The 144,179-nt window shown below is 43.4% G+C and overlaps 1 protein-coding gene across 1 annotated transcript; it reads right to left on the bottom strand.

The window, feature by feature from the left end:
* Nucleotides 1-31,682: 31,682 nt before the first annotated feature.
* Nucleotides 31,683-120,275, bottom strand: LOC124619782 (poly [ADP-ribose] polymerase tankyrase-1-like). Its single transcript, XM_047146370.1, has 4 exons — nucleotides 120,183-120,275; nucleotides 75,390-75,966; nucleotides 52,016-52,108; nucleotides 31,683-33,221 (listed from the first exon to the last, which is right to left on the bottom strand). The coding sequence occupies exons 2-4, from the start codon at nucleotides 75,953-75,955 to the stop codon at nucleotides 32,741-32,743; spliced, it is 1,140 nt and encodes a 379-aa protein (XP_047002326.1). The 5' UTR covers nucleotides 75,956-75,966; nucleotides 120,183-120,275; the 3' UTR covers nucleotides 31,683-32,740.
* Between the last annotated feature and the right edge of the window lie 23,904 nt (nucleotides 120,276-144,179).

Raw genomic sequence — 144,179 nt, 5'->3', positions numbered from 1 at the left:
GATTATAAAGTATACTGTATGCCAGACACTTCATGAGCATTTGCACAGTTTGGATTGCTGTGTTAGGTTTATTTAATTACCGAATTAGGATTCGGGTTTTAGGTTGGCTGTGTTCATCATTGAAGTATAAAAGGGGATTTGTCTTTACGTCACAAATTTGAAGGCGACGTCTGCCATATTAGTAGGGTCAAACACTAGCTTCTGCTCGAAGTGTTTTGATTAGAAATGGCAGCTGTATACTAATCATTCTGATTATAGTCTAAAGTGTAAAGGACTCACGTTTTATTCGTAAATGGACTCGTTGAAGTGATCGTTTCTTTTATCTACACGAATTTTGGTTGCACTGTTTACTTTTACCTTAGTGGTTTCATTTCTGTCATTTGACTTTATATTTCCCGTCAGTTCAACTCAAAAAGCTCTCTGAGTGAACGCTATGAGAATAAAAGATTGGAAACTGGCAAACATGGCAAAATATACCGATCGAAAAATTTCTGTTTTGATTTCTTCGTCGCAGTTAGTTTTAACTACGATATCAGGACATTTAAAGCATTAGACAAATTGCATCTTTCACATACAGAGTTACTTTTCCCACTGTGTACAAACTCTAGAGTTTAATCTAAGAGAGGATATAGAACAACAAAGGTCTAATGAACTAATGTCCAGAAACGCATGGTTTCCATGCTACAGACCATTTTTTCAATCATACAGTACTACAGAGACTGCGAACTGATTCGCGCTGCACCATGCAACTACAGTTACACTATGTGTCGAAAATGGTTTCCACGTGTCTCAATGCATGCGAATACGCGCCGTAGCATGTTCTGTCTCACGCGTTCACATCAGCCAGCCTGCATCCAAACAGTGTCAAAGGCAGCGTGAATACGCTGCTACAGTGTCTTCACATCTGGAATGCGCTCTGAATACACGATACTTTTCAGATGGCCCCATAACCACAAATCGCACGGCTTGAGATCCGGTGAACGAGCTGGCCAAGCAACTGCACTCCTCGTCCGATCCATTGGCCAGAGAAGACACGACTGATATGCGTCCGGACGTTAACGTCGAAGTGGACTGGAGAACCATCATGTAGCAGCCACATAACCCTTCGCATCAGTAACGGCACTTCTTCCAGCAGGGCAGTGGGGGAAATGTCACCCGCAAGAAACGTCGATAGTCCGACCAACTAGGTGACACGGAAGGTCCCAAAATACGGTCGCCAATTATCCCGGCCCACACATTCCAGCTGCTCCGATGCTGATGATTCGCTTCACCATACCATGGGGGTTATGCACACTCCACAGATGACTGTTATGGAAGATGAAGGTACCACTCCGCTTAAACGAGGCCTCATCTGTGAATAAGATGGACGAAACAAATCCTGAAATCATGGTTGCGTGGTGAAGAAACCATTGGAAAAACTGCTCCGTATGTAGAAATTCTGTCGCTAGTAAGCCCTCCACATGCTGTAAGTGATAAGGGTGGTAACAATTTTTATGGAGTATATTATACACAGTCGTCTGATTTACCATGTACGAGCAGCCCAACTGCCTGATACTGACAAGGCGGTCTTCATCGACAGTGTTAATCACATTTTCCTCCAAGTCTGGTGTCCGAACATTTAGGAAACGTCCTTCATGATTTCATGCTACCTGAAACGACGCTGTCTCAGACAAATGGCGAAACACTGTTCCGAACACTGAATGCTGTGGTTGTTGTCGGTGGGGATAGATCTCCTAATACAACCTAGCTGCCCGCCGTCCACTGCTATTTGCCTTTCCGTAAGTAAAAACCATGTCAGCAAGCTCCAGATTCTAATACAGAACCATTGTGTACCACTATAAGTTCAAACATAATATAAAACGTAATATAAAAAATTGAAAATAAGTTAAGTTAGCAATTACAATAACAACTCCTACTGTAAGGAAATAAACCCAGCATAAACAAATAAAGATAACTAAAGACAGCCATGCAAGAACACCCACCCACCTCCCCAGGAGTTGGAACTCCCGCACCCTTTAGAAGATACAGATTATACAGTGTTGAGATCACAGAGATAATCTCAGAGTGACCCAGAGATCATCCCAGGGTGACCAAGAGAGCATCCCAGAGTGCCACGGGAGGCTAAAACACTAAGAAGAATCGCTTCCGACTCCTGGGGAGGTGGGTGGGTGTTCTTGCATGGCTGTCTTTAGTTATCTTTATTTGTTTATGCTAGGTTTATTTCCTTAAAGTAGGAGTTGTTATTGTAATTGCTAACTTAACTTATTTTCAAATTTTTATATTATGTTTCTTTGTTGTAGTAGGACTCGTTATTTTAATTCATGTTTTATTAATACTGATCATTTTCTTCTATCTCGTGAGATTTTTTTTAAATTAATTAAAACACTTATCAGCTACTTGTCTTTTGTCTTGAGTTGCCGCCATGTTGTTGCGCAAGGTGGGTGACCTTGAACGAGCTTCGCCTGGCTGCCGCTGGGCCGCAGATGATCGCGCTCAAGTTTTAACAGAGCGCGATCCGCTGAGAAAAATAACGTCCGTTACGGCAACGCCTTTCCGGTCGGGCGCTGATTGGCTGGCTGGGCTCTTATCAGTAGTGACGTCCGCTGCTGCGGCTTATCAGTAACGACTACCGCTTGCAGCCTGCTACTGAGGCCTCTGCATCTCTGACTGTTCACGAAGCAACAGCATGTTACAGACAGCCATGCCTTTGCGTTTCTGAAGATACAGAACACGACGTTACGAATTACTATGGCAGGAGTAGGTGCTAGGGCATGACGTATGAGGAACAGTAACACCCTCTACGAAGAAGCCATGCATACTGTAGCTGTGCCTGCATGATACAGCGTGTATTAGACCACAGTCTCTGTAACGAATTATGATTGAATGAATGGTCTCTAGGATGGAAACCATGGACCTAACTTCATGGATCAATCCATAAAGTTTGTACACGGCGGAAAAAATCACCCTGTCGCCTATACACTGATGGAAGAAAATGACAACACCATGAAGAAGTTATGCGACATAAACGAAAGTTGGTAGGCGTGTTTCAACATCGAAAGATGATGTCTGTTCAAGATTCGCCCCAGTCTCAAATGCGTGGCGCTAGTAGCGTCACTATGAGGATGCAAATCAGCTTTGCTTTAAATACACACAGTAAAGGCCATGAGCGTTAGTTACCTTCGTGACCTAACGCTGTGAGTTGATGTTAGTCAAGAATGCCTTTAAGGCGACAAATACGCGCCTATCACCACCTCACTGGATTTGAACAAGGTCTTATAACAGGGTTACGAGACGCAGAATGTTCTTTCTGCGATGCTGCAGAAATACTTGCGGAAAGACTTGGCAGGAATGTAGCCACTATACATGACTGCTGGCACCGGTGGTCACGATAGTCTACAGTCGCAAGAAGACATGGCTCCGGACGGCCACGTGGCACTGCCGAAAGGGAAAACTATCGTATTCGGCGTATGACTCTGTCGAATCGTACTGCATCTGCAGCGACGTTATTTCAAGGACAGCTCCGAGCCAGATGCCACTGATCCCAAACCACTGCCATTTGCGACTTTGGCATTGTCAAGCGAGAGCCCATTGGAGGGCAGGGTGGAGGTCTGTTGCGTTCCCTAATAAACATTGGTTCTGCTTCGGCGCCAGTCATGGCCGATTGGTTAGAAGGAGACCAGTCGAAGGCCTGTAGCCAACCTGTCTGCTTGCAAGACACATCCCACACACCTTGATTGCTAATTTGTACGTCAGTCTGGTGTTTCGACATGCTGTGCTGCCATGCATGAACAAATTCGGGTAGTCCTGTTTCGGTAAAAGTGACGCAGCTTTCAGTAAATGTCAGGGGTCAACTCTTTATCCAACATTTCCATTGCAACGAACCTAAATTAAGGGTGATATTACTGGTAAAATTGTAGAGGTTACGAAAGAGAGACGTTTAGATTTCGTTTGCCAAGATCATCAGTTCTCTGCCAACCACTTAATTGTGCCCTTTCTTACAACACAAATGATAAAAGGTGTTGATTTCTTGAACTGTATACAGGCTGTTCTAAATTTTAATGATGATAAGGCGAAAGCTGAAGTCAGTGGCAAGCCAGTCTATTTGCAATTGGAGGATTGTATTTCAAAGGAGGACTTCAACTGTTTTGAAATTTTTATTTTCATCAAAATCACAACCTTCCACTGAAGTTATTGGTCATAAATCGAGTACTCTTCAGGAAATGAAACAGTCTTTCGATATCTCTGAAATTTTACATGATAGTGTAGACAGCGAAGAGGCTGCTTCTGAAGTTGATAGTTATTCTATATCTTAGAGTCACATTCTGAAGTCTTTGTCAGCAAACCTGGTAACACACAAAATTGTCTGTATTGATTTAAACTCAAGGAACACACGAAGTTTTTTGTTCCATCTTATGTTTTTCCATTGGTATACAGGGAAAGAATAAAGAATGAGATCCAGTCCATTTAGCTCAAGGTGCCGAATGTAGGTAGAGGCTCCATCTCTCTATGATGGGTACATCAGCTGGCGTCTCATGCCTCCTCGAGCTTTGTGTTACTATTTTTTCTCTTATTTCGCTGTTCACTTTTCTACAGCTCTATTTAGGTAATAAGTGTAAATATCTCTCTCCTGCTGTCCTAGTACAAGCAGAGTGTAGTACGGTGTTGACCTTCCACAATATGAAATTATTTTTCTAACTGCTGGTAAATATAATTTGCTGTGAGCTTCTCGTACTTTGTGAACGATGTTTCAGAAGTCAATATTGATGCCATTTTGAGACGTTTGAAAATAATTTTATGAATCCTCAGTTATCGACTACTTGTAACACAGAGATATTAACTAACAATTCCTGCTGCATATGTGTATTTTTATTCAATCTGTATAATGAGCAAGCAATAAAGGAAACAAAAGAAAAGTTCGGAGTAGGTATTAAAATCCATGGAGAAGAAATAAAAACTTTGGGGTTGGCCGATGACATTGTAATTCTGTCAGAGACAGCAAAGGACTTGCAAGAGCAGTTGAACGGAATGGACAGTCTCTTGAAAGGAGGGTATAAGATGAACATCAACAAAAGCAAAACGAGGATAACAGAATGTAGTCGAATTAAGTACGGTGATGCTTAGGGAATTAGATTAGGAAATGAGACACTTAAAGTAGTAAAGGAGTTTTGCTATTTGGGGAGCAAAATAACAGATAATGGTCGAAGTAGAGAGGATATAAAATGTAGACTGCCCATGGCAAGGAAAGCGTTTCTGAAGAAGAAAAACTTGCTAACATCGAGTATAGATTTAAATGTTAGAAGTCATTTCTGAAAGTATTTGTATGGAGTGTAGCCTTGTATGGAAGTGAAACGTGGCCGATAAATAGTTTAGACAAGAAGAGAATAGAAGCTTTCGAAATGTGGTGCTACAGAAGAATGCTGAAGATTATATGGGTAGATCACGTCACTAATGAGGAGTTATTGAATAGAATTGGGGAGAAGAGGAGTTTGTGGCACAACTTGACTAGAAGAAGGGATCGGTTGGTAGGACATGTTCAGAGACATCGAGGGATCGCCAATTTAGTGTTGGAGGGCAGCGTGGAGGGTAAAAACCGTAGAGGAAGACCAAGAGATGAATACACTAAGCAGATTCAGAAGGATGTAGGCTGCAGTAGGTACTGGGAGATGAAGAAGCTTGCACAGGATAGAGTAGACCACAACAACAACAACATGTGTATTGTGAGAAACTAAACAGTGTAAAAAAAGACAGAGAAAAGATATAGTATGACATTTATGTAAAAGACACTGAGGCCAAAAGGTATGATGTAGCTGTATTTGTATGATGAAATAAGATGTTTATATTATGCAGTAATGTAAATGATACTTACACTGAGCAGTAATCAAGGAATAATATGTATTGAATTATGATTTGTATCTACATGAAGAGATATTCTTTAAGAACAAGTATTTCAGAAAGCCAATGAGGAATAGAAAAAGGTATTATTTCAGTAATGATGATGTACATGAATGTCTTTGCGGACTATTATTTCAGGTAGCCAATGAAGGGCAAAGGAAGATTTTTGTCTCATTAGTGATATTGTATGTGGTTTAATATTAAGTTTACAGATGCACAGTGTAGCAGTGGAAACAAGAACCAAAATACATTTAACATTAACATTTTTTTGTTCAGAACTGTGCCCTATATGGATGTCTTTATGAAGAATTCTCTCAACAGATAATAGATCTAATTTGTGGTTGACACCTGATCTCTGAATTTCCAGGAACTTGCAGCTTCTCAATGAAAATATAATTAACATGTTACTCTTTCATCATCAGGAATGACAATAGTTTTGTGGTTGTAATGATACCAGTGAATGTGGCAAATGCTAAGATGATGTTACACCTGAGATTTTTTCTCCAATAGTGTAATATGACTTACACATGACTAACATTAATTGTACACTAATAAGGTTTTCTATTCTAAGAGTGAGTGCACAACAACTATGTAGTTTTGGTGATCACCATAGTTATTCTGAATGTTGTAATATATTATATATGTGGTAGTTAAGATCCTAACAAGATAGATACATGGATGTAACTAGAAAACTGGATCCAAATTCTTTGATTTATGTAATGTACCTGAAGAAAAGAAATGAATACTTAACATTGACATCAAAATAATGATCAACTGTATAGTTGTGTAAGCAATATGGTTAAAATGACATCAGAATTTTGCTGAGAGGTTTTATGCTTGGTTCTTATGATGATCATGTTGTAAGACAACCATTTCTACTCTGTGAATAGTGTATATCAAATCACGAATAAGCTGCATGTACAGGAAATTACCATGTTTTTCAGGACAATTCATGGCTTTAAAATATATGTAACCAGTAATCGAATTCCCTTGTAATTTGTTCTATGTATGCTGGACAGGTGTGGGAGGTGATCTCGGTTCACACATACACACACACACACACACACACACACACACACACACACATACATGCATACATACAAAGCTTACTGCAAACAATGATAGCTGTTGCATTAAGTGTGAGATCATTTCACACCTTATGAGAGATGCATCAAACCTCTTCTAGCTCTGGGCTGTCGGTGGAGGTTGCGACAGAACACATCTTCCTCCCAGAGTCTGCCCGGATAACATACTTATTTTGAACGCTTTGGGTTGTCAGTGGAGAAACTGACTGAGTCTGCCCCATGAATGCTCTCATGCTACCATGTTGGTGCAACTGCGATAGGCATGTGTTTGACAAAACAGTGATGCATGTGACATTTTCCTCCCATTGCATAATGTTGTCCTTATAAGTTTTCTCAATAACTTTATAATATACTTTATTGCGCACAAGTTGTGCATATTAAGTAAGATACCTTATTTAACACATAGATCTATGATTGATTTCACACGGTTTATACATGTTAGTACGTGATATCGGTCACAATGTTTTTCACAGAGTTCACATATGCATATCGAGTCTGGGTCGTGGTATCTCTTTGCCCTACAGATTATGTGATGGTAGCCGTGGACCGCCATGGAATTTATGAAGAGTCTCAGCTCCTGGTTTGTGCCAGTCCATGCTCTGTTCAACATGGCCTCTGTCCATATCTCCCTCTTTTTCTTCTCCCTCTGTGGTCGCAGTTTCTTCGAGTTGTCTGTGTAGGGTAAGTTCAATTTTCATTTCAGGTCCTCTACTAGAAAAGTTTCTCTCACGAGTTCGTACGCTAGTCTTGACTTGGTGTACTTGATTCGTGGTAGGTCTCCATAGCTTTGCTTTTCCATGTTACCTCTACTCTATATGTTAGAATAGGAACGATTTTGGCTTCGTAAAGGGCCATGGCTGTATCCAGGGATAGTTTGCTTAGTCACTTGATGTCGTAGATGGTTTTGGTTGCGGCTGTTGCTCGTTGTGTTGTGTGGGTTCTGTATGAGTGTGTTGTTGTCTGAACAGCTACGCTCAGATATTTGAAGCTGTTCGTAGTTTGTAGAGGTTCTTGTTTTAGGTATATTTTGTTCTTCGTGGATAGGCGTCCTCCTTTCCTGAAGACCATATGTACAGTCTTTTCTGTGTTTATCTATAGTCTGTTGTGTTCAGCCCATGTTCCAAGAGCATTTATTCCTTTCTGTAGTTCATTTGTAGCGTGTGGTCCCACCACCATGTCGTATATAAATCTTGGGGACGGAGCTGAAGTTCTTATTGCTCGGACCACGTCGTGTGTGGCTACGTTGAACAGAAGGGGACTGAGGGGGTCTCCTTGTAACAATCCATTTGTGTGTGTAATTTCTTGCGAGGTTGTTATGTTGCCTGATATTGTGATGGTGTTTTTGCTCTGGGTGTTGTGTGTCAATACGCATAGTACCTTGTTTTGTTCCACCATCTGTTCAAGTTTGGTGCATGTTACGATCCTATTGAGATTATAAAATGCCTTTGTGAAATCGACGAATACTGTGTGGAATTTTCCTTTCAGGAGTCTTATTTTCTCCTTTGTGTCGTCTGTGAGGTTTTTGACTGCGTGTAGGGTGCTTCGACCTTTTCTGAATCCAAATTGTTCATCTGGGATCTTGTTGTCGATTTCTTCTGTTAGTCTCATCTTGATTAGGCTCGTCAGTATTTTGAGGAAGTTGTTCTCTAGTGCGATTGCCCGGTACGAGTTTGGGCCATGTGGTTCTTTCCCCTTGAACAGCATTCTAACTGTCGAGGTACTCCACCTCTCCTGGATTCGGCCTACGGACTGACATAGGTTCATCATGTCCGTGATTGCTGGAACTAAAACTTATGGGGCTGCCTTGATGTGTTCGGTGAATATCACGTCCGGCCCTGCTGCCGTCTTGTTCTTCTGTGTCGATATAGTGTTTCTAATTTCCTCTGCTGTGAATCTTCCGATGTCTTGGGATTGACATGTTGTTTCATGAGCTTCGTTGAGTCTTTGTTGATTTACGATGTTGGTGAAATGGTCCTCCCAGACTGGCACCTCTCTTTTCCCCATTTTCTGTGACTGTCGTGGCTTTAGAGCTATGTAGGTTTTCTTCGCTTCTACAACTATCCTTCTAGCCTCGAGTTCTGTGAAATCGTCTCGTTTTTTCTTTAGGAGGTTCTTGTATTCTTTTCTGAGTCTGCTGTATCTGATCAGGTCGTCCTGTTTTTGTATGCGTTTGGCAACGTGGTGGGCTAATATGACTCTATTTCTCTCTGTCTAGCAATGTTGATCGAACTATCTCTTTGCCTTTCTCTCGTTGGTTGTGGTGGTTGCGGCTTTAATTATGTCTTCTAGCACTGTTGTTGCAGCATCTAGGTCCTTTTCCTGTATTTTGTTTTCAAAGACGATAATCTTGTCTCCATTTTCGCGTATTTTATTCTCGTCTACCTTTCCGGAGGTTCTTCTCGTGTGCTTTGTTTTCTGTTGTGTGCGTTTAGGTTTTTTCATTTTGAAGGTAGTGTTCACTGGACAGTGTTTCTTTATTGTGGTCTCCGCGGCGGAATATATCACCTTGTGGTCCGTTATTTCGAGATCGTTACCTATGTAAAGGCTGCTATCACTGTGTGTAAAGTATGTGTTGTTTGCTCTCTTGTTAACCAGCGTGAATCCCTCTTCAGCCATCATCTGTAGTGGATCCCTACTTCTGCAGTCGTGCTTATCTAGTCTGCAGTTTAGGTCTCCCGCTATAATAATACTGTTTCCCGGGACTGTCTTTTCTACAGCTGTCATCACTATTGTATGACGTCCTCAATCGGGGCCAGGGGTTCTACGTAGAGGCCTATGAAAGTCATTCTCTCAGTCTCCATTATTATTGTTCTTCTTGTTCATAGACGCAAGATGCTATTCCTATCGTCGATTTCTAGAAGCAGGATATTGCTTTTGTAGGTCTTCCTCTCGGTTCCTTTTTTGCAGCAATATGTTTTGAGTAGAAACCGGGGATTTCTATATTTTCCGTCGCGAATGTCGCTGTCAGGATGAGTACGTCATGGCTTCTTAGGAGCTCGCCTTCCGTCAAATCTAATGCGCTTCTCAGTCCTTCTACGTATGAGAGAAGTAGGTTAAACTTCGAGTTCGGCACCTCGCCTTTGGGGGCGAAAAAGTCAGTATCTGCTAATTAGGACCCCTTCAGGCCATTCTTTTGGATGTGTGATTTTGTGACGCTCGTTTAGTCGTATGCCTACTTTGTAGGCTTTTAATGCTCCTCTGGATTTTATTTCCTCACATTCTATTATTTCCGTCATCTTAAATTTTCCGAGGTGGATAAGTTTTTCCGGCGTGGAGTTGCAGTGTAGCCGTCCTATGTAGAGCCACGCTCTGTGTGCTGCTGCCTGGAGTGCGCCGTCTGTTGAGTCCGTTTTTTGTTGGGATTATTGCTGCGTGCCCACTACTGTTGGGGTCATCGTCTTTTGATTCCTTCGACGGTTCCTTCGCGCGACTTCAATCCATGCGTGATTGTTTTCGTCACCGGGTGTTGCGTCGGAGTCTGCTTCCTTTTTGTCGTCCCTTGGTGTCGTCTCCTCGTCTTTCTTGTTGATTATGACTCCTTGTGTAGTTGGTGGGTTGGGGACTTTCCGCGTTGATTCTTTTGGCTTGGTTCCGCTTGTTACGGTTTTTTTTTTCGTTATTGAGTTTTGATTCCCCCAGAAGGGTGCGGGCTGGCAGCAATTTAGTATGCCGCTCTTCAGCCTACAGACTTTGTTTTAAAAAGATGAAGATAATAAATAATAAAAACAGGCGATAAAATTGGAGACTTAAATGGTAACATGGCGAAAAAAATCGTGGAACTTAAAACATAGAACAAAGGGATGATGATGCTAATAAAATACATATGAAGCAGACAGGTAAATTAATAGACAGACAATTAAAAAAAACGACGTCAGTCTGGTTTGTGTTCGCAAAAGACATAAAATTCGCACCCATCGACAGCATGGTTTCTGTTCGCAACACTTATGAGAGACGAACAACACTGAACATTCACTTGAACCCTGCACTAAATAGTTAGCAAATATGACATACCACAGCTGAGAGCAGGTGTGGGGAAACTGGACAGATGATGGGGAAATAAAAAGGGGGGAAGGAGAGGAAAAGCGAAGGGGGGAGGGGGGAAAGAAATGGATGGAGGATGAGGACCCATAAGAGGGGTGGGGGGTGCTGGGGAGACGCGACAGGGAGTGGTCAAGGCAGAGGAGGGGAATACAAAAGGACTCGGGGGGGGGGGGGGGGAGATGGGAGGTAGGGAGAGTTTGGTGGGGAGAAAACAGGATGGAAGGGGGGGGGGAAGAGGGAGCCAAGGGAAAGGACGGAGGAAAGGAGGGGGGTGAGGATCAGAGTTGATAGGAGGGATAAATGGAAGGAGAGAGGGCATCATCCGGGGCTTGGTACAGTCTCAACTGTCGCTTTTGCTGTAGCCCCAGGCCCAACTAAGTCTATAATTTCGATTCTTTCTTAGATTGTTGGTGAGATGTTCCATCATGGCTCCCATTTTTTGTATTAGTTTTTGAGTAATTTTTTTCTTATAGTTTGTCTTTGCCTTCTGTTTCCAACTCATTTGTTTTCGCGGGTTATTGAGTACCGTGTCGTATCTTCTTGGTCTTCGCTGAATGGGCTGCCCTGATGTCGCCAGGTGTCGGCACTGCTAGGTTGCTGGCCTACTGTGTGTGTGTGTGTGTGTGTGTGTGTGTGTGTGTGGCTCCACTTGGTGTCGTCACCTGACTGCCGCGAGTGCTTCACTGGCCGGCACGTGTCGCTGACGTATGGTTTCCGTACACTGTTTCTTGCTTTGGGGTCACTCAATCATTTTGCACCGACAATTCTAAGCATTGCGGTATTGTGCTGTAAATGTGCTTTGTTTCAACTGGCAGGAATACTCACTCGTCTTCATAAGAGTTTCTTAAACCTTTGAATATATAACTGTAACTACTTTATAAAATTTCGTACCATATGTTAGGATGATGGATTTTCACACTTTATTTGAAGTGACTAGAATACTCATTTGTCTTTGTAACACTTTTTTAAACGTTTGGACAGATAACTGTAACTGCTTTATAAAGTTTTGTACTATGTTTCCAAGAAATGTGTGTGTCTTTCTTACTTCATGTGAACTGACAGTAATTCTTACTTGTCCTTACAGGTTTCTTTCAAACGCTTGTACAGCTAATTGTAATGATTTTGTAATGCTTTGTTCCTCATTGTAAACTGTATATGTTATGCCACTATGTCTGACTAGATTACTGACAGGATTACTGATTCACCGCAGCAAGCATTTTGTTACGCCATGTCTTGTGTGTCGTGACTAATATGTAAAACTGCTTATTACTGGAAGATTTGTACACTTCTACATCTACATCTACATTTATACTCCGCAAGCCACCCAACGGTGTGTTGCGGAGGGCACTTTACGTGACACTGTCATTATTTCCCTTTTCTGTTCCAGTCGCGTATGGTTTGCGGGAAGAACGACTGTCTGAAAGCCTCCGTGCGCGCTCGAATCTCTCTAATTTTACATTCGTGATCTCCTCGGGAGGTATAAGTAGCGGGAAGCAATATATTCGATACCTCATCCAGAAACGCACCCTCTCGAAACCTGGACAGCAAGCTACACCGTGATGCAGAACGCCTCTCTTGCAGAGTCTGCCACTTGAGTTTGCTAAACATCTCCGTAACGCTATCACGGTTACCAAATAACCCTGTGACGAAACGCGCCGCCCTTCTTTGGATCTTCTCTATCTCCTCCGTCAACCCGATCTGGTACGGATCCCACACTGATGAGCAATACTCAAGTATAGGTCGAACGAGTGTTTTGTAAGCCACCTCCTTTGTTGATGGGCTACATTTTCTAAGGACTCTCCCAATGAATCTCAACCTGGTACCCGCCTTACCAACAATTAATTTTATATGATCATTCCACTTCAAATCGTTCCGCACGCATACTCCCAGATATTTTACAGAAGTAACTGCTACCAGTGTTTGTTGCGCTATCATATAATCATACAATAAAGGATCCTTCTTTCTATGTATTCGCAATACATTACATTTGTCTATGTTAAGGGTCAGTTGCCACTCCCTGCACCAAGTGCCTATCCGCTGCAGGTCTTCCTGCATTTCGCTACAATTTTCTAATGCTGCAACTTCTCTGTATACTACAGCATCATCCGCGAAAAGCCGCATGGAACTTCCGACACTATCTACTAGGTCATTTATACATATTGCGAAAATCAATGGTCCCATAACACTCCCCTGTGGCACGCCTGAGGTTACTTTAACGTCTGTAGACGTCTCTCCATTGAGAACAACATGCTATGTTCTGTTTGCTAAAAACTCTTCAATCCAGCCACACAGCTGGTCTGATATTCCGTAGGCTCTTACTTTGTTTATCAGGCGACAGTGCGGAACTGTATCGAACGCCTTCCGGAAGTCAAGGAAAATAGCATCTACCTGGGAGCCTGTATCTAATATTTTCTGGGTCTCATGAACAAATAAAGCGAGTTGGGCCTCACACGATAGCTGTTTCCGGAATCCATGTTGATTCCTACAGAGTAGATTCTGGAGTTCCAAAAACGACATGATACGCGAGCAAAAAACATGTTCTAAAATTCTACAACAGATCGACGTCAGAGATATAGGTCTATAGGTTCGCGCAACTGCTCGACGACTTTTCTTGAAGACTGGGACTAATTGTGCTCTTTTCCAATCATTTGGAACCTTCTGTTCCTCTAGAGACTAGCGATACACTGCTGTTAGAAGGGGGGCAAGTTCTTTCGCGTACCCTGTGTAGAATTGAACTGGTATCCCGTGAGGTCCAGTGGACTTTCCTCTGTTGAGTGATTCCACTTGTTTTTCTATTCCTTGGACACTTATTTCGATGTCAGCCATTTTTTCGTTTGTGCGAGGATTTAGAGAAGGAACTGCAGTGCGGTCTTCCTCTGTGAAACAGCTTTGGAAAAAGGTGTTTAGTATTTCAGCTTTACACGTGTCATCCTCTATTTCAATGCCATCATCATCCCGGAGTGTCTGGATATGCTGTTTCGAGCCACTTACTGATTTAACGTAAGACCAGAACTTCCTAGGATTTTCTGTCAAGTCGGTACATAGAATTTTACTTTCGAATTCACTGAACGCTTCACGCATAGCTCTCCTTACGCTAAATTCGACATCGTTTAGCTTCTGTTTGTCTGAGAGGTTTTGGCTGCGTTTAAACTTGGAGTAAATCTCTCTTTGCTTTCGCAGTAACTTCCTAACTTTGTTGTTGAACCACGGTGGGTTTTTCCCGTGCCTCACAGTTTGACTCGGCACGTACCTGTCTTAACCGTATTTTACGATTGCCTTGAACTTTTTCCATAAACACTCAACATTGTCAGTGTCGGAACAGAAATTTTCGTTTTGATCTGCCTTCTATTACTCTTGCTAAACAGATAAACCTTCCTCCCTTTTTTTATATTCCTATTAACTTCCATACTCAGGGATGCTGCAACGGCCTTATGATCACTGATTTCCTGTTTGCATGTATGTACTGTTACTCATATTTCAACTTATGTGCCACATTTGTATCACTTTGTACATGTTCGCTGATATTTTGTATACATTTTGACCCATCCCATGTATCTGTAACCATGCATATTGTAGCATACTTTTGTGACTGATTCTGCTTATGCGCTGAAGAACGTCTGTGAAAAGCTACAGTAAAAGAAAAAGGGGAGAAGGGGATAACGGAGATGGTTGGAGCAAAAAGGAATATATGTCCCAGAAAAGGGTAAAAGGAGCATGAAAGAAACATGTCTTTCCACATATGTAGGAAAATTTCGCAGTGTGATATCCTTTCGAAGAGCTGAATTTACCTAAGAAAATGGTGTGCATCTCTAAATCCTAACAATGCTGATAACATAGCACGTTTCAGATGCAATTGTGTGTCTACGTGTGAGCGAATATCGAATGTGGAAGGAGGAATCGAAATTGCAGTGTTGCCATGAACAACCAGAAGCGGCATTGTGTATGATGGTTCCGCCGGCCGTGGTGGTCTCGCGGTTCTAGGCGCGCAGTCCGGAACCGCGCGACTGCTACGGTCGCAGGTTCGAATCCTGCCTCGGGCATGGATGTGTGTGATCTCCTTAGGTTAGTTAGGTTTAACTAGTTCTAAGTTCTAGGGGACTGATGACCTAAGATGTTAAGTCCCATAGTGCTCAGAGCCATATGAACCAATAAAGATGGTTCCGAGGAACGGTTTCAGAGTAAATGTGTTAGTAAGAAACCAGAGATTCGAATAGAAAATAACAACTATAACATCACTTAGTTTTCGAAGACACCTGATCTGCTTATAAAGAGATAAGAAATATACGATTGGCGACTGTCATCACCTGGATAAAAAACTATCGGACAGATGTCCATCATTTATGTTTTCAAAATGTTTTATAATTATATTAGAACCAAAGTTGGTCAAACTGAAAAAGTTCTGCATAAAAGATCAATCTTCTAGTGTACTAAACATGATCATTCTGTGAGAAGACTATAAATGCTGTATATTATGGAACAGAGCAGAACCGGTTGTAATAAATGAGCCACATGTGTCGATGTTATGACATCACGCCGCCTCAATCTGCAGCGAACTGTCTCAAAAAACTGCAGCAACACTCAATGAGATGTTTACGATATTTCTAAGTGTCGTAAAGTTTGCCAACTTACATTAAATGCACAAGAGTGTAAAATTATGCACTTCCCGAAAATAAAAAAAATTACTTTCGTAAGACTAAAATACGATTGACTCACAATCAGAATGAGTGTACTTTTACAAACACCTAGGTGTGACAATTTGTATGAATACGAAATGGAACGACCACACAGGAGGTAAAGCAACTGGCAGACTACGGTTCATTGGAAGATCACTGGAAAAGCGCAGTGACTCCTGGAAGGAAAGCGCTTACAAATTACTCGTGTGTGGCATCTTAGAACACAACAAAAGTCTGTGGGAGTCATATCAGATAGGACTAACAGGCGATACTGAACGTACAAAAGGAAAGGTGCCTGATGTGGTCACAGATTTGTTTCATGGACAAGTGAACGTCACGGGAATGTCGTGAAAGCTGGACTTGAGAGATTTCAAGACAGATGCAAATCAACCCGCGGAAGCCAGCTTACAACGTTTCAAGAACCAGTATTAAGTGAGCATTCCAGTGATACAGTACATCAAGTTATATATCATTCCCGTAGCGACTGTAAAGACAAAACTGGATTAATTACAGCATGCACAGACACATTTAAGCAGCAATTTTTCCTGGGCTGCATTCATGGTACGAAGGAAAAACACTGTGGTGAGTGTTATCATCCAATTACCTTCTGCCATGCACTGCGCACTGGCATGCAGGGTATGTATGCAGATGCGATGGTGGATATTTGGTGGCAGTAGACGTGTCATGTATGGCGTATAACAAAGTGAGGCTAAGATCAATGGAATATAATGTAGCAGTTTTCTAAAGTTCATTTTTAGGTCTGGTTACTCGTCTTACTGTTAAGACTGTGAGTTTTCGGCACTCTGTATTATGTAATAGCTTGCCGACTCACAGGGACAAATGTGAAAATAGCAAAGAATATTATGTAAACTGAATATATTTCACATAATTGAAGTGAAGAGAATAGTTACTTCTTAGTAGCACGGCATATTGCTAACATTTTTCGTCATTTTCTTCTTAACTACGAGTAGCAATTTTCTCGTGTTTTAAGCAAAAATCTTTACGGTACTATTAATTAATGCAAAGCCAAAGGATACTCGTATATTCAGTTAAATAATACAAAGTCTTTACATTATCTGGCTTCAGAAAGGCCACAGAGTTCAGAACATAAAACAAAAACGTCAACTGGGGCTGCTGGTATTTCATTAGCGTTGAGAGATTACAGAGGAATTCGCTCAACATCACACATATCGATACTTTCTATGGCAGCACGAAGTTAATCAGAGGATCCAGAAAAAGGAGATGAGTATTTTCGTCCTCATGTTGAATTTCTATTCAAATGTTAAAAAAATTCAAGAATGTTCGAGAGCGTCTGACACAAGAATGTTGTTTGCGACGAAATTTTCGGACCAAAGAAGGTTTAGCAGCACTTCACAAATTTCGAGTGAGTGTAATTGTTCTTTTATCTAATGCTGACACATTATACACCAGTGAGCCGAGCAGAAAGGCGATAACACTGATGATTTGATGAACAATTTAACTTTCAATACAGATCAATAATGGAAAATATTCGCATCTACGGTTTTGCTTAATAGAGATCTGTGTTGAACATACCAAGTCATCTCACTTTGCTACAGAGTGGAAATTCATTCTGATGACTTCAATGATTCGTACAAACATATACATGTAATCAAAACTTAATATTTTCAGTCTCCCTTATACATATCAGAGAAATAATGCGGATAAATTGTTTACTGTCAGATGGTCAGTAGAACAGTCTGTAACTGCAAATGTACACCTTACGTTACCGTAATTATTTTGGAAGACTAGTATTCATTCGAAGTACTTTCTCGTTAATAAAATACAATGGCTGCAGTGTCATAAGATGTGGTGTAGTGACTGGAGTCTATCACGAATAATCAACCTTAAAATTTTATATATTTCAGTATGAGCATGTGCATACATGTCGTGGAATCTGATACTGTATCACCTGCACTGTAAAGATATTTTCTTCGCCAGTGTCCACATCAAAGCCCCTTATGACACAGACCTTTACACAAAATACTTCTACGTTCGCTTCTTTAACACTGGAGAGACTGTGACTGCTTACCTTTGAAATTTTTACCATCGTTATCTATATACGAAAATATTGTGGCAAACAAGCTTATGTAAGACCACAGATTACATAGTTCGCCAGCACTTACGCAGTATGGGACACGTACATTGTTTGGGTGGATTATTTGAAATTGCAGTGCATCTGTTCAGGAACTTGCATACGACAGACTGCTGCGACCTTTCGTAGCGCACTGTCCCAATGTTTCCAATCCTTATTATGTACGTGTGGCACCAGATACTAAACGAGTTTTCAGGCATGGTGTAACAGTTTTTGGTGGATAAGTATTTTGTAGATGGTGGTGTAACTATCATCATCATGGGACTTAAATGACACTGTTAATTTACCAGTATGTACATACAACTATTATGGAGGGGAAATTCCTGTAGTGACAGAAAGTAAAATTTACATGGCATGAAATGTGCGTCGTTAGGCAACATTCTGAAAGGCGTAGTCAGCAATCAGAACGGGAGACATGATTGCAGACATTAACTGGTGTAGTAAAATGTAAAAATAAAACAGCTATAGATCAATAATAAAATATAAGTTGCGAAGGAGTAAATTTACAACTATCACAAAATGAAATTGTACATAAGTAACTCCAAATTTAGTTATATCACAGTGGTCAGCCATGTAATAAATGATACACAACAGATCATTCAGGTAAGCCTAGATTATTGGCAAAAACTTGATTAAATAGAAAGATAGTATTATAATTAAAAGGATTTTTTAATTTTTCTAAAGTTAATGGTGTAGTAATAGATCGTAATAAACGTTCACCTGTTATCAGTTTACAATCACCACAAACCGTTACAAGAATATGACCAATTGTACTACTCGTGCAAAGAAAGTTGAAACTCGGCACTGTGGCTCATGGGAGCGACTGTATAGGCATTTGCCGTTTACAGTCGTTGTCATCAGCCACAGTGCCGAGTGTCAACTTTGATTGCGCGAGTAATAGTCATATTACAATAGTCGAACACATAATAGATGACATAGAACAGAATCATTCAGGTAAGCATAGAAGAGTCGCATCAATTTGAAATAAAACAGTAGCTAGTATTAGAATTCGTATTTTGATATATCTTTTTTTCCCCTTCTTTTATATTAAAAAGCGTAATATTATAATATTGGACTGTGTGAGAGCCTAGTTTGAAATAGATATGGAGGACACCCAAACATATTGTAGCATATCGTGGTTGAGGATGCAAAGTTAGGAACATTAGTTGTGAAAAACTGATTCCTTTGCTTCCTTAATACTGAAATAGTGGTCATACTATTTCAGAATTAATGGATTGCGTTTGGGCATGTAGGTATATGTAATGTAATGCAAAAGTATATTACAGTATTGAGAAGCAGAACTATATCTAAGTGAAGTAAGATTTTTGAAATCGTTGCGAAACTTTTATAAGGTTATAAATGCAGCACTACATCTAACTAAAGTAAGATTTTTGAAATGGTTGCCAAACTGGTATAATTTTTTTTGTGGTAGTTCACTATTTCACAGCATCACCGGTTCAGACCTGGTCCAACTGTCTCGGTGGACAAGTGGGGGGAAACTCAAAGCAACGGCTGAATAATAGCCGAGCATAGCACTTTGAAGGTGTGGCGGTGGAACTTTGTTCTCTGCCACATTTTTTTATTTATTGTATTTCAGTTCCCCATCGGCGCGTGCTGGCAGCAGCATATGGGCTGTTCTTCAGCCAGAAGACATAGAACATACAATAGAAGACATTAAAAAATAACATAAAGGAGAAAATATGGTGTACGTAGACATAAAAAAGGGGGGAAAAGTATGGAAGTCAGTAGACAAAAACAGGGTGACTGTAAAATGGAGATAAAAACCGTAAAAAAGTAGCGCACACAAAAAAGCCACACACTGGGACAGTTAAAAGACCATGAGGTGAAGTATGACCAGAGCATAAAAGTATCGTTGGACAGTGTAGCACATAACAATCACTGACAGTAACACTATGTACAAGTTCAGCACACTATCAAAATCACAGCTCTCGACGGACAGGAGAACAGCACCAAATACAACACTGATGTAGCACACTGATGATGATGAGCAAAATACAGGATCTGCCAGGGGCATGGAGATGAGGGAGAAGGGAAGAAGGGAGGGAGGGGGAGGCAGACAGGGTGAGACAGGCGGGAGCGCTTCGAAGAGGGCTGGAGAGGGAAGGACGTGAGAGAGACACAGTTGAGGAGCGGATGCAGGGACTCTGGGGCGAAAGGAGGAAAATCCGCTCTGGGAGAAGGAGTGGAAAGGAAAAGGGGGGCCCTAGGGAGGGGAGGGGATAAGGCCAGGTTACAGTTGGAAGGAAGGGTATATGTCACGGCGAAGTTCAACATCCAGGAGGGGGAGATGCTGGAAATTGCTCTGATGCGGGTGTGGAGGTGGACAGAGTGAGGCATACAGCGATAGAGGTGCGGCAATGGGCAGGGTTAGAGAGGAAGGAGGAAACCAAGGGGTGGGGGGGGGGGATCAAGCCTGAAGACAGTATAAAGGATGTGGAGATGTTGGAGGAAAAGGAGGAGGTGGGGGAAGGGGATGACGTCGTAGAGGAGCCCTGCAGGAGAAGGAAGGCAGATACAGAAGGCAAGGAGGAGCGCATAGTGTTCGAGGATTTTGAGGGCCTTGTAAAAGCGGGTGGATGCGGAGATCCAGGCAAAGCTGGCACAACAGAGGATAGGACGGATGTGGGATCTGCAGGTGTGGAGGATGGTGGAAGGATGTAATCCCCATGTCCAGCCAGACAAGAGTTTCAGGAGGCAGAGGCGGGAATGGGCTTTCTGCTGGATGGTCAGGAGGTGAGGGGTCCAGCTGAGATGACGGTTGAGCATGAGGACAAGGTATCTTAGGGTGGGGGTGTGCTGGATGGGATGACCATAAAGGGTGAGGCAGAAGTCATGGAGACAGAAAGAGCGGGTGGTGCGGCCTATGATGATCGCCTGGGTTTTGGAGGGATTGAGACAAAGGAATCACTCATTACACCAAGTGGTGAACTGGTCAAGGTGGGTTTGGAGGGTGCATTGATTCAGTTGAAGGGTAGGATAGAGAGCCAGGAAGGCGGTGTTATCAGGATATTGGAGAAGGTGGACAGGTGGAGGTGGCTTGGGCATATCAGCGGTGTACAAGAGATAGAGGAGAGGGGAGAGAACGGAGCCCTGGGGGACACCAGCAGTAAGATAAAGCATACCGGAGTTGGTGTTGTGGAGTGTGACATAGGATCTCTGCCCCCCTACTACAGTGACTTTTATAAGGTTAACCACGGTGTAACACGTAATGTAACAATATTCAACACGAGAAATTAAATTAACTGTGGCCATAATGTGAAATCCATGATGTGTAAGCATGCACATATTGAGATGAAACTGTAAAGAAAATAAAGCGAAAAGTATGAAGTATTAATGATAGCAGAAGAAAAGGTCCGACCTGATACGCAGTGCCTATAGTAAACGGGGCGACACAGGAGGGCAGAAACATTGCGCTGGCAACCTGAGAGAACAGTGGCTCCATCTCTTGAGGTGGATTGAATCTACAGCGGAAGCCTGGTGAGAGGGCCACGTCACAACGGCACATGGAAACGGTGGCACCATCTAACAGGGTAGAAGATTACTAACGTACATTCGGCTGTATGGTTGTATCGTACATTAACTCCCGAACATTAGACGTTTATAGCTAATCTTTGGTTTAAGTCCGAGTCATACAGTTCGTATAGTGTCTTCATATAAATCTACGAACCAGTTCCTATCGAAAAACTCCTGTTCATTAAGTAACTGATGTGTAAGTTTTTCAAATTCTTCCAAAATGCCTAATAGACGTCTTCACAGTCTGATTTACTTCATTACACGCAAAAGTCAATGGGAGAGGATGATTGTAAATGAAAAATAAAATTACGATAATGTTTACTAATTTTTCTGAAAATTGCAAATCTTGCATTTACATCCCCTTTTAATAAAATCATCCATTCTTTTTGACCCTATCACAGACTCCAGTCACCATTCAAGTATAAAATTGCTATCAGTTTATTTTTAAGTTATTAAATGAATCCTTTTAATCAACAGAAGTGGAAGGAACTTGTTAACACCTTGGATATATGACTGATAAATCGTTTTCTCTACGTAACACTCGACACCACTGAACAATGAACATTAACAAACTACAATAGTCAGTAAATGCACGCAAAGCAATGCGACAAATACTTTTTGGTTGCTGAGTCGTTTCTGCGTCAAAATCCATTTCTGAAAGTCTTTCCTCCTATAATATTCAATTCTTCGATATTCTCCACTTGTCAGAATTTCTCATCTTCGAAAGGGAACCACTGGCTCTGACCAGAGCTTCTCAGCTTAGCCAACCCGTCACCGTCACATCTAGATCAAGACTCGACTGCAACTGACTTTCCTCGCTATTGCTGTTCTGCCTACTGCGTGATATTTTACTCAACAATCCCGTTCTTAACACTTGAAAACTCGGTATTCTTTCACGTGTCCAAGCTTTATCAATGTGTCTTTGAAGTTTCATAAATGACAAACTCGTGCTGTGGGAAATTATATCTCCGTACATCTACATCCACATACATACTCGGTAAGCCACCGTACGGTGCGTGGCGGAGGGTACTCTGCAATACCACTAGTCATTTCCTTTCCTGTTCCATTCGCCAATAGCGCGAGGGAAAAGCGACTGCCTATATGCCTCCATAGGAGCCCTGATTTCTCTTACCTTCGTAGTCCTTATATGTTGGCGGCACTAGAATCGTTATGGAGTCAGCCTTAAATGCCATTTCTCTATATTTTCTCAATATTGTTCCTCGAAAAGGGCTTCGCCTTCCCTGCAATGCTTTCCATTTGAGTCTTGAAGCGTCTCCGTAATAACTGCATATTGTTCGAGGCTACCGGTAACAAATTGAGCAGCCCGACTTTGAACCGCTTAGCTGTCAACCGTTCGCCATCCCTGCTATAACCATTACGTGTTAATTCCATATCCGTACGTATTTAATTGAAGCGACTGTGTCAAACAACACACTACTAATGCTGCACTCGAACGTCAAAGGTTTGTTCTTCCTATTGATCTGCATTAAACCACACTGAAGAGCCAAAGAAACTGGTACCGTGCCTAACATTGTGTAGGGACCCCGCGAGCACGCAGAAGTGCCGCAACAGAGCGTGGCACGGACTCGACTAATGTCTGAAGTCGTGCTGGAGGGAACTGACACCATGAATCATGCAGGGCTAACCACAAATCCGTAAGACTGTGAGGGGGTGAAGATCTCTTCTGAGCAGCACGTTGCAAGGCATCCCAGATATGCTCAATAGCGTTCATTTCTGGGGAGTTTGGTGGCCAGAGGAACTGTTTAAACTCAGAAGAGTGTTCCTGGAACCACTCTGTAGCAATTCTGGACGTCTGGAGTGTCGCATTATCGTGCTGGAATTGCCTAAGTCCGTCTGAATGTACAATCGACAAGAATGAAAACAGGCGATCAGAGAGGATGCTTACGTGAGTGTCACCTGTCAGAGTCGTACCTAGACGTACCAGGGGTCCCACATCACTCCAACTGCACACGCCCCACACCATTACAGAGACTCCACCTGCATGGAATGTCCCCTGCTGACATGAAGGGTCCATGGATTCATGAGGTTGTCCTCATACCCGTACATCTCCATCCGGTCGATATAATTTGAATGCAGACTCGTTTCCTGTCATCAACAGTCCAACGTCTGTATTGACGGGCACAGGCGAGGAGTAAAGCTTCGTGTCGTGCAGTCGTCAGGGTGCACGAGTGGGCCTTCAGCTCGGAAACCCCATATCGATGATGTTTCGCTAATTTGTTCGCACGCTGAGACTTGTTGATGGCCCAGCATTGAAATCTGCAGCAATCTGCGGAAGGGTTGCACTTCTGTCGCGTTGAACGATGCTGTTTAGTCGTCGTTTGTCCCGTTCCTGCAGGATCTTTTTCCGGCCGCAACTATGTCGGAGATTTGATGTTTTACCGGATTCCTGATATTCACGATACATTCGTGAAATGGTCATACGCGAAAATCCCCACTTTATCGCTGCCTCGGAGACGCTGTGTCCCATCGCTCGTGCGCCGACTGTAACACCACGTTCAAACTCACTTAAATCTTGCTAACCTGCGATTGTAGCAATAGTAAGCGATCTAACAACGGCGCCAGACGCTTGTTGTCTTATATAGGCGTTGCCAACCGGAACGCCGTATTCTGCCTGTTTACATATCTCTCTATTTGAATACGCATGCCTATACCGGTTTCTTTGGCGCTTCAGTGAGCATGTTACTACAATTAAAGCTAGCTGCCATTCATCTCGCCAACTAGAAATTTTGTCTAACTAAGTGTTCCTAATACTAAAATAAAATTACAGCCTACAATTACACTTGGCCCATCAAGCATACTGCTGGAACACTTTATTTTTAGTGACGCGAGCTCCGGTGCCACTTCTCAGTACAGTATTTGAAATTGTCTCCAACTCAGTATCGCGATAACACGTATCCATTGGCACTCTTCAGTTCAGTGTTTAAAATTTCCGTGAGTAGAATAGTGCGATGACACGCACGTCGGCGAGGCTCATGGCGTGGCATAGCTCGGTAGCTGCATTCAATGCACTGCCCTGTGCAGCAGCCTGGCCCGGTCAGCACTGGCGTGTGTGGTCGCACTTACGCAGTGTGGCAGGAAACAGCGGTAAACGTGCCCTCGCCGTTCAGTATAACTAGTTGGTAATGCAACCCCCTGCTACCCGCGGGGGGCCTTGCGTCGTTGCACTTCTTTATTGCTCAGATGAGCTGTGCGGAGCTACGGAGTCACCGTGGGACACACTGTGACTGTCCCAGGGCGGTCCAGAGAGCCACAATTCCGCTTTTGGCGAGATCAATGTGATTTACTTAAATCAGTACATTACGGTAAATCGATACATTACAAGTTCAGCCAACAAACTATTTTTATAAATAAAATTAAGTGGCAGACAGTGCGTATCTCTAATATTCTCCTGTAATAGCAGTCAGATTAATCTATATCATGGAAAGTAGGTGGCTTTCTCCTTAAATGAACCTTTCAACTGTTTCCTAGCAAGGTAACCTGCCCACAAAGCCTTGTGGGGGAAATACAGGAAAAAAGGAAATTGAGGGTAAAATTTGTATTGCTTTTGTCGGCTGTTCCGCTTACCTGCTGGCGGACTTCGAGCGTAATGAGAGGGGCATTATGCTGCATATGGAGACGATACAGACAATATTTTCCCCTGGCACCGTTCCGAAAGTATTTAATCAATACCGATATTGAGTACATTCTGGCTTTTTATTTCAGAATTGCTCAGGTGGGTCTCTGAACATCTCCGCACCAATGTCCATTCTCTGCAGACCACTGAAGTATATGACAGAGGATAGTTTCCATAGTACTATTTGGTGTCAGCAAAGGATGACTGCAGCCGCGCGGAGTGGCCGCGCGGTTAGAGGCGCCATGTCACTGATTGCGCGGCCCCTCCCGCAGGAGGTTCGAGTCTTCCCTCGGACATGGATGTGTGTGTTGTTCTTAGCATAAGTTAGTTTGAGTAGTGTGTAAGTCTAGGGACCGATGACCTCAGCTGTTTGGTCCCTTACGTATTCACACACATTTGAACATTTGAATGACTCCAAAATTGCCTCTGTGCGTGCATTAATTAATCTGATGATGTCTTTGTAGTCACTTTGTGGAAGACTAGTATATTCCTGGCGTAATACTAGTTTTATAAGCTTCTAAGTGTGTTTCACATGATTATTGGTGTCTGGTCTGCCCTCTGCTTCACGTAAGACTGATTGTATGTGATCACTCATTTCCATATCCCCAAAAATATGTAATATCCAGATATTTTTACAAGTCGACTGATTCCATTTGTGTTTCATTGATACAGACGTCACAGTATAATATGTTTTAATTTTTGTGAAGTGGACAGCATTATATTATTTTAAAGCAAGGGCCAATCTTTCCACCGCTTTTAAATCTGATTGAGATCTGGATATTTGTGCAGTTCTTATCGTGTAGCACTTCGTTACAGACAAACATGTCATTTACAAAAACTCTGAATTATTATTCGTTTTCTCTTCTAGGTCATTAAGAATAAAGACAGCGAGGGTACCAACAAACGTCCATGGCGTAAACCTGACGTAATTCCACTTTTGTCGATCACTCTCCATCCAAGGTAAAATGCTGTTACCTCCACACCAAGATAATCTCACTTCAGTCAAGAATTTAATCTGATGTCTCATATGATCGTGCATTCAGTACTAAATTTTACTTTGCCAAATAGTCAATTCCTTTTTTGGAAGTCATGAAATACAGCCTGCACCTGGCCGCCCTGGTCCTTGGCTTTCAGGTGTCCTGTGAGAAAAGTCGAACACGTATTTCACATGATCCATGTTTTGAAAATCCGTGCTGGTTGCCATGCAGAAGGTCTTTCTGTTGGATATACTCACTTACACTCATTTAATGATTATACCAAAGCATGTTAAATGTATAATTTCCATCCTGGTTTGTTTCTTTGAGCCAATAAGGCACAAAATAGCTGGGGTCATAAGCACCCATTGCTGCGCCAGTGACATACTACCTGTATTATGGAAATACAAAATACAGGGTGGAGCAGAGGAAATTCGTGTTTTTCACTATTGAATGACTGGGACACGGTTTGATAAAAATAATATAAACAAGCAAGAAGCGATAGATTTTTTAATGCAGTTTCGAAATATACGTACTTTAATTAGGTTCGAAAAACAATGTCTTGGAGATGACGTCTTTTTTGCTGGATACAAATTTGAATCCTCTCCCGAAAGTTACGCAGGGCTCTCTCCAACATTTCATTCGGCATGGCTTCAGTTTCCCGAGGAATGGAATTCTTCAGGTCATCGATTGTGCGAGGCTCGTTCATGTAGACTTTTGATTTTAAATATCCCCACAAAAAGAATTCGCATATCGACAAATCGAGTGAGCGAAGGTCCCAGTAAACATCACCATATCTCGAAATAACGTGTCCTGGGAACATTTGTCGAACCATTTCCATGGATGCTCTCGCCGTGTGAGCTGTGGCACCGTCCTGCTGAAACCATATTTCTCTCGTGTTCATTTGATGCCTTTCAAGTTCTGGACGAAGAAAGTTGTTTAACATTTTAAGGTAGCGAGCTTATGTCACAGTAACTGCAGTTCCTTCCGCTTCAAAAAAATGGGGTCCAACAATCCCCATCTTTGATACGCAGCACCACACTGTTACTTTTAAACTGTGGAGAGGTGTTTGGTGTAATTCGTGTGGGTTCTCCGGCGCCCTATACCGACAATTTTGAATATTGACGTATCCGTCTACATGAAATTGTGCTTCATCACTCATGAAGAGTGTAGCATCTGCATCTTCCGTAAAAATTTCGTCCATTATCCGGCAAAACTCTCTGCGCCGCACAAAATCCCTTCCCTAAGCTCCTGGACGATCATTATCTTGTACGGGCGATACTTAAGATCGTCATGTAAGATGCGGTGAAGCGAACGACGTGACGTACCCAGCGCTACAGCCTGTCGTCTAGCCGATCGCTACAGACTAACAGGAACTGCCGATCTCACTCGGTCTGCATTTTCCGGTGTACGAACTGAACGGGGAAGACCGGGTGGTTTCTTTTTCATCACAGGTCCAGTACTTCTAAACGCTGCAAACCACTGGAGTACAGTATTTCGATCAGGCACTGCACCTCGACGTCCAACTCTAAAACTTTGACGGAAAAGACATTGTACAGTGACTACGGAACCATTGTATCTAAAGTACTGCACGACAACGAACGCACGATGCTCTACGACCCAAAGCTCCATAGCGACTGAAACTGCATTGTATGGGCAGTCTGCCAACATTCATTCAAGGTCAATACCCCCTCTCGTCGCCGCGTACTAGTGGTTCAAAAAACATGCGTTTCCTCTGCTCCACCTTGCATTAGTCATCCATATCAAAACAATTTCGAAATATGTTTCAGATGAAAACTTCTCATAAAAGTTTAGCACTAAGGCTGCTGACTTACTATGTGAAGGACAGATTTATAAATGTACTGAGGTACAGAATGTCCCTTGTGGGCAGCTGTGGTCGCTTGCATTGATAATGAATAGTTCATCTTTCACAATAATTCAAAAAAGTTATCCCCTCTACCTTTCAATTAAAATCAGAGAAACTGTATAATTTCGACCGATAAAGGAATCTACATTTCAATGAGTTAACATAACAGTAAGACAATGTAAGAACTTTTATTTCTTGTACTTTAATCATTTTCATTACTGACGCATCTGTTACATTCTGACTGACGTTTGTCACATTTAATGTGCAGTGCTATGGAATGTGTGTTGTTGTCATGTTGCATTCAAAGCTAACAATTTACCTCCTTCCTCAATTGCAGGTTCAGTTCTTTGGACAGTTGTAGTTTGATGAGAAAAATATATGCAACAGTATTACATGGATAGAAGTTTTATATTTTCCATGTGATATCTTTAATTTCTAACTACATTAGTGCTTCTGGTCACTTCTTCAACTGTTTTAGTGTAAAAGAAATTGATCTTTGGCATATATTCCAATGTAGACTGCTTAACTATCTCAATATCCAACAGCTAAATTTTCTAGGTTTTGAGAAGAGCTATATATATTTTCACCTGTTGAAACATCGGTGTTTGTCGAAGATGTCACGTGGCTACATCCCCACAAGTCATTTGTTACATTTTATACGCTGCGAGAAAGGCAAGTATGGGAGAGGAACTGGTGTTTAATGGCACTTTACAACTTGCAAGTACGCTTTAGTTCCTACTTGTATATCAGTGGCAATCCTCTGTCCGAAAATTGAGACTGTTTGCAGTATTGTTTTCTTACAACTTTCAGTAAATTGCAAGATTTTTCTATCTGCAAAGTAATTTTCAAAAATATTACCAGCACTTATTTTTCAGTTGGAGTAGCATTCAGGTCTTGTGACATATTTCGTTTGGTGATCGGATTGTCAGCACAATTTTGTGACATTGCTCCACCAGTCGTGCAGTTCCTGCTGGTCATGGCTGGCCAGCTGTGGCGGCTGTCTGGCCAGAGATCCTGCATGGCAGGCTATGTCTAGGACCCCGGAGGCAATGAGATGACGGGATAGTAAGGGGAATGCACTAAGATGACAGGAAACGTGCTGCAGCGTACTGTAATGTGGGAGTACAAGTTATGTTACGTGACACAAGTTAAAATGTTTTGTAACAGCAGCATTGCAGCTTTGTGGGAAAGGAATGATTTGAGTTAGTTCTTTGATTCTCTTTAACCTAAACTGATAATACAAGTGAGGTGCACGATTCCAAAATCCGCCTTATCCCTTTTTTACGAAAATTTTGTTATTGGCATATCTCTATAGCTCATGTTATTTGGCACCTTTTCCTACAAGCAAACTATTTCTAAGCCCGCTTCCCCCCCCCCCCCCCATGTAAATGTAGCACTATTAAGGTGACGTCTTCAAAACCCGCCTTATCTTAAGATGTTGTTTCCAGACTCCACCTTATCCAAACATGTGGTACCGCAGCTGGAATGTATCTCAAATAATACTGGATGAAGTAAACGTTAGTACGATGTTAATGAAGTGCCGAGTTCACTGTGTATTCTTTGAAACAGTTGGAAATACTGTTCCCGATTATTTCGCGCCAGTTTCTCACACTCATGTGTTTGTAAGACATACCAGTGGTGTTTCGAGTTTCAATAAAACAGTGTACCTCATTTTTTGTAGTGACGGAAAACGGAAGTGCATTGGAGATCAGCCATGTACATAGCAGGAAGAAGACAAAAGGCCCTTCAAGATGGAAACAGAATTCTGCTAAACGGAACAGGTAAACAAGCTTACCTATATTTTGCTTCAACATAACCTTTTGTCTGTCTCAGTCTTTCCTTATAAAAAATAAATGAAGTTGGTTAGATTTATTTTGTAAGCCATATCACCGCCGTACTCTTAATCCTTCGTTTCAGGTATGTTTCAAAACGCCTGCCAACAATACCCACTTGCAAACACGCGAAAACTGTCTTCAAGTGCAATGAACTTAAAATTCAAGATGTAAGGCGATTTCATCAAGCGTATTACGAGCTTAGTGACAAGGTGAGAAAAGATGAATTTAATCTGAGATACACAACTCAAGATGTGGCCAAGGAGAGAAAACTATGAAGCCGAACAGTCCCAGGAAATGCATGTCTGTCAAGTATCTCATCAGAGTCAACGCAAGCAGTGGACTCACATTAGCACAGATTTGTCAGAAGACCTTATCAATACTGGGCATAGGCAAGAACAGAGTGAAAGATGTGTGTAAGAAATCATTCACCACAGGTCTGTCACCAGAGGAGAATAGATGAGGTGAAACGATCTCTCCCAGGTATCTCAAAACACGAGAAGAGATTAAAGTCTTCATTGAAAAACTACAGTCAGTCGATTCTCACTACTATAGACACAAATCTACGAGATTGTACTCGCCTACGGAACTAAGTATTCGCAAATTATGGCGAAGTTATAATTCAGGAGCCCTCCTGGAAATGGAAGTGATGTACGATTATCTCAGAACCATTTTTGTGACTGATTATAATGTTAGTTTCAAGACGCCAGCTACTGATGTATGTTCTGAATGTCAGTTCCTCGCTCTGCAAATGAAGTCAGCCTACCCATCACCGAAAGAAAAGTTATCTCCAATGACAAAATTTCCTGTGCGTTAGCTCAAATGGGCTGCTTTGAAAGCTCTGTTACAGAAAGAAGAGTCAACGGTGATCAAATTTTCTTTCGACTGTCAGAATAATACGGTCTTGTCGAAGATATAAGATCAAGCAGCATATTGCTCCAGGCAGTTACATTCTTATAATCTTACAATCAGCAGATGTAGGTCAAAATCTCCTCAAAACAAAGAAACGGTTACGATCTATAACTGGCTCAACCATGAAAGCCCCAAAGGGTGCAATGAAATTGTATCCACTTTGCACTAGCAGCTGAGCTATTCTAACCCACGGAAGGTTACAAATGTTGAACTGTATGCAGACGGATGCCCTGGCCAAAATAAGAATTTTGTAATGGTTGGACTGTTATGTTATTGGTTGACGCTTGAATCTCCCAGTAACGTTCAGGAAGTACATCTAACGTTTCGTGTTGTTGGGAACTGTTTCCTGCCTCCAGACCATGTATTTGGAAGAACGGAGAAGAAGATGCGATAACAAATGTCATTGTGGATCCTGCAGAATACATTGAACTGTTTGAGGAAGGAGGTACTGTTCTAAAGCTCGGAAGTTATCTCCCAGTACAAAACTGGAAACATGATGTATCTCAAATAAATAAACCTCCAAGTGGATTGCATTTCCGACTTCACCAGTGTAAAAGAATTGACTTCAAGAAAGGCACGTCTGCAGTTTTGGTTAGAGGTGAGCGCAGTTATAGATGTGAGATTGGTGTTATCCGTTCTCCCTTGAGGGAACATCAGAAAATTAACAATATTAGCTTAAGTACTCTACCGACAGGTGTGCCACTAAAACCGTAAAACCTGAAGGATATCAATAAACTGCTCCCACAACGGTTTGGTAAAGCTTGGAAAAGTAATGAGCACCTCATCTCGTATTCCAGCCTCATGAAAAAGAAATATGGCGAGAGTGAACATTTCGCTGAACAGCTATACGAAGGGGAAAATGGATGAGGTGATGAAGAAGACACTGATTTCAGAATATGAATGATTTTCTTTTAAATCAGCGCTCAAATTGTATTCTGGATACACATTATTACACTTTTAAAAATATGTAGGATAGTAATGTGTATCCTGCAACATTTACTTATCATTCTTGGAAAATTTTGTTACATTATGATTGATATTGAGTTTAATTACTAGCATTTCATATTTTATGTACTATGACTGAAATATTTTGTGATTTCAAATGACATGAATGATACAAAAATGTCGATAATAATTTTAATTAATGACGAAAATTACCAAATTTTAAGTTTTAGCTACATTTGCAAAACCCGCCCTTATCCATGATGACAGTTCCAAACTCCTTATCCAATGTTGAGTTCCAAAACACGACTTATCCAATCTTAATTTGTAAACAACTTCCTTACATGTGACGAATTATAAGCAACAATCAGATATATCAATATATGTAAGTACCTCGATATAATAAACATCAATAAACACATTTGCTTTACTGAAGGCGAGCAAGAAACTATTTTTCGTTTCCTGAAAAAAATTGCAAAACTGGATAAGGAGGATTTTTCAACCGTGCGCATCAAATGTGGTTGCAGATGAAAGGTAATCATCTTCCCACCACGTAATGGACTAATGTTATAAGGTAGTTAAACAAACAAACTATTACACAATCCGTACTGCAGTCAGACAAGGAGATTGAGCGTGAGATTGGGACTGAAGTTGTATTATAACCATACAGGTTATATGGTAGTGATCTGGGTATAGCGTAATTCACACTATTTTAAGATGGCACATGACTTTTCAGTAATCAAATAACGCAGAGGATGAGTTCAATCAACTTATGAGCGTGCAACAGTGCCACATCTTCGACAATCGCTGATATTTCGTCATTTGTGACTTTAAAATGGTTAAGTGTTCACAATCGAAGTATTGGCGGTTGTCGAAGACTTCATCTGACTACAATCCTGTAATTTTTTTGAACATTTTATGTGCTGGAAGAATCCCTGGCTATCTCAAGTTTCAGACTAATCTGTTGTTTAAAGTATCAAAGCAAATATTTTCCAAATGTTGTTCAGTTTTGTAGAGATTTCTTGAGAAATGTTTCTATTTACTCAAAAGAAAGATAGCATGCAAAGTACTGTCGTTGTCACGCTTGTTGAAATGTTACTAGAAGAGTTATATCTACTACACAATGATGATTACAAATGAGTGATGTAATTAATTTTTTGTATTTTTTGATTATAAATAACGGGAAGCTATGCAGTGAATATTATTCCTTTTCCCAAAGTATAGTCATTGGACTGTAAATGTTACGTCAGCATCTCTATTAGCTCGTGGTGATCGTTCTGCCTGGCACGGTCCAGGGGGCTTTCCCCATCGCTGTCCCTGGCATTCCTGTCAGCTCCTGCGTCCAACAGCGCGGCTGCCGCCTCTGCATGACCGTGGAGTGCCGCCCTGTGCAGCGGCGTCTTCCCAAATCTGTTCCTCGCGTTGGGGTCAGCGGAGGAGGCCAGCAGGAGCCGCACCACAGCCGCGTGGCCTTTCCACGCAGCCAGGTGTAGAGGCGTGCTCTGCGCGTTGCTCCTGGTGTCTGCCTGGGCGCCACCATCCAGCAGACAGCTCACCGCCTGCACATGCCCCTCCCTCGCTGCACAGTGCAGGGCAGTCAGTAGCTTCTCGTCGCCAGCCCCAACATCCACACCTGCCGCGAGGAGTGCCCGCAGTTCCTCCACTGCCCCATCCGTAGCAGCCTGTCTCAACCTTCTGGCTCTCTCCTCTTCCGGAAGGCTCCTGTAAAAAACAAAGATTATTACACTTTGTTATACACATGCACACAAAATGAAGAAAACTATCATACGAACTAAACTGTGAGCCATTCTGAATATTCATCTGTCCAGTGACAATCTAGAAATCTCGTTTCTATGATAAAGAATAGTCCATAAGTCAGCGTATAAGGTACAGATGTATAGTAGTATCCTCTCATCAAAGTCCTCATACAGCTTTCATCAAAAATTCATAATCCATTTATCACAGTGACTAACGTTAAGCACGGGATATTACTGTTGAACTCTCATTGCCCCCCACTGACAGGAATTCTCAACAGTGATTATACCGGTCATCTGTGTGCAGCTATCCCTTCTGACACTTGCTAATGTAACACGCAAATCAAATCATGTCTTGAGATATTTAACACCTAAGAGTGCCATGTCCATAATATTATGTTGTCTCCAATGGTAGAAAGAATGCCATGTCCATAATATTATGGGCACAACATCTTTGTCTAAACAGCCACACCTGTGATATTATGGGAAGCACTCTACACTCAACTGTTAGCCCCTGTGATTAATATTAATGGTCCAGAAGATAAGAGAAGGCACGTAAATATGTCTAGTACAGCCAGTGCGGCTAACGACAATGTAGTTTGTCAGTCGAAACAGTCGAACTCGTCAGCTTAGTATAAGCCATTTACGGCTGCACCAAATGTCAGCTTGATTTTCATGGAAATTTGCACGTTGTTTACTCCAAGCAATAAGTCTGGCAATAGTCCATTCCATGACACATATTTTTCGCATTAATAAACAATCTCATTTTAGTGATCATTTTGTTGCTGAAGATATTTTTCTAAAGTGGGAGCAAAAAATTTCGGTCTAGTCATTCGTAAATTTCATGAAATACTCTTTTTGAACATGGAAAATTAGTGTTTTCAAAGAAGCTATTTGGTCCAAATATTTCTGATGTAACTATGACCTAATTTTTCTCCTGCCCCCTATACATGAAGCACTTGTTGGCGGATGTAGACTCCACAGATCAATGTATCTGCGTGATAATGAGCACACGTGTCTCCCCCCTCCCCTCCTCCCACACACACAGACACCCTTTCTGACTAAGTTCTTGTGGTGGCCATGTGTCTCAAGGCAAGAGGAAAACTCGCAGACTGTGATGATAAATTGGATTTTCAGACACTTGTCTAGAATATCATTCGAACTACAGCAAGTAAATTTTCGATTCCTGGACACACTGTATACCTCCAACTGCTTACACATATACTAAGGTACAACACGTCGTCACTGGCACATGACAGCATTACTACGGTCCTAGTAGGCGATACCTTCACTCTCACATCTCAAACTGCAAGTTTAATGTTGTGTTGACTAAAATGAATCAAATGCTTTACAGTCGAAAGGCAGTTAAGGGGAGAAACCACGTTATGAGGTTCAAAAAATCCGATTTTTTAATTACATAAATCTTTGGCTTAACTATTCAAGAACAAGCTGTCGAAATTTCAAAGCGAAATTCGCATTATTTTAGATTTTATGAGCATAGAACCGAGTGCACATTATTCCAATATATGAAGAGTTATCAAGGGATGAATTACTGGAGAGATGTTTAGGTGCCCACACACAAAATAATAATGAAAGTTTTAATTCCACTATTTAGCGATTAGCTTCTAATCACTTGCACTCCGGAATAAAAGCCGTTGAATTGGCATCGTATTTAGCAGCGGGCTTATTGAATGAAGGAAATTAGTCCCTTCTGATTGTCATAAACGAGGCAGGAATTGTAGTTGGCACGCAAAGCTTCAGTTATGCCGAATAAATGGATAACCAGGTCGTGAGCCGGCAGAATCGACGTAGTTCATTGGAATCGAAAGAAGCTCGGAAAGCACTGCTGCAAGCGCAAAACGAAGCCTATGAAGAAGAAGAAGAAGGATTACTATTTGGTGCTGGAATCGCAGATTAATCGGTAAGCAGTTTGCGTTATTGTTAACTTCCTAGAATTTCTAGTTTCCGAGAATTTATTTTTGAAACGCGTTTATCTCGAAATGACTTTTCACATTTGCATGCAGTCCAATTAAAAAAATGTAAAACCGATCACTATGAAAATTAATAGTATGATTCTTTATAAAATTAAGAATTATATGAATTAACTTGCGAGATGATACGACGATTTTATTAATTTTCATTATTTTCACCTGCACTGAGGTTCATATTCTTAGAAAATAAATTATTAATGTAAAACCAAAACCTTTTTGATTTTAGATGAAAATTGGGATAGCATGCAATTGGACAACTATACTCACAACCTTCAGCGAACATCACAGCGTAATTTGTTATTTTTGGCTGAAATTATTCAAGAAGTTTCCAAAAACTGTTCGAAATACGAATGAAACGATGTCAGAATTTGATTAAATTCTAATTAATTCTTCCTAACCAAAAAAAGAAAAAATCCCAAAAACTCAGTGTCAAACAGCCTCCTAATGTGGTTTCCCCCTTAAGAACAAAGTCATTTTCTTATTCTGCCAAGGGAGATATTACAGTTGATAAATCCAGTGTCCAGCTACATTTTCTACAAATATTTTATGCACATGACTCTGATTTGTACTGAAAATGATTCTGTACAAACAAACAAAATTACTAAGATCTCATATATTTTGTGAATTAAAAATAGTTGTTACTCTTGTGACAATTATACACGCAGCTTCATGATCTTTCCCTTGAATACTGAGATAGAAAATTAGAATTTCGAATGACTGTACAGTGGCCAACAGTCTGAAAGTAATTTTGATCCCGATATTGCTTTTCTAGGTGTGCCCATGGTGGAATTAGAGCACATTTGCAAGCCCCTGGTATATGCGACAGTTCACTTGGACTCACAGTTTAACATGGAATACTAGCAATGGTGCTATATCCTTTTAAAGCTTAGAGCTCTGGTAGAGGTGAAAGTCAGATGTGCAAATGAGGGTCAAATCCTGAAATGCGTGATCAGCCACTCTGGTATGGAGCAACCAAGGTGGTTCGTGTACATGGTGTCTACCACAGTTGTTGTTGTTGTAATAGTAATCAGCAGTAAACTAATTTGAATCACTAATGTTGTACGTCATTTCGTCATTTAGCCTGTCACATGGTCTCATTATCATTGTGTATTTTCTTAGACCAGTACTAATTAGCAGCTGGTTGTCCCATGATCACGTCCACTGCAAAAAACCACCTGCTCCAGTCCTACATGTACTGGAAGGCTGAGTTGCATATATATGTAATCCATTTGGTTTGGGTATGGGAGACACGTCAAACATTTACAGTACCTTAAAAGCACTTTTTACTCTAATAAATAACAATACACACATCAAAAAATGTTTTGCATCACCTAGGGTCCGAGAGTTCCGGAACCTGTATAGAAAATTGGAATAGAGACCGACAAAAACATCATTTCCGCCATTTTATTGCTCATGAAAACCACACATTACATGTTGTACCACCATACAGCGACACCTTCAGATATAGTGGACCAGATTTCTGTACACACTGGTACCTCGAATACCCAGTAGCACGTCCTCTTGCATTGATGCATGCCTATATTCGTCGTGGCATACCATCCACAAGTTTATCAAGGCACTTTTGGTCCAGGTTGTCTCACTCCTCAACGGCGATTCGGCGTTGATCCGTCTGAGCAGTTGGTGGGTCACGTCGTCCATAAGCAGCCCTTTTCAATTTAACCCAGGCATGTTCGATAGGGTTCATGTCTGCAGAACATGATGGCCACTATAGTCGAGCGATGTCGTTATCCTGAAGGTTATTCACAAGATGTGCACGATACGGGTGTGAATTGTCGTCCACGAAGACGAATGGCCGGCCAAGCGGTTCTAGGCGCTCAGTCCGGAACCGCGCGACTGTTACGGTCGCAGGTTCGAATCCTGCCTCGGGCATGGATGTGTGTGATGTCCTTAGGTTAGTTAGGTTTAAGTAGTTCTAAGTTCTAGGGGACTGATGACCACGGATGTTAAGTCCCATAGTGCTCAGAGCCATTTGAACCATTTTTTGAAGACGAATGCCTCGCCAACGTGCTGCCTATATGGTTGCACTATCGGTCGGAGGACGGCATTCACTTATCGTACAGCCATTACGGTGCCTTCCATGACCACCAGCGGCGTACGTAGGACCCACATAATGCCACTCCAAAACAGCAGGAACCTCCACCTCGCCGGAAAATGCGTATAAGGCGTTCAGCCTGACCGGGTTGCCATCCAAAAACGTCTCCAACGATTTTCTGGTTGAAGGCATAAGCGACATTCATCGGTGAAGAGAACCTGATGCCATTACTGAGCGGTCCATTCGGCATGTTGTTGGGCCCATCTGTACCGCGCTGCATGGTGTCGTGGCTGCAAACGTGGACCTCGCCATGGACGTCGGGAGTGAAGTTGCGCATCACGCAGCATATTGCGCACAGTTTGTGTCGTAACATGACGTCCTGTGGCTGCACGAAAAGCATTATTCAACATGGTGGCTTTGATGTCAGGGTTTCTCCGAGCCATAATCTAGAGGTAGCGGTCATCCACTGCAGTAGTAGCCTTTGGTCGGCCTGAGCGAGGCGTGTCATCGACAGTTTCTGTCTCTCTGTATCTCCTCCATCTCCGAACAACATCGCTTTGGTTCACTCCGAGACGCCTGGACACTTCCCTTGCTGAGAGCCCTTCCTGACACAAAGCACCAATGCAGATGCGATCGAATCGCGGTATTGACCGTCTAGGCATGGTTGAACTACAGACAACACGAGCCGTGTACCTCCTTCCTGGTGGAATGACTGGAACTGGTAGCTGTCGGACCCCCTCTGCCTAACAGGCGCTGCTCGTGCATGGTTGTTTACATCTTTGGGAGGGTTTAGTGACATCTCTGAATAGTCAAAGGGACTGTGTCTGTGATACAATATCAGCAGTCAACGTCTATCTTCAGGAATTCTGGGAATCGGGGTGATCCAAAACTTTTTTGATGTATGTATAACACTAAAATAATGTACACACTGGACTCGTATTCACGAGGACGATGGTTCAAATCTGCGTCCGCCCATCCTGATTTAGCTTTTCCGTGATTTCCCTTAATCGTTTCAGGCAAATGCTGGGTTGGTTCCTCTGAAAGGGTACAACCGACTTTCTTCCACATCCTTCCCTAATCTGATGGGACGGATGACCTCGCTGTTTGGCCCCCTCCCTCAAATCAACCAGCCAGCCAACCCACTAAAATGATATGCTTTGAGATATGGAACACATTGCATCCAGCTCAAATTTCCAGTTTGTCGTGACACGAATTCATACGTACGTCCGAGTAATAATAGTTCACTGTCAGCCTCGTAACTTCCTGTTAAGTGGACCTACATTCACCAGCATTAATTTGTTCCCTTGTAATTTATTATAAATTTATTGAGGTCCTTAAGTGTACAGTTTGAAACGGTGGGTGGGAGGTGTAAAATTTTCGTTGTTTCTTTCGTCAAGCAAATGACCAAAATATTTTCCTCCGAATAATTCATGTGTCACACAAAAAGACAATAATCTCATAAATATAGAGGGATGGCACTGTTAATGTAAATAATATAAATAACTTATGACATGGTTGTTAATGATTTACAGTGAAATATATTTCAAAAAGTTCTTTCTGTATTTTTAGTTTTTGCACTGTTGTTGTTGTTGTTGTGGTCTTCAGTCCTGAGACTGGTTTGCTGCAGCTCTCCATGCTACTCTATCCTGTGCAAGCTTCTTCATCTCCCAGTACCTACTGCAACCTACATCCTTCTGAATCTGCTTAGTGTATTCATCTCTTGGTCTCCCCCTACGATTTTTACCCTCCACACTGCCCTCCAATACTAAATTGGTGATCCCTTGATGCCTCAGAACATGTCCTACCAACCGATCCCTTCTACTGATCAAGATGTGCCACAAGCTTCTCTTCTCTGCTTTTGTTGATGTTCATCTTATATCCTCCCTTCAAGACACTGTCCATTCCGTTCAACTGCTCTTCCAAGTCCTTTGCTGTCTCTGGCAGAATTACAATGTCATCGGCGAACCTCAAAGTTTTTATTTCTTCTCCATGGATTTTAATACCTACTCCGAATTTTTCTTTTGTTTCCTTTACTGCTTGCTCAATATACAGATTGAATAACACCGGGGAGAGGCTACAACCCTGTCTTACTCCCTTCCCAACCACTGCTTCCCTTTCATGTCCCTCGACTCTTATAACTGCCATCTGGTTTCTGTACAAATTGTAAATAGCCTTTCGCTCCCTGTATTTTACCCCTGCCACCTTTAGAATTTGAAAGAGAGTATTCCAATCAACATTGTCAAAAGCTTTCTCTAAGTCTACAAATGCTAGAAACGTAAGTTTTTGCACTATGTTCGCCAAATTACCGAAAAAAAGAAAACCATACCTAATAATGGATTTAAAGTGGCTTATATACGATACTTTTCGTATTTCTGTGTAATGTATTTTCCATATCAGTGATGTTCACCTTGCAGATTTCGCTAAGCCCTTAACACTAAGTTTTTTTTCCTTTGTTCATTTCAATATGGTGTCGGGATTTGCTTTAATTTGGTAATTACCTCCAGGTACGTATGGATGGGTCTCTGTTGTTTGTAGCGTCAAGTACAAGTTGTTCTTGCAACTATGTCAGCATGACATGCCTACTTTAATGGTGATCAGTCCAGTTTGGTGGAAAGTTGTCTTGCTGTTCAATGTGCTTGTCGTTTACTATGCTGATTGAAGTTATTTTCATCGTCATCCAGTTTCATATGGCATTCTGTAGACTAGATGGCATTACAGGAATTGTGAACCTGCGCTTAATAGAATCCTGTATAGCTTCCCTCTGGCAGGGGAGTATTACCTCGTACCTGCTGACTTTGATTAATGCAGTCTGTAAGGAAATATTAATTTTTTCTTGGAAGTAACTGATTTCCATGTGTTACTGGTGAATAAACCTAGTTGTGGATTTATCTGTCCTCTGTTCATTGGGATATCTTTCTCAGGGGCCACAGTGTCATAAGATATTTGAATATACGGTAGTGTTTGTTTTGAATTGTTTCCTTGCTTCTTCTGATGTTCAGTGCTATTGATTGAGTACCACCCGTTATACATGAGCGTGCTGCAGTGCTCAGGCTGAGAAGATAGTGTTGAGGATGTTGGCACTCTCTATATTCTAACATAACTTTGAGTCTCTGTTCTTTTAACAAATGTGGTAGGTATTAGAAGAACTGCTTCTAAATAATTTTTTTGATGATATATTTTGGAGCATATCCTAGTTTTCATGCCATGCTCCTTTATTGTTGCCCGAATTTCATTAAGTTTATGCTCTTAATTAAACTACACATTTCGCGTCAGGTACGATATTATATCCCAGTTACATCTCTCTTCAGTTACGTGAATACAGGTTATGTCAGGTTATTGGTCGACACATCTAGTTCTGAGAGCTAGGAACTGCTACACCTCCTTTTCACTCCTGTCATTTGGACATACGTTCTTAATCTTTGTTTGGCTCCCTCTAACTCAACCACCTTGTTTATCACCAGAACCATCATCTTGCAGTTGATAACCTTGGGCATTTCAATGGGTGGTTCCATGTCAGTTGCATATATTGTTGCTGCCTGAAGGCATTCCTGTTGAAATACGCATTTTATTGATTATGGTGTTGTAAGTCGCCTTGCTAAACTTTTATAACCTCTCTGAGTTATGTAATCGATTGGCAGGTTTCTTTAGTTATTTATGCTTGACTCCATCAGCCCCTTAGTAAAGTGTCTAAGACACATCACTTTAGCTAAAAGTTCATGAGACAAACATGTGACATAGGTGTCAGTTACTCACCATAGCTTCTCATACAGGTTTCTTTAGTTATTTATGCTTGACTCCATCAGCCCCCTAGTAAAGTGTCTAAGACACATCAGTTTAGCTAAAAGTTCATGAGACAAACATGTGACATAGGTGCCAGTTACTCACTATAGCTTCTCATATAATTGCAAATGTACTCCAACAACGTTGCCTCTTTTTTTTAAAAAAATATGAGATCATTATCACTCAGAATTCTTGTTTGATTAAAGAAAGTAGTCCGCTGTCAGCTTTCGCGGTTATTACGCCTGTAGCGACAGAGTGCAACTGCTCTAGCCATCTGTGGAAGGTGTGGTAAACCGCCTAAAAATGTGTTGGATAGTTGGTTCCCGCGTCCTTCGCTGCATTCATCCGTTAACTGTCCCGTTGATGAACGCTTTGTCCTTTTATTTTCTTGTGTAGTGTGGGAAACCAAAGTTTACTCTTCACTGTAACAATTTCACGCTCATATCGGTCTTTATTGTAAAAAGTTGTTGCCTTACATTTGTTCTGTCACTTCTGTTTGCTGAATCCTCAAAAAACTATATTTTCATATTTTTTGTAGTTGAGGCCGATTCAACTTTGATAAGCCAGAGATCTGTATAGAATTTCATCCGAAGTGTTGTCAGGGGGATTTCCCCTAGTGTTTCTGCAGTCCTTTTGCATTATGAAATTAGAGTTATCCTATACAAATACGGTTCACCACCTTTTTCGTGTCACCCCCAGTGCCGACAGAATATGATTTTAAATGCAGAATTTTATGTGCCCATTCTGCACAGCTCTCACAGATTGGTTTTGTGCGATATTCATGTTATCGGTACGTATTAACAGGGACAGTGAAACACGAAGCACAACCAGCACTGCAGCGGTGTCAGGTCTCCCCTGGCCTGCGCTGACTGCTGCCGCCGTGCAGCGACGCCCCCCAGTCGCTGCTGGAGCACTCGCCACTCTTCGCGCTTTACTGTCCCTGCTCACAGGCACCGATAAAACAGATACTGCAGTAGGCCTAATGGCGTCCACTCTACCGGATCGGCATATGTAATTCCGATTTAAAAATAATTTTATTTGTGACAGGATACAAACTGATGCTTCCCATCGACATGCGTGTCACGTAAAAGGTGATTGTTTGGTCTGATCCCAGTTACACAACGCAAAAACTAAACTGCAAAAAATCTGCCGAAACACCAGATAATTTGTCTGACTCTTAGGTAGGGGACTCTCTCTCTCTCATATACAGGGTGAGTCGCGTAAGACGTAACACCCCCTTTATTCTGAAGCCGATTCCACGTATCGGCATGCGGTTTTCGGCGAATCATAGCGGACTATGGGGCACATACTTTGGTACATGCACAATAATCACAACGTTTATATTGACCAGTATAATGAGGCAAGTACATGTTTTTTAAATGGGACGCTATACTTTTTTTACCATCATTCGAACGCTCTGGAAAAGACGCGTATAGTGATGTAACGCATGTTGCTATTGTGATTCAAAATTTGCTTAAAAGAGGGCGGATGAGGATTTACCTACGTACCGTAGGCCGTGCATGCTACATTGAGCACGGCAACTCGGCCTGCGGGTCGCGCGAGGCGTGTTTACAGTCTGCAGCCGCTTCCGACCGCCTCGACCTTCAATCGTACAACATTTCCCAGCGTCTTTTAACCGAAGTTTGAATCACAATAGCAACATGCGTTACATCACTATACGCGTCTTTTCCAGAGCGTTAGAATGATGGTAAAAAAGTATAGAGTCCCATTTAAAAAACATATACTTGCCTCATTATCTCGGTCAATATAAACGTTGTGATTATTGTGCATGTACCAAAGTATGTGCCCCATAGTCCGCTATGAATCGCCGAAAACCGCATGCCGATACGTGCAATCGCCTCCAGAGTAAAGGGGGTTATGTCTTACGGGACTCTGTAATGAGCTGCAAGTACCTTGCACGTCCAATCCATCAATTACATTTTTTATCTCTATACAAAATTTTAACTTAGGTATTTGTCCCTCTCTGCCAATCACCCCAACAAGAGGACTGGAGCAGACAAATTAATTGTATATTGTCTAAAGAAATGGTTGCCCCTTTCTCAGTTTTCCCTCCTGGAGGGTGCAAAAATATTCATTAATTACAGATCTCGCAAGCGTGCCATACTCCTTTTTCACATTTTGTAACTTAATGTTTTACTGTTAACTCGTTCTCTAAATAAAACTGCTATTCCACCTACATTACACACTGTGTATCACTGAGTATTTAGTTTCATTTATTTGTTTTTACTTTTTCTAAGAAAATTAATCAAATTCTGAAGCGAAATGACACTCTTTCACGATTCGTATATCTATGATTGTATGCACTTCACGTCTATAGTACATATTGTATAATCTTCCATAGCTTCTGACCTTTTACTTAACATATCTTACTTGTCTAATAACCACTGCTAAAATGAGAGGAAAGTCTTCAAATATTTCCTCCTGCATATCGTTATTCTTGCCTCTTACTAACAACGTGTTTAGTTATACTATCTCAACACAATGGCCGGCCGGTGTGGCCGTGCGGTTCTAGGTGCTTCAGTCTGGAACCACGTGACCGCTACAGTCGCAGGTTCGAATCCTGCCTCGGGCATGATGTTAGTGATGTCCTTAGGTTAGTTAGGTTTAAGTAGTTCTAAGTTCTAGGAGACTGATGACCACAGATGTTAAGTCCCATAGGGCTCAGAGCCATTTGAACCATTTTTCAACACAATGTCTGATATCAAACTTCGTTGTTTTTTTCTCTCTCTCTCTCTCTCTCTTCACCAACAAACTTTTCGCTATCCTTTGTTAACAATTATCTAGGTTCGTTTTATTTTCTGATCTTACTCTTATTTCCTCCTCTGATCATCTCCATAAAGGTTTTTTCGCTTACAAGTTTTCGTCGCTCTTTATTTTGTTATTTTCATACTGTGAAGTTCTTCCGTTTTAAAACCGGAATCTTTTCTCATTCCAGTCCTATTGTTTCTTTCCCTGTCTTCTGTTCTTTTCTCTACTGAGGCTACATTAATTTCGATTTTAGTATCTGCTACATAATTACAAGGCCTATGCTGGACAGTACGTACACTTCCTTTAACACTAACGTTTCTGTTTCGGGGTGTAAATGTCACTGTGTCATCTTACACTGAAAAGTTTCTCTTTGTTGTAGACTGATCCTTAGTGTGTTCTTGTGTTCTTCCAGATATTTGCTTCTCTTTGGTTGTTTGCTTGTACCTCTCGTTGTGTCATATGGTTCATGTTATTTATATGCACCACAGCTGGCAAATTTCTGTTGGATTACATTCCTGTTCTATGTCTCCTAGGGTTATTCTTCAAGGTGCTTGAGTTTCTGTTGGACACCTACAATGCATCAGGGTTCTAAAAGTACAATGGGTTCACAGGTCATAGACATCCGCAAATTACCATCCGAGGTAATATATGTGTCGTTCGAATGTGGTTTGAAATCTCAGCAAGGAACTTCTGAACAAGAAGCAGAAACTCGTGCTAACTTCCGCGTGGCTCACTCTGAGGCAAAACGTGGAAAACCAGTTACTGGCAGCGAATTTCAGCAGCTGAACAAATGCGTACAAAAAAATTTAATGTATTTAAAAATATCAATCAGTCAGTAAACACTGTGGCTCGAAGAGTTAATGGAGTAAATGAGATTGCTGAAAATATAATAAGTCAATTGTTTGAGAAAACTCAATGCAGAGTGGTTCTGTTCGGCTCTGGATGAGTCAACAGATGTTTCAGATACTACAAAGTGGTTAATCGGTATTCGAGAGATCAAGAAAAATTGTGACGTGTATGAAGAGCTTCATAGCATTCATGGTGAGGCCACTTGAGAAGAAATTTTTACAAGACTAGAAAGTGCTGTTCAGAAAAACTATCTTCAATGAAAAACCTTATGATGTACCACAGTTGATGGTGGCAAAAAACACTTGTGAAAAAGTAAAGATGTCATGAGCCTCGTCTCAGAGGAGGTAGAAAACAATGGGGGATAGACATCATCATTCATAAATTACATCATTCATCAACAATCTTTGTGCGGAAAATGCTTGGATACATCAGAGGTTTTAAAACCGGTCATGTCAGCTGTTAACTATCTACGATCACACACTCTCAACCGTCGTCAATTCCGCTGATTTGTGGAAGAGATGGAAGAAAATTACTTGAAATACCATACAGCAGTAGGCAGGCTTAGCTGTGAAAAAGGTGTGACACGATTTTTTGAGCTACGAATAACAAATTAAATTTTGTTGAATGAAAGGAATCATCTTCTGGCTGAGTTACAAAGCAGTGGGTGGTCACGGAAATTTTCAAATGGTTGGTTCAAATGGCTCTGAGCACTATGGGACTTAACATCTGAGGTCATCGGTCCCCTAGACTTAGAACTATTTAAACCTAACTAAGCTAAGGACATCAACACACATCCTTGCCCGAGGCAGAATTCGAACCTGCGACCGTAGCAGCAGCGCGGTTCCGGACGGAAGTTTTAATTTCATGCAGATTTAAATAAACATTTGAACAACTTTAATTTAAAATCACAAGTAGAAGACTAGTTAATGCCTGATTTGTATGCTCATATTAAGTCCTTTCGATAAAAAAAGTTTTGTTTCAGTCTCAGTTGAAGAAAACATGCTTCAGGCGTTTTAATACATGCCGAACTTCCAGTCAGCAATCAGACACTCTATTACTGGTAGATTTCGCAACTGAAACATTGACTACTTTTAAGAATAAAATTTGTGTAGTTTTTCAGATTTTGATGCAATTGCAAACTATATCAAGATTTTTCAGAATCCTGTTAACGCCGGTATAAAATGTCTTACCCCAGACTCCAAATGGAAATATTTCATTTGCAATATAACGATTTTTATAAATAACCATATTTAATTCATAATTGCTGGAATTTTATAAGAGTCCTGATCAGTTGTTCGTAGCTCTTTTGCCACTTTTGGTACTACTTATATCCATGAAAAAAATTCTCTACAGTATGCTAGACAAAAAATAGTTAGAGATCTAAACTAACTGATGATCATTTGAAGTCGCTGCTGATTTTTTCCACTATTAACTTGATCTACACCTGCAAACAACTGTTTGGAAATTGCAGTTACCTAAATCTCATTAACCATAATTACAGTGCTTCATTTCATTATGAAAATTGCCTATGAATGTCTCTTAGGTATGGTAGATTTTCAGGAAACATGATGTGTATCTCATTAGTCATACATTAAAAACAAGTAACAATTTTATGTATTTTGTATAATTTATTTGCATTGTGAATTTTAATCTATAGAGTCTCACTTCGCTCAGTGATCATGATTCGTTCCCTAATCTTACTCTCAATTAACACTCGTTACGCGAAACACTTTTTACCACAGGAATCCGTGAATAATAGTCAATACGTTCCATTTCGAACTCAAAGCGTGTTTACAATACAGTAGGCCCTATTGTAATTTTTTTATTTATAGTACAGTACATCCTGTTGTACAAGAAAGCTGTCTAAGAATTTTTTTATGCCTATGCTTCAAAGTTTGTCGAAAAAGAGGGCCATAGCACTATTGGTAATGAAGTGTCACGCATAACTACTGCCTTATGGGCATTTTTAATCAATTCGTGTTAGTTAACGAGGACAAGTCGAAATTCGAAATCATAAACGGATACTGTAAGGGAAAGGGTTACGATGCGCCGGCGGAGAAAAGATCTTGCAGTACCGTTGCAGAGAACTTGAATTCTCGTCGCGGAAGCCCAAGCAGAAGTACAGGTGACAGAAATTATGGCGTGAGGCCCATTGCGATCAGCACTGCTGACTGAATAGGTAGAGCTTTGCTTTACGGAGCGGTAGTGTACAGGAAGACGTGTGACTTAAGTGTTCACTTATAGTGGCCAAAGGGACCGATTCAGGCCAGGAGATGGTTCTCGAAATAGTTATTGAGGACTGAAAAAAATAATGCTAAACAGACGCTTTATGAGAAACACCGTTCGTTAGGTGAGTAAATTTCTTACATTTTTCTTCTACTCGTTATGCGAATTACTGGTAATGGGAGGAGCACGATAAGCAAGGATCGACTGTTATAGAAATAAATCGCGGCGGGCCGAATGGCATGCACGTCTGACCCGTTACCGCTGGCCGGATTGATGCTGTTCGCGAGCTGGTGTTGGCCCGCGGGCCGTAGTTTGGAACGCCTGATATAAATAAACGATTTAGGACATCATATGCGTAATCCTCTTTGATTGTTTGCAGATGATGCTGTCATTTAGTCTAGTAAAATCATCAGAAGATCAAATCTACGCTACGATTTCCGTTCCCTGCTAGAGCACTGCTGTGTGGTATGGGATACTTAGCAGGTAGGACTGACAAATGACATCGAAAAATTCCTGAGGAGGCAGCTTGTCTTTTTTATTATGAAACAGGGAAGACAGTGTCACGGATATGATATGCCAGTTGGACTGACAATCATTGAAACAAAGGCCAGACATTTTCACGAAACTTAAATCGCGAACTTCCTGCTCTGAACGCGAAAATATTTTGATGATCCGTACCTAGATAGGAAAAATGATCATCGTAATAAGGTAGGAGCGATTAGAGCTCGGACGGGAAATTTTAAGTGGTCCTTTTCCTTCTGAGCTGTTCGGGAGTGAAACGATAGAGAAATAGTCTGAAGGCGGTTCGATGAACCCTCTGTCAGGCAGCTGAGGGTGAATTACAGGGTGACAATTATTGAACTATATAAAAAAACGTGAATTAGTCACAAACTAAGGCGTGCACACACTTTATTCAATTTGTAAACGTCACTACAGATATTTGGATTTAGGTCATGACATGTTTGATATGGCTGCCATCATCGGCGATGTGGCGCACACGAATAGAGAAATTCTGCATTACCCGCTGAAGTGTCGGAACATCGAAGCTGTCGATGACCTCCTGCATGGCTGTTTTCAGCTCAGCAGTGGTTTAGGAGTTATTACTGTACACCTTGTCTTTAATACAGCCCCACAAAAAGGAGTCAAATGTCTTCAGATCCGGAGAATATGGTGGCCAATCGATGCCCATGCCAGCGGCCTCTGGGTATCTCAGGGCCAGGATGCGCTCCCCAAAGTGCTCCTCCAAGGACATCACTCCCCTGCTCCGATGGGATCGAGATCTGTCTTGCATGAACCACATCTTGTCGAAATCATGGTATTCAACAGACCCGCCGGCACCTTTCAAGTACTGACTGTAAGTCGCTGTCTCTCTATATTGCAATCAGCAATAAACTGTGTAATGGTGAATGGGGTAGAATTGAGAGACAATTGCACTATATTATTAGGAAGCGTATATTGGCAACGCCTAATAGACAGACGGAGGAATTTGACAATTTGCAACCTAATCAGACAATCCACCATTTAGACGCTTCCCACATGGTTATCAATGTTTCGAACGTTTGGTATCAGACGACGAGAGACCTGTGGTTACCAAGGGCGGAAATTTTGCCACTAGTTCGTGAGTTGTGCCCACGGAGAAAATAACAGTGTAGAAGCACATATTCGTAGTGTGGACTCGGTTGCAGCTGACAAAATCCGTATAGAAGCTGTAAGAGTATTGTCTCGCGCAAAGCCGCCAAAAAAAATCACTTAACCGTGTGTGAGAGGAATGCTATAAAACGCCTTAATGAGGGTGAGAGCATTATCATTCTTCCCGCTGACAAGAGAAGTGCGACGGTAGTTTTGAACGTGACCGACTATCATAGTAAGATTAGCGACTTATTAGATCGGTACGCACACAGCAAACTGAGTAAAGACCCCACTGACGAAGTTCCTAGAACTTTACTCGGATAATAAAAATGTCCTCTGCTGAAGAGAGCTTTCAAAAAACTCTGTTCAGTTTAGTTGCACTACCACCACGACTTTATTAGTTGCCGAATGTTCACAAAGAGCATGTTCTTCTAAGGCCTATATTTAGCCCTAGTGGTTCGTCCACTTATTCTAGAGCCAAGTTCTTGACAACATTATTACGACCTGTGAGGGCTGATCAGACTCCTATATGAAGAATTCAGCATAAGTTATCACTAAATTAAACGTCATAGTGGTCCAGCCAGAGAGCATTAGTTAGTTTTGATATGGTACAGCTACCTGCTATGGTTCCGCTCTATGAAGTGTTGAAACAGCTGAATCAGATTTTTCCTCCTGATATTGCTGTTCACATATTGCCACACAACCATGTATTTCAAATGGAACGATGAGCTCTGTAAACAGAAGTATGGCGTGGCTATGGGGAAAAGTTATACCGAAAGTCGGTATGGAAAAATTCGAGGAGCAGGCCTCGGAAACTGCCAACAAAAAACTGAATATCTGGTTCGACTACGTAGACGATACGTTTCTTTTGTGGAGACTTTGGCAGAGAGGAAATACGTCGTTTTCACAAGCAAGTCAGCGAGATTAATCATAAGACTCAGTTTACCAAGGAGGTGGAGGCAATCGGAAGACTAAATTTTCTTGATGCGATATTTTTCAAAAAAGAAGATGGTAGTTCCGGCCACACATTTTATAGAAATATCACACATACAGACCGTTACCTGCACCAGGATTCGAACTACCGTCCAGAACAAAAGCGAGGCATCATAGAAACGCAGGCGGATAGAGCAAGGAATATCTGCGAACCAGAGCTGCTTGACGTGGAATTAAACCATCTAGTCAATGCGTTGCTCAAGAAAGGTTATTCGTCCGATGTGGTAAGATAGAGCATTATACAGACATGTAAAAATCATAGCAATGCACATGCCTTTGTGAAATCGAAAGTTTTCGTACCTTTCGTTCAGGAAGCTACTGACCCCATAGGAAAAATGTTGAAACAAAGGAACATCGCGGTAATCTACAAACCCACCTGGAAGATTGGATCACATAAAATTGGCCAAGGGTGCTCGAAACCGCTGGAAACTGCAGAAATTAGTAGGGTTCCGTGTGGGGAGGTGTACGTAGGTATTACAAAAAGAACGATAAAAAAATACTCCAAGACCACAGAGTAGCTGCTGCGGAACATGCTTTGCAGCCAGGACACCACCACATTCATTTTGATAGGAGTCAAGTCCCGGCAGCCCCAAGCAGATATCATGAAAGGCTATACAGAGGTGCCATAGAGACTGTAAAACACGCCAGGACTTTCAGTGGAAAGGAGGAGCGCATGAAATTGAACGACATCTGCATCTTGGTGATGAAGAAAATGTGTACCAGTCTTCCACCATGGGGTGACAGCAACAGCGGACGACGGCAGTCGACAATGGCCAATTTCACCCGTGTATTCAAAGCATGTTACGTCACGCCCCTGCGTGGAAGCATGTCTAAACGGAATTTTGATGCAATCATTATCCATCCGGCCACAACTTAATAGTCCGGAATATTTCATTGTTTGTGAACAAGTGCACCGTGTCTGACTTTAACATGAACTACATTGGAAATGAAGTCATGCTGTGAACTTGTCAATTCACCGTCAGCTGATGAGATTATTCGCAAAGCCAAATATCGACGTCCACCCCAAACTTGATGTCCAAAAAAGACAAATGGGTTTAGGATTGATTTGTGACGAATCTAAAAGCTGTAATCAGGACACCAAGGAAACGCAGCGAGCTGCAGGTTTACAACTGGTGACTCACGCAACGAAGCACATGTCGTCACTCAGTCACGGCCACAACAGGACTGGCAGGGTTACCGGCTTACGGTGACCGGGCGTCTTAATCATTAGACCAGCTGAGCATGCCTATAGACCTCACACCATATTCCATTACTGCCGGTGATTCAAGGAATTCGCGACAGAAGGAAGCGCAGCACCGTTCGTAAATTTTAATCCGTTTATTGCAGCTCGATTTCAGCTACTGTGCACCTATCTCAGTGCACTATATCCAAGACAGTTTAACTGATATTTTTCATCTGTAATGTCAAGTCGTGTCATGTGCTATTATATTTATGATGAGTGGTCATGGCTTTGATATAAAGCACTGAAGATAGCTCGACAGTAGCGGAAATCGATCTGCAATATCCATATTAAAATTTACGACCGACGCTGCTCTTCCTCCTATGGTAGATCTCATTAATACATTCGTGAAGACAGTGTTTCTGATGGGAAAAAAACCTGACTGCAGGAATGTTTTCTGAACACAGTCACCAGGTAAGCCATATCTTACATCGACTGCTTCCGCAGTAATGTTGTTGAGACGTACCGTGTGCCAGAACGTATGTTCCTAATGTTTAGAACGCAAAGGTGGAAATATCATCGACAATAGGAGTTTGATATAGGCCTGAACATGTGATGCAGTAGCTTAATGTTCAGGCAACTGCATTTCATAAACAGGAAATCTGCATTCGAGTCACAGTTGGTCGCAAATTTTCTATGGTTATTACACGTGGAAGTGTCCAAAAAAAGCCATTTAAAGAAAAATTTAGAAAATTCATCATATTTACACACACACACACCAAAACGTGTCATATTCTTATTCGACTGCTGGGTATTATTTAGTTAGTCTTATCCTAATTATAATTCCTTCATTTCACCATCATTTATTCTCACGACACTGGTGTGGTAGAGATGCAGTGCATCGCAGTAACTTTCCACGTCCGTTCGTTCCACGATTAATTTGGAAGATATAAAACCATCACTGAAAGCAGAAATCGCACACAGCAGACCAGTACATTTACTGTGCTTGGAAAAGAATTTTGTTTTTAGCACGTTTGTGTTCCGAACAGAAAATATCATCGACTTAGCGCAAGGAAGGCTGTAGAAAATCACTCTGATCCACGTCCGCTGTTACGTCAAAATTTAGCACACCAAAACTTTATGAAATAAATTGCTTTTTTCTGGCAGCTAAAACCGCTAATTCATCATAAAATTTGATACTGATTTTCACTTTTTTGTATAACACTTTGTTAATGCCTATGTAAGTGGTAGTATAAATGTGGTAACCGAGCACGTCTGCTGACGCAACTCACCGGTAGTACGAGACGGCAGCGTCGAACAGCGGAGGAGTGGCGGAGGCAGCCGTGGGCGGCGCAGCTGCGGCAGCGGCGTGGGTGGCTGGCGCGCTGCACACAGAGACCAAAGGGGGCTGCTCACTGAACACTGTACTGCTGACGTAATTGTCTACGAACAGGCAACACAACACACACTGCCGACAAGAACACTCCGTCAATTAACATGAATGGCTTACCAGTGAACCTGTCAGATTCTACACTGCTTCTCCTTCATTCCTTATAGGCGTGTCTTAGCGGACCACTCGACAGACAGCACAAAACAAAGTACAACAATGGTAAGCATAAGGGATAAAAGAATTATTAGACTCACTGGAGAGTTATTGGACATGACAGCTTAAATACATCACTATAGCAATAACCGGACAGAAATGAGAAGCGCAGTAATCAGACTGTCTCCGAGCTTCAGATACACTGTTTTGATCAGATGGTTTTGAAAGTGTTTGCTGCTTTTGTCTGAGAACTTCGTTATAAGGTGCATAGCTAATACGCGGGGTCGGAGGTTTCCAACTTAGCAGGGAACGTAATTCAGAAAAGGCAGCATTGCAGAAAGGCGATGATTCGTACAAGAATCGAGCTAAGACTGCAGGAAATTTAACTGTCCTTATATATATTACTACACATATTTGAATCTTGTCTACGAAGTAGCGTCGACACACATGCGCATACAACTACTCTCGCTCAACAGGTGAACATTACACAACTTCCTGCTGTAATGTTGAATGAGAGTGTGGGAAAGATCAGTGTAGAGAAACACCGTAAATATATTAAAACCTGACACATGCTGAGAGGTTGACACTCCAGCAAAATTAAAATTTTCATTTTATTAGTGTATTCAGTGTAATTATAATGCAAGATTCGGAAATGGAATAGCAGCTGCAGAATGGAGGAGTGGTTGTTAATTACAATAATGACAAAGAGTGCATAGGGCACTGGGCAAACTGCATTTCTGTAAACAGTCATGAAATTATTATTCCATTAAGGAAGTGATTAGAGTCAGCTGGCTGTGCCTTTTGCCAGACAAAAGATTTGGAATTTAATATTTAGCAGCCGAACTTCAGTGAGCTAGCTCTCTCTCTATCTCTCTCTCTCTCTCTCTCTCTCTGTGTGTGTGTGTGTGTGTGTGTGTGTGTGTGTGTGTGTGTGTGTGCGTGTGTGTTCTTAGGGTACAAATGCACATGGTGGTGAAAGAGTGTTGGTGATATGCACCTTTACTGCTGAATTCAGAAAGCGAGTCAGTGTGCGTTTGTGTTTACAGAAATCTATACAAGGCTGACAACTGAGAATTGAAATGCAAGACTGTGTACGTCCATCTTTACAGAGATAGTGGCGGGTCTCAGCTGTTCGGCACAGGATGTCAAAGCAACCACCTTTCAGCCGTCTAGCTTCCAAACCCATTTTATTTGACTACCTGTTTCGGCGATTTGCTATGCCATCTTGAGGCCCCTGACCGACGTGTAGGAAGATTTCACCTCGGTTCTGGTCAAAATAGGGGCCAGAAATACTGGTATCATTAGATTTCTCCTTGCTATAGCGATCTCTTAATCGCTGTTTTGACCAAAATAGGGGCCAGAAATACTGTTATCATTAGATTTCAGCTTGCTATAGCGATCTCTTAACCGCCGGCCGGAGTAGCCGAGCGGTTCTACGCGCTCCAGTCCGGAATCGCGCGACTGCTACGGTCGCAGGTTCGAATTCTTCCTCGGGCATGGATGTGTGTAATGTCCTTAGGTTAGTTAGGTTTAAGTAGTTCTAAGTTCTAGGGGACTGATGACCTCAGATGTTAAGTCCTATAGTGCTCAGAGCCATTTGAACCATTTGATCTCTTAATCGTTGTTTTGACCAGAACCGAGGTGGAATCTTCCTACACGTCGGTAGAGGCCCGAAGACGGCATAGCAAATCGCCGAAACTCGCAGCCAAATAAAATAAGTTTGGAAACTAGACGGCTGAAAGGTGGTTGATTTAACATCCCGAATTGCAAGAGACTAGGTTTAAGAAATAATAGTTATTAGTAAAAGGAGGTCTCAGGACTGAAGACCACAACAACAACAACAATAAAAGGATATTAGGTTCTGCTGGGACCGGTGTGCTGCTTCATGTTGGAAACATCCCGGTACCGCCAGACGGCTGCTCGTGACGTCATACATAGCAGGCGGGGCGCAAGAGTCTGTGTAACAGTGTGGCGTGCCACGGAGCTCCATCCACGGCGAAGTTCAGTGACCGTCGGACTTGGTAACTAGGGAGATCTTACTCAGAACCGAATATTGACACACAAGCATAATGACATAATTTGTGATTGGGAGATTACGAACCTACTGGCGCCTGTAACTACGTAATAGTAGTCATTTCACAAGAAAAGAGGGGTGGAAGGCGGGCTCCCTCCGAAACGAGTGAAAGGATGGCGACAAGAAGAAGAAAGTCTCGCACGTGGCCGTCGTGGATTTGTGAACCTACGAACATTAACAGAGACGAAAAAAAATAAAAAAATTCAAAACACGTGCGCAACGTGCGACGTTTCATGCAAGTAAACAAGACGGAATAATCAGTCACACGATATCCGCTGCGTGTAAAATTCACGGAAAATACCTGTGTATAAATACTTGGTGCTAATCCGCAAACTCCAATTACAACTGCACTGGTAAAAACGGACATCGATAAGCTGATACAGTGTGTTCAATTAGGATACAAGGAACAGTAAGAATCACACTAAGGTTTCAGCTGAATGTGATTCATTATATTATACAGCAGAATATCAATATTTACCAGTGAAAACTATAATTTTCGACATTCAACAACAATTTAACCGCAGTACCAAGAATCAATGACGTGTTTCCCACATTACAAACAACCGGTAACGAGTTGATTCGTCGACAATGTCACACGTTGTAACCGGTTCACATCAACGGATTTCTAAATATGAATCAAGCGATACTTCATTACGTTTTCAACTTGCCGAATTAAAGCTACGAAGAGTCGCTGAGAACGGGTACATCAGCTGTCCGCTTCAGCACGCAGCATCGTGACCACGCGGCAGAGTGCACGCATTCCAGCCCTCCACGTTGACACACCGCGGCAGCGCGGCGCGTCGTTTAAGGGAGCACATCTCTAGCTAGTACTAACGGCCAGGTCCAAAACGAGATATGTTTATTTGTTTGTATAATTATAAATGCTGCACTGAACGTATTCGGTGTATAACTGGCAATCAGTGACACCTCTGATCTCTAAAGTTCTATTAAAGTCAAGGTCATACCTGTGATTCTTCAACTTCTCCCGGCGTATTCCTTGCTCGAACAATCCACGGGTGTACTGGCGGTCCATAGTGTCCAACGGGCACAATATTTCGGCGATCAGACACGTCGCCATCGTCAGGTCCGCTGACGAACTGAGCTCCTGAGGGCGGGCGGCCCTCCTAAACCCCCTCCCCCCGCGAGGCGTTTTCTCCGCGGTCCGCGCCCTCGCCCGCGCGTCGGCGGTCGCTGAGACGCTGGCCGCGGCGTCTGTGGTGGTGTCGGTGTAACTGCCTCGCCCGCCCTGGTCGCTCGTTCGTTTTCTTTGCGGAGCCTCTTTTTAATTAGACTCAGTGCTCGTTCCCATGCCTTGCTGAGGTTATAGCCGCAATCTCGGTTCTTGAGTCTATCCCTGGTACGAATTCCGATAGCCTCTCTAACGACGCTGTCCCAGTATTTAGATGTCTGTGCCAAGACCCTGATATATTGGTTGTTCATTTCGTGATTTTCGGACAAACAATGCTCAGCGACAGCCGACTTGTTGGGGTACATAAGTCGAGTGTCACTCTGATGTTCTCGGCAACGATCTTCGATGGTGCGCACTGTCTGTCCAATGTAAGTCTTCCCACACTCACAGGGAATCTGGTACATGCCGGCCTTCCGCAAAGCGAGATCGTCTTTGACACTTCCCAATAATGCTCGTGTTTTATTGGACGGGCAAAAGTTCCTACTCGGTGTTTCCTCAGTATTCGTCCTATTTTCCCCGACAGTGCGCCAGTATACAGTATATAGGCGGTGGCTATGCAGTACATTGGGTATGCTAAGGGTAGATGATTTCAAATCTTTTATTGATTTTGAAAGAGAATTCAGTCCTAAATACTAGAGTGCGGAAGCACAAAAGGAACATCGCTTCAAATTACTAGGGTCGAAACCATATAATAGTAATGAATGGACGGGATGCAGAGATTTCGCTGAATGTCAGCTAATTGAAGCCAAATACCTCGATAATCCAATTCCTGAGGAGCACTTGTTAGAAGTTATTATAAGCAGCCTACCATGGATAGCACGAGATAAATTTTCAGGGACAGACTGGAGAAAAGTTAACAGCCTTTCATCCTTTCAAAATATTTGGAACAGCTAGATACAATACAAAGGCAATCACAGCGTTGCGACAATAATCGTACAAACACGATTAAGGACAACAGACAAGGCCAAACTAATAGTCAATTTACGGGACAAGCATAATACAGAAACGAATATAATAACAAACATAACAGTAGATCAAGATGCTGGTGCAGAGATGGTAATCGAGAATTTCAAAACAACACGCAGATGGAAAACCGATACGCTTCGGAAGAGAGGCTTGATCTTCGGAAGCTGTCTGCAAGCGAGCCGGTATCACAGCACTCCCATTTGATTAGATGTGATGAATGTAATATGATGATGAATGATTCAGTAGCTGAGAATCTATGTATAATTAAAAATTACATCTGACCGAAGCTACGCGGCACAACAGATGAGGTACCAGTAGATGTCATTATGGATGTAAGCAGTGAAATATGTTTGGTGGACTACGTGTTTTTAATGATCTTTTCATTGACGAGCGAAAACATTATGACCACCTGCTTAATAGCTTGTTTTCCCGTCTTTGGAACGAAACATATTACTGATTCTGCGTATCAGGGATCTGACTGTTGGCAGGTTTATGAAGGTATGTGGCATTAGATGTCGACGTACAGGTCATATAATTCGTGTAAATAACGCGCCGCTGATTTTTGTACGCGGTGATGGCGACTTTATGGGTTCCATAGTATTTACATCAGGCCAACTTGGTCGCCAAAGCTTCAACATGAGCTCACTAATGCTCCTCAGATCACTGTAGCACGGCTGTACCTCTGAGATGCGGACTATTATACTGCTAAAAGATGACGTCACCGTCGAGAAAGACATCAAGCATGAAGGGATGTAGGTGGTTCACAGCCGTCAGTGTGTGTTCTATTACTGTCATAGGTCCGTGGTAAGCGCAGGAGAATGTCTCCCCTAACATAATACTGCTCCCACCGGCCTGTGCCCGTAGTGCGCTGCACGATTTGAGCCGCCGTTCACCTCGATGATGCCCTTTTCGGAGCCGACCGTCGACCTGGTGTAGCAAAATTGTGATTCACCCAAAGAGCCGACACGTTTCCATTGATCGACGGTCGAATCCCGACAGTCTCGTGCCCACTGCAATCGTAACTGACCGTGTCATCGGGTCAATATGTGGACAAGTATGAGTGGCCTGCTGTGGAGCTCCATTTTCAACAATGTACGATGAACGGTGCGCTCTGAAAAATTTCTGCTTGCACCAGAATTGTGCTCTTTCAACAGAGATGCTACATATCACCATCTATCCTACTTCACAGAATAGACAATCCCCTTAACCCTACCTTCTGTAAAGAGTCGTGGACGTCCAACCATTTGCTGCCTAATCACTGTCCTTCTACCTGTTTCTGTAGGTGCTCACGACAGCAGTACGTGGACATTCGACCACCTTCGCCATTTTCGAGATACTCATTTACAGGCTCAGCGTAATAACAATCTGCTCTTTGTCAAAGTCGCTTATCTCAATGAATTTTCCAATTTGTAGCTCATAACTTAAATAGGGTGATCCCCCGTTTGTGCCTGCTCCGCTTACATAGTTTTGTTACCACGTCACGTGTCCGCAACGCCATCAGGCACCATCCAGCGTCGCGGTGAGCAGTGGACATAATGTTTTGGCTTATCAGTGTTATTTGATACATGTATTCCCGAAGTTGCCGGTCACCAGACCGGGGAGAATTAGAGGAAAAAATAGTGAATCGTTAAAGACAGAAATATTAATTAATTTTCCTATTTGCACATATAAGCTTAGTTACCCAATGTCCCTTTATCTGATTTACGTCTCTGACCTTCTGAGAACAGATTCCAGAGATATTTTACACTTTTGTACAGGATCTGTAACTTTTCCATAGGTCACAATCAGCAACTAGTATCGTTACGATTCGATTCCACACCAACTAGTCACAACAGTGTAATACTTACAACAGAAACTGCTATTGATCAAAGAGAGAGACACAGGGGCCCTACATATATGTCAAACAATAACGGTGGAAGATATGTACCAGTAATAAAGAGACATTTTGGTTGGAACCGCGAACGATTAAAGATTTCAAATGCACACTACAGATAAAACCCAATGACCTGTTCTTTGAGAGACCGTACAAGACGCCACTAACATTAAAGGGTATGGTACGCCATGAAATTAATAGGATGATAGATTTGGATATAATAGAAATATAAATTGTTGTTATCCACTGGTTGCTGTTAAGAAACAATATGGAACAGTCAATCTAGTGCTTAAGAAAAAACACTAAACAGAGTGATACAACCAGAAAGAGACAGACCGTTCATAACTAAAGAGCTGTTGACAGTATTTGCAGGGGTGAAGTACATTAGTACTATGGATTTAACATTTGGATACTGGCAAATTAAACTACATGCGAGGTCATGCGAATACATAACATTTCTGTGTGAGGATAGAGCTTATCAATTCTGGGTTCTGCCGTTACGATTGAACGTCTCAATGTTGCTCTTACTAAGGTAATTGGAGACGATCTGAAATACAAGATCATGGTATATATAGTCGACATAGTAATAACATCACAAACCTGGGACTATCGCATATCAGCATTGGGTAAACTAATATCTCAATTATATTTCCAGGGAATTACTCTGAAACTGTCTAAATGTCCTTAAATTTTTAGGACATGTGATTGGTAGGGAAGGAAGAAGACGGCAGCCACATAAGTTAGACACAATTAGTAAATGTCTGCAGGAATCAAACAATAAACGACTGTGAACATATTTAGGGATGGAAAGATCTTACAGAAAGTTTTTGAAATATCAGTCTTAAATGCACTGCATATGGCAAAATTACTGAAACAACATTCAGTGTGGTGATGGACACAAGAATGCACAACCCAGGTCGTAGTTATGAGTGACAGTTAGTTTCAGCCGACCATTTCATCTCATAACGGCTGATTCAAATAGGTATTAGTAAAGAAGCATAATAGAAGCTAAAAGAGTGAAGAACTAACATCCAAGTTTCAAATCTGTATGGAGGACCATATGTAATAACACATATACTTCACCTGAAAGCTACTGCGCTAACTGACCCAATTACAAAGAAATAAAAAGTGATATTTAACATCCAGAATTTAAAACCCTTTGCAGTCAATGAGTGATAAATTTTACATGACTTATGTTCAAATATCAAGCAAAGTGGGATTCACCGAAACCCTACAGCAAATTTTTAGGTTAAAGAGTGTGATGCCGAGGGTAAGGGAGTACTCAGTGATAGTACATATGTAATCAGTGAAGAGATGCATTATGGAAATTAAATAGTAATCAAGTGATGAACTGTAATATGAGCTGAATGCGGTGGCAACTATGAAAGTGTTGGGTCGTATCAATCTCTGAGGTACCTGGTAAAGGAAAAATGAAGTATTAACATTACAGGTACTAACAGAAATACTTATTAAGTGTCCAGTGGGTTGCTGTTCTAAGATCTAAAGTTTCTGGTTCCCTTTTTTTTTTTTTTTTTTTTTTTAAACTTCATGCTCAGAACTTTTTTGATTAGAACAAAAATGGTAATAAATGTGATTAACATAAGGGAGGCCGGCCGGTGTGGCCGAGCGATTCTAGGCACTTCAGTCTGGAACAGCGCGACCGCTACGGTCGCAGGTTCGAATCCTGCCTCGGGCATGGATGTGTGTGAAGTCCTTAGGATAGTTAGGTTTAAGGAGTTGTAAGTTCTAGGGGACTGATGACCTCAGATGTTAAGTCCTATGGTGCTCAGAGCCTTTTGAACCATCAGGTAACAGATGTAATAATATTCTAAAAATAGAGCAAGAGCTTCAGGAACTTTTTCATGATGCGTCACTGCCAAGTAACATACCTCGATTAAATGAGCGACAAAAAAGTGCCGGTGACTCATGTATATAAGAATGGACCTGCAAAATTACATACCAGTATCCTTAACATCAGTTCGTTGCAGAATTTTTGAACGTATTCTCAGTTCGAATATAATATATTTCCTTGAGATGAAAAAGCTTCTGTCCACAAATCAGAACAATTTTGGAAAGCATCATTCACGTGAAACACAGTTTGGCCTTTTCTCGCATGATACCCTCCGAAATACGGATGAAGGGGAATAGGTAGAGTCCATATTCCTTGATTTACAAAAGGCATGTGACACGGGGCCCCTCGGCTGATTGATAATTGTAAGAGCATACGGAGTAGGTTCCCACATGCGTGATTCGCTCGAAGACTTCTTAAGTAACAGAAGCCAGCATGTTGTCCTCGATGGCGACTGTTCATCAGAGACAAGCGAATCGTCAGGAGTGCCCCAAGGATGTGAGATAGGACTGTTGTAATTCTCTACATACGTAAATGATCTGCTAGACTGGGTGGGAAGATATCTGTGGGCGTTTGCTGCTGGTACTGTGGTGTGTGGAAAAGTGTCATCGTTAAGTGACTATAGTAGGATACAAGATGACTTAGATAGAATTTCTAGCTAGTGTGGTGAATGGCAACTTGCTCTAAATGTAGAAAAATGTAAAAACATACCTGTAATGTTTCAATATGGCATTAGTAGTGTCCTGCTTGATACAGTCATGTCATTTGAATATCTGGGCGTAACGTTGCAAATCGATATGAAATGGAACGAGCATGGAAGGATTGCAGCAGGGATGGCGAATAGTCGACTTCGGTTTATTGGGAGAATTTTGGGAAAGTGTGTTAAGGAGACCACAAATTGGACACTAGTGTGACCCATTGTTGAGTACTGTTGGAATGTTTTGGATCCACACCAGGTCGAATTAAAGGAAGACATCAAAGCAGTGCTAGATTTCTTACCAGCACGTGCAAACAACACGCAAGTATTATGGAGACACTTTGAGAATTTAAATGGGAATCCCTGAGGAAAGGCGACTTTCTTTCCAAGGAACACTACTGGGGAAAGGACCACAAAGATAAGAGAGATTAGGGTTCATACAGAGGCACATAAACAGTCGTTGTTTCCCTTACTCTGTTTGCAAGTGGAGCAGGAAACGAAATGACTAATAGTGGTATAGGGCACCATCCACCATGCACTGTTCGGTTGCTTGCGGATTATGCATGTAGATGGGGTCCCATAACTAGGAGTATCCACAGAGGAACTTGTTACAGTGCACTAAGCAAGGTAACATAGAAAAATGCAATGAGGCGAATATAATTGATAGTTTTATTCAAAGAAAATAGCTAGTTTGAAGTACCCATTCCAGTTGCAGTGGCGCTCCCCCATTCCCCCTATGTGCGCCTCTTCAGGGGTGCATGGGCCATGACTCAATGTTTCTGGATGACATTGCATGACTGCACCGAATAGCACATATCGAGGAGCACTTGTAATGTGAAGATATTTGGCAAATGGACTCATCTGCCTGTCTCCTTAATTAAATCCCATCGAGCGTGTGTGGGAAGTATCAAGAAGACATATTGCAGCATCTCCACGTGCAGCGACGAACATCCAGCAGTTGTCAACCACACTTTTGGAGGAACGTAAAGCATTACCACAACAACACTTTACCAATCCTGAGGGCAGCACAGGAGCATGTTACACAGCATGCGTTGCTGTCCGTGGTGGTCAGGTAGCCCATTAACAACCATGTTCCGTCCTTTGTAATGTCCACAGGACATTAAAATCACTGAAATTACAGTGTAATTATTGTCATTGAATAAAAATGTCATTATTGTTCGCCTCAATACACGCTTCTTTCAGTTACCTTCTGTACTACACTGTAGCAGTTCTCTCAATGAATGGTCGCAGTTTCACCAAGAATGTCACTTGTGAGTGACACATGCAACACTTACTTTCATCCTTAAGTTTTGCACACTTGTGTACTTGCCATATGTACAGTGAGACAGCATGTAACTGTGGACAGTTAGATACAAGCGACATCACCATACTGAGGAAAGAAACTTTGTAGCATCTAATGGATTGTCTTTAGTAACGCCATAGAGAACTACAGGCTAGACAGAAGGGAAGAGACACCTTCTCTTCCAGGATACAATATAGTATGTTCATGTGTTTTGAAAAGGAGCTTATCAAAGTACTGCTGAACAGAGCTGAACAGAGAAGAGAAGGGAATGTGAGGGAAAGTCACAACATGTTGTGAGACCATCTGAAGCTTCTATGTTGTTGTGTGGACTGCTTTGCTGTCTTGTGAGGTTGGTTCAAATGGCTCTGAGCACTATGGGACTTAACTTCTGAGGTCATCAGTCCCCTAGAACTTAGAACTACTTAAACCTAACTAACCTAAGGACATCACACACATCCATGCCCGAGGCAGGATTCGAACCTGCGACTGTAGCACTCGCGCGGTTCCGGACTGAGCGCCTTAACCGCGAGACCACCGCGGCCGGCTGTGAGGTTGGCACAAGATGTGTGAGAAGAAAACAGCTATACCCTACAGCCACTGTCCTTAAGACTTCTTGTTTACTGTATGTCTTGCATACACAACCAGGATGGGAACAGCACCCTTAGGTTCGTCGTGTAATTAGTTTCATGTGCCATAAAAGTAATCCCAAATACCCTAGTGATGCCTGGGAGTAATAAAATAATTTTGCTATTGAAATTACTGGCGTATTGCAAACTTGTATTTAAAAAATGGAAGAAAAAACACTCGAAGCTGTGGGTCTCGTCTGTACAGTGGCAGATTCACGAAGTGGCATAATGAAAGGAATGCCAGTACTGGAGCACTGGGGCTTTGAGGACACTTTTGATATGAAATTGATATTAAATTAATTATACAATTGCTCAATTAATGATTCCCACCCCCTGATAAAGTCATGAGTTTCCCCAGTGGGAATGTGGGTCGCATTACCCCCCGGTCCCCCCACTTCCCACCTCCTTCCACACCCAAACCTGGAAATGGTGGTAAATTCAAGAAATGGTGGTAACTTCAAATTTATTGGCAGGAATATCAAATTTTGTGTTTGGAGATCAATTGTCTAGTTCACAACACAACCACCAGAGGATGTTCTTGGCCCTCCCTACTCTCCTTTCCAATCACCTTTCTTCCCCACTCCATGATGTAAGTCTGTACACTGTGTGATGTATTGTTTGTTTAAACAATATGAGTTGCCATTGATCCAGCACTAGAGAGCTGCTCCAGCCAGTCTAGCCAATAATCCTATATGGGAAGGATACGAGGTAACAAGATGAGAGGCATTAATAATAGGACAGCTAGCTATCACTGTAGAATATGGGACTAGCACCCCGCCGATCTACAGCTGACTAGCTGCTGCTGGGAGGGTAATATAATATTGGAACAGTAACCTACTGTGCCATTGCTCCTGCAACATCCTGCCCCTGTATACAGAATTCCTATAACAACATCAACGGGAATGAAACACACTTATACTTATTTACAAGTTGCATCCTAGCCAACAGAAACATAGGAGATACAGAGTATACGGTACAACATTTTTTTACGCATGTAGTGCTCATTATCGCCGGCCGCGGTGGTCTAGCGGTTCTAGGCGCTCAGTCCGGAACCGCGCGACTGCTACGGTCGCAGGTTCGAATCCTGCCTCGGGCATGGATGTGTGTGATGTCCTTAGGTTAGTTAGGTTTAAGTAGTTCTAAGTTCTAGAGGACTGATGACCACAGATGTTAAGTCCCATAGTGCTCAGAGCCATTTGAATCATTTTTTTTTTTTTTTGCTCATTATCTTACTTGAACACGGCGTCTCAAGACGGAAAAGAAAAACGACCAGTCAACTCTAGTCTAGTCCTGCACCATCTACTGAATACATTGTGTACCTGAAAAGCTGGGAAGCTGCCGCCCGTCACACTCCAACCTAATTTGCGTACTACTTTTGTCTGACATCATCCAACCAGTTCGACCTCAATATAGACCCCACACTTCAAAAAATCAGAGTCAGGGATGTTGTTGACTATACACCTCGAATTTCTCGTTACTTCTTGTGAAAATCCTGTACAACACTATGGCATAGGCTATAGCTTCTCTAAGTATTCCTCACCAGGTAGAAAAATCTGTTCTTATCTGTTACGCCATGCATCACAGGACAAGAATATTTCACTCATTTCTGACTCATAACGGAGTGCTAAAAAGATCTACACTGTCACAGGATGCCATGTCACTTTTGAACCCTCTTAAAGTATCCAATTGCTTCTCCAGATACGAACCCTCTTAAGGTAACAGCACAGAGAAGTTGTAAATATAAGGTTTATACCACACATCACTTTATAAATTCGGTAATACATCTGATTCTATTATGATTGTCATCTCTCCCAGCGTAGGTGAGAGACTGAAATTTCGTTGCAAGATCTCGCCTGTCATCTCTCCCAGCGTAGGTGAGAGACTGAAATTTCGTTACAAGATCTCGCCGCAGCGAAATAACTCCTGATTACTGCTCCACCTCTAGAATAACATCTGTGGTACTCCCACCGTGGCTTCCACACATCCGGCAGCACGTCATTGATATCAAATTGATACACGAATTAATTAAATTGATCATGATAGTCCCTTTGCATGGTGAGTAATTTTTTCCAGAAGTAGGATTACACTGACCAGGCGACCGTTACAGACACTTCCATGACACGACCGGAGGCTTCCCACAGGCTATGTAGTCACTTCCTGCGATACCAAAATGGGTGGTAACCATCGTCAGATACCTGAAGACACCCAGCGCTAATTGTGTTCTGTCTCTCTGTTGTCTTGTCATACTAGTGGAAGTAAGTTATTTAGAACTCTGGTACACTGCTCCCGAACCAGTCCTGCTGAGACCTGACCATCTGTGGAGGCAGTAGGATGTTTCACTATCTTCTTCACCCTCTGGATACCTCTGCAACCCTATAGCATGTGAACAGCCGCCACCACCGGCACTGAGTCGCGAACCCCGCCCATGCGCCAGTGGTGTAGCGCATCCGGCCGACAACCCACCGCTCGCTGTACCAGACAGCTGATAATGATTCCAGACTCGCTACAGTTGTCCTGTCTGTCTCAGGACTGCGCGCTTAAATGTCGCTGCGGTAACTGAATGGATGTTGAACAATATACTTCCCGTCATCCCTCCTGCAAACAGAAATGATCTCATATGTGTTTTCTAAATATCCTGGAAAGGCTAACATAGTGAGCAATAACAAAATACCTGTCTACTGACCGCCACGTTCCAAACATTTACGAGACTCCACACCTCAGTTTCTCTGAGCATACTGCAACACTGACATCGCCAAATTAGTAGACGAATGTTTCGAGAACTCAAATGGGAATCCCTGGAGAAAAGACAATGTTCTTTTAGCGGAACACTATTCAGAACTGACATTTAAAGCTGACTGCCGCCAGTATCCATTTTGCATAAGAACTACGAACATAAGATACGAGAAATTAGCGTTCATAGGAAGAAATATAGGTAATCTTTCTCACTTGCTCTAATGGGAGCGGAATAGGAAAGGGAATGATTAGTAGCGGTACAGGATATCCTCCACCACACACCATACGATGGCTTGCGAAGTAACCACATACACTGAGGCGTCGAAGAAACTGGTATAGGCATGCATATTCAAATACAGAGATACGTAAACAGGCAGAATACGACGCTGAGGTCGGCAACGCCTATATAAAGACAACAAGTCTCTGCCGCAGTTGTTAGATCCGTTATTGCTCCTACAATGACAGGCTATCAAGAATTAAGTGAGTTTGAACGTGGCATTATAGTCGGCGCACGAGCGATGCGACACAGCATCTCCGAAGTATCGATGAAGTAGGGATTTTGCCATACGACCATTTCACGAGTGTATCATGAATATCAGGAATCTGGTGAAACATAAAATCTCTGACTTCACTGTGGCCAGAAAAAGATCCTGCAAAACGGCACCAAAGACGACTGAAGAGAATCGTTCAACGTGGCAAAAGTGCAACCCTTCCAGAATTTGCTGCAGATTTCAATGCTTGGCCATCAACAAGTGTCAGCGTGCAAACTATTCAACGAAAAATCATCGACACGGACATTTGGAGCCAAAGGCACACTCGTGTACACTTGATGACTCCACGACACGAAGCTTTACGCGTCGCCTGGGCCTGACAACGCCGACATTGGACTGTTAATGACTGCAAACATGTTACCTGGTCGTACGAGATTCGTGTACGGGTATGGAGACAACATCATCAATCCATGGGCCCTGCATGTCAACAGGGGACTATTCAAGTTGGTAGAGGCTCTGTAATGGTGTGGTGCGTGTGCAGTTGGAGTGATATGGGTCCCCTGAAACGTCTAGATACGATTATGTCAGGTGACACGTACGTAAGCTTCCTGTCTGATCACCTGCGTCGAGTCATGTCCATCGTGCGTTCCAACGGACGTCGGCAATTCCAGCAGGATAATTGGACACCCCACACGTCCAGAACTGCTACAGAGTGGCTCCAGGAACACTCTTGTGAGTTTAAAGACTTCCGGTGGCCACCAAACTCCCGAGACATGAACATTACTGAGCATATCTGGGATGCCTTGCAACGTAGTGTTTAGAAGAGATCTCTACCTAATCACACTCTTACGGATTTATGGACAGCCCTGCAGGATTCATGGTGTCAGTTCCCTCCAGCACTAATTCAGACATTAGTCGAGCCCATGCCCCTTCGTGTTGCGGCACTTCCGCGTGCTCGCAGGGGACCCTACACGATATTATACAGGTGTACCAGTTTCTTTGGCTCTTCAGTGTAGATCTATATGTAAATTCAGTGTACCTGTTAATATTTCAAACCATCCATGTATAGGGACACAAAACTCACGGAAGGGTGTTGTCTCTTATTTATCGAGAACACAAAAGACGGAACTTCTGCTGCTGATTATCCCTCTGTAGAAAACCTTCGCATGAGTCTCCAAGTTTCACACTGCAGCCACCTCGCAAGACTTGTGCGAGGGGTTGTAGCAGCGTTGTCCACAATGCTTAGAGGAAACGGTATAGAGCTCACATCTAAACTCCCCTTTCATCGGAGTATCGCTTATCTGTCGTATTTTCACGAATCTTTGAGTCTTCGATGTAAAGTGTGGTGTCACCGCCAGACACCACACTTGCTAGGTGGTAGCTTTAAATCGGCCGCGGTCCATTAGTACATGTCGGACCCGCGTGTCGCCACTGTCAGTGATCGCAGACCGAGCGCCACCACACGGCAGGTCTCGAGAGACTTACTAGCACTCGCCCCAGTTGTACGGACGACTTTGCTAGCGACTACACGGACGAAGACTCTCTCCTTTGCCTAGAAGATAGTTAGAATAGCCTTCAGCTAAGTCAATGGCTACGACCTACAAGGCGCCATTAACAGTATATTGCATGTATCTAAAGAGTCTAACTTGTATCGTCCAGAGCGATGTACACCAATGATGGATTAAAGTTAAGTATTCCAGCAGCTACGTACTTTTCTTTATAGCATTCATTACGTATCCTGTTTCAGACCTCACGCCAGCCTGCGTGAGTTTAACGCGTGCATTTCGGCCTCCTCTCTCAATTAGTGTGCGTAGTGTTGGCAAATCCGCCAACACTACATAAAGCATTTGAATCCACCTCATTTTGACGAGTAAGAGATGCCTCATTCCAAGTTACAGATTCATGCTAATTCCCTCGAAATCTCAGAACGCTCAAACAGCACTATTCTATTACTTCGAAGGCTGACAGGTAGAGAGCTTTCATAACGAGAAAAATAGCACATTAACGTACACGAGGAAAATCAGAACCATGAAAGTATACATGGACTGCACAAAGAAATTCACAAGCATGGCACCTACAATTTACTGATATCGTGTTACGGTCACAGATATCACTCTGTACATGTCCTAATCTCCTTTAACGTATTCCTATGATTGCGATGCTAGAAATACGACAGTGTAAGGGTGACCGAGTCTTCACTGACAGCACAGTGTTTGTCTCTCTTTCTCTCTCTCTCTCTGTCTCTTATCGTTATTTTTTTGTAACATCCACTGGAGTTAACTTCGCTAGCATCACCTGGTAGAGAACTCAATAAGATTTTACCCCATCTGTCTCTTCTGATATGTCGGGGAACAAACACTTTCTGTGCATTGACATCGACCATATGTGAAAATCCCATTAAATATACATGTATTGGTCCACTGGATCAGGTGACCAGTGATCGAAGTCGCTTTCACAGACCTGTCTATCCGGCCGGTGTGACCGAGCAGTTCTAGGCGCTTCAGTCCGGAACCGAGCGACCGCTACGGTCGCAGGTTCGAATCCTGCCTCGGGCATGGGTGTGTGTGATGTCCTTAGGGTAGTTAGGTTTAAGTAGTTCTAAGTTCTAGGGGACTGATGACCGCAGATGTTAAGTTCCGTAGTGCTCAGAGCCATTTGAACGGACCTGTCACAAGGAGAGGGTTCCTCTGACGTTATTTCATAAGCAGTTTGTTACATTAGTTTTTGCTGTAACAGATCGAAGCAGTATATGATGGTAGCTGTGTACGCAATCATACATATCTTTCTTCTGCCATGACTGTGGGTGTGTGTCAGGTGCCAAACCGACCTTAACATGTTTCAATCCATTGGCTCTCACAACGAGCTGGACATTGCATCATGTAAACTATGCTGCTCCCACAACACACAGTGTGGTTGAAATAAAAGACGTAGGCGGTGTTCTTATCAACAGAAATGTGGAAAAGCAACATATGCAAATTGGAAAAGGTTGTGGAGTATTTCTGAACAGCTGTCCGAACCTGATGACCTCTACATTTAATCACACCTTCCACACTGTCAGTGTAGTAGATGTCTCAGTGTTCTGTTTCGAAGGGACCAAGAGCATTGATTCCTCATATTGCAGCCATGCACTCCATCCCTCTTTTAGTGCTGGCCATCCCCAAAACGTATTGCTCCCACCAAGACTCTCTCCATCTCAATCATATGGTATCAGTTGATCATTATGTGGTAATCAACAGTGCGCCAGTGGGCGGATGAGATGGAAAAACAGTGTCGATAAGGGTGGATGTGCTGTAATAAGCACCGCAGTTGATAGTGGAATCAATTTTAGCAATTTTGCCAGTTTTTCCGGAATTTCAACGCCAACCAATGACACGGCTGAATGATTCCCAATTTCTGTATCATCGCTAAACCATCAGTCCACTACTTTGCGAGTACTGTATACTAGATTGAGAATGTAGATAGATGACTGTGCAGTATGTCCATTCATGGTTAATTCCCAGACATACACAACAAAGTATACCAGAGAGCATTCTATACTGATGCAATTAGGTTGTCTACATATTTCAAGCATTTGGATCACTGTGCAGAATTTGCGATTACGATTGGCCATCTTATCCTACATAGATGGGAGTCACTGAGTGTTCTCGCATTCACAGGATAAATTTGTAGATTGAAACATCTTCCTGGACTGTGTTTGACCAAGCCTCCCTGCAACACTGTTGTCGATTTAATTTGCAACTGACCAGAAGTAGGAGGGTACTATAACCACTACACTCCAAGTCTCGTGAAGTTACAGAGCGATTTGAGCCCATAACTGCTGTTAACACCAATGCTACTCATGGCACCCATCCTAATGCACAAGAACTCTCCAGATCCTGCATGTTTTGGAGTTTAACACCTCCTTCGGTATACAGTGTATATGCGACTGTTATGGCGTTGTAACAGACGCTAGTGGCAGCAGCGGCGTTTATCGATATGTAGTAACTGTTGCACTATCTTACGGGCAACGTCGTTGTTTTTCCGGGTCGTGTGAGTGTTGCAGTTGGGTTGGGGACTGAGGAGGAGCCAGGTCCGCGCAGTGCCACAACACGCCGGGGCCGCTGGCGGCACGCATGAACTGCCGGATGGAAGGGCTGTGGTCGCGTGGGTGAACGGCCCCTCGTAAACCGGATCCAGCAAGCTTTAAGATGAGTACATTTCAATCCCAGTAGGGAAGCCTCCACCATTATGATATCTCACGATTCTCCAGTGACTTGCGTTCGTGTTGCTGCTCGTAGTGTCGCCGAGGCGAAGAGCATGGGTGATTCCTCTACTCTGGTGGTAATGATTCCTTTCTCTTTACGGGCGCTCTAAACACAGTATTCTCGATGTAGGGCAGACCGCCGGTTACGGCTTTGGCGTATTGTTCCGTCGTTGCATTTGTCAGACCTTCTCAGAGGTTGATTCCTGGAGCACCGTCTGGATCAGTTGCTTGTATTTTTTAATTAACTTTTGCTATTGTATTTGCTATTTTACAGCAGGTTTGAATTTTTTTATATTATTGCCGTTCCTGGCGTGTAATGCCTTCAGCCATGATTGTGATCACTTGCATTAAAATTCTAATTTGGTATTTGTATTTTAGCAGTAAGCCTTTAAAACTTTATTTACTGCCATTCCTGCCGTCTGATGCCGTATACTGTGTTTGTGGCGACTTGCCTTTAATATTTCAATACCTGTAATTTGTAAGTTGCAGCGAGTTTTAAACAATTTTTAATTTATTGCCATTCCTGGCGTGTAAGGCCTTCAGCCCAGATCACAGTGGCTTGCTTTTCAAACATTATCTGTTGTTATCTGTATTTAATGGTGATTTGCTAAACTGTAATTCACTGAAAACACTATCGCTTACACTGCTGTTTATTCCTTCATTAATAACGTGTGGTATTTTTTCATTTATTGTTGAGTCTGGAATTACTGATTTAAAATAAATTGTGTGTAATTGTAAAAGGCAACCGATAGTAATTGATTACGGTCTCGTCCACAATCGTAACCGAATCCTGCCTTCCCTTGACTACCAGGTTTTATTTCTACCAGATGATGTTACAAAAAATAACAATTAGATAGAGAGACAGACACTGTTATGTCAACGAAGACTCAGTCATCATTACACTGTCGTATTTCTAGCATGGTAATCATAGGAAGACAAAGAAACAGATTAGGGCACATACAGTGTGATATTTATAGAATGTCACTAGACATCGATGAATTTTAGGTGTCATGCTTGTGAATTTCTTTGTGCAGTCCATATATACTCTGCATGTTTGTGAATTTCCTCCTGTACGTTAATGTGCTATTTTTCTCGTTATGAAAGCTCTCTACCTGTCAGCCTTCTAACTGACAGAATAGTGCTGTTGGAACGTGCTGGGATTTTGAGGGAATTTGCAAGGGTCTGTAACTTGGCATGAGACATCTCTTACTCGTCAAAATGAGGTGGATTCAAATGCTCTGCATCTAAGACTCAAAGATTCCTGAGAATACGGCAGATAAGCGATACTCTGGTGAAAGGGGAGTTTAGATGTGAGCTCTATACCGTTTCCTCTAAGCATTGTGGACAAACCTGTAACAACCTCTCACACAAGTCTTGGGAGGTGGCTGCAGTGTGAGACAATCAGCAGCAGAAGTTCCGTCTTTCGTTTTCTCGATAAATAAGAGTCAACACCCTTTCGTGATTTTTGTGTCATGGAGGGTTTGAAATCTTAACAGGTAAACTAAATTTACATATAGATCTACACTGAAGAGCCAAAGAAACAGGTACACCTGCCTAATATCGTGTAGCGCCTCCTGCGAACATGCAGAAGTATCGCAATACGAAGTGGCATGGACTCGACTAAATGTCTGAAGTGGTGCTGGAGGAAACTGATACCATGAATCCTGTAGGGCTGTCCATAAATCCGTAAGAGGGGGTATATATCTCTTCTAAACACCACGTTGCAAGGCATCCCAGATACGCTCAATAATGTTCATGTCTGGGGATTTTGGCAGCTACCGTAAGTCTTTAAACTCAGAAGAGTGTTCCTGGACCTACTATGGACGTGTGGGATGTCCAATTATCATGCTGGAATTGCCCAAGTCCGTCGCAATGCTCAATGGACATGACTGGACGCAGGTGATCAGACAGGATGCTTACGTCCGTGTCACCTGTTGTAGTCGTATCTAGACGTTTCATGGGACCCATATCACTCCAACTGCATACACACCACACCATTACAGAGCCTCTACCAACTTCAACAGTCCCCTGTTGACATGCATGGCCCATGGATTCATGTTGTTATCTTCATACCCGTACGCGTCCATCCACTCGATACAATTTGAAACGAGACCCGTGCGACCAGGCAACATGTTCCTAGTCATGATCAGTCCACTGTCGGTGTCGTGGAGTCATCAAGGGTACACGAGTGTGCCTTCGGCTCCAAATGCCCATGTCGGCGATGTTTCATTGAATGGTTTGCACGGTGACACTTGTTGATGGCCCAGCATTGAAATCTGCAGCAATTTGTGGCAAGGTTGCACTTCTGCCACGCTGAACGATTCTCTTCAGTCGCTGTTGGCGCCATTTTGTAGGCTCTTTTCCCGGCCACAGCGATGTCAGATATTTTATGTTTTACCGGATTCCCGATATTCATGGTACACTCGTGAAGTGGTCGTGTGGCAAAATCCCTACTTCATTGCTATCTCGTAGATGTTGTGTCCCATCGCTCGTGAGTCGAGTTTAACGCCAGGTTCAAACTCACTTAATTCTTCATAGCCTGCTATTGTAGCAGCAATAACCGATCTAACAACTGCGGCAGACACTTGTCTTTATATATGCGTTGCCGACCTCAGCGCCGTATTCTGCCTATTTACGTATCTCTGTGTTTGAATATGCATGCCCATACCAGTTTCCTTGCCGCCTCACTGTATGCGGTTACTTCGCAAGCCATCGTATGGTGTGTGGTGGAGGGTTATCCTGTACCGCTACTAGTCATTCCCTTTCCTATTCCGCTCGCAAATAGAGCGAGTGAAAAAGATTACATCAATGCTTCCCCATGTGCGATGGTTTCTCGTATCTTATCCTCAAGGGTCATATGCAAAATGTATGTTGGCGACAGTAGTTTCAAATGTCGGTTCTTAATAGTGTTTCTCCAAAAACACATTGTCTTACCTCTGGGGATTACCACTTGAGTTCTCGAATCATCCGCCCACTTATTTGAAGCTAGCCAAAAGGAACACCTCTACAGGGCCATATAATGAGGGAAACCTAGGTCTGCAGACGCACACACATTTGGAATGTGGCGGTCAGTTGGGTTTATCCCAGCAATATTTAAATCATGTGGAAATTCTAAGACGGATAGGACAAGTTTAGGGACTCTGGAATCAATAACAGCTCTCTGGTACGGCGAAGTGTGGGATGTCAGCCAGGAGCAGTACAGCCCTGATGGAGGGGTGAGGTTTGCAAAAAAAAAAAAACAAAAAAAAATGTTCAAATGGCTCTGAGCACATGACATCTGAGGTCATCAGTCTCCTAGAACTTAGAACTACTTAAACCTAATTAACCTAAGGACATCACACACATCCATGCCCGAGGCAGGATTCGAACCTGCGACCGTAGCGGTAGGGCGGTTCCAGACTGTAGCGCCTAGAACCGCTCGGCCACTCCGGCCGGCTGAAGTTTGCAACACGGTTCAGTAGGGGCAGCTATTCCCATGCAGTCCGGAGGCGGAGGCGTTGCAAGGATGGAGATGGAGAAGTGAGTGAAACATGCTAGTGCCCCCACGGCAGGATTAGTTCGGAAGCAATATGCCAGAATTATAAGTGACTTTCTTCTACCAGCATGACAACACAATGAAGAGAAAAAACGCCATTCGGATATCTTCAGCTATTTGGCGACCATTACCACCCACTTCAGAGATAACACGGAAGCGTCTCTAACGGTTACCTGGAGAGCATAATCTGACTGCAGGAAAAAATTACTCACCCTGTAAATGGTCTCACGTGATCAGTTTAATTAATTAGCTTATCAAGTTGATATGAATGACGTGCCACCAGGCGTGTGGAATCGGGAGTGAGAGTACCACAGATATCATCTGAGAGTTGGACCGGTAATCAGGAGTTTTACCGTTGCGGCCAAATTTTTTAACGAATTTTCAGTCTCTCACCTACACAGAAAGAGATGACCATCATAAAAAAATCAGATATATTTCCAAATTTATAGAGTGATGCCGGGGAAAACCCATGACGTCATTAGGGGGTGTGATAATTAATTGATCAATTTGCATAATTTGATGTCAGTTTCACAACAAAATTTTCCTCGGAGCTCCATTGCCCCCCTACTAAAGCCAGCTCTCGAATACGCTGACGGATACATCCCACTCCTGGTTGGGCAGCTTATGCTTGTGAGATGCTGAGTTTTAATATCTTTCAGTGCACATATTTTCAGTACTGCAAGTCGGCCATATGTGGTGTCACGTCATTGGTTGTTTGTGAAAGCTGGGACTGTCAGCTACTAAGCTACTGACGTGTGCAGAGGTCCGCCTGTCGGGTATAGGGTGTCGTCTTGCACACTAATTGTGTGGCTGATGTTGGAGTGGCCATATACTTTACTACATCTCGACGTTGCAACCAGTGAGCGTTTAAAGCCTAGCGACATGAGAAATGGGAAACTTTGTACGTTGCTACCCTCACTGACTCATCTTGCTGCATACTAACATGATCTTTTACTGTTAAAGAAAGATACACAAAGCCCTCTTCTTGAACTTCCTTTTGTGTAGCATGGTGCCACTTGTAGCTTCCTTAATGTCAACAGAAGTAAGAGCGACAGAAAACAACTAAATTGTTCTTATTGTAAAGGAGTTTAAAGTGAGTTTTGGATCGCGCAGAACAAATTCAGAGAACGTCACTGCTTCTATGCTGAGCATCACATCTTTGTTCCCAAAGCAAGAATGCCGCCTGGGTGTAGAGTATCACAGTTTAATTTTTTCGGAAGCTTGATGCCAAATTTAAGGAACAATGTGTCGTCCACATGAAGTGTAACAGAACTAATTGCTGCAAATAAGTGCGGAAAATTTCAAGTCAAACCAACTTTTAAAGCTTCCAAAAACTTGGCTGTTCCATGACTTCTGCTAGTTAACTTGTCTGGTAATAAACACAGGTCAATTTAGAGATCGACTGAATCTGTCATGAGAAGGCAATGAAAGGTTTGAGAACTAGCAGCACGTTACTTTTCAAGCCATCGACAAAGGTGCATCTCACAGCACAGACACACCGGTCGTGTTAGGAAACACAGATGAGCGCCCCGTCTCGTGCTTACCTGGTGTCTGCAGGTGGGTTAGCAAGCAGCCGACTCACTACGATTAAGTCTTCAGGCTGTCTGCGCATCGCATCTGCCCATCCCTGCGTGGCCATTACCTGGAAGTTGTGGGCCCTTACGAAGGCGACTGTGGCCGCCGTCAGGCTTGCGCAGGAATGCCTCACCGCAAGCACCGCCGTGGCCGCTGCATTCTCCACGGTGAGCTGAGCGGTCACTTGCTGCTCGCAGGCAGCCTTCAACCCGGACACGCCATACTTGTCGGCGGCAGTTAGCAGCTTAGGTGCCATGTCGGGCAGCTGTGGGGCCTGGAGGCTGTACATGTAGCCCAGCAGCTCCCTCATCACCGGGGCCTCCACGTCTGTGACGACGACGTGGCCGCTGCTGGCCTCCAGCGTGTCGTGTTGGAACATTGCCTGGAAGACGGGGCTCCTGGCGGCCAGGACCGCCCGGTGCGCCGCCAGCCGCGTCTCGCCCGCCACCAGCGTCACGAATGCGCGTTCCCCCGCGTCAAGAAGGGCGCCCACGTTCACGGCTGCGGTCTCTCGAACCTCTTCAACTGCTGCCATTGCGGATGACTCTGAAACATAACGCCACTGAGCAACCCTTTGCCCCTAGATAGCATCTTCAGCACTTGTGTGAGGCATAGAGAGACCTGTGGTGAGGGGCAACAGTTATTACAGATTGTCCACTACAAGTCAAATACAACACTATGATATCGTTACTTTATCAAACTGATGCTGGAGGTCAATAGCTGCAAATCTTCAACAACCCAATAGCAGTATCTCCTCATCACCCATTATACTGCACATGTCCACGGAAGCGGTGGAGACTTCATTTGTCTAATTCCTAGCTGCAGTGCAGTTTCTTCATGAGGTCTTTCAAAATACAAATCTAGCACAAATCGGTAACAAGGTAACAAGGTAACGTATAGCGGTGCTTCCCTAAACGTTTTACCCTCCTAGTCTCTATGGGTATTCCCCCTATGGGTATCCATCATCATCATCATCTTGGACAGTTTCCAGCCACTGGCTGGGTCTGTCGGGAACACAAGCCTCTCCATCGTGTTCTGTCTTTCCACCATTCCCCCTCTTCCACCTTCGTCCAGTTCTCTCCTCTTCTCGTCACACATTCCTTCACTCCCTTCACCCATCTATCTCTTGGTCTTCCTCTGGGCCTCTTCCCCTCCAGTTGCAGATCAAACTTCCTCTTTGGAATTCTTCCCTCATCCATTCTCTTCATGTGTCCATACCACTGCAGTCTTGATTTTTCTATCCTGTCCTGTACTGGTTCCTCCTTTAGTCTTTCCCTCACATACACATTTCGCAATCTGTCTCGTCTTGTTACACTCAACCTGCTCCTCTGGAACTTCATTTCACTAGCCTGTACTCTACTTTTGTCGCTTTTGTGCATTACCTATGTCTCACTTCCGTATGCCAATATGGGGACAAAGTAGGTTCGGTATATAATTCCCTTGGATTTCTGTGGCACCTCCTTGCTCCAAATAAGCCCCCTAATGCATTTGTAGAACTGCCCTGCTTTTCTGCACCTTTCATTTATTTCCATTGCGTTTCCCCCCTTACTTTCAATCATGCTTCCCAGGTACTTGAAGTTCTCTACCACTTGTAGTTTTTCCCCTCCACAAGTTATATCCACATTTGGCCTATTCTTCTTCCTTGTTGTGACAATTATTTCGCTTTTCTTTGCAGAGAAATGCATTCCATATTGTGCTGCCGTTGCCTCCCATACATCTAACTGCTCTTGCACCTCCTTCTCGCAATTTCCCCATAACATCAGGTCATCGGCAAAAAGCACTGCTTTCATTTTATGATCTCCAATTGCATCTGATACTTGCTGTAGGATTTCATCCATAACAATAATAAACAATAAAGGCGAAAGTGCACTTCCCTGTCGCAGCCCATTTTCCAGCTTGAACCATGCAGTACGTTCCCTCCCCACTTTCACACAACTCTCACTTTCCTCATACATTTTTCTGACTTTTCGTGTTATCTCTTCATCTATCCCTTTTGCGTTCAGCACATCCCAGAGCTTGTCCCTACAGATACTGTCATACGCCTTCTCAATATCTAAAAAGGCCAAGATTAAGTCCTTCCCGTACTAATAGTGCCTTTCCTACAGTTGCCTTACCGCAAATATGAGGTCCGTTGTTGATCTTCCCGGTCTGAAACCATACTGCTCCTCTTGCAGTCTACTTTCAATACTGCTTCTTATTCTCTTCTCCAGGATCTTTTCATAGATTTTTCCACAGTGGCATAGCAGGGTGATTCCTCTGTAGTTCTCACATCTCCTTTTATCCCCTTTCTTGAAGATCGGGGATATAATTCCTTTCTTCCAATCCTCAGGAATTCTGTTCTCCTTCCACACAACCCTCAGCACTCTGTATAGCCACTGGGTTCCTACTTCTCCTGCGAAAGTTGGGTATTCCCCAACTATATTTTTTGACTTGAATCTGAATTAATCTGCTCTTAACAGCTAGTCCTGTATGTTGCTATGCAGGAACTGGTTCAGCCAGCCAGTGAATTCCTAGCCTGTTACTAAAGTCTGGGGTGTCTCACTGGGAAGTGTTACCTCAGGGAAACTGTCAGAGACGGACTCCAACTGCTTCTCAACTCGCCTGGCATATGCCAACATGACAGTGTCCAACCATGAGTAGGGCGATATGTTGAGCCAGTTGAGCCAGTAATAGAGAATATGCCATCAATTCAGCTAAAATACGTGCTACCGTTGTCGATGTAATCTCACTTTACCACACCACTGGAGATAATACTGATAAGTGGACAGTATTCATTGGCATTATGAAGCAGTACTGCGAGAATGCTGCTTTGTGTGCCAATGATCTCTGAGTGTCACTAGACTGATTGCTGTGGTACTGTGTGGCGTAATAGAGTTTTTCTCTATTTAATACTCATGAAATATGGCGTGTGCACATGAGAATGAACCCATCTTCGATTTATTGTAATGTGTCACACTTCACATTTTGTGTCTATTCCCTTCCATTTGGTCTGACTGTATGAAATTTGGATGTGGCGGGATATGGAAAGTTGAGGGACTAAGCAAAATTGCTGATGGGTAGTGGGTTTGCCAAAGTATAACCTATGGAGAAAGTTAAGCATACAGATTGCCTGACAGCTTAGTAAAACATCGGCATAATTGACTGCAGAGGGTGTCAGGCGGCTACAGCTAACAGCAGACGTTCCCCTCCAAGTACTTTGTGCAACCAGGCGCTCTTGTGAGGCTGCTGCATTTTAACTGTAGTTTTTGAGGGATAAAGTTGAATTTTATGCAAGTTTCTTTGTAACGGGGCCATGAGCACATGTTCGAGCCATTTCTGGGAGTGGAGATAAACGAGCAGAAATTCAAACTTCCGTGGATGTTTAATCTTGTTAAATGTATGCTAAAGTAAAAAGAAACGGGTCAGAGTATTTTGCCAAGTGAGTCTGACCATCTGTGTAGTAGCAGTTCATGTAGCAAATAAATCGAGAGTAATTCAGGTGTTGTTTAACATCCTGTAGTTTCATATAATGACTTTGATGTCCCTCAGCCACGTCTTACGTAATAATTTGATAATTTTCGGTGAGTTATCTTTGTGAGTTCTAACGGATTCCGTGTGTTCCTGCCATTGTGTTACTTCGGCTGTGCTTGTTCAAGTAATTTGTTTCAGTCCTTTAGAATGAAATAATGGCAACTAAAGCCAAATTCATCCAAGTACTTCAGATTTTAAACTCAACATTCAATTTTATTTGTGGAGCCAATCCACTTCACTTTCTTTACGAGGACAATATCAAATATGTTGGCCCATCATAGTAGCGTGCAACACAATTTCGGTACTCGCCGTCGTGCAGTTGCGTGCAACCCCTCAGGGAGCCCTGGTTTGCTCCGTCTTCCTACAGTGTAAGTTAATGCAATTAGTAGGAACACCAAGCACGCGCACCCCCCACCCTACTCCCTCCTGTAGTTTTTATGCGTTCATGTGCTGTGAATGTTATGTTGCGCGCTGCTAGGCTGAAAGATATTGTAGTTAATCCATACCCATATCGTATAGTGTGCCCGAAGTTTCTTTTGTACGAACGAGACGAAATAAGGGAAGAAATTTAACTGTTTTCATTATTTGACATGTGGTTCACACACCGTGAATACATACTATTGGAGCTGTGGTAATTACTGTACCAACAATCTATATTATACAGGGTGAAGCGAAAGTTGCTCACTCGGGCTTCGCAGCGCGATTCCTCACATGCCAGCGATAAAAAAATGTCTCTCACAAAATTTCGTCCGGCGAGTACATCTGGAAGAAAAAGGACATTAAAGAGTGGTAATGTGGCAACACTGTAAGTACATGTATGGTAACCACCTCTGTCAACACCTATTAACCGTGACGTACATTTGGTGCAGTGGATACAGTTTTCGGTTAGCATGCAGGACGTTCAGGGTTCGCTCCTCAGTTGGGGAATGTGTTTTTTATTTGGTAAATGTTGTCCAGGTGGTACGGTATCTGACATCTTAATCGTCAACAGCGTTGCAGCGGGTCCTCTACAAAACATTTGCACTTACATACTACAATCGTAGAAATGGAAGATTTTTCAGCTTTGAAAGAAGCCCTTTCCACGTAGTGGGCGTGAAATTATTCGCACCAATTCATCTACTATATTCGAAACCTATTTTGTTTGTACCCTCCTCTAATGGTCCCATAGATTACTACAAACTATTATTCTTGCCTCGTTCAGGTCCATTACATTCCGTTAGGGCCTTACACTACCAGTAGGACTAGCAATGAGCCGAGCAGTCTGAGGCGCTACAGTCATGGACTGTGCGGCTGGTCGCGGCTGAGGTTCGAGTCCTCCCTCGGGCATTGGTATGTGTATTTGTCCTTAGGATAATTTAGGTTAACTAGTGTGTAAGCTCAGGGATTGATGACATTAGCAGTTAAGTCCCATAAGCTTTCACACACATTTGATCATTTTTGACTAGCAACGTGCTCTGCGAATAATGTCCAAACTCCGCTACTATTTGTATGTGTTATCCCACTAATTATGCCTTTCAGTATTGAGTCCCGCAACCGCATGCTGTTCAGTACGTATCTCAATGCATTATTATTGTTATTATTATTATTCTATCGATGGTATTGTGGAAACATCACGTCTATTACCGTTAGGAAAACATTGTAATTCGGAACTGAACATTTCACAATTAGCGGTGTCGGGATGAATCATGCAGAACAATATCTGTCAGAGGGGTAATGCGCGTTACGTGGAACATCATGCAGGACTGATGGCATATTTATAGTGTAGGCGCTGTCCACCAGACAGGGACTAGTTGCGACTGGAGTAACACGCCCGTGACAGACTCCAATGTACATGCGTATACGTACCGAATTTTCTCACTGCAAAACTCTAAACCAGTGTGGCAGTATGACATACACAAACGATGAATATGTGGATATGATTCTGGTCCTTGGTGCATCTGATAACCGGTCTGGTGTTGCCGCTCATGAATATGCTGCTAGGTATCCTCGTCGACGCCATCCAGATAAAAATGTTTTTCGTTGTCCGGAGATGCGCCTTCAGGAGTCAGGTTCTCTCCTTCCACCATCTCGTGACAGAGGTCGTCCACGGAGTCTCCATGTTCCAGCTACTGAGGAAGCTGTTCTGGAGGTCATACACCAAGAACCTCAGCGAAGTACACTTAGCGTAACAAGGCAGCTGCGTGCCTCGCAACGCACGGTAGTTAACTTGCCGCACGAGCGTGAGCTGCACACCTGTCATTATGCTTTCATGCAAAATCTGCATCCTGCAGATCGCCATCAGCGGAAGCAGTTCAGTGAATGGTTCCAACAACAACAGGAAGACAACGATGACTTCGTGAACAGTGTAATATTGTCGGATAAAGCAGCATTCATTCGTGAGGGTGTTTTCAATATGCACAATGCCCACGATTGGTGTGAGGTTAACCCGCATATCACCCGCGACTGTGGATATCAAGTTCACTTTGGTATCAACGTCTGAGCAGGAATATTGGGCAACAGGTCCCTGCATGTTGCCTGGCCGGTTGAGTTCATGAAGGTATCACGCATTCCTCTCAAACTACGTGCCTGATGCGCTGGAAGATGTTCCACTACATGTTCGCCAGAGGATATGGTTCCAACGTGATGGTGCACCTCCACATTCTGGAATTAATGAGCGACAGTATTTGGACACAACATTTCCAGGTAAATCGTTCAGACGTGGAGGTTTAGTTCTATGGCCACTGCGTTCACCTGACCTAAATCCGCTGTATTTCTTCCTGTGAGGCCGCTGAAGGAACACGCGTACTCTACTTAGCCGACGAATGTGGAAGAATTGGTAGTGCGTGTTCATGCTGCTTTTGTTACTGTGGTCGCACCTTTGCTGCGAAGGGTCCAGAGCTGTGTGATTCCGTGGGTTGCTCAATGTTTGGACATGCAGGCAGGTCGCTTTGAGCATTTTTTGTTCTGACAACGTATTCTATTGTGAAGGTCAAGCATTCATTAATATGGGCATTATTATTGTCACTGGTTGCTAATGTGAGACATCTGAGCGCTCATATTACATGTAGTATAAATGACAAGTAGATGTTGTGTTATTGTACTGTGCTATCATCTTCAGCATCTCGAAATTAATATTGTTTATGTAGTTATTCTGTCCTATGACAGGTTATTTGTTTCAACTCTCTATTTCTTATTTGTCGAATCAAGTATTTGTTATGTTCAGTGTTACAAAATGTTGCAAATTTACGCTACATGTGAACTAAGAAACGGTATATATTACAGTATGAAATGTCAGAATAAAATTAGCAAATAAAAAAATACACCCTCGACCTCCTGCATGCTACCCGAAAACTCTGTCCACTGCACCAACTTTATCTGTTATTTTTTCACATTTATGCCCATCACGCATAAAAACAATATAATAATCATTAGACAATTTGTGAAATACTTGAGGATGGAGGAAAGCAGATATTATAAAGTTGACTAGCCTTTCAGCTACACTGTCGCGACATTAATTGAATGTTATGTATCTGAAGTGATCACATCTATATAATAAGTCTTTTACTGTAAAACTGCCTTACACATCACAAAAATGAACAGGGCAATGTGCAGCCATTGAATATTACATTATATCAGATAGAATCTTATAATTTTAACCAATCGACAAGGACATTTCCATACAAACTGTCAATTTCCAGATTACTAATATAAACAAATAACGCAGCTTTAATGTTTTGTTATGGACTAATGCGTGCTTTCGCGGCTATATCCGTTGATAAAACATTCTCGGGTTTCAAGCCGCTTCTCTTTTATAGCCCTTGACTCTTAAAACTGCCGTCTTGTATCCGTACAAGTTGTAAACAGTCTTTCGCTCCATGTATTTTACTCTTGCTACCTTCATAATTTCAAAAAGGGTTTACCAGTCAACATCGTCAGAAGGTTTCTCTAAGTCTAAAATGGCGGTAGGCATGCGTTTGCCTTCACTTAACCCATCTTCTAAGAAAAGTCGTAGAATCAGTACTGCGTCGCGTGTTCCTACATTTATCCGGAATCTAAACTGATCATCTCTCAGGTTTGTTACTCCCAGTTTTTCCATTTTTCTGTAAGGAATTAGTGTCAGTATCTTGCAGCTGTGACTTATTAAACTGCCGACCTGTGTGGCCGAGTGGTTCTAGGCGCTTCAGTCCGGAACCGCGCGGCTGCTGCAGTCGCAGGTTCGAATCCTGCCTCGGGCATGGATGTGTGTGATGTCCTTAGGTTAGTTAGGTTTAAGTAGTTCTAAGTCTAGGGGACCGATGACCGCAGATGTTAAGTCCCAAGTCCTTAGAGCCATTTGAACATTTTTTTGAACTTACTAAACTGTTTTGAACTGTGCGCCACACGCACTAACATCGGGAGCTGAGAAGAACAGACGACACTATTTCCTGATTTATTTGCTTTGCTCCCAGACAAAAGTCAAAATACATACAAAACTCTCTTCTCTGGAATGAAAATACAACAGGCCTCGGTGATCACGGAAGGTTGGAGTGACACATTTTGAAATGGCTACAATTAAAGTTGTTTTCGTAGTGTTCCCTGAAACATCGCATTCCAATTGTAATTTTCACTTCAGCAAATGTCTACGGATGAAAATAGATGAACCCGGATTAACAGAGGAGAACAGATTAGATAAGGAGTGTGACTGTTTTGCAGCATATGTGCTGCGGTGCCACATTTCCCACCAAACAGTGTTGTTGATGCGTGCACGCTAATAATAGAGGAAATGACCAGTGGAAAAAGGTCACGGAGTTCTCAGACTATATTGTCAAACAGTAGAGGGGAAGTCTTAGTGCAGGAATTGAAGATTGAAATATTTTTAAGCACCGGAACAGGACCACGGATGCTGTCGAAGGCTGCCGTACGAAACTAAGCACGTCTTTAAATGAGAAACATACAACCATATACTTTCTGATAAATAGGCTGAAGGAAGGTAAACGATATATTTGAAATTAAAAATATGGTTCCATTCGCCTGTCCATACAAATAAGAAAGAAATGTACGGAGACATGGACAAAAGTTTAAAAGCCGTAATACCAATACACAGTGATCAGCCAGGACATTTTGGACACCGTCCTACTATCGATATAAACTCGTCCAGGCGACAGCAGCGTCACCTGGCGAGGAATGACTGCTACTCAGACACACCTAAGGCGCAGGTGCATGTAATGTTGGTGAGATTGCTGTCCGTATGTGTAGGGAAAGGCGCCCGAACTATCTGAGTTTGACCGACGGCAGATTGTGATGTCCCAGAAGCTACGCACGATCATTTCGGAAACTGCATAACTTCTCGGATGTTCGAGGAGATCTGCCGTGAGTGTCTTCAAGACGTGGCGAAACCGAGATGAAACCACGTGCACACGTTGTCGGGTTGGACGGCCACCCTTCATTGCAAGTGTCGGATGTCGTAGGCTGGGCAGACTGGTAAAGCAGGACAGGCGGCCATCTTTGGTGGAACTTCCATCAGACTTTAAGGCTGGGCAGAGTACAAGTGTGTGTCTCAACACACAGTGCACCGAACACTCCTAGTGGTGGGCCTCCGCACCCTATGACCCGTGCATGTGCCAATGTTAACACCACGACATCGGCAACTACCACTGAAATTGTAACGGGTCCATGTGAGCCACTACATGGCTTGTTACAAGAGTCACATGCTCAAAACACACATGGGTGCCCTTCCGACACTCAGGGAATTTTAATCCGGAATTATGTTATATTACCACTCTTAGTATAGTCTGCAAATGTAAATGCGGGTCGTCTGCTGACGTATGCGTGGGCTGTCTGCTGTGGGTTCTCTGAATGTGGAGATGCAGTTCAGCCAACCATTGTATCAAGTAGAGTGCGACTGCACTGGACCAGAGTCGCGTAAGTTCCCCGCGCGCTAGCAGGCCCCGTGAGATTGGCAAATGGCCGCGGTGCAGACTCTCTGAGCCCTTCCGGCCACCGTGTGTGGAGCCCGGGCGATGGAAGGCGGTTAGGCATTCCCTGCTGAGACTCTGGTGAGTATAGACGCTCTGCGTGAGGGCTGCTATAATCATCTTAGTAAGGACATATAGTCAGGTTGCATAAAACTGCTGGTTTTTCTTTTATTTTTATTTTTTATTTTTTAGGGTATGACTGATGATGGGCCAGCACTTCATATAACCGTACCATTAAGTATAGTGAGTGATCAAGCAGTTATTTTCATAATTAAATAAAATGTTGTTGTTATATAAAGTTCTTTGTTTCACAGCAACGTCTTATTTCCGTTACCATTCCAGTTAAGTTATTCAAACTCTCAACTTAAAGTCAGCCAATAATCAGAAATTTTGTAGTGATATTTGCTCACGCAAACGGTCGTAGACGTCTCGCCACAACTGAACCCGGTCGAACATATCCGGGATGTGACTGAACATGGCGTCATAGCCCATCGCTCCCTTCCCTGGAATTTACAGGAATCAGGTGACTTGTGTGTGCAGATGTGGTGCCAACTACACCCACGACCTACCAAAGGCGCATTGGTTCCATGCCATGACGTGTTGCTCTTATGCGAGCCAAAGGTTGCCCGAGAGGTTCAAGAAGGTGTTTAAAAGTCTGGCTTTGTTACAAAAAAATTGAGTAAGAAATTAAATCTTATAACGAATGGCAAGAAGTTTAATCATTTGCAGCAAAAATATTGCAGAACAAAGGGTAAAAGTAGAAAACATTTAAAGGTGGCCCTGTACTGAATACATACGCAGTCCTAAGCCTAGATGAAATGTGTTATCACGAAACGGTCGGCGGAGCCTCCTCCACTGCTGCGGCTTCCTCTGACGGCAGGAAAGGCCATGGGTAAAATATTTGCGGTCGCATACGCTGCGCTGACGTTACGAGTCGCAGAAGTCACTGTCGCAAAGCCCACGTCAAACCGCACAGCCTTCTTCTCTGGAACAGCACCGACGGCGCCACCGAGATTAAATTCACTATCCAGCGTGTCTCGCCACCAACAGCGCCATATACAGTCACTTCACAAGAGACTGCGGAGAGACGTGCTGGGCAGTGCAGGACACTGGCACACCTACTGGTGGTCGGTTACTTCAGGCCATCATCTCTGCTGCCCATGCCGGCCAAATTCTGGGAATGAAAAATTCATCCACCACCTGTATTCGAACCGGCTTACGTAGAAGTCGAGCGACACTTCACAGCCGTGCGTTGCTGACTTCTTACCTAGTTTTGTTCGTTATTGTTCTCACACTTTGGTAATTTTTATTACAGAGGTCACCCAGACGTCTGAAGGAAGATTCTAGCTGCAGTGACGGCTTTTTTTTTACTTTTTATATATACATCTTTTATTACGGCTCCACCATGGAGCGGAGAGGCTCTCGGGCGAAAGTCATTGAAAACCGGCGCCGTGGGTCAGGTGCCGCACCTCAACTATGGAATCAGCAAGTATTACCCAGGCCACACAGCAAACGTCAGGTTTCCTCTTCCTCTCTTTTTTTCCTTCACAACGGCGCAACCGAAGAAAAAGAGCAAAATCGTCGTCACTGGAGCAGCACGTATTCGTAGCACCTATACGAGAATGCTCCGACTGTGAGGACGCGACATAGGTTTGCCGGCAGCTGCTCGTGCGGCCGCACTAGCGAGAGGCAGTGTTCCCTGTAAGCTTATCTGTCCGTCGCTGACACAGAAGATCGCAAACCTTCTTTCCTTCCCGTATGGGCAAGCAGTGAAGTGACTAGGGTACATGTAAAGCTTGCTGGGGCAGGTTAAATGCTAGCTACAGTGACATCGAAAATTCGATAGTAATACTGGCATTTAATTTTGACATTCCCACAATTGACAGAAATTACAAAAATCCGAATTTTCTTTGACCACCCACACACTCCTGAGAATGGCACATTCACTAATTTGCAATTACGCACCCCAATTACTGGTAGCTACGTTGATGAATACTCGGCACCTCGCAAGGATAACTACAAGATCAAGAATACTATATAAGTTGTTGGACGTGGTTAAGCGCTGGTCAAAATCTCGCTTCCGAGCACACAAAGAGCTCTAAGCGCAGAACTCTGCATGGAACACGCGTTGGTGCAATGGTGCGATACAGACCGTTTATCTCCCGCACTGTTCCTCGTCGTGTAGACCTAAAAAAATGCGAAATCCTACACCTATAGTGAAGGCAATCACTCTAACTGGCCCTACGGTGAAGATACCGAGGATTCGGATGGCTCTGCCGTCTCCGAATCACAGCACTCCCAGTCTGAGGTAATCTCAATTGAAAGTTGCTTCTCAAATTTCTCACCCCACAGGACAGCACGAATAATGCAAGTTAGAAATCAGATGCCAACTTTCTTTTGACAAAACCCGTAACTCGAATACGGGAAAAATCCCTCTCTGCACTATTCTGCACAGAGGAAAAATTCGCGTCTCAGATCTCGCGGGATGCGTTCTACCTAGCCGACGTCCAAGTCGAAGTCCGCTCCCTTCGAAGACGATGGCCAAGACGCCGTCTCCAAGTCCTTACCACTCGATGGCTCAAGGCGAAGACCCCTCTCACCAAAACTCTCCCGTCTTCGACGCGCACGAAAACGCGGCGGAAGAATACTCAGTTTCGGCCAATGTCGATCGCCCTAACATCGCCGAAATCCCTCCAACGCCATTTTTGAGATTCTACCCAATGGTCGCGTCGGTCATACCGCCTCTAGGCAAACGATATTCCCGTCTTCGCCACGTGCTGCTCAGCGCAGGTGGCTCCGGAGGCCGGACTACCCACAAAAGCGCCGTATTGTCCCGCGTTTCCGGTGACCGCTACCTGCAGGCCACGGCGGCCCGGCGAGCTATGGCCAGCTGCAGACTTCATAGTCTACAATTCTCAACTTTGACACATTTCACCAGCGGTTTAAGTTAGTAACTTAATCATGCAGACTTGCGGGGGATACTCTTACTACTCGAGAGTGCCGTAAATAAAGTCATGACCCGATGCCCTTGCCAGTCCCTTCATTATTAATACTAATTTTGGCAAGCTAACGTGTAAGTGCCCAAATCCTGGCACCCTACATCCGTTCGCCATTGCGTCAGTCTCGCTGCCCACTCCCTGCCTCGCTCCCTCCCCCTTGCCAGTCTCGCTGCCAAACAGAACAACAAGTCCTGTCAGGAAGGCCGCACTGCGTCACGTCCGGACGCCTGTTTCCTGCTGATAACACAGCAGTCTCGGAACGCCACACATTTATTTACTTGGTGGGAGCTGTTACGCCGTGTGATCCACTGCAGAGCTGTCGATTCATTACGAGATGGTAACATTCCGGCCGAATACTGCGCAAGGAAACAGTAACGGAACCCGAGGGTGTGCTGAAAAGTAATACCTCCGATTTTTTTATGTGAAATCCCTTTAAGCTTTGTCAATAAAGCAAACTCTATGAACATTCTACACTACTAGCTACTAAAATTGCTACACCACGAAGATGACGTACTACAGACGCGAAATTTAACCGACAGGAAGAAGATGCAGTGATATGCAAATGACTATCTTTTCAGGGCATTCACACAAGGTTGGAGCCCATGGCGACACCTACAACGTGCTCACATGAGTAAAGCTTCCAACCGATTTCTCATACACAAACAGCAGTTGACCGGCGTTGCCTGGATACATGTTGTTGTGATGCCTCGTGTAAGGAGGAGAAATGAGTACCATCACGTTTCCGACTTTGATAAAGGTCGGATTGTGCCTATCGCGATTGCGGTTTATCGTATCGCGACATTGCTGCTCGCGTTGGTCGAGATCCAATGACTGTTAGCAGGAATCGGTGGGTTCAGGAGGGTAATACGGAACGCCGTGCTGAATCTCAACGGTCTCGTATCACTAGCAGTCGAGATGATAGGCATCAACAGGCATCTTACCGGATGGCTGTAACGGATCGTGCAGCTACGTCTCGATCCCTGAGTCAACAGATGGGGACTTTTGCAAGACAACAACCATCTGCACGAAGAGTTCGACGACGTTTGCAGCAGCATGGACTATCAGCTCGGAGACCATATCTGCGGTTACCCTTGACGTTGCACCATAGACAGGAGCGCCTGCGATAGTGTACTCAACGACGAATCTGGGTGCACGAATGGCAAAACGTCATTTTTTCGGATGAATCCAGGTTCTGTTTACAGCATCATGATGGTCGCATCCGTGTTTGGCGACACCGCGGTGGACGCACATTGGAAGCGTGTATTCGTCATCGCCATACTGGCGTATCACCCGGCGTGATGGTGTGGCGTGCTATTGGTTACACGTCTCGGTCACCTCTTGTTCGCATTGACGGCACTTTGAACAGTGGACGTTACATTTCAGATGTGTTACAACCCGTGGCTCTACCCTTCATTCTATCCCTGCGAAACCCTACATTTCACCAGGATCATGCACGACCGCATGTTGCAGGTCCTGTACGGACCTTTCTGGAGGCAGAAAATATTCGACTGCTGCCCTGGCCAGCACATTCTCCAGATCTCTCACCAATTGTCTGGTCAATGGTGGCCGAGCAACTGGCTCGTCACAATTCGCCAGTCATTACTCTTGATGAACTGTCGTATCGTGTTGAAGCTGCATGGCAGCTGTACCTGTACACGCCATCCAAGCTCTGTCTGACTCAATGCCCGGGCGTATCAAGGCCGTTATTACGGTCAGAGGGGGTTGTTCTGGGTACTGATTTCTGGGGATCTTTGCACGCAAATTGCGTGAAAATGTAATGACATGTCAGTTCTAGTATAATATATTTGTCCAATGAATACCCGTTTATCATCTGCATTTCTTCTTGGTGTAGCAATTTTAATGGCCAGTAGTGTACTTGGTGGGAGCCGTTACGTCGTATGATCCACTGCAGAGCTTGCGATTCATTAGGGGATTGTAACATTCTGGCCGAATACTGCGCCAGGAAACAGTGACGGAACCCGAGGGTGTGTGGAAAAGTAATACCTCCGATTTTTTTATGTGGAAACCCTTAAAACTTTGTCAATAAAACAAACTCTATGAACATTCTACATTTTTATTCTTCATGTCTACATATTTATGTCTCAACATACTTATACTGACGACGAACAAATTTCTCGCAATAAGAGACCAGTTTCTTGAAACTGTCACTGTAGAATAACTTTCTAGACGGAGCCACAAGCTCACCTCTGATTGCACTGCTTCATTAGTACTAAACTGAAGTCCCAGAAGGTGTTCTTCATCTTACCGGCCGGAGTGGCCGAGCGGTTCTAGGCGCTTCAGTCCGGAACCGCGCTGTTGCTACGGTCGCAGTTTCGAATCCTGCCTCGGGCATGGATGTGTGTGATGTCCTTAGGTGTAAGTAGTTCTAAAGTCTAGAGGATTGATGACCTCAGATGTTAATTCCCATAGTGTTTAGAGTCATTTAAACGATTTTGTTCCTCATCTTCTAGAAACAGACGGAAATCGGTTGGTGCCAAGTCGGGACTGTACGGAGGATGACCGAGGACAGAGAACCCGAGGCGTCTGATTGCCGCAGATGCCGCAATGATCGTGTGCGGTCCGGCGGTGTCATGATGAAGGACAGGATGTTCCACGTGTGGACGAACTCTCCGAATTCGAATCTCGATTGCAGCACGGTGTTTCTCACGCACCGACATAGTTACGTTACCGACATAGTTACGTTACACACCGTCTCGTTGCACGCTATAATTCGGAGCGTTCAAGCAGCAGCGGGTTGCAGTTAACGTCGGCGAAGCAGAAAAGTCGTCCGAATGATATGCGTGATGTAATACCTCAACCAGCATTAAGAACAGAATAAAAAATTCAGGGGCATTACTTTTCAGCCCGTTTCGTAATATCGCTACCATGTCTTTGGTCCGCATCGTCTATCACGACGTTTAGCCACTATTTTGGGCGTGGCGGTACAATTACCGTCGGCGCTAGAGGCAGCCGGCGGTCACACAGCTACCGCCGACGGCAGATTTACCGCTCGTTTTCTCTTCCGCTTAATGTGCAAGCTCTGACTTACTGATGTGCACCACTGCGGGAACGGCGGCGACGGTCAATTGACCGCTGCGGAAAAATCCGCCGTGTGTGCAACCGGCCTCAGGGTTGGTTTCCCTGGCGTCTGGCCCGCCGCTTCAGTTTCACTTACAGTGGGGTCTGGCAATGCACAGCTGTACAGTTAATGTTAATGGAAAGCCGCTCCAGTTGCTTCACGAAAAATTTTGGCTTTTATACTTGGTAATTATCAAGTGTATCCTAAAACTACTAAACGTTAATACTTAATGTCATCGCCATATACATGTTTTTATTTTCTTACTGCTGGAGATGAGAGACAATACGTATATGTGTACCATTAAAATGTAGAAATAATATACAGGTTACGTTATGCTGTAGGGAACTAACGTACACTGATAAAAGAAAGATAGAAGTCAAGTGGATTTTTAAAAAGTTTTGCGCCCAATGGCGTAATGAGAAAAGTGGGCGAATCATAATTATAAAAATGTAGAATCCGAAAAATTCTTACCATGTTTTAGCTTAAATGATTATATTCTGACATGTTTCAGAATTAGAACTGCATGTTTTTGAAATAACAGTTTAAAAGTAATTATTTGGAATTATTAAAAATGTAAAATAGTTGCAATGAACGAGTCGTCCCTGTCGAGGGTAGAGATATGACCTCTAACGAGTAAAATTTCAAACACCGGAAGTTGTTGATGGCTCTAGGATAGCTAGGACGCATCATTGTCCTCAGCTTACGGGAGTATGTTTACAAACAACTAGCTACATCGGTAGAGTTGGGGAAAATCGTTAAGCTGTCGGTTGCTGCGTAGTGTGCACTGCTCGTTCGCCATCCTGCACCTGGTTTTTTTCAGCTGCAGACGTGGGGTTTCGTACGTACCCCACTGGAGCTGGAGGGCGCAGTGGAGTCGCTCTCCAGTGCGCCAGGGCAGCGCGCCTGACCCCCCCCCCCCTTTCTTTGATGTCTCCTCAGGCGGTCCACAGGGTTTCCAGTCAGCCAGCGAGGCACCTCCAGCCGTGGCAGTCTCATCCCGCCAGGCGGCTGCTGGAGGATCCTCTCCTGCTGTGTGTGGCCTCGGTGTCTGGCAGCTCGGTTTCACAGCGTGCAGGTTTCGCTTTACAGTTTTTGAGATGGATTAAGCTGGTTGAAAACAAATTTACTGCAACAGTAACTGACTTTCATCTCAAACAGGACGCCTGAACCATTTTTGTGTTAATCACCGCCAGAAAAAGGATCTTTTTTCTGTAGAATATCTAATTTGCACGAGTTTTCTCTCACCAGAAGGACTAAAGTCATCGAGGACTAGAGTCATCCACCAATATTTCACAACCAAAGCACTAATTTGGAGTTTCATGTTCTAAGATCATCTATGATTCACTAGCAGTCTCCGACTTTTTTCGTTTTTGATAATCCTCGTTAAGAAATGCATTATATCATGATCCATGCACAGATTCAGATTTTGTCAGAAAAATGGCATCTTGATGCAGTCGACTTGTTGGGTCACTCCTGAACCTCAGCTCAGGACGGCTCAATAACTGGACCTTTTATTCAGGAGAAAAGCCTCCAAATTTTTCTGTCTGTAGCTGGAATTACTGATGACAAAACAGAAATCAGAAGCACGATACTAGTAGAAGTACGTTTCGGCAACACACTATTAATATTAGCATTATTCACTTGTGTATATATATCTTTTAATCTGACTTGTTCCACATCATATCGATAAAATAATCGGGAAAATGATCTATGGTACATCACATAACTAAAACTAAAACTTTATGAATCCATCATATTTCAAAAACAACAATTTGGAGCGTCGCATGCAACGTTAAAATCTGATGTCAAATTCTAATAGCCTATTAGTTTTTTGTTGTGTAAGATGATTCAAAAATGTTGAAAAATTACTGGACAATAGGCATTTATGATTTTTAATTCAGGCCGTAGTGAAATCGCGAGTGCATTTATTACTGCTTCGAACGCGATGATCTGGAACGGTGATCGGCATGGAGGAAAAAAAAACAAAAAAAAATGGCTCTGAGCACTATGGGACTTAACTTCTCAGGTCATCAGTCCCCTAGAACTTAGAATTACTTAAACCTAACTAACCTAAGGACATCACACACATCCATGCCCGAGGCAGGATTCGAACCTGCGACCGTAGCGGTCGCGCGGTTCCAAACTGTGGCGCCAAGAACCGCTCGGCCACTCCGGCCGGCGGAAAAAAACAGTTCTGGAAATTTGATATATTGTAAACAAGTCGCTATTTCTGCAGCAGATCTTTTCGGCTACCTGAAGCCCCATGTATACTTCAAAAACCGAAACTTGATGAAAGTAGCGTGTTTTATAAACAGGCCATCCGACACAAATGTCAAAAAAGGAGAGTGATGTAATCTTAACACGTGGAGGAAATTTTGTCGCGTAAAATTTAATGATGAGTCCGTTAGGGACAGAAGAGGTAAATCAAATGACATCAGAATTACAGGTTGTGCACAATGTAAATAGCCCAGCATCTAGCCAAGTTTTAGAATTGTACCACAAATATTCACTGAAGTAGAGCACTTTTAACTTGAAATGTAAAACGAAGGGGGTACTCCCGTCAGCTGCTGCGCAACATTACGTGGAATCAGAGGCGACGAGCGGTAAAGTACACCGGACCGGGATTAGAACCCGGCATCTCCTGCTTACTAGGCAGACACCGCGCATTCATATAACTTTAAACTTCGTCACAATTTTTGTAGATGTCGGCGCTACTTTTTGTCACTCTTCAGGTAAGTGTTTCCTCCTCACAACGCAATTAAAATTTGCTGGCTACAAATTAGTACATCCTCCTTTGATTGTTTAGAAAACGCGCAGACGAAATTTGGACAAAATTTGGTACGGCATTGACGGGTCAGTAGACGAGACCACTTATCCAATCATCCGGTGTGTATTTACTCACGCTGTAAGAATTGCCAAACAGCAGAGCTCTTACCGCAGTCAAGACTTTTGTGACGGACAAGTTTTCGGAGCGGTCCTCTACCAAGTAGACTGGCCGCCACTACTGTCTCTTACACGTCTGACCATCCACTAAACGTTGCTTGGTCTGGTTGTGAAAGCTACTGTTTACTGTGAAACTGCGTCTAACTTAGCGACGTAAGAATTACTCACGTTCCGACATGGGAGGGTAAAACTGCAAATATACAGTTCAAGGCCTGTACTCAGTAGTATACAAGCAGCTGCTCTAATTCAGCCATCTAGCGAACCCTTGCAAGGTGACGAGACATCTGAAGCCCCCTTCTCACAAGAGCGAATGCAAGTGAACACAACCGAACGCGCTCTCGCAGACAATTCGCCAATGTTCATTACCATTCGCTTGTACCTGTGAACAAGCGCTTACCGTAGACGGTACGGAAGAGAACACGGGATATCGAGTACTGCTTATGAACGCTAAGTTATTGCTTTTTGGTGCTGACAATTGGCAGGAGGAATACAACACTATACAGGTTAAAAGAGGCATCTAAGATAGGCCGCTCAGGCATACCCAGAACGATTAAACATATCGAGGTGTACTTTTCGCCAAGCTATAGCGAACAATAGTAGCGAATTTCCCGACGTTCGCAACTAAATTTTATCGTTTATAGTCGCCGAATTACGACGCCGACTTTTTTCTTCCCTGGTATTTCAAAGAAACTTCTGAGAGATCTTGAACAACATAACATGTATGGCACTTCATCTCATAGTATCAAGACAACAGGGCCGCAAACCACCGTCCCCGCCTTCGGGAGAAGAGGTTCCTCAAACGTCTGTCCTAATGCACCGAATTTAAGCAAACACTTAACGCGACGTTATCTTGATACTGTTTGATCAAGTCCCATACATTCCATGTTATGTCGTCAAAGTTCCCTTAGAAGCTTCTTTCTAATGCGGAAATAAAAACAAAGTCGGTGTCGCAATTCGGCGACTGTAAACGATAGCAATTACTCGCGAACGTCGAGAAATTCGCCGTAACGTCCGTTATAGGTTGGCAGAAACCGCAGCTCTATCTATTTAATCATTCTGGACACATTTGAAGGGCTTATTTCAATAGTGGTACAAGTCCATTACCTCCACTTTTCTGATTATAGTGCTTCTGACATTAATGATCCAAACAAACAGAAAGAAAGGTTCATCTCTAGCAAGAAGCCATATGCTTGAATATTTCTGGTATCTAAACTGCAGATTTTTCAGCGGTCATTTAACTTCAGGAGTCTGTATCTTAAAATGAACAAAAATGGACTTGTACCACTATTGAAATAAGCCCTTCATTTGTGGTAGCGTGTCGTAGTTGCCTCAGGCTGTATCGTTAGAGGCACGACGCAAAACGTTTGAAATTGAAGAGAGGATTATTTTGCGTGACGAGTGCACTGTTTTTGACGAAGTAAGCACAGTGGGTAGCAAAGGAAAATTTAGGTGTCTCATTTGTTACGTAAACATGGAACGCCTGGAGGTGGTGCTGCAATCGACACTGAACTGCAACTCCTGCTTTAGTTAGCATCAGTTCAAAACTTTGCACGTATATAGGTTGACACTTTTCCCTAGCTTCGAATTGCAATGGAGGAGGAAATTTAAAAACAGAATACTAATTACCGACGAACACCGTAAAATGAAGAAAGGCTAGCATTGACACTCTGGTTATTAGGACCAGTTACGCTTACGTTAGAGACTTTGTCAATTCAGTAGCTGTTATTTGCTTTCCGGTGTCTGCAGTGCCGTGTGCAAAGCATTTCCTGCTTTTTATTAAAGTAAGTATAAGGTAAGGAATCTAAATAAAAAAAGATAATGAAACGTAAAATACCAGGTGTAGAAGTATAAAACCGGAACTTGGTTGCAATAACTACACGTCTGTGTTTGAAACTGATAAACAATATTTTATTGAAAATAATCTCCATTCCTATTTGTACATTTCTCCCACCTCTCCGTCAAGCTATGAATTCCACGCCAAAAAAGTTCGTTTTTTGAAGCAAAACAGTCAGCGAGGCATTTTCGTACATTTTCATACGAATTGAAGCGTTGTTCAGCGAAATCGTGTCCCAGTGATGCAAATAGACGATAATCGGAGCCAAGCCTGGACAATAAGCGGCATTCCATAATATTTCCTAACCGAACGCCTCGATCGTTTCCGTGACCCGTTTTGCTGTGTGTGATGGGGCGTTATCATCAAGAAATGTGACTGTGTTGCCTTTTTCCATATTCCGGTCGTTTTCCACGGAACGCTCGATTTCAATCGATCATTTACTGTTGGTAGCGATCAGTGTTAACGGTTTCACCAGGTTTTAACAGTTCATAATAGATGACACCCTTCTGATGCCACCAAACACAGAGCATTGTGTTCTTTCCAAAGCGATATGGTCTTCCAGTGAATGTATGTGGTTTGCCTGGATTCATCCATGATTTACGACGCTTAGGATTCTCAAAATATATCCATTCTTCATCACTTCTCACTACTCGGCGAAGAAACGGCTTTCTTTTGTATCTGCGGAGCAGCATTTCACAAGTGGTCTTCCGACTTGCTTGCTGTCTTTCATTCAGTTCATGTGAAACCCATTTTCCCACTTTCTGCACCTTTCCCTATAGCTTTCAACCGAAGACAAACGGCTTTCTACGTCTCATTCAATTGTTCCGCGAGTTGCTGTTGAGTTTGAGTATCATAGTCATCCGATAAGGCCTGCAATTCGTTGTCTTCGAACTTTTTCGGTGGTTTCCCGCACTCGTCGTTTCTCACGTCGAAATCAGCGTTATTAAATTGTTTGAACCACTCGAAATACTGTGTTGAGTATGTTCGCCGAAAGCTTCGACAAGCATTCGATGCGATTCTGCTGCAGTTTTCTTCAAATGGTAACAGAAAACCAGTGCTGTCAGCAAATCGTAGTTAATAGGCACAAAACTCAACATCTTTACCGGTTTTCAGCAGATACCGATGTTTGGAACTTGGGTTACTCTGTCTTGACTTTCGTCGTCAGCAGTTGCAGGAAGCAGATAGCGCTGCAGAAGCGGACTCGCGGGCCGTATGCTGACGGCTAGCACCATCTATAGGGTAATTCCGGTTTCATACTTCTACACCTGGTGTACATACGACGTGTCGCATAAGCCGCTTGATAACACACGCTATACACTTTGTAAGAGGCCAGAATACGAGATCCCATAAAAACCATTATTATTAGTCATCAAAATTCTCGGACAGAACAGTGATTCATGAGGTATGTAATTACAGCTGCCACGAATGTTAGCAGCGACAATGATCATGTTTTTCGTACATTTTTAATATTAATCGGCATAAAAGATACGGATTCGCACTTGCTTACTTGCGAAGAAATTATTCTGCTTATCGTTTTGACTAAAAATAACTGCAAAGCTTATGCTTATTTGCTCCGTTCCGGCCTGATGCAAGTATCTACTGAATTTGTTGTCTTTCTCACATCTCTGGTATGCCTAATATCTGGTGGATCCGAGAAGCTATATCGACATTATTCTGCGATCAGCATTATATTCTGTTCGAACTACTCCATTGCTCACACAACTTACCTCAACAACAAAAGAAGACGGTGATGATGTTTGGTTTGCGGGGCCCTCAACTGCGCAGTCATCAGCGCCCGTACTAAAGTCCCAATTCTTTCACAGTCCAATTTTTTTTCACAGTCCAATCTAGCCACAGTCAGGAATGATGAGGATGATGATGAAATGATAAGGACAACACAAACACGCAATCCCCGGGCAGAGAAAATCCCCAACCCCTGGGAGAATCGAACCCAGGACCCCGGGATCCAGAGGTAGCATTGGTAGGCACTAGACCACGAGCTGTGGACAGAACAAAAGAAGACTTGACTGTACTGCTAGCGTAAAGTGGTGAGGACACAAACTTTTATTTTACTATTATTGACTTTCGGTACGTGCGCAGACAGCCATTTCAATAGGGAAAACTTAATTACGGCAATAAAAACGAAAAGACAACACAACTCCCAAACTCTGCGCGGAGGAAATCTCCGCCCTTGCCTGGGATCGAACCCTGGGCGTTTCGATCGGGAATTTGCCGCGCTGACCGGGCACCTGCCGAGGCAGTCAAGGACGCAAACCTTCGTTTGGTGGTTGACCGAAAGACTGACACAGTCAGTGGGACACGAGCGGATATGAACCAACCACGACCGAATGCCATTTGCCGAGAGGCTCTTGGCAATGCTACGGCTACAAATGGCGTCAGAGATTGGCCAGTGGTGGTCGGTGACGCCACTCAGGAAGAAAGGACTCCGCGGAGGCCAAGCACCACTTCGAAACGACATTCTAAAGTTGCTGGAGATAGCCAACTTACTTATGAGGAAATTAACGCGGCAGCACAGCAATGAGTGCTTCAAAATGGTTCAAATGGCTCTAAGCACCATGGGACTTAACATTTGTGGTCATCAGTCCCCTAGATTTAGAACTACTTAAACCTAACTAACCTACACATCCATGCTCGAGGCAGGATTCGAACCTGCGGCCGTAGCAGCCGCGCCGTTCCGGACTGTTCGGTCACAAAGGACCGGTTGCAGCGAGTGCAGTTATCTTTAATTCTGTCAGCAACAGAGCAAGGGGGAGGGGGGGGGGGGGGTAAGTCGTGGCAACCGAGCGAGCATAGGCGCTCGGCCAATCGGGAAGGAAAACGCAGCAGCACAGCAGTCGTTGCGAAATCAGTGACGTCACGAGGCACAGCCTGTGACGCCACAGCCTCCCACTCCGAGGCCCTCGTACATGACAGGTCGCGCTGCGTACTTCATCCGTTGACCGTCACGTGACCAGCAAAGGCCGAGCTACCGAACTGCGCCAGTCAGCCTAAAGCCGGTGCATTCCACCGACAACCGACACCGGTCGGAGACGGCCGATCTTTTCAAATCAGTATGCCACTACGTGCGCGGTCATAATATAGCCGTTGCTATCTCCCGAGCGTACTGACTTCGGACGATAATCGGTGAAATTCAAATCAGTTTGTTTTCTTCGGTCAAATCGACTGACGTTCTCGCACACGAAATGCGGTGTGTGAGAAACTCGTTAAGTTTAGTCCAAGAAAGAATGAGTTTAAGGCATCCTGAGGATGCAAATATCATAATCGGGATATCGTCCGGAATCTAAGGACTGAAATGGCAGCTTTATTCGAAACCTCAAATAGGCAAACACTTTACTGGAAATTTTTAGGCATGTATTACAATCTCAAAAATTAATTTGTTCACGTGAAGAGGGTGACGTATTTCATATGCTTATAGCTACTGTACTGGATCTACAAATTATTATACTGCCTACCGGTGTTTTATGCCAGGAGGGTAGTGATACTGTTAATATGAAGTGGTTTGCAAATGTCCTTGAGCACATGGAGTGTCTATAACTCACTTTTCAAGGTCACCGCAAATTATCTCAAGTATGTAACGGAACGTTTCTTCTGTCATGCCATATATTGGTAAAACTTGTCTAGTTATTCTGGTAACTGAAGACACAGTGTATAATACTCACCACGGTCTTTGCGAGACAGGAAAGCTCATTCACATGCATTCAGCGTCTCTGTAATAGCAGAAGCCCCTTATGCACCACTCGTATCCACTCACAGAGGAGTCGTATCCACCCACACTAGTAGATTAAAATCAAACCTACTTCATTAATAGAATACATTCTAACCTAGCCTAACCTCTTGACCCTGCCAAAAACTGACGGAGGAGACAACTAGTCTGCATTTGAAAACTTTTTGTCAGATGATTTGTTGAAAGTAGGTGTTCTTGAATCAATTTTTTACGTTGATTCTAGAAATAACTACCGTTTTTGTCTATCACTTCAGGTTTTTACACAAAATAAGAAGTAATATTTTGACGATTTTGACTTCTGAGCCCACAAATATATTCTAACACCATTTGACACAATGTGACCTTTTATGAATACACGTTTAAAAAAATTAAATACATTTCAAAAATACTCATCAGAACTCCCCTAATGTCAGCCGCTGTGGCCGAGCGGTTCTAGGCACTTTAGTCCGGAACCGCGCTGCTGCTGCGGTTGCAGGTTCGAATCCTGCCCCGGGCATGGGTGTGTGTGATATCCTTAGGTTAGTTAGGTTTAAATAGTTCTAAGTCTAAGGGGACTGATGACCTCAGATGTTAAGTTGAACTCCCCTAATTTGTTTCTTGACTACCTTGTATAAACACAAGAAGTCAACAGTGTTCCATAAATTTTTAAACTTTCTCTTGTTTGACTTCCTTGCAGATCCTTATATATGATGACTGTCCCTTCCCAACAACCCAAAGTAGTCGGCCTACACAGCTGTTGTAAAGTGCCACTGGTACCTCCTCTTAATATCTCTGTGAAAACGATCACCCTGCTCTTCAATAGAACGTCCCAAATTTCCGGAAAGTAGTCGATATTTGTGAGGATAGAAAGCGGAGTTTCACACTCACTTAAAAACCCATCTTCTTGAAATTTTACAATTTTTTTCAATAATGGACTTGTAATACGAATCTTTGTTATACCGTACAAAGTTCTCAGTAACTGATCCGAAGACGGTCATGCATCTTTTTCTCTTTTCTTCTTTGTCTTCTGAGAATCTTCATTCTTCGTCAATATCTTTATATGAGACTAAACAAAAATTCCAGCTTTCAATACAGCAACAATAACTAGCAGCAACAGGTGTAACATCCAGGCCTTTAAAGGTATTCAGGGCATTACTGACAAGGGGAGGACGCCAGTCGGGACACGCCGATTTCGCCCAAACTTCGTGTGTAGAAGGAGGTGGGTCTCCACATCACGTGCCTTAAATATTTCGCCTGAGTGGGCCTTACGAAAGGAGAAAATGCTGTCGAAAGTTTTTCCGATGACAGTATATACCTTATTTAGCGCTCTGTTCGTGGTTCACGACGAAGCGTGTGAACAGGGAAGCGGACGGGTTATCTGAAATTACGTGTGAAGAGCTGGAGGAAGCGATTACACGCGGTGCCTGCAGCAAGTCCCCAGGTCCAGACGGATTCCCGTTGGAATTTTACCGTGCCTTTGTGACCATTATGACACCGATGTGGCTATGTATGTTTAATGAGCTTCTGCGGCAAGAAGAACCGGTTCACATTCAATTCACGGAAGGGCTCATGATACCGATACCGAAGCCCCATGGTGGCCAACTGCCTTGTGATTATCGCCCCTTGACCCTCCTTAACAGTGACTACAAGATCTTTATGCGCATCCTGGGAAGTCGTATCAAAAAGTCGCTGGAGAATCGAATACATGCCGATCAGACTTGTCTTGGCGGCATCAGTAATATCCACACCGCCTTGGGAGACTATCGTGACGTCGTCATTCTCGCGGCTGCATGCCGCCTCCGGGGTGCGATGGTTGCGGTAGATTTCGATCATGCTTTTGATCGCAGTGGATCATGTGTACCTCGCGGCGATGATGAACAGGATGGGTGTCTCGCCTTTATTGACCGCTACTGTGATGCGACTGTTGCATGGCGCCAGATCCGCGATGGTGGTCAACGGAGGGAGAACTGAGTATTTTAAGATCTTAAGATCAGTGAGACAGGGTTGCCCCTTGTCCATCCTCCTTTATGCGATCGCCTTAGAACCGTGCCTCGCAGGCCTCCGCCGCCGTCTTACCGGGATCTCCCTACGGCATTTATCATTCAAATGCAGAGAATACGCGGATGACATTGTGTTCCTCGTACGGAATGAGAGGGAGACTCAAACAGCACTGGATTGGCTACAGACGTATGGGATGGCAGCTGGAAGTGTGGTCAACTACCGAAAATCACAATTCATGCATGTGGGGCGTGGACTAGAGCCAGGAACGGAAGGACCCTTACCTGCGGTGCAAACCCTCCACTGTTTGGGTATCACCTTTCATAAAGAGACAGCGCGAACGGCTGCGGACAACTACCGAAGGCTTCTACTCAGAGTCCGCACGGCAGTACGACTAAACGCTCTACGGTCGATGGATATGCTGCAGCGAGTGTTACTCGTCAACCTTTATCTCGCGCCCATGATGTGCCACCTGACACACCTTCTCCCCTTGACGCGCGCGATGGCTATGAGGATTCAGGCGGCTTTTGGGTACTATGTATGCCTGGGACAGCTCTTTAAGATACAGTAAAACACGCTTACCCTCCCAGCGCGAGAGGGGGGGGGGGGGGGCGTGGGTTTAGTGAACGTGCACGAGAAGGCGCGTGCCATGATGTATATTACTACTATACTCAAACGGTGGCGCAACAGGAATCACTCCCCTACGCGGGCGATCATCGAAGAACTAGTACCGACATCGCATGTTCCTCCAGTCAGTGTCGGCCATATATCGCCCCCGTTAGCGTATGTGCGCACGTTCATCGTGGAACACAGTTACGTTCGAGGGCGTTTACCGACGACCCGACAGTCGACTTCGAAGGACGTGTACCATCTGCTTCTTCGACAGATCGCCCGGAATAGGGTGGAACGGAAACATCCAGCTTTTAATTGGCACGTGGTGTGGCGCACGATCCACCACCCCCACCTACCTACATCAGTCAGATCAACATGGTACATCGTCGTGAACCGAAAATACCCTACGAATGATAAAAAATACTCAATACATTTGGCGGATTCGCCCTTGAGTCAGCAATGCGGCGTGCTGGATACGGACGACCATCGGCTGGTCTGTGGAGAGGCATTGGTTGTCTGGACGCTCGCACGAAAGATAATAGCGTTCATGCGGCGCACTATCTATACAGCAGTCTCTCCTGACATAGTATTTTTTCCAGAGGAAACGTATTTTCCGCGTCATAAGACGAACGCAGTGGCGTGGATCACAGGTATGACGGTCCATTGCATCTATAGAGACACACGTCAGAACGTACTGGACTTCCTGGATTGCTGGCAATACTTGCAAGATGGACACACAAAACTATTACGGCTACACAAGTACAAGGATTGGTATGCCAATTTCCTAGTCACGGTTTTTGCGGACCCGCCATATGCTTGGGGTGTGCCGGGTGCGCAAAGATTAGAGGCGGTGCTGTCGTTGTGAAACCGACCAAGTAAAGTGATTAGCTAAGGACACTATGCGAGTATGCGACCTAGGAAAAACTAACGCTTACACAGTTAGCAAATGGATGTACTTCAAATTTTGTTTTCATATCTATAAATACTTTTCTTTAGGGTGCCGGAGGTGGCCCCACTTTAATTTTGTTGTTATTTCATGCTGCATGGTAGGACGGCAGCGAGGTTCCTTCCAGGACAGTTATCATGTGTCAGAACGTACTATGTTTATTTTGTGAATAATAAAGGTTTCTGTTTCTCCTACCTTCCTTAATAAAAAAAACCCTCATTCCTGGCAAAATAAAGTGGTTCCCTCGTAAAAAAAAACAAAGTGCAGTGGAAAAAAAGAGTGATGGTAGAGTGCATTGCTTACGAAACAAGCGACCTGAGATCAATACCCGGAACTTCCTATTTTTTTCTGTTTTTCTCATTGTTATTTTACTTTGTTTCTTCAGATTGTTCAACTATTCACAGTAGAATTTAAACACATTCAAGCTTTCGAATCAAACATAAAACAATCATATCGTAAATGACATACAAAAAGGTCAGAAAATAAAATATTATACTTATTATGTATATGACGCTAACAGACGTTACTCAGCTGACCACTGGAATCGCAAAGCGTTGCGTCGGCTATCAGACTGCAATTGATTTCTCACCAGTGAGTGTCGCGACTGTATGTATTAGACTGCGCTTCTATTGTCAGCTCGCAACGATTCGTAGAGCTGTGAGTATCGTCGCGCCAAAATCAAACATGGCAACCCAACAAAAACTGACTGATAATGTCCAAACGTTTGCTGAACATTTCAAAGCAAATTTCACCAGTGCTCTTTCCAATGATTTTTCAATTTATGATGAAAAAGGGAAGATCACTGACAATCCTCCTGTTTCCTTCAATCCTACAGTAATATCCATAGGTGAAGCAATTGCAGAGGCTGTTATCGACCGACGTTATGAATACGCATTTCATAGAGCACGACGAAGATCTGATACTATTCACAGAGCCTGATGAACAAAATATTTATGAAGAGGTACATGGAACATCTCATTCTCTCTCTCTCTCTCTCTCTCTCTCTCTCTCTCTCACACACACACACACACACACACACACACACACACACACACACACACGTTTATAATATGTAGTCTCTTTTTATCTGTCACAGGTGACTTCTTCAAGTACAGATAAGGATTATACTCCCGAAAATTTCTCCATGAGTTCATCACGTACATCAGCAACAATGGCTCACAAAAAGAAGGTCCTGGAATTTGCTGACGCTCATCCGAAATGGAAATTTGCAACATTGCAGTCTAGATTCCCAATCCTGAAGAAAAGGAATTATCTTGAAATTTGGAGAAAAGAAGTACACCAAGGTGGCACCAGACTTGAAAAGTTGTCCTTAATTGACTCGGAAACATGGGAAAAATTTCAAGATGCACGACGCTGCTATGAACAGGTGGCGACTAGAACCCTACAGCAGTGGGCAATGATCGTTGCATTCCTGTATTTTTCGGAGAGTTTTCACTTCCGTGCTTCCAATATTTGGGCAAAATCCTTCAAGAAAAAATATTCGATAAGGCAGCGAAAAATAACTAAATTCGTCAGCAAAAATGATGTTGCAACTTTGGACGAAACAGTGACAGCAGCAGAGAAGTTTCGTATGCAGATGAGACATTTAATGCCACATTTCAACATCGACTATATAATTAACACCGACCAGATCAGATGCCAGTATGAGTCATCGTACAATAGGTCTCTGGATGTCAAAGGTGCAAAGACTGTTATGGTGAAGAAATTCAATCTATCGAAGACCACCCACTCTTACACAGCACAGTACCGTTTAACCACTACAGGGAAACTTTTACCCTTGTGTTTTTATGTTTGCAAGAGCCTGCGAATAATTTCGGTCCTCGGGTTGCCGGCACTGTCAAAACATTAGAAGACGAGTACGAAAATGTTGTCGTTACTTGTTCCATGTCAGGGAAACTAACAAAAGAGCTTTATGCAACATTCTTGGAAACAACATTGAAGCCATACGTCGCAGACAATAGATTTCTTCTGTTGGTGGATTCTTGGAGCGGCCAAACAGATTCAACACAGTATGATGAGACACTTACGAAAAAGCTAGGCGAGGCAATGTGTACCATGGAGGTCATTCCACCAAAATGTACACCGCTGGTTCAACCGTGTGATGTATATTTCTATCGCCAAGTCAAAATTCTAATTAAAAGACTACAAAGTGCCCCTGAATTGCTCCGACAACAGTGAGAAATATCATCAAGAGAAGATGCAATTAAAATACATTCGATCGTGCATCATCAATTCAGTGCTCCTGTGTTCACCCCCTATGATCCAGTACGCTTGGTTTACATCCAAATTGATAGCAGACAAACCGTCGGTTCAAAACTTGAATGAAATGTCCTTTCCAATGACGCATATTTCGGCAACATGTAACTGCTCAAACAATGCCTTCATAAAATGTGCCTGGGGTGAAACATATATATGTTTCACATGTTTCTATGATAGATGTCACCATAAAAATTGCAAACCTTCTACTGTGATGGGGAATAAAAAGTAGCGCACGTAATCACAAGAATCTTTGGAAACTTTTCATAAACACTTTCGCCTAGTTATATAAATATACTACTTGAATGTGTTTAATTTCTACGGCAAATAGTTGAACAATCGGAAGAAACGAAGTAAAACAAACATGATAAAAATCAGTAGGTACCTGGGATTGGTGCCATGTCTGTTTCGTAAACAATGCGCTTTACCACTACGCTACGCCGTTCACGACGAAGGTAATGATGAATAAGGTATATACGGCCATCAGAAAAACTTTCGAGAGAATTTTCTCCTTTCCTAAGGCCCACCACTCAGGAGAAATATTTAAGGCACGTGATGTGGAGACCCACCTCCTTCTACACACGCAATTTGGGCGAAATCGGTGTGTCCCGATTGGCGACCTCTCCTTGTGAGAATTTTCTCTCCAACAATGCGCATAACCTATTGACACTGCAATATATCTTTGAAGCCAAATAGCGGTGAAACTGTACGTGATAGCAAAACACTGAAAACAGATTTGGAGTCAGAGTAAGAGGTTGAGGTAGTACCACACATTATTTTTCAGCTACCTGATACCACGCAGGCTAGTGAGATCGGACTCACTATGACCATGCTGTCGGCCGATGTTATCGGGCGACCTCTGGAGACAGTGTCTGACGACCGCTGTCGGTGCCATTGTGAACGCGGCCTAAGCGACAAGACCTACGACCCTTCTACAAGAAAATCTGCATTTCCGGCTCATTCAACATTTTGTAATTGTCTATTTAATACAGGTTTACGAACTGAGTATTCTATTAGATGTGCAAATTCGTACCAAGATAAATTTTCAAATAAATAATGCTTTAAAATAGCTTGTGCCTACGTACAGTTTACTGTTGTGTTGGGACACTGGATCAACTACGACAATATATTCCAAGCGTTGATATTTAGTGAAGTTCCTTATCCTTCCACTCTGTGGTACTTGTGAACACTAGCGAAATATATAATCAGCAAATTTTCTGTTACTTCGTTTGAGTTTTTGTGTTGAAGGACAAGATACATTTAAAAACATAGGTGCAGAATTAGTAATAAAGTCTGTACCGTACGTTTGCCGTCCGATCCAAACCCTGCGCATGCGCACTATCGTCTGTTGCAACTGTATATAGAGCTGACGCAACTTGCTGTCGCAGCGGGAACAGTCGCTTCACTGTCATCCTTGTAGTACCCTTCCACGCCTCCATGCCCCCCCCCCCCTCTCCCCTCTCCGCTCCCACCACAAGCTCGTCGAGCACGGCCGCGCGGTGTAGCCGCGAGGTCTAGGGAGTCGTGTCACGGTCCGTGCGGCTCCCCACGTCGGAGATTCGAGTCCTTCCTGGGGCATGGGTGTGTGTGTGTAGTCCATAGCGTAAGTTAGTTTGAGTTAGATTAAGTAGTGCGTAAGCTTAGGGACCGATGACCTCTGCAGTTTGGTCCAATAAGACCTTACCACAGATTTCCAAAAAATTTCATCGAGCACGTCGCTCCAGCTGCGGCGCTATGCTGACTCTCGCGGAACTGCCGACCTCCTTGCCATGAGCATCTGCATCTACATTTATACTCCGCAAGCCACCCAACAGTGTGTGGCGGAGGGCACTTTACGTGCCACTGTCATTACCTCCCTTTTCTGTTCCAGTCGCGTGTGGTTCGCGGGAAGAACGACTGTCTGAAAGCCTCCGTGCGCGCTCTAATCTCTCTAATTTTACATTCGTGATCTCCTAGGGAGGTATAACTAGGGGGAAGCAATATATCCGATACCTCGTCCAGAAACGCACCCTCTCGAAACCTGGACAGCAAGCTACACCGCGATGCAGAGCGCCTCTCTTGCAGAGTCTGCCACTTGAGTTTGCTAAACATCTCCGTAACGCTATCACGCTTACCAAATAACCCTGTGACGAAACGCGCCGCTCTTCTTTTGATCTCCTCTATCTACTCTGTCAACCCGACCTGGTACGGATCCCACACTGATGAGCAATACTCAAGTATAGGTCGAACGAGTGTTTTGTAAGCCACCTCCTTTGTTGATGGACTACATTTTCTAAGGACTCTCCCAATGAATCTCAACCTGGCACCCGCCTTACCAACAATTAATTTTATATGATCATTCCACTTCAAATCGTTCCGCACGCATACTCCCAGATATTTTACAGAAGTAACTGCTACCGCTATACTGTTGCACGAACACCGCTACAACACGGCCCGCTGCTTCGTCTGACAGGGCAGCACGTTAATAAATGTCGACCTGGGGAGTGTCTGAATCACGGCTCTGAATGACGCCGCACACGCTACACACACACTCACTCAGCCTGGGGCCACTCCAGGCGAGGTGTTGCCGCGGCGGAAGATTTTCAGTAAATCGTTCAGTTTTTGCATAAATAAAAAACCGCCGTTCTTCGATTCGCGTGTGATCTGCGCTATAAAATCTCCTGAGGAAACCACTCGGGAATTCTTTTTCAAAAATTCTTTCGCATCTTACAGTCCCACATCGTAGCTCAATAATGAACTGGCTCACTTCTCGTTATTTCTCGGAGTTACTGTGGCAGCATATTGTACGGCAGTGTGTCGCCGAAATAATGTTGCCGTCAATACTGCAGCAATGTGGCTACAATTTACGGCAAAACTGGCCCAAGACCGCACATCATTGCTGATGAAGTAGATTGTTGCAGATAGTTCCCCAGGTGTAGTCGAGGTGTTCACGGTCTTGTCCACCTGGGAGAGGGGAATATTTCGTACGGTCGGGCCATACCTACCTGTGTCCTGACTCCCTCAGCCTTGCCCAGTGCTTGTGATGCAGTCTCCAGTCACGAAATCTGGCCGAAATATTTGACGAGTCATGTAACGTTTATCGAAAAGACTGGATGGGCGCCATAGCAGGGGAGTATTCACTGCAGTCGGCAAGAACATTGTGTCTATCGAGGTTGAATTTGAGTCTGACTACGAGGTCATCTGGAAGTGCGTATCAAGCAGCTGAAGTTTTTACCGGACACCTAGTTCCGTCGTAACAACTATAGAACCATTTACAGAAAGAGTACGCTCAGTGGCGCGGAAATACTTCGGTAATAAGATATTAGTCGGTAGAGACTTTAACCTACATAGTATAGTCTGGAACTTCTATGGTTTCACTGCAGGTGCCCCAGAGACAGTGTGAGAGGTCTCTGTTGGATTCCTTTCATGTTAATTTCTTAAATATGTTGTCATTTACGGCATAAATTCCTCTACTAAATTTACTGTGGTGTTTTTGACTATCTGGGAGGAGACTGAGCAGTGAAACGTGTTACTTTTACACATAAACAAGAACGATCTGTCACACTACTACACTTTAAAACACAGTTTATATGTAATTCATGTCACACAGTCTCATACGGAACCTACATCCGCTTTCTTTTATATACTGTATATGATAAGATACTGTCATCCCCCTTCCCTTCTGTGTGAAAGAATGAATGAGCAAATGTATTTCTAGTTGCATGCTGGATGGTAGCAGACAAGCCTGTCTGCTAGAGAACAGTAGGACCAACGTCGCAACAGGTAGCTACACTTTCTAAAAGCAAAGAGGTTTCTATCCTTAGTATGGTCCTGTCCGTCCCTTGTCATGTTGGTATAGGAAGCTGCCCCTCTGGCCACTTCCGTTTGTATTTGTGAGCCACCCTCAGGAAGGGACCACGGCAGTCTATCCGCGGCGAGCGTCTGAAGTGGTAAGATCTCCGGCTAAGCGCGTGTCTGCTAAGTCCGTAGGGCAATGAATTTCTTAAGATCAGCCTATCTGAAAATTTAATCACCTTTATTTCAGGTTTAGCTCTAAAATATCTAATGTTATCTTAAATTGCAACGCAGTGTAATTCGAGTGTGAAGTTCAGAATATATTCTGGTAGTTGCTTTGTCACTACTTTGTGAGTAAAGCGGAACCACGTGTTGATCAGTAACTCTAACTAGCATCATCAATCTTCAATGCGAATGTGCGTGAGATTTTAACGTCTCGTCTTGACAATATTTTTCAATATAGCAACTTTTCTTTATGTTCAACCCACGTGGGGTGTACTTTGTGAGACGAGTACCACGTGCTTATACAACTGTTTGACCCATCAGGTTAATAGTAAGACGATAGTAACCAGTTCGAGGTTTTTCTTTTGTAAATTGCTTTTCGATCTAATTTATTTTAATTATCAAAATTAGTGTGGAGTTACACTCTTTGTGTAAACCAAGTTGACCACGTGAAGCATGTGGTGTAATCATCAAAGTAGCCCTCAGCTATTCTTTTCGGGAAGATTTCACAGAGAGTTAGTATGAATTTAGTATACCAGTGTGTGGTAATTACACGACGGACAGGATTGTGCTACGAACGTAACTTCTTTGGGTGAAAATTGAATCGGTTGGTTGTGGTTAATTTCCTCTTGCATATGTTTCAACGTTCTACATGTGTTATTTTATGAATGCAGTGTTGTATGCAGTCTCCCAATCTTGGCTCCATATTTGATGTGTTCCGTAAGATTACAATCTCACATTTTCACAATCCTAAATAAGGCACCAGTTTAGTTATGAATCAAGTTTAAGATGCTGAAATTTCAACGATCAATGTTAAAATAAATTTCCAAATACAAACTGATTGTCATATGTCTATTAAAATATTATAATTAATGTTAGTCTGGTTGGGAATTTGGTAAGCTAGACTGGATACCTACCGAAACAGTTGCGCGGTAATGCAAGGTTAACTTCCCCAGACAGCTCACAGCTTTTAACCCGCTTTTATTGTCGATCAGCACCGCTTTCATAACGAATTAAAGTAACAACATTACAAGTGTTGTGAAGTAGACCTGAATAGGTTTTCGGAAAACTGTCCTGACTAAGTAGTTCGACAACTGGCACGCAGTGCAATTACTTTAGATCTCTCAGATACAAACAGGCTTGACCTTATCGACAGTAACAGTGTAGAGACAGGGATCAGTGATCATGATATCATAGCGATGATGGCTACTACTGTTAATAAATCTGTCACGAAGGCTAGCAGTGTTCGTTTGTCGTAAAGATCACACGAGCAGTTGTTACCGTGTTAGGCAATGAATGGGTATCATAAAGCTCCGATTTGATGGCCGTAGAAGAATTATCAGCAAAGTTTAAAATGATTTTAAATGTCGCTCTGGAGAAAATATCCCGAGGTAGTGGGCTAAAGCAACACCGACTCAAACAACTGGCCTCGGCGCTTGTTCGTGACGTCACGTCAGCTAGGCACGGCGAACGCCAGGTCTGTTGCAGGCATACTCGTAATGGTGGTGTCTCCCTCTCTGACACAGGAAAATGTGAAACTATTGGCGGTAGTCGACCGACACACATTCTTCTGAGAGATTTCTGCAATCAATTAATTGTGCAATTCATTACACTTCTTAACAAATAGTGTAATCCTGAACTTAAAATTTCCACCTGTTTTAAAGATTGACATACAAAAACAACTTCATGGTCCAGCAGCAACAGAATTCGTGCTTCTTTACCTTATTTGTACATCTGAGGAAGTTACGCTTGTACTGGGTTGCTTTTACAAGAAACTGTGAACATATTGGCGCTCTTCTTTAGGTATCTCGGTTGACTATGGAGTGAGGAGCACTGAATGTTAATGAAATATCTTGCGATTGTACACGTTGGGGGAGGGGGTGGGGGACAGAAGAAGAGGCAAAAGAGAGATACTTGTTTTATCAAATAAAATTTTTTATCTTATTAAGTTTCTCCTTTCAGTTGCAAGAGGGGAATATTTATCTTTTCTAATGTGCATGTTTAAAAAAGTTTAAGCTCAGCAGTATTTTCGATGTATGAAGCTATTTTGTTTCCTGTTTAGAATTCCTATCGTTGAAAACGACTTTAATGTAATGACAACAGTTCGACATTTACACATGTAAATTAGTTCGCATTTCCAGTGACGATGTCAAACGAAAATAAATAAATAAATAAAACAAACGAGTTAATTGTAAGGAGGTTGGGGTAAGTTTCGATAGCAAAATGCATCAAGTAAATATAGTTACTTGAATGTAAAATTTCCGAAGCTTGCAATGGGCCAAAGCATCTTCTCATATTGATCTACGTTTGTTTCGACAGCATTCAGTAATACAGAACTATGATCTTCATTTGTAGCTTTACGATAGTAAGAAAATCTTTATCTAAATAAAACTGCAGAATCCAAAACTATGCCAAACATTTTGTCCAAAAATAAGAGATTTATAGTGATAAGCATGCCCAGGCGTTTCTGCCTGCAACAGACCTGGCGTTCGCCGTGCCTAGCTGACGTGACGTCACCAACAAGCGCCGAGGCCTTCCTTTGAGTCGGTGTTGGCTAAAGACGGTAAAGACCCACAAATTTACAAACTTCGAAAAATGCCAAGGAAGCAGAGACTGTTGCACTTCCGGTTCAAAAAAGAGCGCAGTAAATGTCAGCAGCGAAAAGTGAGTAGAAATTTCCGTGTCTATAAAATCATCGATGCGCGAAGCATACAACTTTATCCGTCATACGTTAGTGAAAGACCCTGCGGAGAAACCAAGAGAATTATGCTGCCACGTTAACATTGCTAAGCGCGTCTACCACTTCTATTCCTTCACTCGTCGACCAAGCTTGGCACGTCAACAGAAGACAGCAAAAGAAGTTTTAAATATTGCGTTTAATAAAATAGTTCAGGCAGGAGATTGGTACAGACATACCGTCGTTGCACATCGCACGCTTTCCTCTACGGGGGACACAGAAGTACCTGGCGCTGAGAACGAACTTGAAGCGTTGAGAAACAAGTTAAGTCGCCAGGTCGGGATGGAACCACAGTTCGGCATTGGCCCCTTTCTCACCTTGCGAATCTCTGGCAAAGTCCCGAGAGACTCGAGAGAAAGCGCTGGTGTCTCCCGTTTATTTATTTATTTATTCATTTACTTATTTTTTGAGTCATCAGTCTCCTGACTGGTTTCTCGCGGCTCGCCACGAATTCTCTTCTGTGCCAACCTCTTCATCTCAGAGTAGCACTTGCAACTCATGCCCTCAGTTACTCTCTGGGTGTATTCCAATCTCTGTCTTCCTCTACCGTTTTTATCCTCCACAGCCCCCTCTGCTACCAACGAAGCCATTTCCCGGATATCTGTACAGATGTCCTATCATCCTGTCCCTTCACCTTGTCAGTATTTTCCACATATTCCTTTCCTCTCCGATCCTGCGCAGAACCTCTTCATTCCTTACCTTATTAGTCCACCAAATTTTCAACATTCGTCTGTAGCACAACATCTCAAATGGTCAGATTCTCTTTTGTTCCGGTTTCCCCACAGTCCACTTTCACTACCATAATATGCTGTGCTCCAAACGTACATTCTCAGAAACTTCTTTCTCAAATTATGGGCTTTGTTTGATTGTTTGATACTAGTAAATTTCTCTTGGCCAGGAATGCTCTTTTTGCCAGTGCTAGTCTGCTTTTGATGCACTCCTTGCTCCGTCCGTCATTGGCTATTTTATTGCCTAGGTAGTAGAATTCCTTAACTTCACCTACTTCGTGACCATCAATCCTGATGTTAATTTTCTCGCTGTTTTCATTTATGCTACTTCTCGTTACTTTAGTCTTTCTTCGATTTACTCTCAAAATATTCTGTACGCATTAGACTGTTAATTCCATTTTGCAGATCAAGTAATTCTTCTTCACTTTCACTCACGATAGCAATCTCATCAGACTGCTTTATCTTTGATATCTTTCACCTTTAATTTTGACTCCGCTCTTGAATCTTTCTTTTATTTATCATTGCTTCTTCGATGTACAGATTGAACAGTAGGGGCGAAAGCCTATATCCCTGTCTTACACCTTTTTAATCCGAGCGCTTTGTTCTTAGTCGTCCACTCTTATTATTCCCTCTTGATTCTTGTACATATTGTATATTACCCGTCTTTCCCTATAGCTTACCCCAATTTGCTCTGAATTTCGAACATCTTGTGCGATTTTACATTGTCGAACATTTTTTACTTGTCGACAAATACTAGGAACGTGTCTTGATTTTTCTTTAGTCTTGCTTCCATTATCAACCGCAACGTTAGAATTGCCTCTCTTGTGTCTTTACCTTTCCTGAAGCCACACTGATTGTCATCTAACATATCTTTTCCATTCTCATGCATATTATTCTTGTGAGCAACTTGGATGCATGATCTGTTAAGATGACTGTGCCATAATTCTCGCACTTGTTAGTTCTTGGAGTCTTCGGAATTGTGTGGATGATTTTTTTCCGAAAGTTAGATGGTGTGTCGCCAGACTCATATATTCTACACACCAACGTGAATAGTCATTTTGTTGCCACTTGTCCCAGTGATCTCAGAAATTCTTATGGAATGTTATCTATCCCCTCTGCCTTATTTGATCTTAAGTCCTCCAAAGCTTACTTAAATTCTGACTCTAATACGGTATTTTCTATCTCTTCTAAGTCGATTCCTTTTTCTTCTTCTATCACATCAGACAAATGTTCCCCCTCATAGAGGCCTTCGGTGTACGCTTTCAACGTTCTTGCTCTCTCCTCTGCATTTAACAGTGGAATTCCTGATGCACTCTTAATGTTAGCAACCTTGCTATTAATTTCGCCAAAAGTTGTTTTGATTTTCCTATATGCTGTAACAGCCCGTTCGACAATCATTTCTATTTCGACTTCATATTTTTCATGCAGCCATTTCGTCTTAGCTCCCTGTACTTCCTATTTATTTCATTCCTCAGCAGCTTGTATTTCTGTATTTCTGAATTTCCCCTTAACATTTTTCTACTTTATTCTTCCGTCAATCAAAAGTATTTCTTCTGTTACCCATGGTTTCTTCGCAGTTACTCTCTTTGTTCCTATGTTTCTTCTTCCCAGTTTCTGTGATTGCCCTTTTTAGAGATGTCTATTCCTCTTCAACTGTACTGCGTACCAAGCAATTCCTTATTGCTGTATCTCTAGCCTTAGAGAACTACGATCGTATCTCGTCACTCCTTACAAGGGAACCTCCCTATCGCACCCCCCTCAGATTTAGTTATAAGTTGGCACAGTGGATAGGCCTTGAAAAACTGAACACAGATCAATCGAGAAAACAGGAAGAAGTTGTGTGGAACTATAAAAAAAAATAAGCAAAATATACAAACATGAGTAGTCCATGTGCAAGATAGGCCACATAAAGGACAAAGTAGACTCAGGTGCGCCGTGGTCCCGTGGTTAGCATGAGCAGCTCCGGGACGAGAGGTCCTTGGTTCAAGTCTTCCCTCGAGTGAAAAGTTTACTATCTTTATTTTCGCAAAGTTATGATCTGTCCGTTCGTTCACGGACGTCTCTGTTCACTGTAATAAGTTTAGTGTATCTGTTTGCGACCGCACCGCAAAACCCCACGGAATACATCTCACGTATTTAATGCAGTCTCATCCAAAGTAGCGAACAGTCAACAGCCAGCCAGGGAGCCACGTTAGCAGGATTACTCTCTCTTCCGTGCGCTGTAGTCCACTGACGTCGTGTGTTTCGATGTTTGTTTGGTGTACCGTCCCCATACTACGGCGCAGTTACCTCGCATCGGACGGACGGACGGACAGATAATAATTGTCTGAAGATAAAAAATTAAACTTTTCACTTGAGGGAAGACTTGAACCAAGGACCTCTCGTCCCGGAGCTGCTCATGCTAACCACGGGACCACGGCGCACCTGAGTCTGCTTTGTCCTTGATGTGGCCTATCTTGCACATGGACTACTCATGTTTGTATATTTTGCTTATTTTTTTGATAGTTCCACACACCTTCTTCCTGTTTTTTCGATTGATCTGTGTTCAGTTTTTCAAGGCCTATCCACTGTGCCAACTTATAACTAAATCTGAGGGGGGTGCGATGGGGATGTTCCCTTGTTAGTACTTCCGTATCCCCCTTCTTTTCGTACTGATTTATCGAATGTCCTGCACGTGGTACAAAGGTGACAAATTCACATTTCTCCTTGAGTCTTGCTTGTAAACCAGTATACTTCCCTGACATACACTACGTCATCAAAAGTATCCGGACATCCCCAAAAGCGAGCGAGGTGGCGCAGTGGTTAGACACTGGACTCGCATTCGGGAGGACGACGGTTCAATCCCGCGTCCGGCCATCCTGATTCGGGTTTTCCGTGATTTCCCTAGATCGCTCCAGGCAAATGCCGGGATGGTTCCTCTGAAAGTGCACGGCTGACTTCCTTCCTCATTCTTCCCTAATCCGATGAGACCGATGACCACGCTATCTGGTCTCCTTCCCCAAAACAACCAACCAATCAACACCCCCAAAAACATATTTTTTTCATATTAGGTGCACTGTGCTGCCACCTACTGCCTACTGGCCTACTGGCCTATCGGCGACCTCAGTAGTCATTAGACATCGTGACAGAGCAGAATAGGGCGCTCCGCGGAACTCACGGACTTCGAACGTGGTCAGGTTACTGGTGTCACTTGTGGCATACGTCTGTACGCGAGATTTCCACACTTCTAAACATCCCTAGGTCCAAGGTTTTCTACGTGATAGTGAAGTAGAAACGTGAAGGGAAACATACAGCACAAAAGCGTAAAGACCGACCTCGTCTGTTGACTGACAGAGACCGCCGGCAGTTGAAGTGGGTCGCAATGAGAAGTAGGCAGACATTTATTCAGACCACCACACAGGAATTCCAAACTGCATCAGAATCCACTGCAAATACTATGACAGTTAGGCGGGAGGCGAGAAAACTTGCATTTCATGGTCGGGCGTCTGCTCATAAACCACACATCAGGCCGGTAAAATACCAAACGACGCCTCGCTTGGTGTGAGGAAACATGGGACGATTAAACAGTGGAAAAACGTTGTGTTGAGTGATGAACCACGGTACACAAAGTGGTCCTATGGCAGTGTGTGGGTGAGGCGAACGCCCCGTGCCAGCGTGTCTAGTGCCAACAGTAGCCGGCCGCTGTGGCCGAACGGTTCTAGGCGCTTTAGTCCGGAACCACGCCGCTGCTACGGTCGCAGGTTCGAATCCTGCCTCGGTTATGGATGTGTGTGATGCCGTTAGCTTAGTTATGTTAACGTAGTTCTAAATCTAGGGGACTGATGACCTCAGATGTTAAGTCCCATAGTGCTTAGAGCCATTTGAACCATCTGAGCCAACAGTAAAATTCGGAGGTGGTGGTGTTATGGTGTGGTCGTGTTTTTCAAAAAATTGTTCAAATGGCTCTAAGCACTTTCGGACTTAACATCTGAGATCATCAGTCCCCTAGACTTAGAACTACTTAAACCTAACTAACCTAAGGACATCACACATCCATGCGCGAGGCAGGATTCGAACCTGCGACCGTAGCAGCAGCGCGGTTCCGGACTGAAGCGCCTAGAACCGCTCAGCCACACCGGCCGGCTCGTGTTTTTCATGGAGAGGGCTTGCACCCCTTCTTGTTTTGCGTGGCACTAACACAACAAGCCTACATGGATGTTTTAAGCACCTTCTTGCTTCCCACTGTTGAAGAGCAATTCGGGGATGGCACTTCCATCTTTCAACACGATCGAGCACCTTTTCATAATGCACGGCCTTTGACGGAGTGGTTACACGACAATAACTTCCCTCTAATGGACTGGCCTGCACAGAGTCCTGACCTGAATTTTTGCACAACACCTCTGGGATGTTTTGGAACGCCGACTTCGTGCCAGGCCTCACCGACTGGCGTCGATACCTCTCCTCAGCGCAGCATTCCGTGAAGAATGGGCTACCATTCCCCTAGAAACCTTCCAGCACCTGCTTGACCGTATGCCTGCGAGAGTGAAAGCTGCCATCAAGGCTAAGGGTGGGGCGACACCATACTGAATTCCAGCATTACCGATGGACGGAGCCAACAACTTCTAAGTCATTTTCAGCCAGGTGTCCGGATACTTTTGATCACATAATGTATTTAAATCTTTGATGTAGCTTAGTCCTCTGCAGTTTTTATGGGAATATCGCGATTCTCTAAAAAATTCAAGATGATTTCTGGTAAATACTCAGATTTATGGTCTTTAATAGGTACAAATTTCAGGAACTTTTCAACAGAAACACTGTCTTTCACGTATCGAATTATAAAAGTTAGCTGGTCAATATTAGACAGAACTGCCCTATTGTAAACGCCAATGGAAAATTATTTTGCTAATTTAAATTTATTTATAATTTTTGAGACCTGTTTTCCCATTATGTCAATAAACTCATTACAGATATTCGAGCCGCGCGGGATTAGCCGAGCGGTCTTAGGCACTACAGTCATGGACTGTGCGACTGGTCCCGGCGGAGGTTTGAGTCCTCCCTCTGGCATGTGTGTGTGTGTTTGTCCTTAGGATAATTTAGGTCAAGTAGTGTGTAAGCTTAGGGACTGATGACCTTAGCAGTTAAGTCCCATAAGATTTCACACACGGATGAACATTTGAACAGATATTCGCTGATAAATAAGAAGTGTAATTTTTTCTGGTTCAAATGGCTCTGAGCACTATGGGACTTAACTTCTGAGGTCATCAGTGCCCTAGAACTTAGAACTACTTAAACCTAACTAACCTAAGGACACCACACACATCTATGCCCGAGGGAGGATTCGAACCTGCGACTGTAGCGGTCGCGCAGTTCCAGACTGTAGCGCCTAGAACCGCTCGGCCACTCTGGCCGGCATTTTTTTCCGGGATTCTCAAATCTTTGTAAGCAATCTGCAAGAAATGGATCGAATTCACTCGATAACTCCACACATCCCAAATAACTTCCATTCTTGGGAGATCCAAGGATTTCATTGCCACAGCGAAATGGAAGCCCTCTCGATGCCAAAAATTTTACAACTGCTACAATACGTTTAAGTACATTTCTCCAGTAATCCACTTATTTTGATGTTGAGATAATAAGTCTATATCTATTCTACGCTTTACATTGTGCCAGGTAAGTCACCATAGATTGCCTATGTGCTGCGCTATTTTCATGTGTTAAAATTATGTGAGTAATTTGCCTCCAATCATTACATCTCGGAGAGCACAGATTTACATCAGAAGGGTTAAATAAGCAGCATGAAAAACAAAATACAGAGTTTTGGAAGGCAAACACAACAACAATTTTCTTTCGACGCTTCCATTGTTCTGTAATTTGCGTAGAAATAATGCTTTGTTTAAATACCTAGTTACTGATTTATTACCATCTTTGTAAATTCTGAATGTCCCGAAAAAGTCAGAATCGTTATTTTGAAAATATACAGGTCCCTTACAAATCAAAATTTCTCGATTTGTTTCTGTAAAATTTTCATGAAAATTATCAGCAGGATCGAGTGATATTTCTTCTGGGTTCGAAAATTGTTGTTCAACTAACACTGTTAAGTCACGAAAGTTGTTGCACTTTTATCATAGGGACGATAGCTTTCTGATTCAGTCCCTTTTCCTAAATTGGTAGAATTCTGAAATTAGTGTAGAACATGAACATCCAGAAATTCCTGCAATTTGTGATCGACACGACTCATCATGTGGACGATTTATTTGACTGCTACTTACAAAAGTTGCTCTACTAGTAATAGTAAAATACGCTGTTAATTTTGGTAACTTTTCAATTACTTCCTTCTTATGTACAGCTTTTTTTCCTTCTTGCACATCCACTAGAATATGACCGTTCCGACATTTTATATTACAATTCAGTATTCATTTTTACACCGAAAACAGTCGCTATCACAAAACAAAGCAGGCAAACGACGATTTAATCAAAGAATACCTCGGGGCACAGTCAGTAACAACTGCAAACAAAACAAACTTCACACCACCGCACACAGACACAGGGGAATTCCTGATCGTGGAGTCGGTTTATTTTAAGTCGATCAGTCACGTTTAATTTTACGTCGCTATTCGTTCTGTGCAGAACTGTGCACTGCGCAAAGCCAATAAGCAAGTAGGTTCGTAGTCAGTCATTATCGTTCGAATTTTTCGGTAGTAAATACCGGTTATTGTTTGGTGATCTGACAGGAACTAGGGGGTCCCTATCGAACACAGGGCCCTGGCCACGTGCCCAGAGTGCTGAGTGGGAAAGAGGGGCCTCCTCCTTACAGTATCAGGAGGAACAAGTTGAGCTCACGCCGTTTTGGACTGAATCTTTATGGAGCTGGTGGATCTCGTGAAGTTGAGTGCTGCTAAAATATGCCGAACTGACGCAATGGTGGGTTTACGATTTGTCAGAAAAGCGTCTCATTCTGTGCAATCGCGTGTGATAAGTATAAGAGTCTGTGGTAAGTTTTGACAAACGAATTATTCCGTTCAGCAGATATTCAAGTTTTGTCTTGACATCACGCCTACTGAAAATAGAAGGAAAACGTTTCGTTCTACTGCAGAATATATATTTTGTTCCTTTATCTTGCAGCGTTATTCCTGAGTAACAAGGACGGGGGGCTTTTTCTGTACCACATATTTACGTGTACAGTACTATAACTACGTCGTTCAGTACGTTTTACGAAAATGATGTGCCGCTTACGGCATCTTATTCGCAGCCGTGCAGTACTTTTCATAGCTGTGCATACAATCTGTGAAGCGGCAGAATTTACAGGAATAGCGATAGGTTTGCTAATTTTAATGTGAGGGCATAATAACCGAAAATCTTTATCTACATTAGGCTCGGTGGTGAAATAACTGAGAACGTGAAACAACCATCGCTACGCTGTAAAATAAATTGAAAACTTGCGCACGAATTAAAAGAAATCGTCCTTACCTTACTAATGATGTGAGCGTGTCAAAAAAAAAAAGTATCCGCGCAGCACGCAGCAGCAGCAGGAATTGTCGGTTCACCTCCTCACTACGCAACTCTCTCGCACGAAATGCGATGCAGCGCGCAAGCGTCTGGAGATTGCCGCACCGTCAGTACCGCCAACGGCTCAAACGACAGCGGTACCAACTGCATTCCGCCGCAGAAGAACATACAGCGTGATGTAGTCTCGCTAATCAAGAACCTGCTGCATCAGCTATTAAGGAAAATAAGTTTGTTCCCACCAAATGTGTGCGCTGTGGTAGCGAGGTCTGGGATGGTCAGATTAACAAATACGTAGCGCCATCAGAAACTGAATCGCGGAAAATGTAATCGAAATGTACCATTCCAAAGAGACGAAAACTTCGCTACCAGTTTTTCCTGCACTTTAACGTACTAATACACGGCGTTCTGAACAACCAACTGCCGCGACACGTTTATGAGCGACGACACTGATCAGTTCCATAAACATCGCACGTGTTTGAATGTCCGCATTTGTGTGTATGTGTGTGTGTGTGTGTGTGTGTGTGTGTAAAAGAGACAGAGACAGAGAGAAAAGCACATATCCGTGTGCAGAGATAGCGCACACAGTTGTTTTGCGGTGTCTCTCACGGTATGCTATGTTACTTTTCGAGATGACTTATTTTATGCTGGTCTTTATCAACTATCTGTCCTATGATTGGATGGTGGACAGCAGACTCGGTATCTGATTTCATCGTTGTGATAGTAATGTGCCATTGGGCCTTTGTGTTTCACCTTGCTTGGAACGAAATGATATGGTTTCTATTGGCCGGTGCATTAAACATTATTAAGCAACGGTCGTGCTTTGCACTTTTTCATTAAAAAAAGACGAAAAGTATACTTCGGTGTATAAATATGAAATTCAGTCCGTATCACTACTAAAAAATGGTTTGTTTTTTTTTGCTAATGTTTTTGCTGCTGTATCTATGCAGACTTTGTCTTAGACATTCCACACTATTAGACTGTATTAGACCTAGTTTTAAATTCGTTGTCTATAAAAAATAAATTTTTCCTTGTTTCAAACCGTAGCCACCTTTTTCAACAGAATTATAACAGTATATACAAACAATAGTGTCCTGGTACCTTACTAGAGAAAGTATCGTGAGTACGACTGAATGTCTGACTAAGAAGTACGCTAAAGACTTTCGGTATAATCAGTAGTGCAGTTAATAAGTATCCAGTTATTCCACTGTCTTCTAGAGCATCCTGTCTACTCAGAAAGAGGAAATATCCGTGAAGCAAGCATTCGTATATTCTGAACACAATTTTTGTGTGCAACGTAACACCGCCTCCAAAGTCACGTGACTTTGTAACGGCGTCAGGATTACCAGTAAGCGTTCTGCAGGCGTAGAATATCGTTGCGGCCCCAGTACAGACACGTCCCGTTCAAAAGTACTGCGAATTTTATACACTAATTTCATAGGCACTATAATTACTTGCAGTCGGCATGCGGAGTGAACTAGACGTAAATCCTGGAACAGACAAATGCGAGAGCATTTCACTCGATAGCAGCAAACTTCGCAGCTCGGATTTCGCTAATTTCATTTCTGTTCCAGGAAAAGAAGGGACAGCCACCGCGATATTTTTACAGGTCTCCCACTGCACCTGGTCGTATTGGTGAGTCTCTATTCTAATAGCTTACGCCGTGGTGGCATTCGAAAGGACTCCCTGGTACCCCAAAGTAAAACCATCGAAAAGGACGTCCAACTAGAGGTTAGTCGCGCTCTGATATTTTTATTGGTGAAATTATTCCATTTTTTATTTTCTCGTATCACACGTTTAATCTTCGTTTGTCCTTAGAGAAACTACTCTATTAATCGCACATACTCTTTTCGACGTCGTAGGTACCAGCATCACAGTTTCCTATTATGGCGACTTCAAAATAAGCTCGGTGACCTGTATAACGCGGAGGTGATGACTCACGGCCCTAAAAAGGTTCCATTAGGGCGCTCCTCGACTGACCCTGATATCTGTCGATTCCGTACCATCCAGAACATCGGGCAGAGCCAGCCACACCTGCTGCCGACTCGTGGCTGCACAGCAGTCCCGCCGAGCCCGCATTCTGCTCGCCGAACGCGACTGCGGGACAGTGGGGTGCCGTCTTGAAAACGTGAATCCCCCCCACGTTTTTTCCATCTCCCTGGTGCTCTGGGTTGGTCCAGCTACCTACGGTAAACTGCTGCTGTCAGCGGAGCAAATTCCTTTGGTGACTCTCCGTAGTATTTTACAGCAATCTCATCCGCTCCAAATGCCTTTCTCTGCTGAACACTCTTCATTCTTCTTGCATTCCACGATCGAATCTTTGGGTAACACTAAGAAGTCTTTGAATTTTTAGTCAGATCGGTTGGCGATATTCGTCGAATGCTTCTCGCATTGCACTCCTTAAGCTCATTTTGGGTTGGATCAGCATTTCTTTGTCACCCAGATCTATACTTCGTTAACCATTATTTACCATTGCCCTTTTTTTGGAACGCAAAAATTTCGTTTCTACATAAGCAACGAAACTGTTGACTTTGATTGTTGTATCTAAATGTTGAAATGACTGCTATAATACCTGAAAACTGAAAAGAAATAATTTTTGCCTAACTGGCTTGTTTCAGGAAAGGAATCAATTTGCCCATTTTTTGTCTACGCACTTAGCTGCACTGCATGCCTTCTGGTAGTTTCTGTACAGAAATGAATTCTGATTTAGTTGTGTCGGTGTGTTGTTACGACCTTGCGGATGTCCATGTAACTTTCGGTGCATTTTAAACCTACTTAAGTAACAGTAATATCAATTTAGTTTCTGTGTCCCAGTAATGGGAAATGCAACGTTACATTGTTACTACTTTGTTCATGTGCCTTATTACTGTATCAACGTCTTGTACTCAAAAATTACTATTTACGATGTCGATATCTGCTTTATATACATTGTATGAGATTTTCTCCAGGGTTGGATGGTAGAGTCAAATTATCCCTTTCACATTTTGCGACTCCAATAGGATAATAAACTTGCTATGTGGACTTACAGTTGAAGGGGTTCTAGCAGAACTAAAGAGCTATGGAGTGAGTAAAGATGACCTGATAACGTAGAACTGGTGATTATTTCACTCAGTGCAGTTGAAATATCAGATGAAGGAGACGCTGAAGAAATGCACTGAACGATGAACGTGCTGTACAAGATGTAGCAGGTGCTTCAGAATTGGTAATCAACAGGGACGAGGATTCTGTGACTGCATGTTTGACAAAGAAAACGAGATTGTCGTAGTGAAATGGAGGATCAATTAACTAGTATGCGTAGCCACAAATTACAGCTCTGTTATCTCTTGAGCTCTGCTAAAAGATACTCATGGACAAAGAAAAACGAAATATCTATTGCAACACCACATCCTACTGAAGAATACAACGCCCTTATAAATGCTGTTGATCAACTGGACAAGCAGATATCACCTTGTAGGGCGAAGATAAGATCAAAGAAGTGGTGGCCATTCTTCACCCATTTGATTGACATATGCATGGCAAACACATGGTGCATGTACCACATTGCTAACCCAAACCATCATAATGATGATTTACCTTTCAAATAAATCAGTATCAACACCGAAACGCAGAGGACCACAAGGAAGCAAACTTATGGTGGGACGCAGGGGCACAGCTAGATGCACTTTATTGTGCGAAGCAAAACACAGAGGAGAAGTAAATGCTTCAAGGAGAAAACAACAAAAATGTATAATAGATGCAATGCTGGTGTGTAAGACAAGTATTTTGTGTTATTTCATATCGAAAAGACACTCAGCAATGTTACAAACAGTTTTATAATTTTGTTCACGATGTTCCTTATAGTTTTCTCAATTGACAATTATAATGTGAATTTTGATAGCTAATTCTGCCAACGTCCAAAAAATTTCATGTCAACATATACAGAGAAAACTTCATAGGTCTCGAAAAATGTAAAATGTGTACCAGTGTTGGTTTTCATGGACCTTGCCGTTCGTGTGGAGGCCTGTGTGTCTTAGCGATACAGGTAGCCGTACCGCACGGCAACCACAACGTAGAAGTATCTGTTGAGGGGGCAGGCAAAAGTGTGGTTCCTGAAGAGGGGCAGGAGCATTTTCAGTAATCGCAGAGGCAACAGTCTGGATGATTGACTGATCTGGCCTTGTAACATTAACCAAAACGGCCTTGCTGTGCTAGTACTGCGAATGGCTGAAAGGAAGGGGAATCTACAAACGTATATGCATCTCTACTGTATAGTTCATGGATGAAAGCGTCCTCTCGGGTAAAATATTCCAGTGGTGATATAGTCTCCCATTCGGATCTCCTAGCAGGGACTACTCAAGAGGATGTCGTCATCAGGGGAAAGAAAACTGGCATTCTACGTATCAGAGTTTGGAATGTTAGATTCATTAATGTAACAGGCAGGTTAGAACATTTAAACAGGGAAATGGATAGACTGAAAATAGATTTAGTGGGAATTAGTGAAGTCCAGTGGCAGGAGGAATAAGACTTCTCTTCAGGTGAATACAGGGTTATAAATACAAAATCAAATAGGGATTATGCAGGAGCAGGTTTAATAATAAATAAGAAAATAGGAATGCGGGTAAGCTACTACGAACAGCATAGTGAACGCTTTATTGTAGGCATGATAGACAAGAAGCCCATACCTACCACACGATTACAAGTTTACATGCCAACTAGCTCCGCAGATGATGAGGAGATTGCAGATATGTACGATAAGATAAATGATATTATTCAGATAGTTAAGGGAGACGAAAATTTAATTGTAATGGAGAACTGGAATTCAATAGCGGGGAAAGGAAGACAAAGCAAACCAGTATATGAATATGGACTGGAGGAAAGGAATGAAAGAGGAAGCCACCTGGTACAATTTTGCACAGAACATAATTTAGTCATCGCTAGCACTTGGTTTGAGAAACATAAAAGAAGGTTGCATATTCGAAAGAGACCTGTAGGCACCGGAGGGTTTCAGACTGAATATACACTGAAGAGCCAAAGAAACTGGGACGCCTACCTAACATCGTGTAGGGCCCCTGGGAGCACACAGAAGTGCCGCAACATGGCGTGGCATGGACTCCACTAATGTCTGAAGTAGTGCTGGAGGGAATTGACACCATGAATCCTCCAGGGCTTTCCATAAATCCGTAAGAGTACGAGGGGGTACCGATCTCTTCTGAACAGCACGTTGCAAGGCATCCCAGATATGCTCAATAATGTTCATGTCTGGGGAGTCTGATGGCCAGCGGAAGTGTTTAAACTCAGAATAGTGTTCCTGGAGCCTCTCTGTAGCAATTCTGGACATGTAGGGTATCGCATGGTTCTGCTGAAATTGCCAAAGTCCGTCGGAATGCCCATTGGACATTAATGGATGCCGGTGATTACATCTACATCTACATCTATACTCCGCGAGCCACCTTACGGTGTGTGGCGGAGGGCACTTATTGTACCACTATCTGATCCCCCCTTCCCTGTTCCATTCACGAATTGTGCGTGGGAAGAACGACTGCTTGTAAGTCTCCGTATTTGCTCTAATTTCTCGGATCTTTTCGTTGTGATCATTACGCGAGATATATGTGGGCGGTAGTAATATGTTGCCCATCTCTTCCCGGAATGTGCTCTCTCGTAATTTCGATAATAAACCTCTCCGTATTGCGTAACGCCTTTCTTGAAGTGTCCGCCACTGGAGCTTGTTCAGCATCTCCGTAACGCTCTCGCGCTGACTAAATGTCCCCATGACGAATCGCGCTGCTTTTCGCTGGATCATGTCTATCTCTTCTATTAATCCAACCTGGTAAGGGTCCCATACTGATGAGCAATACTCAAGAATCGGACGAACAAGCGTTTTGTAAGCTACTTCTTTCGTCGATGAGTCACATTTTCTTAGAATTCTTCCTATGAATCTCAACCTGGCGCCTGCTTTTCCCACTATTTGTTTTATGTGATCATTCCACTTCAGATCGCTCCGGATAGTAACTCCTAAGTATTTTACGGTCGTTACCGCTTCCAATGATTTACCACCTATGGCATAATCGTACTGGAATATGCTTACGTAAGCGTCACCTGTCAAGAGTCGTATCTAGACATATCAGGGGTCCCATATCTCTCCAACTGCACACGACCCACACCATTACAGAGCCTCCAACCGTGCTTCAACAGCCCCTACTGACACGCAGGGTCCGTGAGTTGTTTTCATACCCGTACACGTCCATCCGCTCGATACAATTTGAAACGTGTCTCGTCCGACAAGGCAACATGTTTCCAGTCATCAACAGTCCAACGTCGGTGTTGACGAGCCCAGGCGAGGCGTAAAGCTTTGTATCGTGCAGTCATCGAGGGTACACGCGTTGGCCTTCGGCTCCAAAAGTCCATATCGATGATGTTTCGTAAAATGGTTCGCACGCTGACAGTTGTTGATGGCTCAGCACTGAAATCTGCAGCAGTTTATGGAAGGGTTGCACTTGTGTCACGTTGAACGACTCTCTTCAGTCGTCGTTGGTCCCGTTTCCGCAGAATCTTTTTCCGGCCGCAGCGATGTTGGAGATCTGGTGTTTTGCCGGATTCCTGATATTCACGATACAGTCATGAAATGGTGGTATGGGAAATCCCCACTTCCTCGCTACCTTGAAGATGTGTCCCATCGCTCGTGCGCCTACTATAACACCAAATTCAAACTCACTTAAATCTTGATAACCTGCCATTGCAGCAGCAGTAACCGATCTAACAACTGCGCTAGACACTTTTCTTACGTAGGCGTTGTCCAACGCTGCGCCGTATTCTGTCTGTTTACGTATCTCTGTACTTGAATACGCACGTCTACACCAGTTTCTTTGGTGCTTCAGTGTGTAATGGTAAGGCAGAGATTTAGGAACGAGGTTTTAAACAGTAAGACATCTCCAGGGGCAGATGTGGACTCCGCCCACAATTTATTGGTTATGAACCGCAGATTAAAACTGAAGAAACTGCAAAAAGGCAAGAATTTAAGAAGATGGGATCTGGATAAAATGAAAGATCCAGAGGTTGTAGAGGGTTTCAGAGGGAGCATTATGGAACGACTCACAAGAACAGCGGAAAGGAATACAATAGAAGAAGAATGTGTAGCTTTGAGAGAAAAAATAGTGAAGGCAGCAGAGGATCAAGTAAGAAAAAGGCAAGGCATAGTAAGAATCTTTGAATAACGCAAGAGATACTGGATTTGACTGATGAAAGGAGAAAATTTAAAACTGCCGGAATTGAAGCAGGCGAAAGGGAATACAAACGTTTACAAATGACATTGACAGGAAGTGCAACATTGTTAAGCAGTAATGGCTAGAGGAAAAATGTAAGGATTTAAAAGCATTTCACTAGGGGACAGATTGATATCGCCTACAGGACAATTAAAGAGACCTTTGGGGAAAAGAGCAGCAGCTGTATGAATATCAAGAGTCATAAGCAAAGAAGGGAAAGCTGAAAGGTAGAAGGAGTATATAGAGGGTCTATACAAGGCAGATAAACTTGAAAACAAGATCATAGAAATGGAAATGTACTTAGATGATGATGAAATATGCCGTATTATACTGCGAGAAGAATTTGACAAAGCTCTGAAAGATCTAAATCGAAAGGCCCCGGGAGTAGACGGTAGTCCATCAGAACTAGTGATAGCCTTTGGAGAGCCGGCCATGACAAAAATTCTTCCATCTGGAGTGCAAGATGTATGACACAGGTGAAATACTCTCAGATTTCAAGAAGAATGCAGTAATTCCAATTCCAAAGAAAGCAAATCACCGAACATTCAGTTTAATAAGTCACGGCTGCAAAATACTAACACGAATTCTTTACAGAAGAATGGAAAAATTGGTAGAAGCAGCCCTCGGAGAAGATCAGTTTGAATTCTGAAGAAATGTAGGAAAACGCGAGGCTATACTAACCCTACGACTGCTCGCAGAAGAAACGTTAAGAAAAGACAAACCTACATTTATAACATTTGTGGACTTAGACAATGTTGACTGGAATACTGTCTTTGAAATTATGAAGATAGCTGGGTTAAAATACAGGGAGCGAAACGCTTTTTAACAACTCGTAGAGAAAACAGACGGCAGTGATGAGAATCACGGGGCATGAAAGGGAAGCAGTGGCTAAGGAGGGAGCGAAATAGGTTTGCAGCCTATCGCCGATGTTATTCAGTATGTACACTGAACAAGAAGGAAGGGAAACCAAAGAAAACTTTCGAGTAGGAATTTAAATTCAGGGAGAAGATATACAAACTTTGAGGTTTTCCGATGACATTGTAATTCCGTCACAGACAGCAAATGACTTGGAAGAGCAGCTGAACAGAATGGACAGTGTCGTGAGAGGAAGATATAAAATGAAGATCGACAAAAGCAAAACAAGTATAATTGAATATAGTCGAATTAAATCAGGTGATGCTAAGGGAATTAGATTAGAAAATGAGACACTTAAAATAGTAAATGCAGTTTGCTATCCGGGCTGCAAAATAAATGATGATCGCCGATGTGGAGTGGATATAAAAAAAGACTGGCAATGGCAAGGAAAGCATTTCTGCAGGAGAGAAATTTATTAGAGTCGAATATAGATTGAAGTGCTAGAATGTCTTTTCCGAAGATACACCATGTGATCAAAAGTATCTGGACACCCCCAAAACATACGTTATTCATATTAGATGCATTGTGCTGCCACCGCCTGCCAGGTACTCCATATCATCGACCTCACATCGTGAGAGAGCAGAATGGGGCGCTCCGAGGAACTCATGGACTTCGAACGTGGTCAGGTGATTGAGTGTCACTTGTGTCATACGTCTGTATGCAACACTCCTGAACATCCTTGGGTCCACTGTTTCCGATGTGATAGTGAAGTGGCAACGTAAAGGCACACGTACAGCACAAAAGCGTACGGGCCGACCTCGTCTGTTGACTGACAGAGACCGACGACAGTTGAAGAGGGTCGTAATGTGCAATAGGCAGACATCTATCCAGACCATCACACAGAATTTCCCATCTGCATCAGGATCCACTGCAAGTAGTATGACTGTTAAGCGGGAGGTGAGAGAACTTGGATTTCATGGTCGAGTGGCTACTCATAAGCCACAAATCACGCCGGTGTGTAGTGATGAATCACGTTACACAATGTGGCGATCCGATGGCAGGGTGTGGGTATGGCTAATGAACGTCACTTGCCAGCGTGTGTAGTGCCAACAGTAATATTCGGTGGCGGTGGTGTTATGGTATGGTCGTGTTTTTCATGGAGGGGGCTTGCACCCCTTGTTGTTTTGCGTGACAGTATGACAGCACAGGCTTAATTTGATGTTTTAAGCACCTTCTTCATTCCCACTGTTGAAGAGCAATTCGGGGATGACGATTGCGTCTTTCAACACGACCGAGCACCTGTTCATAATGCACGGCCTGTGGCGCAGTGGTTACAGGACAATAACATCCCGATAATGGACTGGCCTGCACAGGGTCCTGACCTGAATCCTATAGAACACCTTTGGGATGTTTTGGATCGCCGACTTCGTGCCAGGCCTCACCGACCGGCATCGATACCTCTCCTGAGTGCAGCACTCCGTGAAAATGGGCTGCCATTCCCCAAGAAAACTTCCAGCACCTGACTGCACGTATGCCTGCGAGTGCGAGAGTGAAGCTGTCATCAAAGCTAAGGGTGGGCCAACACCATATTGAATTCCAGCATTACCGATGGAGGGTGCCACGGACTTGTAAGTCATTTCCAGCCAGGTGTCCGGATACTTTCGATCACATAGTGTATTTATCTCGCATATAGCCATACACGGAGGTGAAACACGGGTGATAAACAGTTTAGATAAAAAGAGAATAGAAGCTTTCAACATGTGGTGCTGCAGAAGAATGCTTAAGTTTAGTTGGGTCGATGACGTAACTAACGAGGAGGCACTGGATAAAACTGGGGAGACAAGGAATTTGCGGCACAACTTGATCAAAAGAAGGGACCGGTTGTTAGGACACACTTTGAAGCATCAAGCAATCACCAGTTTAGTTCTGGAGGGAAGTGTGGGTGGTAAAAATCGTAGAGGGAGACCAAATGATGAATATTGTAAACAGATTCAGAAAGGTGTAGATTGCAGTAGTTATTCTGAGATGAAGAGGCTCCAACAAGATGGAGTAGCATGAAGAGCTGTAAGAAACCAGCCTTCAGACTGAAGACCGTAACAACACAGTTCAGCCGTTAAGTGACGAATTTGCTCTGTTTCTGTAGTTTCATACAGTTTTGCATTAGAGAATTTTCAGGTTTTCCTTTTTTTTTTTTCTTCAAACTAAATATTTCGCTTAAGAGTGAAGAAATCTACTACTGTGATGTCAGCCCAGCTTATTGTCAGTAACTAATGCTTAGAGAAGTAACGTTTTTATATACCGCCATCACATTTTGCACCACTGTGTCTCAAGAAGTCGTACAGAAAAGTGGAAGTTTTTGATAGATTTTCTTCTTTGCACATGGATGTTATTAAAAAATCCTCAAATTACATTACAAGAGCTTCCGTACTATAGAAGCAGTAATAGGAGTGGTCGTTCTCCATCAGCCACTCACAGCACAGATAACAGTCACGTATTACAAACTGTAAAAAATAACTAGCATAAAAATTAATGGTTAGTGCAGTTACTGTGGGAGGCTTGTGCACACCACAAATAACAGCCACGTATTACAGATGGTAAAAAATAACTAGCATAAAAATTAATGGTTAGTGCAATTACTGTGGGAGGCTTGTGCAAGCATTTGTCAGTGATTTCACTTGACTTTTATTCGGTCCTGTTGTATTACATTATGCACGAAGGCTGTGCTACAATGCAGATAGATTCAAAGAATGCAATATCTCATGGAGGAGAGAAGCAAAGCTACAGTACTGTGAGACAGCTTCCACAGCGTGTCTACCGTGAATAGTTAATACGGGAATAATGTTTTCGTTTATTTAACCACTCTTTTCTCCGCGTATCACGTTTTCTCTTTTGTTTTTTGTTTTTTCTTAACATGAGCCAAATGGCTACCAAAGCCACCGCATCGTTGGCTGAGTTCGACATTTTCTGATCCGAACTGATGCTTGTACAAGCGTCCTTCAACCGTGTAGAGACGCGAGGATTTTGTGCTTGCTTGATCAAACATGCTTGCGCAAGCATGCTTGTCAAGCTTGTCGTCACTGCGGGAGATAGAGCTCCTATATAACAGGCTGAATCGTCCGTCATGTTTTCCCCAGAACTCCTTTGTCCGGAACATGTCAACGTTATCCGAGAGCCAGTTTCGGACTAGATGGCTCGTATCAGCCGGTGCACCGTCCTGCTGAAAGACGTGTTGGCTGCCGGGGGCCACAGTTATCATCCACTGTTTCACGACATTCGACAAAACTTGCAGATAAACTTCTTTTGTGACGGTTTTTCCCTTTTCTAATAATTACGGCTCCATGATATCACCATCACTGGACACCGCCTAAGACGTGAACCCCAAACTTCTCCGAGGCATTATACTTGGTCATACTATCGTAAGCAGTTGATCTAAGGTACCCGAAGAATCGAACTATTTCAGTGGGCGAGCGCCCAGAGCGAAGACTTTCGATAATCGCGACTCTTCGGTTGCACTCCGCACTTGTCCGTAACATCTCGGCCATTTTGAGGTTCTGACTGTTTACTTGATGCCTGTGGCTGTAAGGAACGCCAATCGTGACCTCTGGCAGAAGTACGAATGTCGGGAAATGCAGACTGAAGTTTGTCCGGATTTAAGAGCCGCACCCTGTACTTGCAATACCCATTCTCGATACCAAATAACTCGCCGACGTGTAAACAAATGTTTCACGTGACATCAGCAGCTGCAGAAATTAAACTTGGATCTTTACCTCCAGTAACTGATACTTGCAAAGATAACGCTTTTATATAACCTCACCGTATTTTGTGGCAATTTGTTTACAGAAATCGTACGCAGAAGTGTGACTTTTTGACGGATATTTCGTTGCGCATAAGTTTTTGTACGAAATCCCCAAAATACGGCACGAAACGTTCAGAGTGGTGCAACTAAACATGTTGACTACCCGGTCTGTTGTCTATTAACCAATCAGAACAGCTTACTGGCAAAGATTAAAACTTTGTGCTACTATAAAATAAGACCATCAATAACAGGTGGTACAAAAAATCAACCGATCTGCACATCTCAGCACGGTAGGAAACTGCCGTTCTGGTCGTACCACAAGCGAGCCGACGCAGAATTTAAAAGTTTTGAGAGCAGCTGGGAGTAAATTGCTGGACACGTGGTACATACACGCTGCTTCAAAGTTCCAGTGTTCTGTACCGGCAGTTCACAGCAACTAACTGCGTTACACGGTCGCAATGCATCAGATTCTCTGTGAACTTTAAAGCAAACAACCCTGAAAAATACAAGAGGTCGTCCACTTTGACTCAGATGTACTTGTAATGCAGAAACTTGCCACATTGTAAAGCCAAGATATTACCTAAGATGAACCACTCTACACTGATCAGCCAGCACCTCCCCAATGGCTTCCGAGATAGAGTACGTTTAATGTTACTTTTATACGTTTTTCTTGAATAAGTAGAAATCATGCCCTCTAGCTGAAACCTGTCGCAGCAAAAAACTAAAAACTACATCAAATTTTCTACAAGAAAGTTCCTATTCGTTTTTCTCTTGGTCTAACACACTGAAGCGCCAAAGAAACTGGTATAGGCATGCGTACTCAAATACAGAGATATGTAAATAGGCAAAATACGGCGCTGCGGTCAGCAACGCCTGTATAAGGCAAGTGTCTGGCGTAGTTGTTAGATCCGTTACTGCTGCTACAATGGCAGGTTATCAAGATTTAAGTGACTTTTGAACGTGGTGTTACAGTCGGTGCACTAGCGATCGGACACAGCATCTCCGAGGTAACGATGAAATGAGGTTTTCCCGTACGACCATTTCACGAGTGTACCGTGAATATCAGGAACCCGGTAAAACATCAAATCTCCGACATCGCTGCGGCCGGAAAAAGATCCTACAAGAACGGGACCAGAGACGACTGAACAGAGTCGTTCAACGTGACACAAGTGCAACCTTTCCGCAAATTGCTGCAGATTTCAGCGCTGAGCCATCAACAACTGTCAGCGTGCGAACCATTCTACGAAACATCATCAATATGGACTTTTGAAGCCGAAGGACCACGCGTGTAACCTTGATGACTGCACGACACAAAGCTTTCCGCCTCGCCTGGGCTCGTCAACACTGACATTGGACTGTTGACGACTGGAAACATGTTGCCTTGTCGGAAGAGACACGTTTCAAATTGTATCGAGTGGATGGATGTCTACGGTTATGGAGACAACCTCATGAATCCATGAACCCTGCATGCCAGCAGGAGACTGTTCAAGCTAATGGAGACTAGACTCTGTAATCGTGTGGGGAGTGAGCAGTTGAAGTGATATGGGACTCCTGATACGTCTAGATACGACTCTGACAAGTGACACGTACGTAAGCACCCTGTCTGACTACCTGCATTCATTCATGTTCATTGTGCATTCCGATGGACTTGGGTAATTCAAGCACGACAATGCGACAGCGCACACATCCAGAATTGCTACAGAGTGGCTCCAGGAACACACTTCTGAGTTTAAATACTTTCGCTGGCCGCCAAACTCCAAGACATGAACATCATTGAGCGTATCTAGGATGCCTTGCAACGTGCTGTTCAGAAGAGATCTCCACCCCCTTGTACTCTTACGGATTTATGGACAGTCCTTCAGGATTCATGGTGTAAGTTCCCCCCAACACTACTTCGGACATTAGTCGAGTCCATTCCATGCCGTGTTGCGGCAGTTCTGCGTGCCCGTGGGCGTCCTACACATTATTAGGCAGGTGTATCAGTTTCTTTGGCTCTCCAGTGTAGTTTGCCCGAAGAGCGTGAGGGAATTTTGACATTCTCGCGCGACGCGCATGCGCTGTAGCTTAGGTAGTTCTCGTACGCCAGTTTCAGATAGTTTCCAGACTTCACAGACCGTAAATGTCTCATATTAAATCGTTCGTCTCGAACTGCTGGTGCACGTTGTAAACAATGACGATGTACTGAATAATACAGGAAATAGGTAACAGCGTATCCTAAACGTGTTCTATCCTGGAAACTGTTCAGAGTAGAGCGTATGTCGATATGAATTTTTTTTTTTTTCAGAATCACTGATACTATCACCGCTCGAAGCATGTGCCTTTCCCCCCGACTCACCCTGTATAAAACCGCCTGCCATTAAGATGAACCTGCGGCGCGGAAATAACGTATTTACTACGGATATGTCTCTAAATTTATCGCGCACCTACCAGTTTTTATTCGGAAAAAGTTGTTTGAACGTAAAATGTGACTTTCATTTCGTCATAAGCATATATGGTGTGACGCTTGAGTATCTTGCATATTGATGAGTCTATACTACTTCATCGTAAATTACAATGAATTTTGAACTCTGCAGTGTAATTTATGCCACTGTAAACCTTCCAGACACTTTACATTTGTGAAGCACACGTTACATCATTGCACGTCAGGATGCGTTTCTGACTCTTGCACAGACAGCTCGGATGGTAAAAATCGAGGGTTCACGTTGCAGCCTCTGATCCGCCAGAAGTTCCTTTGATGGACGCAGCAGTGAGCACTTTGTCTGGAAGCTGTGAGCAAATACAGTGTGTTGTCATTGCGAAACAGCGCTTTATCAGCGGCAGAAGTGGAGAGAACTGCGTCTACCACAGCTAGCCCAGGTTCGCCGGACGCTGGGACTTCCCCGAACGGCTGACGCACTGTTGGCACTGTGGCGTAACAGTCTTGTGTGTGCGGGAGCGAGGAAGGGGAATGGCAGCAGCGAGGCTGAAGCGGCGGCGGAGCATAGAATGGCCTTGGTGGGCCGAGCACTCTCCGGCACGCACCAGAGGCATATTTATTCCTAGGCAGACAAGACAGGCGCCTAGGGCGGCAGAGTGTCGGGGCGGCTTATGAGCTGCAGATGTACATTACTTGACGAAGCACTTACTGTATGTTGAAATGAGGGGCGGAAGTATTTTCTGTGCGTGGGAGCAGAAAATAGCGAAATTCACACTTGTCGTAGAGTGGCCGGTAGTTAAGAGTTAAGTGTTTTCATTTGTGCGACACGCTCCAGCTCAGTAGTAATGTTTAACTGTTGGGTGTGGGGCATAATAGTTTTCATCGCCCTGTTAACACAGGGGTAACCTATAACAGTTCATCAGACTTTGTGCAAACGTGACGTCGTTTTGAGGTCAGAAGCGGCTGTCGAAGACCACAGGAAGTGCTATTAGACTTGTTAGCGTCCGATGCGGGCTACTTCGAGATACCATACGGGATTTCGTGTCATAAATTGCGTATTACTAAAATGCAATTGCTGGGGAACTGCACATCGAAGATTTGTAAAAAGACATCATTTTTGTTCAGATTTGTTATAATTAAACGTCATATAAGAATGTATCTGCTGTTAAACATTTCATTACGTTTAATCTATGGTACGAAGGTTAAGCTTGCAGCAGTGCATTGTGATGTAGCGGTTATAAGCGTTGAGTTAAACGGAGCGGAGGGTAGCTACGGAGGTGTGAGTCGCGTCCTGCCACATCAAAAAAAAATTTCTCGTATTTACGTTGGTAAAAAGATTATCCGAATTTCTTATTAAGTAATATAAGTATGTTCTGTAATATTCTATGTTGTGTACATTTTCTAGTTCTCCTTCTCTCTCTCTCTCTCTCTCTCTCTCTCTCTCTCTCTCACACACACACACACACACACACACACACACACACACACACACAGTCAGGTATCAGTTTCCATTGTCAATAATTTACAAATTAAGCGTGACACTTGCAAATGCATATAAATATTTACACGTTGATCATCTCGCAAAGCAAATTACCATACAAAACAAAAAGCATAGAAATCACTGACACATTTGCAACACAATAAAAAGGTAACTTAGTCTCAGCCATGTATAAAATGTAGCCATATATGAAGTGTATAAAAGACGATTTACGAGCTAGTTCTTTTAGACCACTTGTTTCCCAAACAAACGTCTCCAATTAAAGTACATCTTTAACCACCAACATTACGCTTCTCGTCATTTTATTACAACAAATTTTACCAACAGCACGCGTTTTCAAGACATCTCATCGTGTTGGTGTTTTGAAAAAGCATTTACTAATTGGACACAATGTAAACGAGCAGCCGCTTTACCTCGCCTGTTAGAATGGCGGAGGTGCGAATCCTCCCTCGGGCATGGGTGTGTGTGTTTGTCCTTAGGATAATTTAGTTTAAGTAGTGTGTAAGCTTAGGGACTGACTTCACACACATTTGAACATTTTTTTTTTTTTTTTTTTGGCTGGCTGCCCGCCCTTTCTGACTAAAGACCGACCCCTGACACTAATTGTCAGGATTTTTGAAAATTAAGTTTATTTTGTTGAGACACTTCACTATCTTTTACTGAGTTTGTGTTTTTATACAAAGCATTATCAGAAAATGAACAGTTACATAGGTCCCTTAAGTTGTTCACGCCGCACGTCCATCATTGCGTTAAATCACTACTTTCGAATTCCACAGCTTTTGTTTCCCTCAAGAACTTTGTGCTGTTGGCTGCTGAACTAGTGATCAACTGCAGACCTAATCTCATCTGTTGAAACGACGTCTGATCCACGAAAGTCAGGAATGAATTTGTGGCAAATTCTCAATCCAGCGAATTCTTTGGAATTATCCTATAGATAGCCTAGACGATGAATATTGCAGTAGTCCATCCCATCGTTAAAAAGTACGTCAGTTTCATAACAAAAATTATTTCTTCCGCAGTTTGTTAAATGAATGGCGTCGGAAAAGTCATTTTCCTTTGATTTCATCAACGGCGTTCGGTCTGGAACAAGTGACGTTATTTTTTTATCCTCGAAACCCGTAGACATTTCCAAACCCTTTCATCTTGCTGACCGCCGTCTGAAGTGAATGGAGTAATTGTTGTTCCGGCTTCCTCTACCTGGATAAGCCAGTCAGTCAACATCCTGAGAGGCGTAACCAGGACTTAACGTTACCACTCGAACACGTTACGAGACGTTTGTAATGGAGCAGAGGAACAAAAAAGATTTTTAAGTTTGTTATTACTAATCTCGACTGTATTTTTTACAAATTAACGAAACCGTTCACTCTCAGATATGTGTTACTGCATTGTAATTTTTCTTCGGCCTCGAGCTTTGTCAACATTCGGAACACCGAATCGTTCATTTTTAGCTTCTACCCAAAAATTGGTCCTAATTGCTTCCACGGAATGCATATTAAATTTGTACTGACGTTGGAGACCCTTTACTAAATTCCGAAAATATGTCGTCGAAGAGAAGTGGCAAGAATTCGGGCTTCAAACAAAGTCCACGTCCTTTGGGCGACTTATTTTGTTAAAAGTACGCTGTCCAGAAGAAATTAGTTATCAAAGCGCATTTCCGTATTTCGCGGTTAGAATTTTACCTAATGTCTACTACGATTTTCCGATTCTTACCGCTTTATCAATATTCAGAGATCTGACGGGGCTTTCTTATGGTTACCATTTGCGATGCGTTTGTGCAGTGGACTGCTTCCGGCATTGGCTCTTCTAAGTGCATTTTGTAATCGCACAACTTCTGGTTTCTCCATTTCAGGCTAAGCGCAAACCGAGATGCGCACAGCACGTGTGAGGTGACACGACATTTTAAAAATATCAACAGTCCCATTGGCTACGCGCTGCGCTGACAGAATCGAAGCGCGCATCCTGTTGTTTTTCTCAAACGATTTTAAAGAAACTATTCGATAAAAAATAGTTGATCTTTGTGTTACTTGTAGCGTTATCTGTCAGCTCCCTAGTGAAGCGCCTATCATCTCGCCAATGGTCATACTTACTGTGATACACACATTTAAGTAAGACTGTAAGGTGTCAGGCAAATCCAACACCTTCCATGAAAACCCTGACATGATAAGCAAATCCAGTAGTATGTCACATAGCTCCGAATAAATCGTGACATTAAATTAACCAAAGTAATACGAGTAACGAGTGAGCAAATGGAATACCACAGACTAACACAAGTATGCCTAAACGCATGTCATACCTCCCCACCGTGAGACAGACGCAGTTCCAAGGGGAGAAACGAGAACAGAAGCCGAGAGCAGAACCGTGTTAAGCTAGAAGGCTCTACAATAAGGGACAGACACCCACGCGGCCAGCTAACCACCAGGACCACCCCCCAAGCCCATGTTAAAAGCTAGAGCCCTCCAGAAGAACAATATAGATCTTACGATAACACTAAAAGGGCAACAACAGCCGCAAGTTTTAGCGTGAGGCTTTCTCGCGTCTCTGTTACGTTGCAGCCGGCCGCAGTGGCCGTGCGGTTCTAGGCGCTCAGTCCGGAACCGCGTGACTGCTACAGTTGCAGGTTCGAATCCTGCCTCGGGCATGGATGTGTGTGATGTCCTTAGGTTAGTTAGGTTTTAAGTAGTTCTAAGTTCTAGGGGACTGATGACCACAGGTGTTAAGTCCCATAGTGCTCAGAGCCATTTGAACCATTTTTGTTACGCTGCAAACGTTAAAAACATTGCCCCACCACAGAAAGTAACCGCCAGGACCACTCCCCAGCCTATGTTAAAAGATAGAGCCCTCCAGAAGAACAGTATAGATCTTACAATAACACTAAAAGGGCCACACCAGCTGCAAGTTTTAGCGTGAGACTTTTTCACGTCTCTGTTACGTTGCAAACTTAAAAAACATTGCCCCACCACGAGAAGTATAACGTTTCTCATTGGATAGACAGAATTTTTGTAGGTGGAGCTTAAGGTTAACATTGAGACCCTGATTGGTCAGATGAAAACACAGCCAGATAGTTTTTTTTTAAACCAACTTCGGTAAATTGTAGTAAGGAGAAGTTAGGAGAGAGTTGCTTCCGAGGTAGCGAGGTGAGCGGAGCTGTGCTGCCGCCGCCCCCTGACGAACACCGACAAGGTAATGAACGCACGCGATGCCGCATAACAGCACATAAAGCTTCACTCAGAACTGCAGAAGTCTCATCTGTTACATCCCCGTTTTGCGTAATACTAGTGTCGATCGTCAATTAAAGCTCATGGTGTTCACATTTGCCACTTGAAGTAAAAATCCGAAACGCGATGGTTTTTCTGTTATGTAGTTATTGTGAAGCCACATCAGCCACTGTAACTTACGACAAGTTAGATAAGTAATTAAAGATAATTGAGGGTCACTGTAGACCATTTTGATAGTTTTCTCTCCTGCAAAACTTAATTTAAACCTAGATTATAGATGTCATATGGCATAGGTCATCCTTCGATCCATTGTAGAACTTGGAAACCCATTCAGGGAATATTCGTTCACATTTTTGTTGAACGCAGTTGGTTTTTATCATCCTGTATTAAAACATTTCCTTTTATCAATAATGCAATTTATAAATAATGTTTTGTGAGTAGAATAAAATTTCCAATGGTAAACTTAACTGCTTTTTCGACGTTATTTTACCAGCTACCTAAAAATAGGAAAGCCGTGAACCCCTTCCACTAAATTTAGTTAGTATTAAGATTCTTTTACAGGGAGTTTAGTGGAGCTGACGCTGAACTCATTAAGAATTTGGTTATATCATCGCTAGTCTCACTGAACTCTTCTGATCTCTACATGTCATGTGTGGTCTGGCGTCTCCTTACCAGCAACAGGTCCCAAGTTCAAACTAGTCAATTCCATAAAAAAACACGCTCAGAGCGTCGTTGCGCGAAAGTGGTAGGGAGACACGACTTAGAACAAACAGAAACCACGCAGAATGTTAGAAGACACTATCGGAAATTCCAAAATGTTTGCAAACAAAAATAAGGGTCGCTTTGATTTTACGTTTGGTGTGTATTACATCACATGTTGCTGTGTATGAAATTTAGCTAACATGTTGAATTTTTCTTTAGACTTGGCAGCGCGCGCTCACTCCCGATCGCAAGCCCGCGAGAATGAACTATTCACAACATCCCTCGTATCTCTTAAACCGCTGCAGACATCGAAACGAGATTTTGGCGAACGATAGCACACGTGGAGGAGAGTATTTTGCCAGTCCCTAAACACACAGAACTTTATCTATTGCGATGTGTCAGAAGCTGTACTTCCCAATTTTTTTCGTTCCAGTGACAGTAAGTTTTTAGGAGTCATCGACATCTAGAGAAACGAGAATTTCTTAGTATGAAAATAAACATGAAATTTCTTCTTGTGTTGCTGAAAACCAACACAGTGAGGTTTTCCGTAAGCTCTTGATCCCTCTTGTCGTCAATTGCGTGTTTAATGAGACACAATGTTTCAGAATTCTGTCTAAATAGCTGCTGCAAGATGCGTTTGTGCAAATTATACGATATTTTGGCAAAAGAAGCTCTATTATACCTGTCAACAAGACAAACGTAGACGTTACTCGTAAGTGATGATGCTTCTTCGAATGAGAGAAAGTTCACAACTCACGCAAAAATAAATCACCAATTCCGCTGCAATTTTGGTTGAAATCCCCGTAACCCATCGTAATTTCAACACTGAACGAGTGGATAGGAAGCTTACCAAAAGGTTTTATTCCTCTTCTTCGTCTAAGCGATATTAAAATAATGATGAGGGTACCCTTGATGCGAAGTGACACGCGCATGCAAGACCATGGTTACTTAACAAAGGCTTGCCAAACTGACAATGTGTGATTCGCGAATAAAATAGTTGTTACTGAAAAATGCAAACAATTGATGCGTCGCACAATATAATGGTTCAAAAATGGTTCAAATGGCTCTGAGCAGTATGGGACTTAACGTCTGAGGTCATCAGTCCCCTAGAACTACTTAAACTTAACTAACCTAAGGGCATCACAAACATCCATGCCCGAGGCAGGATTAGAACCTGCGACCGTGGCGGTCACGCGTTTCCAGACTGTAGTGCCTAGAACCGCTCGGCCACCTCGGCCGGCTGGAAGATCTAATCCCAGTGGCTAATGGCTCACCAGTTATTGAAATGTGCCCTGTTCTTTACAAAAGAAAAAAAACTATACAGGTGGAAATGGCAGAAAAATATAATGCACTAACGAAAAAAGACAGAGCGCTTAAATGGCGAAACACGAAACACTACTCGATGACACTAAAATTCAGTATACAGTAATGCCATATCTTCGGATTTCGAATACTACCGCTGGCCACATGCGCCGTGCCGAGCTGGGCACATTATGGCAGGGGTACTCTCCCGCTCTCCGCCTCTCGGCCATCCCATAGTGGCGTGACGTTGCGGCGCGAGCAACTGTGCCGCGACTGCAACGCCGCGCGATCTGGCGCAGGCGCGAGTCGCGTCCCTATCGCGTCGCGTCCCAGTCTGCGCGATCGCAAAACTTCGCGCTGACCAGCGCCGCGCCACGCCACGAGCCTGGCGTCAGTGTTGGTTCTTGATGAAACTGCTGCTGCGTCCGGTACCGATTCGTTCCTTACATTTTCTAGAGAAGAAGACACTTCTCGGTTTACACTTCTTGTCTGCCGCAATTCCTGTGTTGCTAACGCACCCAAGTTTATGGAAAGTAAATGCGGGACATTGTTGTCGGTGAGGATTGAGAATAAGCGATTGAGGATGTCGGCTGCGCTGAAAGTAGGCAAGAAATGTACGTTACTGTAGTAGTAATTTGTTTTAGACATATATATTTCCCATATCAGTGACGTTTTATTACTTCTTGGTTGTGGTTCAGAATTTCACTATGTTTTTCACAGCTTCTCACATTAAGTTTTAAAGTAAGCGTTGCATACAGCGTTTCAGCTTTAAGCTGCTTATTTATTAATCGGTGGGAATGATCGCCACCTAGGTGCGTACGTCACTAGCAGACAGAGAAGGCGCTGCACGGTGAACAGGCCGTCTTCCTCTGGTGCCTTCCGTGCATCACGTTCTCCCAACACTTCTGAGCACTGTTACTCTGCAGACTACTGCCATCATGTCGTCCCATCTCCTCAGGACACAGCCGTCATAGATGATGCCTGCATCTCAAACTGTTGGTCAGTCTGCCCATTCCAAACTTTGTTTCACCTGAATCGAATTAAATGTTTGGAATTGATTGTACTGATGACCGTACTTCTGCATTCACTGTACAAAACTACGAATAAATCTTCATAACTATATTTTCGACGTTCACTGGTAACAGATCTGCTGATGATTGAATAGCGTTGGGTGTAGTACCTGCTGTGTACCTGGTGTGCTGGGGAATGGGGATGAGGTCACCTTGGAGGGAGGAGAGGAACCGATGCCACCGCTGTAAGTGGGTGGCGGAGCGACTATGGATGTTGAGGTCGGCGGCGATCACGTAGGAGGAGAAGGTATGGTCAATGTGGGAGAGGAAGTCAAAAGGAAAAGGGGAGTTACGGCGGACATAGATGGTGGCGCAGGGGATAGTAAGGCCAGGAAGGAAGAGACTAAGGATCAGGTGTTCGGTGGGGTCGGGAAGGAGAGGTTGGACCCGAACTGGGATTTGGCGGTGGTGACCAATGGCAACTCCGCCACGCGCTATCGGGAAGGGATTATCGGACAGTGAAGGAGGCAGGGCGAAGTGTGGAGGGTGTGGTGGGGCTGAAGAAAGGTTTCATTGAGGAGGAAGGCATCCACACGGTGGGTGACAAGAATGTACATGGAGAGATTCTTGTTGGTGGGAAGGGAACGGATGTTGTTGAACAGCATATGGTGCTGTCGCGCCATGACAGGGACTTAGATGAGGGTGTCGAGACAGGAGAAGGTGAAATGGGCCTGATTGTGGGAGTAGGTGGCATACATTTTTAGGTGAAAGACGGAACGGGCGGCGAGGGATATCTGTTGGAGGGTGTGAGGGCGCTGGAAAGGGTGGACATTTTGCAGCACAATGGTGAGGAACCTGATGATGTCCTCAGCGGTGGGAGGGGGACAAAGGGAATTGCCAGGAGGGGTGGGGGCGTCCAGAGGGTGGACCGGGACGGTGAGTTCAGGAGTGGTTGGATGGGGTAGGGCCTTACATTTTTGGGAGTAGATGGGATGCGGGAGATTGCAGGTATTACAGGATGGAGGAGACTGAAGGTTAGGGCACTGCCAGAGAAAGTGTGCTTGCTTACAATGCGGGCAGGTGGGGGCCTCGCGGCACTCAGCTGTTGTGTGCGCGTTGTAGCGCAGACACCTCTGGCAGCGGAGGGATTGAGGAGGGGAACGGGAGGGGTCGACATTGTATCTCTGGTGGAAGAGGAGGGCACCCTCCTTCGAAGGCAGTCAGTGAAGCGGGCGTCCTCTGAGAAAACCCGCATAAGGCGGGTGGGGCTGGCGGAGTTAAAGATGTGGCAGACCGCCTGCACCTCCAGTGAAGGATGCGCCTTGAACTCCGCCAACACCTCCTCCTCCGTGATCGTCGGACTAAGCCGAGTGATCATGGTGGTGAGGGTCGGCGGGCGACGTGGGGGTTGGGGTTGGTGGGTAGGGGATGGGGAAGGAGCAGGGGTGAGGGAGGCATTAGGGCCAAAACGGGTGATGGGGATGCGGGAGAAGATGTCAGTATGGAGGGTGGGACTGGGGGAGGAGATGAGAACTGAGTCTCTTCTGGGAGTGAGGAGGGAGATGGGGGCTCCAGGAAAGTGTTGGCGGAGAAAGAGTGAGAGGCTCCGGGCCTTGAGGAGGGAAGGATCGGGATGAGAGGAGGTATTTGTAGGAAGAGGGAGGGGAGGAGGAGGAGGGGGCGGAGGGAGCAGGGCCAGGCGGGGAGACATCCATTGCATCCTGGGGGGGGGGGAGGAGGATGGGGCGGGGCCTTTTTGGGAGCGGAGGAGGTGGTGGTGCCACTGGGGCGTTTAAGGGCAGCGGAAGGGTGAGTGGTGAGATGAGGGACGGGAGCTACAGGGAGGTGAAAGGAAGTGGCAGGTCCCAGCGTGGACGCAGTAGTCGGTGCTGGAGACGGCGATGGTGAAGGTGACGGCGACGGCGATGA

This window comes from Schistocerca americana, chromosome 6, assembly GCF_021461395.2.
Source record: "Schistocerca americana isolate TAMUIC-IGC-003095 chromosome 6, iqSchAmer2.1, whole genome shotgun sequence".
In the NCBI taxonomy this organism is placed as follows: Eukaryota; Metazoa; Arthropoda; class Insecta; order Orthoptera; family Acrididae; genus Schistocerca; species Schistocerca americana.
This window is presented reverse-complemented; position numbering and strand designations above follow the sequence as displayed.

Excerpts from the sequence above, each read along its gene's own strand:
- LOC124619782 (XM_047146370.1), bottom strand. The coding sequence starts at position 75,955 with ATGGCAGCAGTTGAAGAGGTTCGAGAGACCGCAGCCGTGAACGTGGGC. Across the intron at positions 52,109-75,389 it reads AACCCACCTGCAGACACCAG|CGCGCCAGCCACCCACGCCG; the intron begins GTAAGCACGAGA and ends CTCTGTGTGCAG. Across the intron at positions 33,222-52,015 it reads GCTGCCGTCTCGTACTACCG|GAGCCTTCCGGAAGAGGAGA; the intron begins GTGAGTTGCGTC and ends TGTTTTTTACAG.